This window comes from Trichomycterus rosablanca, chromosome 8, assembly GCF_030014385.1.
Source record: "Trichomycterus rosablanca isolate fTriRos1 chromosome 8, fTriRos1.hap1, whole genome shotgun sequence".
NCBI lineage: Eukaryota > Metazoa > Chordata > Actinopteri > Siluriformes > Trichomycteridae > Trichomycterus > Trichomycterus rosablanca.
In genome coordinates, this window is record NC_085995.1 from 25649000 (window position 1) to 25781745 (window position 132746).

The 132746-nt window shown below is 39.1% G+C and overlaps 7 protein-coding genes across 12 annotated transcripts in view; 1 reads left to right on the plus strand and 6 right to left on the minus strand.

Annotated features, from left to right (window-relative positions):
- tmed9 (transmembrane p24 trafficking protein 9) overlaps positions 1 to 1073 on the minus strand; it is a 7427-nt gene extending 6354 nt beyond the window's left edge. The window contains exon 1 of the mRNA XM_063000614.1: positions 923 to 1073. Within this exon, the coding sequence (XP_062856684.1) occupies positions 923 to 1070 (148 nt within the window). The 5' untranslated portion in view covers positions 1071 to 1073. The remainder of the gene's footprint in view (positions 1 to 922) is intronic.
- A 3879-nt stretch (positions 1074 to 4952) lies between these two features.
- Positions 4953 to 15145, minus strand: lman2 (lectin, mannose-binding 2). Of its 3 annotated transcripts, none has more exons than XM_062999971.1 (8): positions 14932 to 15145; positions 12872 to 12990; positions 10897 to 11014; positions 10388 to 10461; positions 8680 to 8841; positions 7892 to 8006; positions 7681 to 7800; positions 4953 to 6530 (listed from the first exon to the last, which is right to left on the minus strand). In XM_062999971.1, the coding sequence occupies exons 1-8, from the start codon at positions 15095 to 15097 to the stop codon at positions 6370 to 6372; spliced, it is 1035 nt and encodes a 344-aa protein (XP_062856041.1). In that variant the 5' UTR covers positions 15098 to 15145; the 3' UTR covers positions 4953 to 6369. The 3 variants fall into 3 exon arrangements, with proteins under 3 accessions (XP_062856041.1, XP_062856040.1, XP_062856038.1); XM_062999970.1 differs by having other exon boundaries at positions 10388 to 10464; XM_062999968.1 differs by lacking the exon at positions 10388 to 10461 and adding an exon at positions 10506 to 10588 and having other exon boundaries at positions 14932 to 15144.
- A 1088-nt stretch (positions 15146 to 16233) lies between these two features.
- Positions 16234 to 26898, minus strand: pld7 (phospholipase D family, member 7). 3 transcript variants are annotated; one of them, XM_063000615.1, is made up of 11 exons: positions 26724 to 26898; positions 23472 to 24290; positions 22924 to 23108; positions 22659 to 22842; positions 21140 to 21254; positions 20931 to 21058; positions 20031 to 20234; positions 19490 to 19629; positions 17820 to 17985; positions 17627 to 17726; positions 16234 to 17450 (listed from the first exon to the last, which is right to left on the minus strand). In XM_063000615.1, exons 1-11 carry the CDS (start codon positions 26808 to 26810, stop codon positions 17245 to 17247), a joined length of 2334 nt encoding a protein of 777 aa, XP_062856685.1. In that variant the 5' UTR covers positions 26811 to 26898; the 3' UTR covers positions 16234 to 17244. The 3 variants fall into 3 exon arrangements, with proteins under 3 accessions (XP_062856685.1, XP_062856687.1, XP_062856686.1); XM_063000617.1 differs by lacking the exon at positions 26724 to 26898 and adding an exon at positions 25513 to 25583; XM_063000616.1 differs by lacking the exon at positions 26724 to 26898 and adding an exon at positions 25365 to 25431.
- A 2951-nt stretch (positions 26899 to 29849) lies between these two features.
- gpr137 (G protein-coupled receptor 137) lies at positions 29850 to 37492 on the plus strand. 2 transcript variants are annotated; one of them, XM_063000621.1, is made up of 8 exons: positions 29850 to 29922; positions 31293 to 32061; positions 32144 to 32193; positions 32280 to 32520; positions 32723 to 32872; positions 32951 to 33079; positions 33174 to 33289; positions 37422 to 37492. In XM_063000621.1, exons 2-8 carry the CDS (start codon positions 31693 to 31695, stop codon positions 37423 to 37425), a joined length of 1059 nt encoding a protein of 352 aa, XP_062856691.1. In that variant the 5' UTR covers positions 29850 to 29922; positions 31293 to 31692; the 3' UTR covers positions 37426 to 37492. The 2 variants fall into 2 exon arrangements, with proteins under 2 accessions (XP_062856691.1, XP_062856689.1); XM_063000619.1 differs by lacking the exon at positions 37422 to 37492 and adding an exon at positions 34070 to 34747.
- On the minus strand, positions 34769 to 47998 carry syvn1 (synovial apoptosis inhibitor 1, synoviolin). The gene is made up of 16 exons (XM_063000618.1): positions 47800 to 47998; positions 43436 to 43574; positions 42581 to 42673; positions 42333 to 42485; positions 42208 to 42256; positions 40388 to 40491; positions 39855 to 39981; positions 39664 to 39763; positions 39083 to 39148; positions 38867 to 38983; positions 38163 to 38323; positions 37761 to 37913; positions 37439 to 37588; positions 35912 to 36095; positions 35739 to 35824; positions 34769 to 35471 (listed from the first exon to the last, which is right to left on the minus strand). Exons 2-16 carry the CDS (start codon positions 43565 to 43567, stop codon positions 35299 to 35301), a joined length of 1848 nt encoding a protein of 615 aa, XP_062856688.1. The 5' UTR covers positions 43568 to 43574; positions 47800 to 47998; the 3' UTR covers positions 34769 to 35298.
- Positions 47999 to 53568: 5570 nt separating this feature from the next.
- smad5 (SMAD family member 5) lies at positions 53569 to 69253 on the minus strand. The gene is made up of 7 exons (XM_063000622.1): positions 69161 to 69253; positions 59165 to 59951; positions 57649 to 57906; positions 56492 to 56602; positions 56013 to 56234; positions 54987 to 55243; positions 53569 to 54282 (listed from the first exon to the last, which is right to left on the minus strand). The coding sequence occupies exons 2-7, from the start codon at positions 59565 to 59567 to the stop codon at positions 54139 to 54141; spliced, it is 1395 nt and encodes a 464-aa protein (XP_062856692.1). The 5' UTR covers positions 59568 to 59951; positions 69161 to 69253; the 3' UTR covers positions 53569 to 54138.
- An 18262-nt stretch (positions 69254 to 87515) lies between these two features.
- Positions 87516 to 115225, minus strand: tgfbi (transforming growth factor, beta-induced). Its single transcript, XM_063000623.1, has 17 exons — positions 115093 to 115225; positions 114653 to 114751; positions 99314 to 99378; positions 99056 to 99213; positions 97932 to 98096; positions 97464 to 97610; positions 96712 to 96853; positions 95413 to 95625; positions 95180 to 95320; positions 94947 to 95089; positions 92798 to 92934; positions 92281 to 92411; positions 90760 to 90884; positions 90502 to 90604; positions 90353 to 90399; positions 89842 to 89866; positions 87516 to 88473 (listed from the first exon to the last, which is right to left on the minus strand). Exons 1-17 carry the CDS (start codon positions 115203 to 115205, stop codon positions 88412 to 88414), a joined length of 2016 nt encoding a protein of 671 aa, XP_062856693.1. The 5' UTR covers positions 115206 to 115225; the 3' UTR covers positions 87516 to 88411.
- Between the last annotated feature and the right edge of the window lie 17521 nt (positions 115226 to 132746).

Below are 132746 nucleotides of genomic sequence, written 5' to 3' on the forward strand. Positions count from 1 at the left end.
TCGAATATTGGTTAATCAACAAAATTCCTAAATGTTAATAAAATCTGTCAAACTCGTACTGCTGTAGAGGAAATAAATATTGACCTATTTAAACTGGGTTTTTGTAGAAGCCTGAAGACCCAAAGAGAAAACATAATGTTCTGTAGAAACACTATCCATATGGAGGCCAAGAGTCCAAATCGAAATGAAAGGCACTTAACATTTTTTATATTTATTAGGATTTTAATGTTTTACACACTTTGGATACATTCATGACAGAAACGGTAGTTACTCATTACACAAGATTCATTAGTTCACAACTGTAGTGCAAACACAGTCATGGACAATTTAGTGTCTCCAATTCACCTCACTTGCATGTTTTTGGACAGTGGGAAGAAACCGGAGCTCCCGGAGGAAATCCACACGGGGAGAACATGCAAACTCCACACAGAAAGGACCCAGACCGCCGCACCTGGGGATCGAACCCAGGACCTTTTATTATTAATTTGCAATCTGGTCAAAATTATGCAGATAATCAAATGCACTGTAGTTTATTGCAGATCTGAGCGTCAATATGACAGACATCTTATATAATTGTTTTATAGAGTGTTACATAGTAATCATTCTCAACCAGTCTGAAATTGAAACACAGTTCAGATAACCTAGCAGCCTGTCTACAATGTAGTGCATAACGTACGATTTGAGACGCAGCCTGAATGAGTTGGCTAACATACAGTTCAGCTGTCATCGTTTTAAATAGTCACAATACTCAAACCTTATCTAAGTTGCGCAAATGTAACGAACTAATAGTCGATTCGAATGAAATCCAGAGGCCATGGCATTAAGACAAAACCAACACTGAGCTAGCATCCGGCTAGCTTCTAATCTGCAGGCCATTTAACCGGAACTTCAACTTCCATTAATATTTTTCACTAAAACTTACCAATTATCATGGTTTCATCCGGGATTTCTTCTATAAAGCATTTCTTCTCGGTCTCGCCAAGGTGAAAATACAGTGCAGAGACGAGACTGTAACATAAATTTAATAATAAAAATGTGCCAAACATAAACTGCATCCTGAGCGCCACCATGTTTCCTCTGACCAAGAACACCGTACTGCGTCTGCGCAAAGACACCAATGCCACGTAACCTGTCGACCAATGTAGACCAATCAGATTCAATATCGACACTAAAGCAAACCAATAAAAATCACCGGTCTGACGCGTTCTGTTGGGCTCTGTGTCAAATCTCATATAGCGCGTTAAAGAAGGGCGTCAGTCATGTATTTGTTTTGATTTGATCATGGTCGCGGTGTGGTCATGATTTACCCCGAAATATTGGGCGCAAGCAATACACAGTGGACTAAATTACACCAGTGCAAATCACCACACATTTGAAACTACTTTTAATTTGGGGCAGATAGTCCACATACTGCTATGTTATTCGGAAGGCGACGGAAAAGTAGGGTACCTAAAGACAGCTCCCACAAGAAGACTGCTGTCAGTCACTTCATAGAATAATTAAATATAGATTACTGGAGCTGTGAAACACATACAGTACATACTGTTAATCTGCAAAAGTATTGGGACACAATGAGTTGGCTGAAAATAGTGGCATTGAAAATCCTTTTAACACGATGTTGACAAAGACTTTTGGATAGTACAAGTCATTGATCCTGGGTGTTTTGACTTCCATCACCATAAATGCGGCCTTCTTGGTCATCTGTGGTTGTTGTTGCATACAGTGCATTAGGACTCTGGTGACCAAGTTTAATAAAAACTGTATTGATTAAGGAGGGTGACAATATAACAAAAATTACCCTGTAGGCCACTAAAGTGACAATATTAACCAATGAGGGATTTGAAATGTACAAGGTTGATCCAGAGGATGTCTAAGACATCAGGTAAAGTAGTTGTTTTTTGTAATAGTTTATGCTTAACTTTGCAATAAATCATGAATTCTGAGGGTGGAGTATCTCACATTGGGGGCTGGGTGATTGGTGAATTGCCAGAGTATTACACCTTTCTGAGGTTTAAGAGAGAAAAGGACTGTCACCGAAAACCTTTGCCTCTTATGTCCTTGAGAGAAGCACCCAGCTCGTACATGCACACGGACATACTCATATAATCTTACCCAAGTAAACATACGCTAGAATGATAAGATTTTTTTTTTTATAAATGGTGTGAAAGGGGGGACTATTGGGGTTTTAAAAGGCTACCATCACCCTAAAAGGCCACAATCAACCGTGGCAATTCAACTTTTTCACAAGGGTGTGTGTGTGTTCATTAAAGTTATTATGACACGGAAGTTGTTATGATAAATCGTAAAGTTGTTATGATAAACCATTCTCAGCTGAGAGGCACTTGATGTGCTAGGTCAGGATGTACAGTATAGGATAAGCGGAGTCGGATAACATTGTGTAAGATAATGAATTGACAATATACCAGAGGAAGTCCATATATGGTGTAAACAAGGACACAACAATTCTGGAACTGGCAGCGGGCCCATGAAAGAGGTGACGAGAAGAAATGGACTGAAACAAAGAAATGGACAAATGGACTATGGGTGTGGTTAAGAATATTTAAGCCCCCACCTGGAGGCATTCGGGTGCTCTTCTCAACTTTCCTGATGCTTGTATGCTAATGGTGGTTGGAGATAGAGAGCCCCCAGCTGGGAACACACTTTTGATCTTCTCATCATATTGAATAAATAAGTAACTGTTAGTTGGTGATCTGAGTCTTTTCTTTCATAAAAGAACATGACAGACACCTGTTCTTAATTAATATGTTTGAGTCAATAACAAAGTATATTAAGGAGATTATATGCTTCCAACTTTACAGCAACAGTTTAAGGAAGGCCCTTTCCTGTTCCAGCATGACTGTGCCCATGTGCACAAAGCAAGGTCTATAAAGACGTGATGAAAAGCTTGGTTTCACTTAAATATCATGCTTTTGAAATGGGTTGTCCAACAAGCGTATGGTCAGGTGTCCAAATACATTTGTCCATATAATGTACAATATTTTAAAGTTTAGCTGCAAAATCAATGAAGCTGTAAAAAGTACTGTTTAATTTTCCAATTTCCCTGCTGTGCTGTAAAAAAAATCACATCTGAAAGACTTAAACATTTGTGTTTAAAAGGGGTATTTTACAAGTGATATACAGTGTATCACAAAAGTGAGTACACCCCTCACATTTCTGCAAATATTTTATTATATCTTTTCATGGGACAACACTATAGACATGAAACTTGGATATAACTTAGAGTAGTCAGTGTACAACTTGTATAGCAGTGTAGATTTACTGTCTTCTGAAAATAACTCAACACACAGCCATTAATGTCTAAATGGCTGGCAACATAAGTGAGTACACCCCACAGTGAACATGTCCAAATTGTGCCCAAAGTGTCAATATTTTGTGTGACCACCATTATTATCCAGCACTGCCTTAACCCTCCTGGGCATGGAATTCACCAGAGCTGCACAGGTTGCTACTGGAATCCTCTTCCACTCCTCCATGATGACATCACGGAGCTGGTGGATGTTAGACACCTTGAACTCCTCCACCTTCCACTTGAGGATGCGCCACAGGTGCTCAATTGGGTTTAGTCCATCACCTTTACCTTCAGCTTCCTCAGCAAGGCAGTTGTCATCTTGGAGGTTGTGTTTGGGGTCGTTATCCTGTTGGAAAACTGCCATGAGGCCCAGTTTTCGAAGGGAGGGGATCATGCTCTGTTTCAGAATGTCACAGTACATGTTGGAATTCATGTTTCCCTCAATGAACTGCAGCTCCCCAGTGCCAGCAACACTCATGCAGCCCAAGACCATGATGCTACCACCACCATGCTTGACTGTAGGCAAGATACAGTTGTCTTGGTACTTCTCACCAGGGCGCCGCCACACATGCTGGACACCATCTGAGCCAAACAAGTTTATCTTGGTCTCGTCAGACCACAGGGCATTCCAGTAATCCATGTTATTGGACTGCTTGTCTTCAGCAAACTGTTTGCGGGCTTTCTTGTGCGTCAGCTTCCTTCTGGGATGACGACCATGCAGACCGAGTTGATGCAGTGTGCGGCGTATGGTCTGAGCACTGACAGGCTGACCTCCCACGTCTTCAACCTCTGCAGCAATGCTGGCAGCACTCATGTGTCTATTTTTTAAAGCCAACCTCTGGATATGACGCCGAACACGTGGACTCAACTTCTTTGGTCGACCCTGGCGAAGCCTGTTCCGAGTGGAACCTGTCCTGGAAAACCGCTGTATGACCTTGGCCACCATGCTGTAGCTCAGTTTCAGGGTGTTAGCAATCTTCTTATAGCCCAGGCCATCTTTGTGGAGACCAACAATTCTATTTCTCACATCCTCAGAGAGTTCTTTGCCATGAGGTGCCATGTTGAATATCCAGTGGCCAGTATGAGAGAATTGTACCCAAAACACCAAATTTAACAGCCCTGCTCCCCATTTACACCTGGGACCTTGACACATGACACCAGGGAGGGACAACGACACATTTGGGCACAATTTGGACATGTTCACTGTGGGGTGTACTCACTTATGTTGCCAGCTATTTAGACATTAATGGCTGTGTTGAGTTATTTTCAGAAGACAGTAAATCTACACTGCTATACAAGTTGTACACTGACTACTCTAAGTTATATCCAAGTTTCATGTCTATAGTGTTGTCCCATGAAAAGATATAATGAAATATTTGCAGAAATGTGAGGGGTGTACTCACTTTTGTGATACACTGTATGTGTTGGATAATTTAGTTTCTTAAATACTTGTAATTATGTTTTACAAAAAATTTTTTGTTTGATGAGCTGAAATAATTTGTGACAAACATATAACAGAGGCAATGAGACAAAAGGCAATTTCTTAAACACACCACTGTTACTGGTTCCATGGGTGTAAAGTTAAGGAATAAATCTCATGGTGCTAATAAATAATAATAATAATTCACATTAAAAAACAACATTTCAGTGGAAGAACTGCTTTATTCACCAACCAGTCTTGTACAGGTACAACCCATCTGTTTAACCGAAAACAGACTTAGTGGTACAGAACATCAGTGCAATTTTAATCTGTACCCAACAAAAAAAAAAAAACCTCGTTACTGCAGTACATTCACAAAACTTCATATAGGGGTAGGCTTCTTGAAAACGGGTAATAAAACTTTAATTACATGGGACTAAGTTTGTTCTTTATGTTGTCTATGAAATGAAAACAATTGGTGTTCCAATGTGCTGCTTGTAGTTTTGCAATAAAGGTACAAGGCTAATATTACTAACATAAAAATAGAATGTCGCAAATATTAAATAATGTTAATTTATTGGTTTAGCTCTGTATGGCATATGGATAATTTAAGACTTAGCTGCTTAATGAAGGCAGAAACACGTTTCCTTCTCTGCACATTGGTATTGCTCAACAAAAATAAGATGATAAATTGGTAGCCAAAAGTATCCTTGATAGCAACAAATGCATAAAAAATGAAAAAGTAAAAAGGCAATCCTCATAATGGAAAGAAAATATAGACGTTTCATTTTTGGACGAACTAAAATTATTCACTTGGCATTTTTTCTGCTTTTCCAGACTGCACTGTAATCAAGCACTTTCATTACATCCAGCAATACTGTGTGCAGTCAACGGCATTTGCTTCTATCTAAAACAAAAATAAAACAAAAATAAAACAATGCTGGTTCTCAATAACATTTTCCTTTAACCATTAAAAAACATATTAAAAAATGAATATCTCAAAGAGGCTTTATATAGATAAAGTCTCATTTACCTAGTGATTATGCAAAAGCATAATTAGCACACCAATTATAAAATCATTAAGGGGAACATCTTGCTGTTAAGTTTTGTGTTCTGACATAAAAGCAGTAGTTCCCAGATCAGCATTTCTTGAACCAGAAACTGACTGACATCCCTGTTCACCCCATAGCACATTTTACTTCCCCTTCAAGACTCCACCATCAAAAATGTGTAAAGAGCTCATGAACACATAAAAAACAAGAACTGTTGCTTTAACAGTGGATATTTCTGGTTTTAAACCAAACGGCACTAAAAGCTGGATGTCTGTCTCGTACATAGAAAACAGTGCAAAACAAACAAGGACCAACAGAAACCAAGTACAATCAGTCCCATCTTCTAGCACACAGACCTACTTAAACAGATCAAACGCAGCTGGTACATTTACCTTTTATCTGTACTTTTGAAATGTCAATTTGATCATTAAAGCTAACAGCCCCCCCTTCAGAAGATAGTATGCATCTTTCTCTTTTAATTGTTCACTTCAACGATATGAGCATTTGTACAACCACAAACAAATTCACATTTGTCATCAATCAGTGTTCTTTAGCATTTGTAGAAACTGTCCTGCTCAGATTTGGTTTCAGTAAAACCTCTTGTTCCTCTCCTGTCGTTTCTGAAAGACAACGGCTCCCACAACAGCACAAACAACAATGCCAAGCAGAGAGCACAGAAGGAGCAGGAAGACCTTCCAGCCAGTAAGAGGAGTGCTCCGGAAGTTTCCCGTTGGATCATCAATATTGTCTGTACCATGAGAGAGAAAAAATATTAAAATTTTACATAAAAAAAACATGCAGAAGAAATTAGCTGTCAGTAAACTGACTGGCCAACTAAGAAAAAATTAATACAAACAAGTGAAACAATTAAACAACAGAAAAAAAAAAAAATCTAGCCCTCATGCTATTAATTGTTGACTTCATTTTATGTTTTACCATCGTTTAATCCTGGTCGGGGTTGCAGTGGGTTCAGCTAGCCCAGAATCACAGGGCACAAGGCAGTAACACACCCACACAGGACGCCAATCCTTTCTTGAACCCCCACCCAATGCACCATCTGGGATTCATGTGGGCTAGCATGACTAGATGTCTTAGAACATCTATTGTCTTAGAACATTTATTGTGTTTAAACTGGAAATGTCCCTATTTTATATCAAGTATTGTTCAGATGTGATCCACTGCCATATATATGCTCTAAATGTATGTGCTCTGATAGACCCTCTATACATCAAAACAACCGAACTATGGTCCATCATGCATTTAATGTTAACCTTATTGCAGAAAATCAGCTTGAAAAAAAAACTGGATTGGGACCCATTTAATTTAAACAATACGTGGTCACTGTGTTTGCAATATAATCCTGGGACCATTTATTTACTATTTATTTATTTATTAGGATTTTAATGTCATGTTTTACACACTTTGGTTACATTCATGACTGGACAGGTAATTACTGGTTACACAAGATTCATCAATTAATGTTTAATGTTAAACACAGTCATGGACAATTTTGTATCTCCAATTCACCTCATGTGCATGTTTTTGGACTGTGTGAGGAAATCGGAGCTCCCAGAGGAAACCCACGCAGACACGGCGAGAACATGCAAACTCCACACAGAAAGGACCCGAACTGCTCCACCTGGGAATTGAATCCTGGGACCATATAATGGTGCTTACTAATAATGTAAAATGAACAGTACTAGAATGCTCCTTTACACTTAGGTCTAATGAGTGGTGCAGGCCAATGTAAAGCAATGCAACTTAATGTAATGTGTGAATGCAATGTGTATTGCCTACACCCAGTCACTGGATTTAAACAATGAGAACATTTGGTGGCAAACACACAGGATAGACCAGGCTCTGTTTTAATTGTTAAGCAGTACCATGAAGTGCACTACCTTTGGGGGACTTAAGTAGACTGACACTCGGCTCAATCTTAGTCCAGTCTTGACTGTCCTCTTCCGGTGTGTGTTCTACCATCAGCTGGTACATTTTCATAGAGATGATATCATGGCTGTCTACACAATAAAACACAGCAAAGACAAGCCTTTGCAATTATAAGTACAAATAATCTTTTACAAAATGTATCTGCATGCTAGTCATGTTTACCAGAAAGATCTCCTGTGGCTGCAGATGCTCCGAAGTAGTAGCCTGTAGGAAGTCGGACACCCCCGATGTCAATACACTCTTTCCACTCGTTCTTGTCATCGACATCAACCATGATCTGTGAAGGGAAAAGATGAATAAAGCAAATCATATGAAAGCACTCAGACTAATTACTACTAGATATTCGCCAAAGGGCTGGAGAGAGGTACAATAATGCGAGGCAACAGTAAAGCATGGCGGAGGTTCCTTGTAAGTTTTGGCCTGCATTTCAAAAAGTGGAATTGGGGATTTTGTCAAAAAATGGAGTTGGAGATTTTCCCAAGCACACTTTCAAGTCAACCAAAGCTTGGTTAAGGAAATAGTCCTGGAATATATTGGAGTGGCCTTCTCAATCTCCAGATTTAATTCGCAGAGTGGTGGAATTATTAAAAAAAAAAGTTACAACATGAAAGCCATCAAACCTTTACAAGCTGGAAGCTCTTACATGAGAAGAATGGGTAAAGATTCCAAAAGAGAGGTTTCAGAATTTTTTTTTAGCATTTACCAAAATAGTTAATTAGAGGTTATCAAAGCAAAAGGATGATCCTCCAAGTAATGAGAATGGGGTTGAATCATAGTGCACATGGACATTTGTGAAGAGAACTAGATGTTTTTCATTTGAACCTATAACTATGTATGCTTGTATGTGTCAATAAGAATTCTCTCTCTGGTTACTATAACTTCTTATATATTTGCATTTAATTCAACACACAGCACCATAATTAGTAAAGATCATCTGGTAAGTTTCTTACGGTGAGTCTTCCTTTAGAGTATCGAATAGCAAGATAGGTGTCATGGTCTTTGTTTCTGACTTCGGCCGAGCAGCCTCCCAGTTCTGTAGAGCGGCCATCTTTTCCATGATCGTAAGCCAGAGAGCCATTACTCACCATTGCAGAAACATAGGGAAAGGAACGCTAAGAGATTACAGGACAAGTGAATATAACATCAACACAATGTGACTGCAAAACTGTATGAACCACTATGCTTATTTTGGGTATTGCATGCATTAGCAGTTTCTGTATTTCATATCTCACAAACACATATACAAAATAAAAATGACAAACAACAGTCAAATGTTGCATAGCTTAGGGTATACAAAAACATGAAACTAAAAAGCATGTATTAATTAAAAAATTTTTATTTCAAATGGCACACTTTTAATCGTAAGTCTTTGTGCTATTTATGCAACTTTTTTGTGCTAAACCTTTAACATCTGAATAAATAAACCATGCAATGACATGGGTACAAAATAATTCCATTAGTAAATACCTAAATTGTGATGCCTTCAAAATATACAAATTTAAAACACTTTAACTATGAGCAAAGCTTGACTCATTCTTGTTCCTAAACAAATAAGCCTTTCCTTAATCCTTTTATATTACCTGTTTCCTATTCTGCTAAAACCTTCCAAAACAGGTGTTTTAGACCATTCAACAAATCTCCCAGTCTAACCATGCCCCTGTGACAATCTTCTGCATGCTTCAAATTCTACATTAGCATTCTTACACGAGTGTTGACGCAGTGGGAAAACATGTTTGCCAACTATTCCAACCTGGGATCTAGGTGGTGCTATTGGCTAGATGAGCATCTACACAAAAACGATTGGCTATGTGTGAGGGTATGTCAGGTATGTGGAGCAGAATGATCAGCTGTGGCAACCCTTAAATACAGGCACAGCCAAAAGAGAAAAATGAATGAATATATAAAGTTGACAGGTTCAGAAAAAAATTATCTGGGTGCTCGGGCTGTGAATTGGACCAATGCGATAGCCCACCACCTCTGAGATCTCCGGCTCTCAAGTTCTACAGTAGCAGAGGGAGTTACTTAAATAAGATACAACAACACTGGAGGATAAAAGAGATGCAAAACAAAATGCAAACTTAGGGGGAATGTTGTCTTCTGTGTGTTGTTTTTAATTGTAAAACTTGTAAAAAAAGAACTGCTTTTTGTTTTTCTTTGCATTTTACATGTTACACCTTTTTTTGAAACTGGGTTTGTAGTCACAGATAATATCAGCTACTAATGTTTATTAGAATCCATTGAATTTACCGAATAGAGCCACCAACATTTATGAAAAGGTTAAACTAAAAGTAAAAAGTTACATAAAGTACAAAAAGTACATTTACAGTCTTTTAGAGATAATGTTCTTAGTAAAACTCGTTAATTATACTGAAAGATTGGTCATCATTTACAGAATTTTTGTTGCACAGTAAACCACACCATTTTTGTAATACAGCGCTAGACGATTATTAAAAATTAATTGTTGTAATACGAGTGCTATATTAGGGTTCCAAATTCCAAAGTCTTAAACTATCATTTATATACCTGTTTATTTTGTGGGCGAAATGAGGAAAAACAAACAAAGCTGAAATGGCATGAATACTTTTTAACAATGAGCATGCAAAACCTGAAAAACAACTAAATCCAAGCAGCACATAAACTGCAGTTCTTTTAACTCACATCAGAGGCATCATCATTTGGATATGTGTCTATAAACATGGCCAAGCCAGTGAAGTGGTCATTGTTGTCAGAGCCTGCTGGGGGGGAAAAAATCATCGGTAAGTCAAATGACACTTACATCTGAGCCGTGGACATCATTGCGAAAAGTATCCACAAAAATAGCCAGGCCAACAAAATGTTCTCGGTTTCCAAAGACTGGTCCTAAATAATAAGAAGTACAACAAAAAATAAAATTAAAAAATAATAATAATCAACTGAGATGAAAACTCAATCAAACAAAAGAGAACGTGCCGTCACAACAAAATGCAAACTAAACAAACCAAACAAAACTGCTGCACAAAACATAAAACATCCATCCAACACAAATTAAATATAAATAAAATAACTCCTTTAGAAGGAAATATTTTCACACAAAATATCAATACAGCGTTCTTAATAGAAGCTTTTTTCCCTCCACAGTACAATACAGGGTGTCTTGAGGTTTTTCTGTGCAAGTCTGGCAAACTTACCAGGTTGTAATCGCTCTTTTGTATACCAAATTGCAATGCCATCCCCATGCAGATTCTTCTTTCCCGAGCCGTGAATTTTGAATTGCACATGCATCTCCCAGTCTTTCAAATAACAGGGCTGCCAAGAAAATAGCATACAGTGACATGGAGTGCAACACAGGTTACTACAGAAACTAGCAGTTACTAAATGCAGTTTTCTTAAAAATAACCCCAGATTAATGTAGTTTGTCTCATTGTCTCTGACCTAATGTAACTCTACACATGGTCAGTAGGAGTTCACATCATGGCAAACAATGAAAAATGACAGAAAAATAAACAGTTACACAGTGGCTATTGAAAATCTTCATACCCCTTTGAAACAAAACTCGCAAAGAAATGTTTCTTTAGCACTATTTACAACATTCAAATAGTAAGAAACAAGTCCCTACCAGCTTTGCACACCTAGATTGGGTACTATTTGCCCATTCTTCCTTGCATAATGGTTCGAGTTCAGTCAAATCGTGTCATTTACTTCCCAAACTGGTTCACAAAATAAACTGGATAAAAGTCTTAAAACAGTACACACTACAGCAGGGGAAACCAAATTTACAATGGCACAGACGTACAAACATAAATATCACCCGATTCCACTGGTTTTATCAGTTGGTGTGGGTCTTTAATCTTTAATTTATTCTCATCTGTAATAATTTATTTATTTATTAGGATTATAATGGCATGTTTTACTCACTTTGGTTACATTCATGACAGAACAGGTAGTTACTGGTTACACAAGATTTACCAGTTTAGGTTTTTAATGTCAATCCCGAGGAAACCCCCATGCGGACATGGGCAGAACATGCACTAAAAAGGACACGGACCGCTTCACATAGGAATCAAACTCAGGACCTTTTTGCGACAGTGCAACCCACTGAGCCACCATGCCGCCCCGCCTGTCATCATAGTTGCAGAATTGTGCCTGGTAGTAAAAACCTGTGGCCACACTAACCCGTAGTGGATGAGGGTAGAAACCCCTGGATTCAATTTACATTTACAATGAACTGAAAAGTAAAAAAGCTATTTAATAAGTTAATTATGTGGGGCAACACAGTGGCTTGGTGGGTAGCACTGTTGCCTCAATGCGAAAAGGTCCAAGGTTCGATTTCCAGGAGGAGGGGTGCAGGTTCCTTCTGTTTGGAGTTTGCATGTTTTTGCTGTGTCTGTGCGAGTTTCCCTCGGAAGCTTCGGTTTCCTCCCACAGTCCAAAGACATGTAGGAGAATACTGGAGATACAAAATTGACCGTGGCAGTGTTTGTCACTGTACTTGTACTGATGAATCATGTGTAACTTGCAACTACCTGCCCTGTCATGAATGTATTCGGTGTGTAAAATATGACTTTAAAATCCTAATAAATACATAAGTTCATTCAGTGAATGGTGACTTAATAAATACAAGAGACTTCACAAACCTACATACAAAGGTTTGGGTAACAAAGCTAAGTGGCCCAGCAGTTGTGACTGTTGTGTAAAGATTCATTTGATTGGTGTCTTACTTTATTTGAAATCTGACTGCATGCAACAATTCTCTCTGTAGACTGAGTGGTTGAATGTTGCTGCACTTAATTTAACTATTAGCTCAGCAAAATCAACTTTAAAAAATGAACTAAGCAAGATGCATTCATTTTCACAAACCTGTGTTTTCCAGCACCAACCAAAAAGCATGACTACATCCTGGACAGGGTGCCAATCCATTGTGTGGCAATACATATAATTACTCACACTAAAGGACATTTTAGAAGTGAATTCAACTTCAGCTTGTTTTTGGGAGGTGGGGGGAAAAGAATACCCAGAGGAAGCCATCATGGGCAGAGAAAAAGGAATGAAACCTCTCTACATAGAGTAACGAAAGCAAGAATAGGTCCCACACTACCAGCTGTGCCATCATGTAGGCCCGGATGAGGAGTATCAAGTACAAAAATACATCTTGACATTACTTACCACTGTATTCCAAATAGAACCTTGCTTGCTATGTTCATCAGGAGTTAGGCGTACATATTGGCTTGTAACTAATGTGCTCCCCCAAAAATCCCATTGACTTGAAGACCCTGCTCCAACCCCTGTATGTTGGTGAAGCACAAAAACAAGGGTACATTGTTACAAAGGAAACAGCACAGTATTAATAAAACTCTTCTTCCAAAATTATCAACATAACATTTCTATTTACCTATATTTACTATAGTGACCACTCATGTCCTGCTGGGAGTGTCTTCCCTGACCTAGCTGCACTTTATACACTTTACACATAAGAACATTAAATGTGTGCAGGACTTTAATATAAACAAGCCAGTCTGCACTGGCATCTTACATATTGTAATAAAGGTGACTGATGCGACAGCACATTTCATGTCAGAAATAACATTTATATGATTTAGATTAAGCTCTTGTAATAGTATTATTGGTTCCCCTGCAAGTCTTTGGACTTTAATAGTTCATGGCATTAGGACCCATATGATGTGGCAAGGTAGTCCAGTTTAGAAAAATTGTTTAAGAGTGCCAAGCATTGTTCCCATGTTTCCAAAACCAATATTCTATCTAGTATTAAATGTTTTTCAGAAAACAAATGTGGCCATGTTGTTGATAGGTAGCTGCAAATGTATTAAATGATTCTGATTTTCCCCAATTAATTCCCATTCCAGCGTGGTTTAATGAAAAGAATAAGCCTTAAGGAAATTTAACCTTGTATGGGAAGGAGCTAAATTGAAATGTTCAGTGGTATTTGGGCAGTAGTAGCTCAGTGGTTAAGGCACTGGACTAGTAATCGGAAGGTTGCCAGATCAAGCCACACCACCGTAGTGGCCAAGTTGCTACTGTTGTGCCCCTGAGCAGAGTCCTTGCTCGAATTGTCTTCATACATAATTGTAAGTTACTTTTAATTATGAATGCAGAATCAGGCTTTTTTGGCCAATTATGCACACACATACAAGAAATTTTGGTCTTTGATTACAAGGAGGATAGCAGTGCACAACACTCTCTCACACACACACAGAAGGTCCTGGGTTCGATCCCCAGGTGGGGCAGTCCGGATCCTTTCTGTGTGGAGTTTGCATGTTCTCCCCGTGTCTGCGTGGGTTTACTCCGGGTGCTCCGGTTTCCTCCCACAGTCCAAAGACGTGCAAGTGAGGTGAATTGGAGACACTAAATTGTCCATGACTGTGTTTGATATAACTTTGTGAACTGATGAATCTTGTGTAATGAGTAACTACCGTCCCTGTCATGAATGTAACAAAAAGTGTAAAACATGAAGTTAAAATTCTAATAAACAAACAAATGGACACACATTCACACAAAGCATGCTGCCCATGGCCAGGAATTTCAAAATTGATGTCAATTTTACTTTAATTGTCATGCTGATCATATAAATTGTAAAAACACAATGTATTAAATAAGAAATAATGCACTGTAATAAACATGCACACTGCAATAAATGTGAAGATATAGGTAATAAAAATGTGTGTAGTGACACGCAGCAATAAATTGTCCTTTTCATTAAATTAATAGATTTTGGAAGAAAGGGGAGACGTTAGTTATTAGCATAGTTAGGACAAATTGTACTTTTACTATGTTCTTAAAAGTTAATTTCCTTCGGGATCAATAAAGTATCTATCTATCTATCTATCTATCTATCTATCTATCTATCTATCTATCTATCTATCTATCTATCTATCTATCTATCTATCTATCTTAACTTGACTGACAAATAGTAGAACACTACGTACATAATAATGCATATTAAGGTTTTAACACTGGTGTTCAAAACAAGCACACTAAACCTTTAAAAACACATTGGGCATGTTTATCACATTATTACAGAACTTGCTGGTCAGAAACTCTAAAATATTTAATATATTGACTGTCAAACTACATAAAAACAGCGTCGCAAGTGTCAAAACGGCTCTAACGAGGTCGCGCCCACCTAGTTGTGTTTCGCAGACTCATGCCTAAATGTTGTTAGCCACTAAGTTAGCAGTACAGAAGTTTGTGGACTAGCCTGTACTCACCTTGATATGGTTTTATGAGTGAATGCTCCCGCTTTAAGTGTTCAGCATTGCCGTTTGTTATATCTGCGTGTGCCGACAAACAATACAACAACCACAACAGTACAAATATATTACAAACACCAGTGCAAGAGTGTCTAAAAAACGACACTTTCCTATCAACTGCCATTTTTCTTAGCTAGTCCTTCTCGAAATCTCGGGTTCCGGTTCCTGAAGGCACGTTCGTATTTACATAGACCGCGTTTCAAACCTCAAAATGTTGCACTAAGTAGTGTGTTAAAATAGTGCACTACTCGTGGCGTCGTGATTTTTTGACTTACACTATTTAATACGCATTATACGGGTTGAAACACAGCCTGTAAACCAGCCTATTCTACACTAGACCCCACAATACAGCACTAAACAGTGCCTCGGCTGCTGGTGTACTGTAGAATTTGGCAACTTAATTATTATGTTACTAAGTGGTTTGAGATGCAGCCTTGTGGTTAACGTACGAACAGCAATCTGTACTGAATGACGTGTCTAAAACAGTACATTACCAGTTTGGTCACTATTATTACACAATATTTACTAGACTTAATGATAACCTGCCAGCATTTAACTACTGATGCGTACAAAGCTGCATATTATCACTAGAACTACTATACACACATCAACAGCCAGCACTGAAGGGACAATATGAACTAATGAAGCAGATTGCTTTTCCATTCAGAACTAAAATACTAACTGATGTCAAGAACACTACAATTTTTAACAAATGCTGTTAAAAATATGTCATCTACCCCTCCTACAGGCACCTTGACCAGGCAGCAGAGCACAGTGTCAGCCACTGTGTGGCACCTCCAGAGCCGAGAGGGTTAAGGGCCTTGCTTAGGGCCCAACAGGTGCTGCCTTAATGATAACCTGCCAGCATTTATCTACAGATGCGTATAAAGCTGCATATTATTATAGAACTACTATTCACACATCTTATTTTTGGGACACAGCCACAAAGCCAAACAGCCAGCACTCAAGGGACAGCATGAACTAATGCAGCAGATTGCTTTCCATTCAGAACTATAGTATTAATAGATTAGTTTTATTTGTGAGCAGCAAATATTATGATGAGATGAATGCGTCTTAGAGTCATGTGTATAGTAAAGTTAAAGAAGTTATGGACATTGGCTTTAATTTTTTAATTCTATTCCACAAAAGAAAGACATCGGTGTATTAAATGCACCTACACTACCTCAACATTTGAAACCAGTGGCCTAGCTGTTGTGTAATACACTGTAGTGGCAAAAATAAATGAATACGGACATAATATTTAGTATTGTTTTAATTTATTAACATTTTTGGCACTTACAGTTACTATTTTGCTTTGTTTCTTAAATATTTTAAATATCAACACACTGCACAATCATGAGTTTTATCTATGCAATTGTAGCATTATATTTCATGCCAATAAACATCCATAAATAAATGTGACTAATATAGTTTCACAAATAAAAAAAATCCAAAATTCATACCAAATAAAAAAAAATTGTAACTGATGTTACAAACACTCTACCACATGCTACTACAAATGCTGTTAAAAATGTCATCTACCCCTCCTACAGGCACCTTGACCAGGCAGCAGAGCAGTGTCAGCCATTGTATGGCACCTCCGGAGTCGAGAGGGCCTTGCTTAGGGCCCAACAGGTGCTGCACAGCAGAGCCAGAATTCAAACCTACAACCTTGTGTTCAGTAACCCAAAGCTCTGCCCGCTAGGCTACCACAATCCCACAGTAATAAGGAACTCTATCAACCTCCTTCCTTCATGGCTAGTTCCTTCATGACACCGCTGCACAACCCCAACACCCATTAGACATTTTTATGTTGGACTTCCACAACTGCCTGTGGGTTTGTGAAGTGAATTTTAGGAAAAAACATTTTTAGATGCCTTCAGATTTTCAGATCTATTGAGTATTTCTTCAGACCAACATGTTTAATACTATGATGTTCCAGGATTTTACTTCTGAATATTTCTAAATGTTGACCAATGTTTTACCTCTGAATACTTCTTTATATTGAGCAAGTTTTACAAAAGCTTTGAACGAGAGCAAAAAAACAAACAACACAACAATCCATATATGTAAACAAAGTAGAAAAGCAAACTGTACAGAAGAAATATATACATTATAGAGCAGTACTGTTAACACTGAATGTCAAACAGAGTAATTACATTTTACATTTTGATACATTCTATATTAGAGCAAACAACAGGGCCACAAGTATACTGATGCATGGCTGAGTCTTATTATTTCATAACATATTGACAGAGATGTACAAAAAAATTATGTCTTTTTCTTCCGGTTGCAAAACTCTCCGTGATCAGTGGTGAGAGTTTGAGCAAAGTCAGAATTCCAGTCCCTCTGAAAAATCTTGTGTAGTTCATTCTGCACAGTCTGCTGGCCTTTTTCCACCACAGAGCCTGTCTGGTTTACCACAAGCCCGACTCCAGCGGTCTGGCTAAAGTAATTTTCTGACCAATTGGAGGTTCCTGCAAACACAGTATAAATGTACAATATAAAAAAACATTGCATGAAGCAAATTGGAACTGGCAACGACTTTGGAAAAAAAAATAGTGTCCAATTTTACTCCACAAAATTGCCAGGAAAACCCAGAGTTCCACAAAAACCAAAACAACAACTGTTAGAGCACGGAAACTTAACTTACCAATGTAGACAACACGATCCGTCACCATATACTTGGCATGGTTGACACGAGCAAAAGGAATCTTAAGTTGTTCTGGTGTATGAGGTACCTCAAACACTTTCTGAAAAACACAATGTCGTTAAATGACTAAAACACTCTTTTAAAACCAAAAGAAGAAATTTTTGTTGGCACAAGTATACGATTTTGAACATACCACATGAATGTTGCAGCTAAGGGGTGACTTGCTGAGTACTGATAAAGACTGCAGAAAAATAAACATAGCTCCAGGAGAGTGGCTCCAACAACTGACCAGCAGATTCACTTTGACTCCACGGGCACATGCGGCATCCCGCAATGCTGAGTCAATAGCAGGCCAGAACCTGATAAAAAACAGTGAATAGACCAACTGGTTAAGATTATACTCGTTTGACAAACCAAACTGTCATACTACTTTAGCAGTCCTGTAAAATACTTTTGCTTTTACACAACATCTTCAGTCATTATTCATGTAATGGCATTTTACTGTAAGAAAAACAAGGCTTGCACCATAAAAACTTAATGGGCAATCCTATTTATAGAATTATAGCATAAATAAACCTATTAAAATATAAAACACACCACTGTTTATTAAATAAAAACCCTAACATGAATGTGCAAGGGGTAAAATTTCAGCTGTAATTTTTACACGGTGAACTAAAGTAGTAGATCAAGTTTTCTCTCCAAGCATAGTGTCAAAAATGCTAGCTATTTAGTGTGAAAGTTTTATGTATGAACAGTAAAGACGTTCACATGGTGAAGTTAAGAGCTCTCGAGAGCTTAAATGTGACTATCAGGAAGAATGTAAACAAGCCAGTCTGGCTCTGCATTTTTTTGTAGTCTTACATTGTTTCAACAGTTATGTTTCATTGTGTTCTGCAATGGGCAGTCAGGGTCCTTTCTGTGTGGTGTTTGCATGCACTTCCTGTGTCTGTGTGGGTTTCCTCCAGGTGCTCTGGTTCCCCCCACAAGTCCAAATACATGGAGTCAGGTCACAACTGCCCTAGGTGTAAGTGTGAGTATATGTGTGTGTGTCTGCCCAGTGATGGACTGGCAACCTGTTTGGGGTGTTTCCTGCTTTTCGTCCAATTAATCAGACCCACCGTAAAAACCAGTGCACATTTAACAAAACCAATGTGACAGTAATGTACAACTTAATTATCCTGACCAGAACTAGTTTGGCTTTTCGAATGCAAATTTCATCAAATTATGCTTTTAGGGTTTTTTTGTTAAGACCAATCAAGCTCATAAATATATAATTCTCAGTTGTGTACTAATTTAAGGCCTTAATATTCAGGTATGAAGGATTCCAATTATTATTTGCACAATACTAATATCTCTTTTACATGCAGCCGAGTTACCATCAGATCAGAGCGTTAATTTGTTCCAGGTAAAAGTTTTCTATTTATTATGGTTGCTTCCTCACAGACTTGCCAGCTCCTTTGTTGGGAGGTGCGGGGCTACAACTGGGGCCTCAGTGGCAATATGAGACTGTCTGTATTGGGACTTTATACAGGTAAACAAGTGAATAGGCTTAGGAATATTTCAGTAAACTAAATAAGCAAATAAAAACTCATAAAGAAGTCTATCACAACATACTGTATATCCATATATCACAACATCCAGAAAGCTGCCGATTTCTCAAGCTCAACTGATGTAAATTGTCACAAAAAGCAATGAACACATCATTAATGCTGAGGTGTACATACGCACTTTGGACTAACATGCTGCCATCTGAACAACATTTTTTATGGATATCCAAACTTGTATCAGCAAGGCAATGCCAAGCCACATTTTGCATGTGTTTACTGTTATGTGCTATGAATACTGTAAGTGAGGTGCAGTTACCTTATTGGCTGGGTGAACTGAGACATTGGAATGTAGTCCATGACAGACACGTAGACAAATTCTTTGGCATCAGCAATTATTGACAGGATGGCCGCTAGATCATCTGTTCGTCCATAAGTAGACAACTGGGGTGGGGCACTCTAACAGAAAATGTTAAAATAAGGTTATATTAACATTTAGCCATCACACATCTTTCCGCTAAAGTTAATGATGGCAGTTTCATGCCAGTGTTAACAATTACCAAAAAACAGTCATGTTTACAGTTCATGCATGACATTCACTTCAAACATAATTTTTGAAGTGGCTGGATACCGTTTTGAAAAAACAAAACAGAAACACATTTAGAAAGACAGTCAGTGAAGACCAGAAGTTGATTGAAAGTAAATTAATTAGTGAATGACAAAGGTTAATGTGGCAACAAGGTGGTAATGATATTCTACAATGAGAAAGTGACTCAGCACTACAGGTTTTAAGCTAGAGACAATGACATGTAACTGGCATCCAGTGGATACACTTGTGAGAACAAGGCCATGAAACTCACAGACAAATAGACACGTGCAGGAACACCGTTGAATTTAACAGTTAATGGGTACTTAATGCTGGAGAGGGCAGAGAATCGGCCTGGCCAGTAGGATGGGGGTGAACTGTTTTTCTGAGCTCCGACTTCCCAGTAGACTCCAAATATCCGTGATGCATCCTGTGCTAAACAGCTACAGTCTTCAATAGAAACGCCAACCTCTTTCACCTGAAAAATATTTTAGCAGAAAAAAAAGACTATTACTTATTGTTATGACTTTATTAGGAGTCCTAAAGGTTTTTAGCTATTGCTAACAGTTAAAAAAAAACTCAATAACCAAAGTTATATTTCATCCCTTTGATGTTCCATCCAAAGGCGAGCACTTGAGTGGCGCAGTGGTTTAACAAGCTAGCACACCATTCTAATTAAATCTCAGCAGAGCCACCGACCGGTTAGGTATCCACACACACACAAAACTGCCCATGTTTGAGATAAGGGAGGTCGGACAGCAACATTCAGGATTGGTCCAGGCACCGAGTGTGGGGGTCACATGGGCCTTAGCGTGGCTCTATGTACGCAATATGGTTCTATGTGGCAACCCAGCACTGGCAGATGATGAAAAGCGGCTGCAGACTGGACAAGTGTCATAGATCGGGAGTTGTACATGCAACAGCAGATACATAAACATAATAAACAAAAGTATGAAATACAGTACGCAGAGCTTTAACCACTAAGCTACCATTGGTCAAATCCCTGCGGTGGATTGGCAGCCTGTCCAGGGTATTCCTGCTTTGAGCCCAGTGTTTGCTGGTGGAACCGGACCCGCTTCAACCGTGACCAAGATAAAGCGGTAATAAAAACAATAGAATGAATGAAATAAAGAAATTGCCCAAAAATGCAAGATGCTTATATTATCACAAGTACCTGGGTTAAAGAGCGCCAGTCCATGTTGGCACTCCCTACATACATGTGTTTCTTGTCCACAGCCCAAAGCTTTGTGTGGACAATTCCTCCAGTGATGCTTTGTAGGTCAATCTCTCTGACCTCTGCACCTAAACACAGAGTAAAGTATAGATAATATTGCTGCTGGAAAAACACCTGGGAAAAACCACAGTGTGTAGAACCAAATATACCTGTTGCCGCTAGCTCATCTGTGTCTGCTATGTAAGTCTGAGGGGCATTAACAGCAATCTTCAAATTTACTCCTTTAGGTTCAAGCTGCTTTAATAGACGGAACAATTCTTTGCCCTGAAAAAACAAAACAAAAAAACAATTCAGGCTGTCACAATAAGGCCGGTCACAACTTTTAAACAATTAAATTTCCTTGACTTAAATCTTTTTTTATGCATTTCCCCCCAAGTTTCCTCCCAATTTAGTTGTATCAAATTACTCAATTGCATTTCGCTTCCTCCACTGCAGCTAACCACTTCTGACTGAGGAGGGCCAATCTTATTACACACCCTCTCCGAGACATGTGCTCAAGCAGGTTCATATGGAGATCCATATCCATTGTCCATATAGGCACCTGACTTAGCGGTAGCAAAACTAAGATTCAAACTTGTGCTAGCATGTTTTTTCACTGCTCCATGAGCGCCCTTGCATCAATCTTCTTAATGCAATAAATGCCTCTGTATGCTAGTGTGACCATCATCATGTTGACCTTTACATGCTGGGGCGATTTTGTTTGTTTATATGCCTTCTCGTATCTGACTGTATAGAATAAAAGTTACAGTTGTAAAGGCACAAAAGTAAAATCGTATCTGGCCTTCCCTTTCTCAGACATAACCAATCATGTCTGAATGTAGACATCCGACTGACCAACACCACCACTGTGGATTCAACCCTGGATCCCAGCAATAGTGGGCTAGCCTTTTTTACCACTGCGCCACTCAAGCGCACACAGGGTTTATCTATTACTATAGTTTTTATAGTACTATTATGATTAATATAATATAATATAAAATATCAATGCAGGGTTACTGAAATAACAAAACCAATAAAATAACTAAAATGTCAATTAAACAGAGTAGCATAAAGGCAAAAAAAGGCATTTTAATCACAACTATTTGACAACTATTATGCAGAAAGTAAAGACCAATTAGACAAATCAGTGTTTGTATAGATTATAAAATCTGTCAATGTCTTTTTATTAATTTTTAGTCACTACTACAGTACAAGCATAAAAACAATGTAATAATACACATACCGTTTTCTTAAGCATGTTTTACTGAAATTAATAGGTAGAAATAAATTATTAAATTATGTATAATGACCAGAAATAAGACTACTGGATTTAGGCTGCAAAACCCCTCTTTTGGACCTAATGTTAATTAAATAAAGCTGATTATTATTATATAAAAGTTCTTTGTATAACTGTCTAGAAAACAAACAGAAAACAAGTAGTTCTAAATAACTGTTTAAATACTTTTAAATTCTTAATAATAATCATCATCATAAGCTATCTGCCTATGGGTCATCTATACAAACATGTTTGCTTATGCCTGGGGCGTAATGGCCGAACAGCCCAGCCATTGCCATTGGGATGTGGCAAAAAAAAAACTGTGGCAAAATTAGGTATGCAGACCAGAATGATCTGCTGTGGCAAGTCCTAAAAAATACAGAAGCAGCCATAAAGAAAAAACAAGTTTTTACCTGCATAGAAGTGGGATCAGTTAAGCCGATGTCCGAGTCTCTGAGCGTTAGATAAAATGCAGCAATGTCGACTGAGCTGTTAGCTCTGTTCAACAGGTGGGTCCAGGTGTGTGAGATGCTCTGTAGATGAGGTGACCCTGAGGGATAGTGCATTCCTTCTGGGATACTCTCGACAAGTGTGAGCCTGGTGAGTTGAGGCCATGTTTGAGTGTCTTAAATTGATTTATTATTCTCTTTAGATATTGACAAAAACATTCTCCCTTACCCACAGTCAGTGCTGCATTCCTCTTGAGGTAGCCAGAATCCTTCAAGCCAGTGCATTTCCAGCTGCACCATCAGGTGAGAGACAGATCTAGGGACGCCATAGAGCCAGACATGCTGGCCAAATCCACCCAGAAGCAGCAGAATCGATGGTAGCAAACAGAAGAGAGCAAAGCTCCCGCCTCTTGTCTGCCAAAGTACACAAGTGGGCTTTTATTTTCAAGCTGCCTGTCAAAGAGTCCATTCTTTTTCAATTTCAGTACAAATAAAGCTGTATTTATCTTGTTGCTGGTGTGTATCCACATAATGTATATTTAATGCTGATAAATTGTAAGCAGACACCTGGAACAAGCTGATTGTACTGGGGCTACAAGTCGTCCTTTGTTACTGCCTTAGAGGCATCATATTAGCAGGTTCCTGGCCAATGAGCAATAGAAACAGCCTCATGCATTCTGTTTGTCCCAGGTGCCAAAGCTCTTCCACCTTTGATTGGTGGAATATTTGCAGAATGACAAAAATGTATCATTTATAATAAATACCTTTAGAACTTACCCTTTCAGATGTGCTGTTGACACATTCTACCTGTGAAGAATGTACTGTTGCACTTTTAGCAGGTACATATGGGAGTTTTTCCTTCAAGGATGTTTTAGATGCTGTCATTGGAAGCGTTTTAGTATTCTCTGACACAGGGTACTGCTTGCTAGCTTCATCCTCAACAGGGGATGTTTCTTTAACCTCTCTCCTCTCCAATTCATCTTTAATAGTGTGTATGAATTCTTCAAGTTTTTCTGAAAGCTCCTCCTGAAGACCGGGTTCTGATTCCTTTTCGTCTTCAGATAGGGACTCTGTGTTTGTACTCTGAAGTTCAGGTTCAGAATGTGACTCTGTTGCACACGACTCTGTATCTGCTCTAATGCTTGGCCGTTGAAGTAATTCTTCACACCCCTCTGAGTCTCCACTAGCACATGTTTCTGGTTCAGGCGAGTGGTCTTGTCTAAGTAAATGTAATGCGGTGTCTAAAGTTCCAACAGGGGTTGCATCTGAGGAACCAGAAAATAAGAGATCATCTGTGCTGGATGATTGCAAATGGCTTGACAGAATAGGCATTTCTTTGTCACCTAATACTGGCAATTTTGTCCTTAAAGGCTCTCCTCGATCTTTCATTTGGCCATCTTGAGGGGAACCCTCAGCTTTCGTTGGCAAAAGCGACTCTGCAATGTGGGGAGTGGTTCGCTTGCGGGCTAGCGAGCTTTGAAATGTGGGAATGCGAGAAGAAGGTCTGCCAGCTTTCCGGGATTCTTCCCCCTCCATCCTTTTTTCATCCTCCATGGTAATATTGTGTTCAGCTGTTCCAATATCATCTTCGGTTTCCTGTAAAGACATTTATGATGTATTTTGCACGTAATGTATTTGTAATCCATGTTTGTAAACAGCAAAAAAGGATGGTATACACCAATAAATAGTCTGTTGACTTTCTGCTGCTTTTTAAAACACAAACAAAACAAAGATAGTGCGATACTGCACTTACAGTATGCATGTAAGTAAAGTAAATGATGCTTTGATATATTTACACTCACTGAACACTTTATAAGGTACACCTATCTTGTGTGCACAGTATTTTATAAACTGCACCTACTATACAATGAACTTTGTATACAGTTACTGACTGTAGCTCATCGGTTGCTCTGTACACTGTGTAAACTCTATGTAGCCAATTTATCAGGTCCCCATTGAATGATCCACCACCCAAATAACACCTGGTCAATGGGGCTGAGCAACAAATTGGCACCAGTCAGTAACCGTATACCGACATAGTTAGATGTAGCTTAAATATTAAATAATTAATGAATGTACCAGATAGGTGTACCTAATAAGGTGCTGTTTGAAAGGTGTTTGTATAAAAAAAGCAATAGATATAAATATGATCAGGGTTTTAAAAAATATAACACTACACTAAATTGTGAAATATATAACATATATAACCGTGATATAAAATGTCATATACCATGATAGAGATTTTACCCACATCTAAGTAAACATTACCATCACAGTGTATCATACAGCTGACGATTACTATCGAGCTTTAATTCCGTTTAACTCAATACAACAAATTCACAGTGCCCCGTACATTACATAAAATAAAGACATAGCAGTGGTGAATGTTTTATTGCTCTGGTGTATGTAACTGACATGAAATGTGATATAATAAACTGTTAAACTCTGTTGCACAATCACAACTACGTTATGAACACAGCATAACCTTACGTTCAAACAGAACTGCAAAATTAGCATCTTCCTATTTGTTCTCCAAAAAGAATACACATTTTTAATTAATATTAAACTCAATTATGTAAATATGTATAATTATAATGAATAATTGTGCCTGCATGTGATGTACAGAACAATGTGACTTTATTGTACCTGCATGAAAGAACGTTAACTTACCATTGTCCTGGCTGTTCCGGGTTATTTTCTTCAAGCTAACTGTCTAACCAAGCCGAGTTTATTAAATATTTAAATGATTTCAATGTCAATTTTACAATAATTTAAATGATAAGCTACAGTTATACTGTTACGAAGTGAGAATTGTTACCTTAGTTAGCCAGAAAGCTATATTAAGAGAGTAGAAGTTCTTTTCTGAGTGCAGTTCTCTGCATTTCTGCTACGTGGCTGTGGTTCAGTACTGAGAGAAAGAGGAAAACCTCGCCTACTTCTCTAACCTCAACTGACTCACTCACATTCACTTGCACCAACTCACTCAATACCTCAAACAGCAGCACATACACCGACCAACCATAATATTAAAACCACCTCCTTGTTTCTACACTCACTGTCCATTTTATCAGCTCCACTTACCATATAGAAGCACTTTGTAGTTCTACAATTACTGACTGTAGTCCATCTATCTCTCTGCACGCTTTATTAGCCCGCTTTCATGCTGGTCTTCAATGGTCAGGACCCCCACAGAGCAGGTATTATTTAGGTGGTGGATCATTCTCAGCACTGCAGTGACAATGACGTGGTGGTGGTGTGTTAGTGTGTGTTGTGCTGGTATGAGTGGATCAGACACAGCAGCGCTTCTGGAGTTTTTAAATACCGTGTCCACTCACTGTCCACTCTATTAGACACTCATGCCTAGTTGGTCCACCTTGTAGATGTAAAGTCAGAGACGATCGCTCTGCTATTGCTGCTGTTTGAGTTGGTCATCTTCTAGACCTTCATCAGTGGTCACAGGACGCTGCCCACGGGGCACTGTTGGCTGGATAGTTTTGGTTGGTGGACTATTCTCAGTCCAACAGGGACAGTGAGGTGTTTAAAAACTCCATCAGCATTGCTGTGTCTTATCCACTGATACCAGCACAACACACACTAACACACCACCACCATGTCAGTGTCACTGCAGTGCTGAGAATGATCCACCACCTAAATAATACCTGCTCTGTAGTGGTCCTGGGAGAGTCCTGACCATTGAAGAAAAGCATGAAACAAAGCATGCAGAGAAACAGATGGACTACAGTCAGTAATTGTAGACCTACAAAGTGCTTCTATATGGTAAGTGAAGCTGATAAAATGGACAATGGACCTTGTGTAGAAACAAGGAGGTGGTTTTAATGTTATGGCTGATCGGTGTATACTAAAACACAATCACTCACCTCGCCTACTCACTCACTTATTTACTCACTCTCACACTCATTCATCCACTCATAATTACCCACTCATTCACTCACACATCCTCTCACTCTCAGAATTACCAACTCACTCATTCACTCTCACTCAGACTCACTCACTGATTCAGTGACTCACCTTCGCATTAAAACAGTCCATGTTCCTGAGCCGGGCTGAGCGCCTCACTGCTGACTCGAATCGAGCCGACTGCCTCCGTCCCATCATCTACCTCACAAAATCAACGATCAAACACGAAACAGTCTAACGACTGCCGAGAATAAGTGTTAACTAGTGTTTGTGTTGAGTCCAAGAGAACTAGTGTGTGTTGATTTTAGAATCTGTGATGATGCAGCAGCTGTTGGTGAAAACTGAATGTAAACAATAGTAAACAATTCAAATTGAAAAAAGCGCGGTTTCCTGTGCAGGTGGTGATTGGCACATTGGCACTGCAGCAGACCTCCTCTAGAGGGAGAACATGTGCTACTGTTTTTGTTTGTTTTTTTTATTAGGATTTTAACGTCATGTTCTACTGTTTTTGTAGCTACAATGGTCTGGAAAATACGGAGCCCCTTAGGGGTCACTAAGGAAAAAAATATATATGAAGAGTGACCCCTAAGGGGCTCCGTAGGAAAACGAACTGAACTACATAAAAATAATTTTAGTTTATTTTATTTTCATATTTTTGCCTCTCACCCAATTCAATCTATTTTTGCTGATTTGTCACACTCTAATGTTTCAAATAAAAACAAGAGAAACACAAAATGCAGCTTTTAAATAATCATTGTTTATTAAAAAATAAAAAAAGATTTATTCAAAACCTATATCACCCATGTGAAAAAGTAATTGCCCCCTAAAACTAATAACAGGTTGTGCCATACCTAGCAATAACACCTGTAATGAAAAATTTGCAATAACTTCACAATGTCTTCGTAAAAATAGCAGTGTATACTAGTAGGTAAGCCATATAGATCAGAATGCAGTATATACTAGTCCAGTACGCAGTATATAATAGAGCAGTATGCAGTGTATACTAGTCCAGTACGCAGTATATAATAGAGCAGTGTGCAGTGTATACTAGTCCAGTACGCAGTATATAATAGAGCAGTATGCAGTGTATACTAGTCCAGTACGCAGTATATAATAGAGCAGTATGCAGTGTATACTAGTCCAGTACGCAGTATATAATAGAGCAGTATGCAGTATATACTAGTCCAGTACGCAGTATATAATAGAGCAGTATGCAGTATATACTAGTCCAGTACGCAGTATATAATAGGGCAGTATGCAGTATATACTAGTCCAGTACGCAGTATATAATAGGGCAGTATGCAGTATATACTAGTCCAGTACGCAGTATATAATAGAGCAGTATGCAGTATATACTAGTCCAGTACGCAGTATATAATAGAGCAGTATGCAGTATATACTAGTCCAGTACGCAGTATATAATAGAGCAGTATGCAGTATATACTAGTCCAGTACGCAGTATATAATAGGGCAGAATGCAGTATATACTAGTCCAGTACGCAGTATATAATAGAGCAGTATGCAGTATATACTAGTCCAGTACGCAGTATATAATAGAGCAGTATGCAGTATATACTAGTCCAGTACGCAGTATATAATAGAGCAGTATGCAGTATATACTAGTCCAGTACGCAGTATATAATAGAGCAGTATGCAGTATATACTAGTCCAGTACGCAGTATATAATAGAGCAGTATGCAGTAAATACTAGTCCAGTACGCAGTATATAATAGAGCAGTATGCAGTATATACTAGTCCAGTACGCAGTATATAATAGAGCAGTATGCAGTGTATACTAGTCCAGTACGCAGTATATAATAGAGCAGTATGCAGTGTATACTAGTCCAGTACGCAGTATATACTAGTCCAGTACGCAGTATATACTAGTCCAGTACGCAGTATATAATAGAGCAGTATGCAGTGTATACTAGTCCAGTACGCAGTATATAATAGAGCAGTATGCAGTGTATACTAGTCCAGTACGCAGTATATAATAGAGCAGTATGCAGTGTATACTAGTCCAGTACGCAGTATATAATAGAGCAGTATGCAGTGTATACTAGTCCAGTACGCAGTATATAATAGAGCAGTATGCAGTATATACTAGTCCAGTACGCAGTATATAATAGAGCAGTATGCAGTATATACTAGTCCAGTACGCAGTATATAATAGAGCAGTATGCAGTATATACTAGTCCAGTACGCAGTATATAATAGAGCAGTATGCAGTATATACTAGTCCAGTACGCAGTATATAATAGAGCAGTATGCAGTATATACTAGTCCAGTACGCAGTATATAATAGAGCAGTATGCAGTGTATACTAGTCCAGTACGCAGTATATAATAGAGCAGTATGCAGTGTATACTAGTCCAGTACGCAGTATATAATAGAGCAGTATGCAGTGTATACTAGTCCAGTACGCAGTATATAATAGAGCAGTATGCAGTGTATACTAGTCCAGTACGCAGTATATAATAGAGCAGTATGCAGTGTATACTAGTCCAGTACGCAGTATATAATAGAGCAGTATGCAGTATATACTAGTCCAGTACGCAGTATATAATAGAGCAGTATGCAGTGTATACTAGTCCAGTACGCAGTATATAATAGAGCAGTATGCAGTAAATACTAGTCCAGTACGCAGTATATAATAGAGCAGTATGCAGTGTATACTAGTCCAGTACGCAGTATATAATAGAGCAGTATGCAGTATATACTAGTCCAGTACGCAGTATATAATAGAGCAGTATGCAGTGTATACTAGTCCAGTACGCAGTATATAATAGAGCAGTATGCAGTATATACTAGTCCAGTACGCAGTATATAATAGAGCAGAATGCAGTGTATACTAGTCCAGTACGCAGTATATAATAGAGCAGTATGCAGTGTATACTAGTCCAGTACGCAGTATATAATAGAGCAGTATGCAGTGTATACTAGTCCAGTACGCAGTATATAATAGAGCAGTATGCAGTATATACTAGTCCAGTACGCAGTATATAATAGAGCAGTATGCAGTGTATACTAGTCCAGTACGCAGTATATAATAGAGCAGTATGCAGTGTATACTAGTCCAGTACGCAGTATATAATAGAGCAGTATGCAGTATATACTAGTCCAGTACGCAGTATATAATAGAGCAGAATGCAGTATTCAGTATTTGCTCTTTGATTTTGCTGGTAGAAGCGGTATTACTCTGTAGATGGCGCTCCGCTGCTAACCCTGCAGTAATGTGTTTATACTTTCAGTATGACTCAGAGCAGAAAGGAAGTGCTGCAGTGACAGCTGACTAAACCTTCCACAGACGGTACCGTATTTATTGTTTTTCATATTTAACCTAAACCAACGTTTTATATTGTAGCTAAATGTATTTAAGGGTTTTGTGTAAATTTGTTAATGTAACTCCAGCTGTCGGGAAGCTTTGTGTAATCTTTTTAGCTAAGTTAGTTTAGGAGCTTTAGCTAGCTAGCTGTTTATGTTTACATCTCTAGCCGAGCTAACGTTAGCTACATTATTTTACTTTGTGTCAACATTGTCGATGAAAATACGAGATATTTGCTGTCCACACTGTTATTGCTGTTAATTTTGTCCTCCAAGTAGTCTCTAATTGGTCAATTACTGCTGTTTTTACTTCACATAGTTGGCAGTGTTTTAAAAAGTTGGATTTTACATTTGCCTGTTTATATTTGTGTAGAAATAATAAAAATAAAAAACAATGATGAATTTTACTAACCGGACGATATACGAAGAGGTGGGATCCAGACAGCCACATGAATATGTAGAAATGTTTATTTACAAACAAACATACAATCAAACGATGGTCTCACAACTCAGTCATCAAAGCTGATCAAAGTTTATATTATTTAGAGTGAAATCATGTATTGAACCAGGTACTGAAATGGTATTTTTACTGACCTGAGTATAATGAATACAAAACTTGAAGTGTAACTGTATGAAACTTTATTACACATGTGTAATGATATGGCTGATAGTTTGGTATGTAAATAATTACCTTAGATTTGGGTCATATAAAAAGTCATTTTAATTGATGACAGTTTCAAAATATCAGATTTACAGTAGCTAAGCTTGACTAAGTGACAAAACAACCGTAACAAAGTCCATTGAGGTCTCTTGAGCCAGCTATCATTCATATGAAATGTAATCATTTTTACTGTACACAACACCATCAACTGTCGCAGTGTGGTGGAGGAATAATGGGATTTTAGGTTAAAGATTCATAGGGTAGAATTTTGGCTTTAGTGGATACAATGACCTGTAGGAGCAAATGGTTTTCTACTGCAACCACAGCAGCAATTACAAGTTATTGTCATTGTCAATTGTATTATGATAATTTTTAATTATTATTCTATACATTTTGTTTCTGCACTGTTTCAATAGTTGCAAATACAATTGGTACTGCTATTTTTTAGGGGGGAAAATAATTTGTGAATAGCCACAAGTCAGTGAAATATAACTGTTAATTAATTTACACAGTAGGCCCTGCCCCAAACACAAAATAACAAAAGTGATTGTGTTGTGCAGTCTCTACTGCGATTTTCAGTCTTTTACGTCTGTGCAGTGTGCACCACCTTACTTTAAAGTTTGTTTTTGTCTTTAACTGTTATTGAATAGTAAGAGAATCATTAAACCTTAGACATGTTTTGTTTTTTGTTGCAGATTTGGACATCAAGGGAAACTTGGCATCATTTTGAAATTCTGTTTGACTCAATATTTAGTCTTAAAGATATTACGTTAACACATTACGCATGCCTGGAGCTGTTTATTCTAAACAATCACTATCAGAAACAGCGGGCAGCCCAGCAAGATTAGTTATTCATGTTTTTCAACCTAAAAAACCTTATCAGCTTAGTTCCTGACCTTAGCATTTCTTGGATCTAAGGGAAACGATTGATCTGTCTTAACTTAGGTTTACCCATTAGATTAACCATTCAAAGACAATTGATCTAATGCTGAACCCAAATACGCTTTGCTGAGTGGAGCTATGACTACGTTATCGTCACTATTCATGTAGACTATTATCATCTTCTGAATCATTCCAACAACATTCTGTGACACCATGGAGGCTACTCCGCCAAATCCCATCTCCTCCATGCCTCCACCTTTTCCAATAAAACCAGCCATGGCTCCATCTGTACAGCTTGGGGTCACTATAGTTTACACTTTTCTTTATGGAGCTCTGTTCTTGATTGTATATATTCAGCTTTGGCTGCTTTTATGTTACCGCCATAAGAGGTTAAGCTACCAGAGTGTTTTTTTGTTTCTTTGCCTGTTCTGGGCTGCCATCCGGACCACCCTGTTTTCTTTTTATTTTTTGGATGCTGTTGCAGCTAACCGCCTGCCCACTCTGATATACTGGCTGCTATATTGCTTTCCTGTGTGCTTGCAGTTTTTTACGCTGAGTCTCATCAATCTCTACTTTACTCAGGTAAGCAAACCTTATAAAGCAACATTTGCTTTTTTTTGTATTTGATCATTTGTCCATGTTTAACTATTTGTTTTGTCATCAGGTTTTGCTTAAAGTCAGAGGGCTTTTCGAAATAGAACCCAGCCGAGGATTGTGAGTGCCTATATGTTTTTATTTTTGTTGTTAAAGACTAAAGATTTGTTTAGCAAAGCTTTTAAAACAGTTGTCATTTTTCTCAGGTGTTTGGCTCGATGTGTGTATGCAACCATGAGTGCAATCTTCTTATGTATCAACGTAGTTTGTGCCAGCCTCGGGGACCGAGGTGGTACAGGAGGGTCAGGGGACAAAACATGGACACTGGTTCTAGTTCGAGTATTAGTGAACGACTCTCTCTTCATCATCGAGGCTGTGTGTCTGGCTTATTCCCTGCTTTATCTAACCCGTTTTTCGCCATCCACTAGCCCTTATTTACACAGTAAGGTAAATACAGTAAGATTTTGAATGTATGCAATTACTTCAAGCAAAACAGTCATATTGTGTGCATGACCCTGTGTTCTAAAAGAATCGTCATTTATCATACTTTTTGAGAACATTTGGGTCCCAGCTTTTCTTGTTTGTTTTGTACGATGACAAAACTCACTACAATCAACTTCTGACGTGTCTGTTTTTTCTGTATTGCAAGGGAACAACCTTGTGCAGGACGGCAGTGTTGGGTGTAGGAGTAATCTTGCTCTTCTTGAGCAGAGCGTGTTATAATCTGACTGTCCTCATCTTGTCACAAAACCACAAGGTGGAGTCTTTCAACTTCGACTGGTACAACATCTCAGATCAGGTATGGAAGCTTTACTGTTGCCAGTTCAGGATAGACATGTGCTCATGCATTCTAATTACTCGCCCTGTTTATGCCAAGGCTGATCTTCGGAGTGAGCTTGGAGACACTGGGTATATTGTTTTTGGAGCTATTCTGTTCATATGGGAGCTTCTTCCTACCAGCTTGCTCATTCTCATCTTCAGAGTGCCACGGCCTTCTACAGAACTGGTTAGCTCTAGTTTGGTGATCAGTTATTGAATTTCCGCTTTATGTGTGTTACATGACGTATGTAAATATGGTCATATTCTTCATGCTGTTATAGAACTGCAGTCCAGTCAATAACACCAGGGCCTCGCGTTCTTATTTCTTCGATGACCCGCGGGGGGTAGATGCTGACACAGGTGCTACATGGCCATACAGCATACGTCCTAATAGCAGGTATGTAATTAGTTGACTGACATTAATAAACTTAAAAAATACAATATCATAAAATTACATTGTGTATTTTTGGTTGGTATGAAGAATAGTAGTTAGTACTGGGAAATACTATAAATGCACTGGTGCCTAACGAAGTTTCTGGCAAATATGGATCAAATATTGACATTCTCTTATTAAGCAAATCTAGATTCTGAAAGATGCAAAACCTCAGATACATTAGTTGCATGCTATAGGAATTTGTTGTGAGCACTGGACTAGTAATCAGAAGATTGTTGGTTCAAGCCACATCAGCACCAACTTGCCACTGTTGGGCAACCCTCAATTGCTTGCATAGTATTTGGTCCCAACTGTAAGTCACTTGGAATAAACGTTTCTGCTCAATGTCATAACTGTAAGAATATCTGTTCTATATTCTGAAAGGCCTTTTCCCACTGCACCAGTGGAATTCCTGTAATCTAAACAATGTACTTTTACTATTTACTATTGTTCATGTTCCAAAGCTTTCAGCTGTAGTAGCTCAGAGACTGGTTCAGGTTTGGCTTTCAGACCAAACAGCACTTGGCATTAGGGTTACGAGCACCGTTTTCTGCTGATTGGTGTCACTTTGAGCCTGACTCATTCTTCAAACACTAATAATAAACTCCTTTGCTGTCGCCTAATCTGAAATCAGGGTCATCTGCTTTTCGAAGCACTTATTGACTCAGGTTTTCCTTTCATTCACGACCGTACTTGTGTAAATACAACCAGATTCATCACCACCGGTTCTTTATTCGTTTACAGCTGGTTTGGCTCCAGTGAGACGACTCCACTGCTCTTTAACAGAACAGATCAGATGAACCAGCATCATTCCCTCTACTCTACACCACAGAATTAAACCAGCATCAGTCCGTCTACACCATAGGCCTGATCGTTCCGGTTTGAGGGATTCACCAGCGACTATTCTCAGGCAATAACGCATCACTAGCTCAGCCTATGAAAACCAGTAGGCGTTATTTGCACTAAATTGTGATGTGCACATATTTGCACCTTCCATTTCATCTGTTTCATTCCAAAAACTGATGAGATGTAATAGAGAGCTTTGTATATATATATGTATATACACACCAGCATTTTAAAGGAGCGAAAAACTTCACTGTTTACGGTAAAGAAGGACAAGCAAAGGGACTTTTCCACTTATTACTTGTAGAATATTTTCCTCTGTGCTATAATTAAAGCTACAATGTGTGTAATGTGTACTCAGAATGTCTGCTAACAATTTAAAAAATGTGAACATGGATAAACTGTTATTTTTAATGACAATATTTTTAAAGGAATCGTAAGGGATTTCATTTTTTTTAAACATCACTATCTATATATATTTTAACTTTGCTAATTTAACAGCATTAAATAACAGATTTTATTTAAAGTAAATATTGTAAGTATATTATCATATATCATTGCAGGAAATGACGTTTGTGGAATAAACACTCTAAAAAACAATCAGACCTGAATGATTTATTCTGCAGTATTTACAGATCTTCCTATTAAAATACTTTATACAGTATGTACAGTATGTTAATTTATTCTGCCACATGTTTAAAGACATGAGCGCCCCTTTATCCCTTTAACCCAAAACTAAGACCCAGAAGTAAATGAAACAAGCAAGAAATGATTAAAAGCGTAAACAATACAAAAACATCCATCACTTAGGATGTATGACAAATTATATTATTTCAACGCTTATTTAATGTGGCAGAAAAAAAGAAAATATTTAGAAGACATCAGATAAACTATGCAGTCCAGATAAGACTCAACATCTGGGCTGTTTCTTAGACTCCAGGGTCATCCATCTGGCGTTCCTCCTTAAATGATCTGCAATCAGCCTTTGTTGACATGCTGCATGTGGAGAGCCCACTACTAGAAACTCTGACAGCTTGAGCACCTCAAGTGTCGAAGCAGAGCGTAGTGGACACAATTTTACCATATAAGGTCCTTAGTAGAGTACAGTGGCTGGTTTGCTGGATACATAATCAGTGGTCCAGAGGTGGTGTGGTGTCCAGCTTTCGCAGGCGACGTCGTCTCAGTTCAGCAGTGTTTGGCTCACCTTCGTCATCTCCTTCCACTTCATCCCTCTTGTCATCCCTCTCTGCTGCTGTGGTCGAGTCGGGTAGGGAAAAACCTGCTGCCCCATTGACAGGATCGGCTACAGAGAGCAAAGAATAAATTAGATCAAAGCATTTGGTAACCCCATTTCCAGAAAAGTTGGGACCCCACAGCAGAATATAGAATAAAGGTGAATAGAGGTGAATCCCCACTGTCATGGTCCAAATTCCAGTAAAAAAAAAAAACCCTTTCTAAAAGAGTGTATGTGTATGTTTCTAATTAACATGTATGTGACATTCAGTGTCCACATATTTCTGACCACACAAAGTATAGAAACAAAATGGATTGAATGCTGTTAAGCTCTTACTGCTTTGTGCTTGATTCTCTTGGCTGGAGGCCTCAGTTCTGGCTGATGAACTTCCTTCACCAGGGCTGCTCTCTGATTGAGGAGGACTGAGGACCAAAGTAAACAGGAGACAATGAGACATGTTTCTCTTTCCAGCAGCAGGTCATGTGACTGTGAAAGGAGTGAGGGTGTACCTGAGTGTAGCAACAGTGGTGAGGTAGTGGTGGATGTTGAGCATGGCAGCATCCAGCAGTGTGTGGATGTTCTGAAGGCACTGCAGTCGAGCCTCCAGGCCTCGTCGGCCTTCCTGCTCCAGCTCCCTCAACTCCTCCTCGGACATGGTGGACAGAGACGCCGGAGGAGGAGGCATGGACGACACTAGAAATAAATACGGACACGCTTAAGCGCAGAAGCTAATGTCTGTATGAACAGGGATGTACAACACAATAGCAACACCACATCGAGAAGAGTTTCACAACAAATGGCAGATCACAATTAGGTTGTAAGTTCTATTAGGTTGGTCATTTACTGTGTCAGATATCGAGCTCAGGTGGCACAGCCAACATTCCTAAGAGGTTTAAAGCTATTTTAGAGACAGGGAATGTCCATACTTTTTTTTAGCTTTTGTACCTTTCCTGTATACTGAATGTAAACATGGTAATCCTCTGCAGATTTTCAGTAATTTAGATCATGTGAAGATGAATTGTGGAACCCTGAAGACAGTTTTGTTGCCAGGATCTAAGCACTTATATCTTTGAGCACTTACTCCTTACGGTCAACAAAAATATATCTACTACCCTCTTACCATACATTTACTATTTACATCCCTCATGTAAACTTACAGAAGAGCCCCCCCTTTATTATTACATTATTAAACCATAGGGAACTCAATAACCACCCTTTATTGTCTTCAAGTGTGTTGCAACCATGGTAAAAACTAAGGAGCTGTCACAAAATCTGAGAGTGGAGACCAAAAGTGCAATTAAAATAAGATTTCCAAGACCTTGAACAGTCCTAGAGACACCATTGGGAGTACTGTACAAAAGTTTTAAACGTAGTCCATTTAATCATGAGGACTTCTTATCAGGACAATGAAGAACTCTTACAGATGATCTGATGAAGGCAACTATAAGAAGACCTTACAACCTTAGTGGCCAAAAAGCATAGGAAGGGTCGACTAGAATACACCAGAAGGAATTTGGATAGGCCTGCAAAATTTGTGCACACAGTTCATTAGAGTGATGAATCAAAACTGGAACTGTTTGGTTACATGCTTTAAAAAAGGAAGAATACTATCCCTACATCAATCATGAAGATGTGTCAGTAAAAATGTGGGGAGGTTTTTCTGTTGCAGTTTTTCTGTTTCTGTTGAAATTTCAGAGAAAATGTGATGCTTTTTGTGGTGAAATTTTGCACAGGTGGCATAAGGATTAAACAGCACCAACTGCATTTATTCTGAATGAGCTGTGTTAATTCTTGAAATTAGGTTACTATATATCGAATAAGGCTTTTTAGTGTTTTACTTTTGCTTTCAGTTTAAATACATTTTTCAGCAGATGTAATCCCCATTACTACAGAATTGTTTCTCTTTTGAAACATTAGGTGCTTACCATGTGACAGACTGTACAGACCGAGTCAGAATCCCCAGCCTTTTTGGGATAAAACCAGTTCTGTAAGTTTGAGTTAACTTTTTTTTTGCTTTAGCTGATTGGTACACTTACTGAATGGTGGAGGAGGAGGCATGGGCAGCCATGGTGCAGACGGGAACGGTGGTGGCATGGTGAGAGGAAATCCAGGCATTCCAGCCACATGAGCGTCTGTAGTGGCAGCAGCATCTGTAGCAGGCTGGCTTGAGGTACTGGCTGCTGAATCTGAATAAAACAATAGACATACTGATAACTAACAGACTCGAATGACCTGAACTTTTTCCCCCATGATTAGCTTAGTGAAATGTAAGGAAATCTGATAAATGGAATTTTGCTACATTCTGAGTGAATATGTAAAATGGAATGCATTCTAACTTGCAGTTAGTTTGACAATCACCTGCTGCTGCTGTTTGGGTTGCATCTGTAGTACTTTGTGGAGTGCTTGAGTTTGCTGGTGCACCAGGCGGAGGTGCAGGAGGCACAGCACCAGGGAAAGGAGCCCAAAAAGGAAAAAGGCCTGGAGGGAATTGGGGCATCATGCCTGGAGCAACTAAAACAATGCAAATAAAATTTTAATATATGATTATATTTTACATGAGTATCAATCATTGGTGGCATACACTACACACTTCTCTGTCTGGATGTATTAGTAACCAGTAATGTGTAATAACAGGCCTACAGTACGCAAGTGCAGACAGCACTTATAGGGGTCACAGTTTGAAAATAACTGTAAAACAAAATGTAAGTGTATGTCTACTCTGTCCTGACAGTAGTACTTTTGCCCATGGCTGGTGCTTACCATTAGCAACTGGGGGTGCAGGAGCATTGGCTGGTGCTGCAGGAGCAGCAGGGGCGGCTGGTGCGGCTGGAGCAGGAGTTGCATTGGGCTGTGATGCTCGCAGAACATCCATACGGCATGTTGGGCAGGTCTGCTGCCTCTGGAACCACGAGCGAAGGCAACTGCAATAGAAATACTGTTTTGTTTATTTACAAGGTTTACATTGAGGAAAGTAAACTTTTATAAAAGAACCAGAAAATCGATGCAGGTGGCACAGCGGTCCAATGCGCCAGCCTACCACTGCTCTCCTCAAAGGAGTAGTAGAGGAAAAACAACTAGAAAACTAGATATGACCGATTAGGGAGGTAAAAGGTAAAACACATAAATAGATTTAAAAAAAGAACAAGAATAAAAATCCAGGGTTGCAGATTGGCTGGTTCCCCTCATATAACATGCTCATATAATATTAACATGGCTACAAAAAACATGTAGACTAGCCATTTTTCAAACTACAGCTTATGCAACATCCTTGGACTGATCAACACGCTTAGAGGAGCTTGATCTATACACTTACATGGACTAAGGTCATTTTTCACTGATGACAAAATACATTTTACGCTCTGTGTCACTTGCATTGAAATAAGACGGCAACCAATCAGAAGCCTCTGTGAATTCCTTTTAGATATTTACACTATAGTTATACAACTACAAACAAAAACATTAACCTTGAGTGAAAGATGTGGTTGCAGGGCAGTTTCTTGGCTCCAGTTACCATCTCTTCTCGACAGATGATACAAACGTTGTCAGATGCCTGCAAGTCCTCAGGAGTGGCATCTGGGTAGCTGCAAAATATCAACAGTTGAAAATATGAACACAAAAAAACAAGAAAAATTTGTTTAATCTATATGCAGTATATTTGAACTGTTTGGAGAATCACTTACAGTGTGTTCATGTTGCGAATAGCCCGTCGAGACATTATTGCATCGGTTACAGCCTTCTTGAATTGCCTGATATGAAACATAATTTTGGATTAATCACAAGCATTTGACTATATTTGTCATATTCTACCAAACTTTTATGAATTGAAATAGTCTTTAACACTGTTCTATAAGAGATAGGACAGAATAACAGGGTTCTTCTGTGGGCCATTAGTAAGCAGTTAGTAAAAACAAAGTCAGGGAGGGGGGGGCATAGTACTTAAATTTTTAGATTAAAATTTCTATAAATAAATAAAATATTGAATTCAAATGGGTTAATGTCATGTTTTACACTTTGGTTACATCCATGACAGGACAAGTCTCAAAATGTCAAACACTGTCATGGACAACTTTGTATCTCCAATTCACCTCACTGGAAATCAAACCCAGGCCTTCTTGCTGTGAGGCGACAGTGCTACCCACTGAGACACCATGCCGCCCTAATTCAGTATTTTACATTCGATACATAATGTGGCTAAAAGTATACGGTCACATAACAACAATTCACTGAACATTGTTGCAGGCCTATGGGATAACTGCCTTACCTCATTGCAAGATACATGGGTCGAATAGCAAACAGAGGGAAGGTGTGCACTTTGATCATTATCGTCATGAATGCCATGTACAGCAGCACCTTAATGAAGCCTATAGAACAGAAATAAAGCAGATGTGTAAAGGTGGAAGAGAACCAAACATGATACAACAATAATTATAGAACTCTGGAACTATACTGTACCTGTAAATAGCTCTGTGTAGAGCATATAGACTGCTTTATTTTCCCATGGGTTCTCGCTCTGAAGATCGATGGTGTGCAAGGTGTATTTGATGAAGGTAGTAAGAACCACGGTCATCAGAATTGCATACTAAAAGACAGAAGAAAAAAAAAAATCACAGACATAATTGGCTATGTCTAAGAGAGGGCAGTCTGAAAGGATTCCTCATTGCTGCAGGAATTACAGCCTCTGCTGGCTGTTCGATGGTGTCTGCACAGAGACAAGGATCAGTGTGTGACTCTCCGTATGTGACATTGATCCCCGAGTGAACCTGCCTTGCTGGTGAAATGAAGTGGATGGCCACTGCATGTGTTGAGGGGGGTGGGTGGCTGATGACCAAAGCCATGCAAAGGACTGGTACCATGACCAGGTTATTTCTGTCTTGCACCCAGGGTTTCCCAATGTCACCTGACCCGCTACAACCCTGCCCAGGATCAAGCAGTTCAGTTTTTAACTATTTTTTTATAGCTTGTACAAACAACTAAAGAGTGATTACCTCAAATCCAAACACCAGCTGTACTGAAGCTCCTCTGGTGATGATGCTGTGGCAGGCATGATTGACAAACAGAAAGTCCAGAATTCCAAGCAACAACATTAAAGCTGCAAGAAAGAGAAAAGTAAGAACATCACCAGCAAGACAAGGGAAAACCTGGTGCAATATTAACACATACTTTCCAAACATGGTCACAAAGTTTTGCCAGTAACTAACAGCAGGTGCAACATTTAAACAAGCTAAAAGCAGAAATGTGAAGACACTGCTCTTCAAGGGAACCGTTTTGGTTGAGTGACTGGCACTACACACAGTTGCAAATGAGTGCAACGGATCATTAAACCCACCTGCAAGCACACCTCACCGAAAAGAAAAAGAAAAAAATGGGGTAGTGAATATCCTATGGGTCAAATTCCACATTGAGTTGATCTACAAAAATTGAATAAGATTTCATATAAAAAATTTAAAATAATAAACCCACAGAATATATTGACTCCTGTTATATTAAAATATTCACTCCTGCTTTCTCATTCTTGCTCAGTGAAAAACATTCTAGCTAGTAATGTAAAATGTAACTTAATGGAGCATTAATGATTAATCTGTCCAGTATTTATATCAGCATTTCTTAACATGTTTTTCAAGTCACGGCACCCTGTAAAAGTATGTAAACTCTTGAGTCACAGGAGTGTGAAATGTATTAAAATGTACACTGCATAACTCATACGAGGATGCCTAAAAGAAAGGAGGGGGGGGGGTTATGACCTACTATCAGTGTGAAACCTAAGCTTAGGACGATGCACACAACCACTGGGTAATGAAGTTGATGACAGATCCAGAATTAACTGATTCTAGAGCCTTTCTTTTCGAAAACTGTCCCATGCTCTTCTGTATGATTTATGTACTGCTCTCGTATTGCATCGCATGGTTTTGGGGAAAAAAAACCACTATGTTTGGCTAGTTACATCAGCCTTACATAGTCATACACCAACCTCAGTGCTTACATTGCAATATGGAGTGGAAAAAAAAAACAATAAGCACCGAGAAAGGGGCATGTAAGAAATTTTGACAATATATGAGCCGGCTAATACTTCGCATTTCTATGATAAATTGTGTAATTAACATGTTTTGGAATTTTAACTTATTTAACTGTGTCAACAGTCCTACGCCAAAAATCAAGAGCGTTAATAGATTGCATAATACCATTTTTAAGAACAAACAAAACCAAAAGTGTGTGACGGGCTGCTAAGCTGCGCAACAAGTTATTAATGTTACACTGCTTTCGGATGATGCTTCAGTAAGCAAGAATGCAAGACCTGACAAATACAGCTGAATTAAAACAATCACATATAAGGACATGAATGGCATATGTGAATTAGAAGCTGCTAGAATGCAGGTGCCAGTGTGCACAGTCACAAGAGCTTTACATTGCCACAGGCTTAGAGGCTGCAGTACAAGAAAGACACCCCCTGTGCCAAAATGCACACTTACAAGCTTTACTAAAGTATACTGCTGGCTGACTGCATAGACAATGATATAGAAGAACCACAGACTTTAGGCCCACAATGCTGTAAAACTTTCTTGACTGTGGAGAGTGTCACCTGTGTTTTGACAGCTTCTAATTTATGGTGGACCTTATTTTGGTCGGTTCTTGGATCTGACCAACCAGACTGGCATAATTACAAAGAAATTAAACTGTAATCATTGTGACTTAATGGGTGCAGTCTAGGAATGAGGAGGTAATATAAAACTTTCTAACGGACCAAATGAGTCATTTAAGTAGCTGTATGTAAATTTTACAGCAGCCCTGTTAGGAACGCTATACTCACAGAGAACTCTGAAGTGGAAGACCCATGAAATGTTTGGACTTCTTTCCATCTAAACAAAGAAATGAAAATGTAAAACCATGCTATGTAACTTCAAATGTTGGTAGTGCTAAAAGGTGTCTACTCACAAAGTCCACCCTGTCTTCAGCAAGCCAATGGAAGCACTTAAGGAAGAGCAGCAAAGTAAAAAGGGCCACAAAACGAGGGGAAAAGTCGTCCCTGAACACCGTAAAGGCTAAGCAGGTCTCTGTTACTGCGTACCAGGAACGCTCGATCAGGTGCTGGTTGATAGAACGACATGCAGTGTGAGGATCACATGACTCACGATACACTCGTTTAGAGTAAAAACATTTTAGACAGCTACAAACATACATACCTCCATCTCTGCAGCTCTCAGCTGGCCGAAAAAGACCTTGCGCATGAACTTTCCCAACAAAAACACCAACACAAAAGCCTGGATATATATGACCTGTCAAACAGACCAAATTTATTGTTTTAATACATACAAATAAACAAATAATATAGACACAGAATGTAATGATTATGAATATTTTCTCATCATTTATTTCCCTATCTAATCATTTCCAATTCCCAAATGTGAATCTGCTGCTGCTTGCACAACACCTGATCTGATCAACAGATACATGTCCAATGTGTGGCTGCTTCTCATCACATGCCAGTGTTGGGACCCACACAAAAATGTGTTGCTAACTGAGAGCCAAGCTTTTATTCAAATTATACTCCAGCCCACCAAAGGAGGATGGGAGTCCCTGCTGAAGTTTGGTTCCTCTCTAGGTTTCCTCCTGTAATTTTAAAGGAGTTTTCCTTGCCACTGTCGCCCTCGGCTTGTTTACCAGGGGTTTTTGCTCTGTCGGTCCTGGATTCTGAAAAGTTGCTTTAGGACAATGTCTACTGTAAAAAGCTCTATACAAATAAATTTGACTTGACTTGGCTAAGCTCTGTGTGACCCCCCCACCCCTGACAATTACACACTTTGGCAGGTGCTTGGCCTTCCCTCCCAAATATTTGGTGAACTGTGTTTGTGTGGGTGCCCAGCCAGGTCAGTGCCTCCGCTGAGAGTTCACCTTGCGAGTTCGAACACTACGTAGTGGTGTGCTAGTACGGTAGACAGCTGCGCCACCCAAGCACACCATACATATCTTACAATCATTATTGATACATTTTGATATAAAGGAATTTAATAAAATAAAGATAAGTAAATGGAACTTACTGCCATGCTTGGGCTGCTTTTGGTAAGGTATACCACAGTAGGGTAGAACTGGTGCTTGAGGAAATAGGCATGAGCTATCACGGCTCCAGTCAGTGCCAGACTGGTAGCGGTCACGAGAGCTGCTCGCACCATTTTTGCACTGCAGTAAAACAGATATGAAATGTAAGAGAAAACAGTTAGCAGTTTAGTCTCAATCACAACTACTTTATTAATACACAGTCATGTATTCATAAAAGGACTTTAAAATTTTTTAGAAAGAACCATTTTGTAAAATGCAATAAAAACAAGAATCTATGATTTGTTTCTTCTTTTAAGCATTTATGTAACTGACAAAAGTACAAAGAGAAGATGTATAATGTTTTCACACACTAACTTCATTGTATTTTGTAAATATAAACCAAGTTCAAACTAGAAGCCTGCAAAACACTCAAAAAATCTGGAACAGAAGCAAGCTCACCACTGTGTTACATCTCATTTTCTGTGAATTAGTTTTTTTTTTATCTTTTGGGGGAACTAAAATAATAATTGTTGCAAATTTAATACAACAATTTAGCTGCTCAACAGTCTGTGCTCTCTGCTCCCCGACACGTGGGCAGCATGCCATATGCATCTTGTCATCTACACTTTGACGAGTGCAGTGCAGATCAGCACTGTGTACGGAGAGACACACCCTGACAGCACTCTTTTCCCATCTCTGTGCAGGCGCCATCAATCAGCCAGCAGGGGTCGTAATTGCATTAGTTATATTCGGCTTTTTAAATATCCCACCCCTATAGAACAACAGGCCAATCGTTGTTCATGTGGCTGCTCAGCCCAGTCGGCAGGCAGAGCTGAGACTTGATATGATGTATTCGAGATCCCAGCTCTGGATCCAGGGTGTGTTTTTACCGCTGCGCCACCTGAGCGGCCTGGAATGTTGGTTTTTAACTGACAATTCTCACAAACTCAAAGACTGGATTCTCCTTTAATACCCAATCATGACCACAGTCACTAAAACCACAACCTGCATGCAAATTACACAAGTGTTCTTGTCACTACTGGTAGCATGAGGCAGTAGCAGCCCATTCAAGTTGCACAGGCAGACCAGCTTCTCCATGATGGAAATCAATATGTGCAGTCACAAAAAGGTATACTGTGTATCCCAGCAGTCTCAAGAGCATGGAGGAGATACCAGAACATGGGCCATTATACAAGAAGAGCTGGACAGGGCTGTAGAAGGGCATCAACCCAGCTTCAGTATCTGCTGCTTTGTGCAAGGAGGACCAGGAGAAGCACTACCAGATCCCTACAAAATGACCTCTAGCAGGCTACTAGTGTGCATGTTTTTGACTAAACTGTGGGACCTGTGCTCACAGTCCAGTCCTGCACCATGCAGCTCAATTTGCATACGCCAGAGAACTCCAGAATTAGCAGATCCACCACTGGCGTCTTGTTCTCGTCACAAATGAGAGCAGGTTCACACTGAGCACATGAGTCTGGAGATGTCATGGTGAATGTAATGGTACCTGCAACATAATTTTTTTTTTTTGAGAGTTGCACAAACCTCCATATGATAGCCAACGGTACCCAAATTGCTGTTAGACACCTGGATGAACTCCTTAGAGCCACTGTCACACCTTACACTGGTGCTGTGGGCCCTGGGTTCCTCCTGGTGCAGGACAATGCCATTCCGCATAAGGCCAGAGTGTGTAGGCAGTTCCTGGATGCTGAACGGATTGAGGCCATTGACTGGCCCTCATGTTCTCCAGACCTGAATCCAATTAAGAATATTTGGGAAGTTATATATGAGTAATTGCAATGCCGCCAAGTATAGCACCACAGACCATTCAGAATATCATTGATGCCCTGATCCAGGTCTGGAAGAAGATCCCCAGGACACCATTCACTGGAGCATGCCCACTGTCGGGAGTGCATACAGGCACATGGGGGTCATACACACTACTGAGTCCTCAGTGGGTTAATACATTTGGATTCTATCGACTGTTACGTCACTTAATTCTCAAGAAATTACACAATTTGTATCAATAAAGATTTAGAACTTGAATCTTTCATTCATCAAGATGTGTGATTTAGAAGTGTTTGAGCAATGTGTATATATATAGAAGGGCCAAAAATGTATACACACTTCAACAAAAGAAAAACCTGTATAAAGGTTAGCTGTAATACTAAAATTATGAGCACATCCAGGGATGAATATAACTTATGTTTTAACATTTACATTTTTTGCATTTAGCAGATGCCTTTATCCAAAGCGACTTACATTACAGTATACAGTCTGAGCAATTGAGGGTTAAGGGCCTTGCTCAAGAGCCCAGCAGCAGCAACCTGGCAGTGGCGGAGCTAGAACCAGCAACCTTCGGATTACTAGTCTAGTACCTTAACCACTAGGCTACAGCTTGCCTAGATATACCATATAATAACAGATATACCATATACCACAATTAATTAAGATTCAAAAACAGATACACAGATAACATGTATTAAAGTGTATTTACATGTGTATTATATGTATAGGTGTGTGTGTGTGTGTATTTTATATATTTATATACACTTCCTGGCCAAAAAAAAGGTCACACACTAATATTTCATTAAACCGCCTTTAGCTTTGATTATGGCACGCATTCGCTGTGGCATTGTTTCCACAAGCTTCTGCAATGTCACAACATTTATTTCTGTCCAGAGTTGCATTAATTTTTCCCCAAGATCTTGTATTGATGATGGGAGATTTGGACCACAGCACAAAGTCTTCTCCAGCACATCCCAAAGATTCTCAATGGGGTTCAGGTCTGGACTCTGTGGTGGCCAATCCATGTGTGAAAATAATGTCTCATGCTCCCTGAACCACTCTTTCACAGTTTGAGCCCGATGAATCCTGGCATTGTTATCTTGGAATATGCCCGTGCCATCAGGGAAGAAAAAATCCATTGATGGAATAACCTGGTCGTTCAGTATATTCAGGTAGTCAGCTGACCTCATTCTTTGGGCACATAACGTTGCTGAACCTAGACCTGACCAACTGCAGCAACCCCAGATCATAGCACTGCCCCCACAGGCTTGTACAGTAGGCACTAGGCATGATGGGTGCATCACTTCAGCCGCCTCTCTTCTTACCCTGATGCGCCCATCACTCTGGAACAGGGTAAATCTGGACTCATCAGACCACATGACCTTCTTCCATTGCTCCAGAGTCCAATCTTTATGCTTCCTAGCAAATCAAAGCCGTTTTGCCGGTTAGCCTCAGTGACAAGTGGTTTTCTTAAGGCTACACAGCTGTTTAATCCCAACCCCTTGAGTTCCCTTCGCATGTGCATGTGGAAATGCTCTTACTTTCACTATTAAACATATCCCTGAGTTCTACTGTAGTTTTTCTACCATCTGATTTCACCAAACGTTTAAGTGATCGCCGATCACGATCACTCAAGATTTTTTTCTGACCACATTCCTTCCTCGAAGATGATGTTTCCCCACTGTCCTTCCACTTTTTAATAATGCGTTGGACAGTTCTTAACCCGATTTTAGTAGTTTCAGCAATCTCCTTCTGAAACAGATTAACATCTTTTCCACGACCACAGGATGTGTCTTTCAACATGGTTGTTTAACAAATGAGAAGCTACTCACTGCATCAGTTAGAGTTAAATAACTTGTTGCCAGCTGAAACATAATCACTCATGCAGTAATTATCCAATGGGAGGCTCTTACTTATTTGCTTAGTTAAATCCAGGTGGTGACCTTTTTTTTGGCCGGACAGTGTATTTGGTGTTTGTGAGCTCTATAAACAAGGCTTGAAGAAAAACAGCTATGAAGTTAACAGCTGTTTTGCCTGTGGTAAAACTCCACACCCACTTCGTTAATAAATTGTATTATACTGACTGACACTCACTGATCAGATTTTCACAATTCTTTGCTATATAACGTTCTAAAAACAACACCATATAACATGTGCAAAAGCTCCCTCTCCTCCCACCGCCCAGAGACGTGCAAGTTAAATCGGAGATATACAAATGTCGGGGAGTGGTTTAACATTAAACTTGAACTGGTGAACCATGTGCAACCTGTAACTACCTGCCATGTCGTAAATGTAATCATAAGTGTAAAACATGTCGTTACAATCCTAATAAACAAACAAACATAACATTAGCAACCTGCTAGTACCTTGGCAGCGTAATGCTAAACTGATGCAAGAGGCTTCTGTCTGCTGGGTAAAAAGTTAAATAACTAACGCTAGACGGTGTGACCAGCCAAATAAACAAAACATGGGTTTAAACCTGGGTGTTAACTAGCCACACAGCGACTAAGCCAATGTGGCAGGCTAAAAGGTTCGGTTAGCTTAGCCTGTGCGCTGCGGATTGACAGAAGGATCTTACCCGACCGTTTGGGCTCCTCGCCCGGGAGCAGAGACTTCAGTGTAGCGCGCTGCAACCCAAACAAGCACTCGCTGTGCTGCAAACCAACTACAACTACTGTCTTTATTTCTCCATGCAGACGAACAGTCCCTGCTTCGCCCCACTCACATATAAGAGTAACACCTGCTACCTCAAGATTACGTGTTTATTTTTCGCTTGCTCCACAAAAGGCCACCTCATATCCGGTGTAACGATAATAGCTGTCGCTGACAAAATGTTTAAATGTTGAGCTCAACTCGCATGCGCGAACGTTTGCGCACGCGCCGTGTAGATTGGACGAGACGTTAGGTGGCAAGCTTCGGTTGGTTCAGTGTAATGGTTAGTCACATTTGTCATCTAAGCAAATGTGAACTTTTATCTTAAAATAATAATGCAAATTTTATTGCAAATATCCCAGTGAAAAACTCACTGTTTAAAAATAAAAAAACTCATTTAGGAATATTATTTCTCAGAATGGAAAAACAGGAGTGAATTAAACTGTTTTAATGTTACAAACGAAAAACAAAATGATATTTACATTTACATTTGGCATTTACTCACTCACTCACTCACTCACTCACTTTTTTAACCGCTTATCCAATTAGGGTCGCGGGGGGGGATGCTGGAGCCTATCCCAGCTTTTCAATGGGCGCAAGGCACACCCTGGACGGGGCGCCAGTCCATCACAGAGCACACACACATCCATTCACCTATAGGGCAATTCAGTGTCTCCAATTAACCTGACTGCATGTTTTTGGACTGTGGGAGGAAATCGGAGCTCCCGGAGGAAACCCATGCAGACACGGGGAGAACATGCAAACTCCGCACAGAAAGGACCCAGACCGCCCCGCCTGTGGATCAAACCCAGGACCTTCTTTTATATATATATATATATATACTGTATATATATCCCTTCTTTTTTCCCCAATTTTTATCCCCCAGTCTAGTCGTGTCCCTGAATGCATCCTCTATACTGATTCGATCCTTCACCGCTGACTAAGGACGCCTCTCAACTGACATGCACCCCCTCCGGTACGCACAGTCAGTACTGATAGTGCATTTTTCACCTGCACGAGTCGAGTTCATATACTTGACGGGCACTGTGTAAGGAGGGACACACCCCCATCAGCAAAACTCCACACAGAAAGGACCCAGACCGCCCCGCCTGGGGATCTAACCGAGCACCTTCTTGCTGTGAGGCGACAGTGATACCCACTAAGCCACTGTGCTGTTTTCAGCATTTAGCAGACGCCTTTATCCAAAGCGACTTACAGTAGTGACAGTATACAGTCTGAGCAATTAAGGGTTAAGGGCCTTGCTTAAGGGCCAGCAGCAGCAACCTGGCAGTGATGGGGCTTGACCCAGCGACCTTTTGATTACTAGTCCAGTACCTTAACCACCTTACCTTTACCACTAGGCTACAACTGCCCTGATATAATCCTTGGTTAGAGTTCCTAGATTCCTTGAGCAAATAAATTGTGTAGATTATTAACTGTCTTAAAACACTTTAGTTTTATATAAAGAGAAAACACATTTTAAAGGGCTTTTATGTTGTCCCCTTTTATGTCATGCTACTTGAAATAAGATTTCTTGAATTTACAATTTCTCTGGCTTTTGTATTTTTGTTGTTGTATATGTTTTGTTAATTACTGTTGTAATGTTAAATCATATTTTTGGTTGTATGTTAGTATATACTATATATACTGTTGTGTATACTTTATACTGTTCCTTTAAAGATAAATACGAGCATTAAAACATTTTTATTTTGTTATCTAGGCTAATAGTCTTTCAGGACATGTACCCAATATAAATTAACACATGTTAAGTTTTTGACTGTGTACTTAAAAGTATGAACACTACTGTACATCAAACTTCATTCACTACTTTTTCAATCGTTTTGTCAATCGGCTGCTCCCGCTAGGGGTCGCTACAGCACAACATTGACTTCATCTTGCACTTTTCTGAACATCCTCCACACCAACCACCTGCATGTCCTCCTTCACCTCTTCCATAAACCTCCTCTTTGGCCTGCCTCTCCTCATCCTGCCTGGCAGGGGGGTTGAAGGCTTGGCTTTTATTTCCAGCCATATGCTGCGTTTGAAGTGCAAAGTCTAATGCTAGAAATAAAGCAAACACTCCAAATTACTTTCACATCATTGCATGTCAAGGTGTCAGGAGAATTTATAATATATATATATATATATATATATATATATATATATATATATATATATATATATATATATATATATATACTGTATATATCCCAACAACTCTACTCATACCTTCATTCATTTTATATTGGACATTCATGCAATTTTATTCTTTTTTGGATGTTGATAAAGGCCTTTATCATGTGTTTTGGTGGAAACATATGGTATAACCTGTCAGTGTTCCATAAATTATTGTAACACTGTACCACCAGAACTTCACTTCAGCTAAATCTTTATTACACCCCTGACTTGCATGAAAAGGTAACGGTAACATCAATATGTTATTGTGCCGGAACTGTAATTGTGGAAATAACATTTAGCTAAAAAGTGTTAGTAAGTTTAGAAGACAGAAACAAAAATTTTTTTTTGGTAAAAACAGACTTGCACGTGCTAATCAACAATTCCCAATGTTAACTAACATAGCTAAGTTATCCAGAAATTAATTTTGCCCCACATTCATGCAGCAACCAACAGGAGTCACAGGTGTATTTAACTAACTTTATTATCTAAATGTCATATTTTTTTTAGAAAACCCATGCAAAGTCGAATTATGGTGCCAGTTATTGTAGCGATGCATGTATAAGTAGTAGACGGTACTAGCTTTCATTTACATTTACGGCATTTAGCAGACACCTTTATCCAAAGCAACTTACAGTATACAGTATGTGAAACTGAGAGTTAAGGGCCTTGCTCAAGGGCCCAACAGCAGTAAGCTGCCAGTGGTAAGGCTTGAACCAGTGACCTTCTGATTACTAGTCCAGTACCTTAACCGCTAGACTACAACTGCCCTTTATTGCATATTCACATAGTATTTCGTAAAGTTGTATCGCCTATGATAAATAGCAGTATTAGTGTTTGTTTGATTAAAGTAGTTTTATTTTTTACTAGTCAGCTTTTATTTACAGTGAGTTATTATGAGCAAGAGGAAGGGTACCAGTGACATTCACTAGTCAATGAATGTCTGGATCACTTATCTTACAATGCCCAGACAAAATGAACCTCTGACAGAATTGGAAAGTAGTTGTGAGCAAACATACTGCAACACCTATGCCAAACAGCCTTCACATGCAGTAACAGACATGTTAGGAACAGTGGTAGCCTAGTGGGTAAAGCAGAGATCCTTATCTTTAAAAAGTAAAAACATTAAATGTAATCTTAGCACTAAAAAACAACCCAGGGATTTTCCATTTGGTTGAGATGCGTTCTTACTGGTTTCATAAGTCTGATTCTCGGATAATGAGGTCATAAGGTGCCACATAAGGAGTCACACAACATTTGAAACCAGAGTGATTGACTCTACAGTTTAATTGTGTAAGCAAACCACATTAAATTAATCAGAGGGCAAATGCGTACTGTTCTCTGCTGTTCTTAGTTATAAACCTGAACCTAACCTCTTAACTAGTTTTTTTTTTTTTTGTCCAGTGGAGGGCACCAAATGACTACAATACCCTGTACGGAGTTTGTCTTCTCCAAGTTGGCTTTATTTTATGACTGCTTTGCATGAAGTATTTAACTGACTTTGTGTTATACTGCTATGATTAAGTGTTTCCTTAATTTTTTTGAGCAGTATATAAAATTACTTCAGGATATCAATCTGTCCAGTTAGGAAGCATAAGCGACTGTAAATCAAGTTCACCTGGTTTGGTGCAAATGAAAGTGACAACAGGCGCACCGGATAGGCAACAGCAAGACAACCCCCAAAAAGGGAATGGTTTTGCAGGTGGTGGCACTCTCCTTATCCCCCCTCACTGATTCTTCTCTAGTTTTGCGTTTTGCTAGTGTCCTTGTGACTACTGGTAGCATACGGAGGTACCCGCAGCCCTTTCAGTTTGCACAGATAGTCCAGCTCAGAGCCGTAGATAGAGAGAGTTGCGACACTCCTTGATCTCGCCGCTACGCGGTCACGTGGTTCAAGTAACCCTCAATAGTTCCAAACAAACCCGGCGCTGTCATGTTCTCATATGGGACAGGCAGCAGTAAATGAAATATTAAACGGCAAATAATAAACATTTGTACAATTTCTGGGTATTTTCAACTGCGTTTACATTTACTGCATCTGCTTTAATGTCAATTTGGTATATAAAGTGGAAGATTGATGTTTATAATGACTTGTTAATAGGTCGTTCTTGTTAACACACAGTACATTATATTAGCATACATTACATAATGCGATATCATTAAGTAGTAGAGACAATATACAGTATAGACATTAAAGTTTTTTATGTTTTGTTTTTTGCATAAACTAATCTCCCTTCACTTTCCTGAGGATTCATAATAATAATCATTTTGGCTAAACACTAAGTCATGTGCTGGATTCATAAGGTTTACCTGCACTGAATGAACAGATTGATAAACACACTACCGTACCTTTAACATTATAGTGCAGGTACATGAAAAAGCATTCATTCATCTCTTATTTCATGAGTGATTAATAATTGATTCCTACATGTAATACATTAATGAATTCATTATGAATATGCACTAGTTCATTTTGTCTAATGTAAGTGGTGGACAAGGTACACAAACCATGTAGTTGAGTTAAAGTAGAGATATCCAAGGTAACATATTACTCCAGTAAAAGTAGTAGTAAAAGTAAAAATACTCTTTACCTCCACTAAAGTACTAAACTAAATTTACCTTCAAATGTACTTAAGTATGAAAGTAAAAGTATAATGATTTATTGTGGTTCTAATGTTTTATGATCATTTCTGTAACAAGACTCTTGATTAATCAACTCATTTTAGGTGAAAAGACTCGTGTGTCATTAATTAAGCTTAACTGACTAAGCTAAATTGGGTTATACCTATTAATTAAGATAAACATGTAACATTTAGTGCTGAGCAAATGCTAAACAATAACAGTATTAAGTATATTAATGACATTAAATTCATAATTTTTTAAAAACAAAGCAACATACAGCTAAAAATGTTTGATAAGTAGTGGAAATGAATGGGGCTCTATGGGATGTTTGGAACTATACAGAGCTCCACAACCCGGAAGCTGCGCAGAAAAAATGTCCCGCCCCCTTTCCAACGGTTCCCAATGGGAGTGTCGCCACTCTGTTCTCTCTACCGCTCTGGTCCAGCTACTTCAGGATGGCACATCCAAACGTGCTGTCGCAAGAAGGTTTGCTCTGTCTCCCAGCACAGTCTCAATAGCATGGAGGAGATACACAAAGAGAGCAGGACAGGGCCAAAGAAGGGCATCAACTCAGCAGCAGGACCGGTATCTGCTCCTTTGTGCAAGGAGGAACACTGCTCTACAAAGTGACCTTCAGCAGGCTATTGGTGTGCATGTTTGTAAACAAACTGTCAGAAACAGACTCCGTTAGGGTGGCATGAGAGCCCTATGTTCTCTAGAGGGACCTGTATGCACAGTCCAGCACTGTGCAGCTCGACTGGCATGTGCCGGAAAACGACCAGAATTGACAGGTCCACCATTGGCACCTCATTCTCTTTACAGATGAGAGCAGGTTCACACCGAGCATGTGACAGACATGAAACAGAATTTTAAACACATTTGAAATAATACACCTGAATTTTATAGCATAGAGATTTTATTTAAAAGCAGTAACTTTTCGTTTTGCCTTGAGGCAATAAAAGCTATAAAAATGTGAGAACCACAATGAGCAGAATCTAATGGTAAACCTAACAGACTGTCAGTGTAGAGGAAATTGGACTAAACAATAAGTACAGATTCTCATAGAATCAAAAGTTTGCCATTTTGACTTTTGCAAAGTGAAGTAAATGTACACAGTATCGTTTCCACTTTCGTTCCACTACAAGATTACCTACAGATTGAGGAAAGTCACTCATACACGTAGAATTTCAAAACAGACATGAAGGCAAATACTAAAGTAGTAGGTTAGTCCGTTGGATGCCGCCGCTTAGAATCCTCCTCTGCTAATGTGCCACAGTTTTTCCTTGTCATTCTTACTGCTTAAGGTTTCTGTGACCCTTTTGCAGGAAGTGTAAACAGTTTGGCCTTATGTCCTTCCTTTCTTTTGAACTTTAAGAAAAGAAAGGAAGAAAAAGGCAAAAAAGAAAAAAAAAAAAAATCCACATAAAAACAAAAACAAATTCTCTCCCAACCCACCAATGGCCCATCATTAGGAAACTGAGGAGATGGGGTTTACTGGAGAGCCCATTTGTGTCAGTACTTTATCCAGCCACTGGAGGGGGCCATGCAGATGCACTTCTATCCAGCAGGGAGTGCTGGTCACATCCTGTCGGTGATATTCAGCACCCCAACCCTGTGGAGAAAAAAGCAAAAATAAATACCAAGTATTAAGGTTTGTTTAAATAAATAGCTTAATAATGTTTATAGCTGCATGCGTCTAAAAATGAGTCTGTCCACTATATTTTTAAATATATCTGACTGTAAGAGGGGCGCTCTGGTGGCTCAGTGGTAAATTATGCCAGCCCACTAACACTAATACCCAAGGTTCAAATCCCCAGAGGTGCTTTCAGCCTGGTGTCTGTATACAGACATGACTGTGGGAAAGGAGGCCCTGTGATTCATTGGCATCCAGGCAATGGTGTGGTACTGCATTGTGCCCAGTGATTCAAAAAAAGAAGAGAAGTTGGTGCTGAGACTAACAAGTATGCATGCCTTTCTAAAATGAATAGTTGATGTACTTCAAGTATTCATTTGCCGCCTATGCCAGCATCATGAAAGGATGGCAGGAATTGGTGTTGCAGTAGAAAACGTGTGATACGTAATTTTGCCTTCACTGATATGGTCAATTGCATAGAGCTCTGACCAGGCTGGTGTCACCATTAACAAATGGTCAGCTTTAACACTGACCACAAAAGAGTCTTCTGCCTGCCTTCTGATTTAACAGAACCCCCCCCACCCATTTATCAAATACAGATGATTTAATTAGGATATTATTCATATTATTATATTATTATTAATGAGACACTACATGCATTAGAAATTTTAAAGATTTGTTACCTTGACGAAGCTCATGCGGATGGTGCACATCTTGGTAAGTTCATACACAGCCTCAAAGCCATGGTTGACAGACTGTGCAAGTAACTGGGCAAACTCCTGGTTGTTGAAAATCTTCAGGCTGCAGCCACTGGGGATCTTGCACACGGTAGTTGGGTGAAAGCCGTGGTGGTAGTTGCAGTTCCTGCTCTGCACGAAAATACTGGTATCGCTCAAACACTCAGCATACACCTCTCCTCCAACATAATACAGATGAACACCTAAGATTAAACATGAGACAGTATTTTAATTAAATAAATTGATCTCATATTCTTCATGTATTTCTAGATAAAGTAAAAACACAAATTCTTCCATAAATGTACAACTTCATACATGACAAGTTTGTTAACGCATTACAACATTACCAGATGTTTTGTTATAAAACAAAATATAGTGGATATGCCACTATCACACCAGCACTGGGATTCTGAACTCTCCAACTTCAAATCTCAACTCTGCTACTGCTAGCAGACAACTGGCAGTGTCAAATTTGCACTAGTCTGATGGGTGGAAAAAAAGCCCGGACTAAAAGGGAGGTGGGATCTTCAGCGCTGTGTTGTACATAATTGGAAGAACACTGAAAACCGGCCTCATTCTCTGAAAAATGGTATAATAGGAAGGGGTCGGTGGATTGCACACGCATCGGAGGCAGCGTTTGTTTAGCAACTATTCTCGGACCCTTCTCGGACACAGTCAGGTCTCCAGCAGCGGAAGACTAATTGGCTATGCAAAAATTAAAGAAAAAGGAAAAAAAATTGGCATGTTTCATGTAAAAGAAGCAAACAATGCCGTAATGCGCCCATGCACCCGTAAAATAATAAAAAAAAAGAAGCACCAATTATAATTTTAATCCATTTTATATGTAAAACCTACATTTGTGTATTCTGAACGTTTGCTTTAAAATGTAAAACCATTTTGAATGTTATCAGTCAACAAAAATGCCAAACCTCACACCATGCCTAAATTAGCTACTGTGCACCCTGTGCTTACCTTTGCCAATATGGCGACGAGTGTTCTCAATCGTAGAGTTGCGGTTCACGTTGGACAGCAGGCCAAGGCAGAAGCGGTTTTTGTTGTTGGATGGATCGGTGAAGCCATCCACAAGCACACTGGTCGAGGAAGCATGGTAAGCCTCACCGACACGGTTATTCAGTTCATAGTACACAATTGAGCACCAGTGACTGGGCTCCTCATACTCTACTGGCTGTACATCTGAAAGAGAGGGGGAAAAAATAGGTAATATAGTGGGATACATATCCGATCTTGGTTCATGTCCTGAAGTACCACTGCCAATATTTTATTCATCCAATTTTTGGGTCTTCCATGACAAGGCATAATAAACTAGCTAAATAACGGATACCAAAACAATTTTTATTTGCAAAATCAGATTTAAAAAAAATATCATCCCTCTGTCATGCTGATTAAGAGAACTTGGGCTATGATAATCTGCTTTGGTGCAACACTCTTACCTCCTCTGGGCATGTTTGCAGGCACCATGCTGCTGCAAGTATCCATGGGCTTAGAGCCATCCTGACCCATCCCATCCTCTGGAGGCATGTAGGCTGGGGGAGGGGTGTCAGCTGGAAAGAAAAACACCCAAAAGAAAACAGTTAAAGTGGAGATGCTGCAGCAAAACAAATGGTTCATACACATCAATACTCGAGTCAATGTTTCAATGGATCTTTACCGGAAGCCCCCCCCCACTTCTCATGGATAGCTTTTAGTGTCTGATTTCACATGTCCCTGATAAATGCCCATTTCAAACCAACCCATCAGCCAGCAACATTCCCACAAGGGGTTTTAGCTCCATAGTGCTTATGTGAAGCAGTTGGCACTGTTAAAAAATTCATGAGGTTACTATTTATATAATGTATATATTTATTTGATTCAGCTATTACTTTTCATAATAGCATAGCAGCATCTAGTAACCAGGTGTGGTTGCTTAAAAAAAAAGGAAAAAAAGAAAAGAAAAATAATTACAAAAACAATAAACTGGCCTTGAACTGGTACACACACTCGCGCGCACACACACACACACACACACACACACACACACACACAAACCTTTTGTTCCAAATTTGGATTCTCCATGCATCAGCATTAGTGATTTGTACAGTCACATTTTCAGTATTAGTAATCTTTGCATGTGCACTTAGTTCCCTAAAGTATTTTTAGGAATAACAGGAATGGTAAAGTATATATAGTCTGACAAAACTTATTATAAAATATTAAAGCATTGTTATGCATTTTGTACCTACTGGTTTATCAGTTAATTTTCTTTGTAACTGATAATATAACTTTATTTCAAGGCCGACATGACCGAGAAAAATCCTTGTATATCGCAGTGACAGCAGGAAGAGACAATGTCCAACCTTTCATAGTTAAAATAAGGCCAATTGTATTTGTGGGGATGTTGAACAAGTTGGTGGCTCAGTTGAGATTCAAATTTGCGAGTTCAAACACCCCACAGCAGTGTGTTAACCCTAACCCAAACAATCCAATTTTGATGTGATGCTATAAGTCTGTTAAAAATAAGCAAAATTTGCATGCCTAATCTAACTAAAATAAAAAATTCCTTGTAGAGTTAGTTCGCCTTTCAGCAATGTGTTGCGAAATTAACAAATACCTGGGAGCTGGAAGGGGCTAGATGGTCCTGAGCTGGCGGGTGAGTTGGGATATGTGCCACTGCTGGCAGGAGAAGGTGGGTATGGTGAATTTGGTGAGATAGGAAAGGAGCTCCCACCACTGTGCTGCGGGAAGGACTCGGGATAAGTTGCGTTATGAGGCATGTGTGGATCATTGTGGCTCAGGTTGCGGAACTGCACCAGAAGGCTGTGCTGGGGGTTGAACTCGCTGTGTCTGGGCACCAACACCGGAGGAAGCACTGTAAGTGGAGAGAAAAAACAAAAAAATAAATAAACGTTATATAATGTTTCTACATTGCATAGCACCGAGGAAGCCCTTGTATGGGCTCTAAATGATCTCTTTTCTACTGATTCTAATGCTATCAATTTTATACTACTTTCAGATTTAAGTGCTTTATTTAACACCATTAATCATGATATACTTATCTCCCACCTCTTAGCTATTGGCATTTCTAACACTGCCCTTACTTGGTTCATATCCTACATCTCTATTAGATTTTACTTTGATGCTCTTGGTCGGTCCTTGGTCCGCTGCTCTTCATTATCTATATGTTATGGGCCGTCATGGGCTTTATTTTCACTGTTATGCTGATCATAATACAAAATTTTCTGTCAGCACCAAATCGCATTACTTGTCCTTGTATATTGTATTCAGGACCTCAGCCGACAGATGTGAAGTAGCTTTTTAAAAATAACCAAACACTGATAAACCTGAATTTTTACTAATCTGCACTTGCAAATACACCTGACTTCATACTTCGTCCTGGTCTTTCTCATACCGGGCTCAATTTGGTAATAAAAAAACCCAGCCCACCCTAATTCAGTGCCAATTACACTGGTTACATGCACCACTTTGTATCCAGTTTAAACCCCTCGTGCTAACATACAAATGTCTACGTGGTCAGGGACCAGCCTATTTAGCCGACTTCCCTTATTGTCCTTCCTAAATATGTGGGACACCTGATAGAGGGCATTAAACTATCCCAAAATTTAGACTGGTCACTGTTGGGGGCAGGTCTTTGTGTCATAGCTCCAAACTATCATAAGTGTCACTCACTATCGGTCTTTAAAGCTCAGCCAAAAATATTCCTCTTTTCAGAAATACTCTCTCAACATTCTCTCACTGAATGTTTGTTGTAAAGCAAACGTGGTTATGAGTGTGGTGCTTTTTAAATTAAACTTATTATTATTGCTTTTTATTGCTTTCATTATAAAATCAAGGACTCCTTAATAAAATCTCAAGTGCTTGACAGGCTAATAGTAAAGATAACAGTGAAAGCAAAACAGATCCGTTTTCAGCCCACAAAAGAGATGTTTTCTCACTCTACTCCAAGACATTCGATATCTGTCCATGGATTCAGTACAGCACTCCCTATCCACTTTCTTTTTTTTTTTTTATGCAAAGCAAAAATAGGTTACACAGATAACAACACATAATTTAAAGGTACAAATCAGCTCAGACATTGAATGAGGCTACAACAAAAAAAAAAACCTTACCAGGACTTTCTACCCTTTTGTAGTGATATGGGTTGATGCAAACTTCCTTCTGTTTTGAGCCGAATGGGTACTCACACACCTCTAGGGGCTTAAGTTCATGGTGCGACTGGAGGTCAGGCCAGCGCCACACACGGCAATAGATGACATGTGGGAGGCCCTTTCTGTGAGACACCTGCAAACGGCCATCCAGTGAACGTGGGATTGTTACACACTTGCTGGGCTGGCCTGGGCTGCTCAAGGCCTTTTCCAGATCTTCCATTGCTCCCTTCTTCTTCTTAAGCTTCTTTACAAGCGCATCCACAGCCTTCTCGGCCCACTTCTCCTCTTCATCTCCCTGCTTCCACCCCAGCAGGCGTTTTACAGCCGGGCTGGTGAAGGAGAACAGGCTGGACATGGAGGTCATCGTGCCACGCTGGAAGAGGGAGCTGGAGCGCTATTAGGGCTGCGCCAGGCCAGGAGGATGAGAGTGTTTGCGTGCGTTTGTGTGTTACAGAGGTGTTTGGGGAGTTGACTGCTTCAGCCTTGTACGGCCAAGGACAGGAAACAGAAGCAGGACGCAGCTGCTGGTGATCAGGAAGGTCTATGATGAAGGGAATGGGGTGGGGGGATGGGGGTGGAAAGAGGGTGTGAGCGAATCACAACCACTTGAGAAGTAGTATGATGGAAAAAAATATGGAAAGAATTGATCTTTGAATTTGCTATTAATACTGAACTGTAGGTCAGGATCAGCTGGTCTAGTCCATAATAAAGATGGGGTGCAGAAAATAATAAAGGGCAAGAACAGCATCTGCAAAACAATGAAAAGATGGATTAGCTGAGTATACACAAACCCAAGCTGTACAGTTTATAGAACCTGAGCTAGTTTGGAGTTTACAGCTGTATGTGTGTGTAAGGGTAAAGGGGTAGTTAGTGTGTGGTTTTGTGTACTACTATGAACATTTGAATGTTGTCAGTCACTGAGCACTGTAAGCTTTTGTAACCAAAAAGAAAATTTCCTGCATGTGTGAGCATATTTGGCCAATAAAGCCCAATTCTGATTCTGATAAACATATGGCAACCCACAGATTTACAACAGGCTTTAATAAAACACTTCAGGTCAAATAACTTAATAAATTGCATCTGAATCAGTTACATTAGAAAATTGCAGTATTTAAATACAAGATGTAAATATGCATACTGTGGTCAGTTTAAACTGTGTATTGCTTAAAACAGGATACATAAACTGTAACTTTCAAAATGACAATGAATGATATGAACAAATATACTCCCTACACCTTGCCCCTTGCTACTGAACATTTGCTACAGCTTAGGTTGAAAAACCTTAAGGTATGAAAACTAATATATATATAGACTCCCAGTACACGAAGGTAAAACCACAATATAACAATCGTTTATAAAATGAAATGTTGCCAAAAAGAAAAGATCAGTAAGGTCCAAGGACATGACATTTAGGGAAAACCACCAATATATAAAATATACATAGCAAAACACCTACTAGTAGAGTCAGAGGAATAAACTAATCAGAAAGCTGAAATGGTGTGGGAAGACTTCAGCTGTGGGTACTGGATGGATGCTTCATTGTGAAAAGTTAATTGGAAAAAATGACTGGTTTAGTAGGGCTGTCGCGGTGACAGAATTTCCCCTTGCGATATTCAGCCCGTCTCAATATCACGGTATGCGGTAATATCGCCATTTTTCTTTTTTTTTTTGAAAATTACTTAATTGATCTGGATTTTAGAGCTATATAAACAAGCTTTATTGTTAGGCTATGATTAGATATATTATTGCTTTATAATGACAAAGATGAGACAGCTTTAAGACCAATGAAATGCGTGTTTATTGTTAAATACAGAACAGAGCAGGGATGCGCGTCTTTTCTCTATTAAAAAAAGGTTTAAATTTAGCTTCTAGCCTAGGCTAGATATACACTGTGAAACGAAAAAGAAGTGTTTAGGCTAAAAACGCACATCTAATCAAAATATGGTAAAAAAATAAAAAAATAAATAAAAATCAAAAATTAATAAAGTCTGTAAGACCTTAAACCTGCATTATCATGCGCACTAGAAGAACCAACAAGTTCACCTGATGTGGTTTAGAGAGGATCTGAGTGGGGGAGTGATGTTCCCGGCATTACCGATGTTGCAGTAATACACAGAGCAGAGCAAATCTAGCCTGGTTGTTACGCCACTATTAACTATCTATTTAGTAGGTATAATTAACATAATATATACTACATTTTAAGTTATTATTCGTTTCAATACATTTTTATTTAACAAAAAAATACATTTAAATCATTCCAGCAAGCGAGCAAGAGAATAGTTGCAGGCTGCAATGCCATATTAACCGTCATTAAGTGTTTTAGTACGCCAAGGCTGTTTAAATATAGTCTAAATTACAAGTATTTATTGAGTGTGAACTCAATTTAATCATTAATAAACTTGCCTATAATTCCTGTTGCCATTGTTTACATTTTAAAACACAAAGCCTGACACTCAGCAGCAACGCGTGAGAACAGGTTGCGGGAAAATGACGCTCTTAGCTCATTTTCATTATGAATTTATTTAACATTTATTATGCCCGAATGTAAGCGTATAAAACAAAATGGACCCTGCAAAAAAAAAAAAAAAAAAAAAAAAGAAGGAAGAAAGAAAGAAAAAACGTGAATATCACAGTGATGCGGTTGCTTGGCATGCCCTGCGGTTGGCTGGTCTATACTGGTCTATTCAAAATTGCGGTTAGCGCGACAGCCCTATGGTTTAGTTTTATTTATTGTAATTGTTTTGTTGTTAAGGCAGCCCCGGTGCATATTCATAGCTTGCATATTCAAAGCTTAGTCCGATTATTGAATAAATCAAATTGCTAAATTGCTAAACTATTTTAGCAGCACTAATCACTTTAGGCACACTCATGCTTTAGCAGCTGAGAAACCAGTTTAAGGATGTCATTTCAGACCCCTCAAACAATAAGAACATTTAACCTTTGAATTACAGAGAAGAAAACCATTAAACAGTAAAATGACCCACGAGGAGTGATCTACTACGATCGTCACCCTTGGGACAAAAAGCTCTATTTAAAAACTTCTATTTAAAGTGCCGCCTAAGAAGTACCCACTTGTCATGTGTAGTGGTGCAATATAACAGATCACCATTGTACTGCATTTGTAAACAACATACTGTCTATGTCCCAGTCAGGGTGCTCTCTGGGCAAGTCGGCAGGAAAGCTAGAGCACAGCTGCTGACAACACTGCATGTAAACTGGGACAAGAAGGATATTAGACCACTGTAAGCCACTTCCTGTAGCCACATCCCTTCCCCTTGACCTCCTCTAAAGCTGTCAAACATCAGTCCCAACCCACTGAGACTAACTGTTACTATTCAAAAGATTCCCATGTCTGTGATGGTTCAGATTATACGCTAGCTCGAGTACCTAATCCATACAGAATTTAACCATACAAAGGTTTAAATGATGCAGGAGGTCAGATGAGCTGCCCCTTTTGCCCGGCTCAGAGGTGGCAGAGGCAGTCTGTAAAATTACAGTAAAGAGACATTGGTTATTGTCACATTTTTAATGATTCGCCATAATTTGCACTTTTTGCACTAATTCTCTTTTCCACTTTTAGGGATATCCTATTTAGCTAAATCTCATCTATTTTCAAGATATATAAAAACCTTTATAATGAGCTTAGTGATACTACTGAGCACCATCATTATTTACAAATAAGATGAACTGGTGCCGTCTATGCAAGCCTCCTAAACAAAACAGCCATGATCAATTCTGTGACTTGTAACTGACCAAAACTATGGTCATTAGTAAGTCATATTACTGAAAAAAAGAAATGGTTAGGAAGTCATACACACCAGGCTTAGACGCAGTGGGCTTAACCAGGCTTTGTTACAATGCTTATGGCAACCACACACCCCCTCCCCTTAGAGACTTACATCATCCACACAAACTAGAATTGCAAACAGTCTTTTTATTTTACAACTCAGCTTGCAGCAGTAGAACAGTTATTATAGCTAAGAGTAAATCAAGACGGTGAAAAATATTTTAGTGTGTATTATTTAAATCATGGAATAAAGTCAGTAATATCAATAGCATACTGGGTAAACCAAAAGTCTGATAAACAGAAAGTCTGCATTTTCCCAGTGCTACTGCAATTACCAACATGCCTACAGGAGAAAATAAGAGCTGATAGGCAGATAGTAATTGAGTATAGGTGGTAACTAAAAAGAAACCCATAATTTCTGCGATTGGAAAAACAATAATAAAATTGTCGATTTAAGAAATATAAAACCTGCCAAATTTATGGGTTTTATTGGGTCTGTTTCAAAGATGTGCCTAATAATTTATATACAAGAATTGTGCCTTAAGTAATGACTAGTCTTCACAAAAAATGCTGTAGTGTTTGTATGTCTAAAATCTTAAGCTCTAAACAAGCCATGATTAGTTTGCTTTCTAGATGAACACAATAAAAAGGATTGGTGAGGCACTGTGCAGAGTACTGTGCAGAACTATCTTACTGCTGCAGACTTAAAGTAGATTTTACAAGGTCACAGTGAAGTTTTATTAACGATATCCCATCAATAAAAGTCCACAGAAAACATCAAGAGGATTAGGTATTTGTTTTTAGTGCTTACAACTAATAAAGCACAAGATTTATCAATGAAGTCTAAAGACATGCAAATTAGCTCCTCAATCTATTTACACACTTCCTAGCAGATAAAAACCTCTGGTCTTTTCCAGCTTTTTCAGTTATCTGATTATCCTCCCTCAACCAAAACTTAACAAGTATATTAAAAGTCACAACAGCATTGGTAGTGCACTTATTTGATAAACGTTTTTAGTAGAGATGTACCGATCAGGGTTTTTGGCACCGATTTCGATCTCCGATCTCCTTTCAGGGCGATGGGCCGATAGCCGATTCCGATCGGGGGGGGTTGCAACATGCCCACACACACACACACACGCAGGTTTAATGTTATCCAGTTCAGTCTGAAAAAAAAAAAATTAAAAAGAGCCTCACAGTGAAGATAAACCGGAGACAAACGCAACAGCGCGCGTGTGTGTTTGTGCCTTTAAGAGATGATCTGTTTAGTGTCGCTAAGTGATTCATGAGTCGATTCGTTTTCATGCGATGCGTAAGTTCTTCTTCTCGGTTATCTCTCCGTGTTTACTGTTATTAATTAAATGTCGTGGTTTTAAATAAACACCAGATACTTCAGAACAGTTTGTGTGACTTTTACATTAAAAAGCTTAATTTAAAAGCTTAATTAAACTGCTATTACCACAGATCTGTAACCGAGTCAGACTCGTTCCGTCTAAAAGTTTTCTGATGATCCTAAAAGTTCAGCAGATGATCCTGAACTAACGAATTTGGTAATGAATAAACTTTTGCCTCTGATTGGCTCTGTAACGTTTTCTGTTTTCATCTAAATCACAAGCAAGAACCGCTTACGATTTACCAAAGTGAACCAGGAGTTTATATAACGTGCTGATAGAATCGACTCAGATGTGACCGGGTTGAATTATCTTTTTAAAGTAAATATTTCAGTCAGCAAAATTGCATCATATGTATGATGCACAACGTTAATGATGTTATTTTAGGTCATGAAGAGCTTTCACGATGGTTTCTGTACGATTGTTGACTAATTTTGATGTGATGGTTGGTGCTTTGTAGCTCAAAGTCTGGATCAATCCACTGAGCTGTTAACTTAACGCGATCTTTATATATCACACGATCGGATCGGCTACTTTTAGGAAATATCGGCCGATTGCCGATAGCAACAGGTTTTCTGCACAAGATTTCTGCAATCATAAATAACCCACAGCTGCACATGAATGTGCGTTCTTGTTATTGGGATGCTTTCTACCATAACTGTCTATTAATGAATACTAGAGATGGACCGATCGGGTTTTTTGGCATCGATTGCGATCTCCGATCTCCTTTCAGGGCAATCGGCCGATAGTCGATATCAAGTGATCGGATCGGCTACATTTGGGAAATATCGTCCGATCGTCGATAGCATATTTTGATTGAAAATCGGCCGATATCGATTTAAAGTCGATCGATCGTCCCATCTCTAATGAATACTTATTTTAAATAACAGGCAACAGCCATCAATATGCTCTAACCATATACCATAAGAGTCTACTTTACAAATATGTAGGAATGTTAAGCCTTAAACAAGAATTTTTATAAATTCCCAATTAAATGTTTAATCTGTGTATTAAAAAGTGATTTCCTCTGCATCTCACAGTACCAGTTACAAGTAATTAGTAGCCAGATGATGTACAAATATGGTCATTACATATCAAAATGCTCTGCAATTATAGTATTGCACAGAAAAAATAGTTTGATAAGGACTATCATTTGTAAAGATACTTACTAAAAAATTTTACATTTTGAATTATCAGTCTGACAAAACAAAACTTTTCATGACGTTTATTAGGGATGTCAATAATTAACCAATAGCGGTCAAAGAAAACATACCCAGATTAATGCTGTCTGCTAAAATGCAATTTTAATTTCATTTCCAATTGACAGCGCAGCTAGTCAGTACCATTCACCAGCTCTGTGTAGAGCTGCATTTGGAGTTTTTAAATACAGTTACTGATTAGTTCTAGTTCAGTGTCAAGCACGGTCAGAGGCAATTTTGTATATTTAATTCTTCTAACCTGCATCTCTTTGGATTGTGTGAGAAAACCCATGCAAAGACGGAGAGAACATGCAAACGGCATACACAAGGAACGTGGATCACTCCACCTGAGAATCAAACCTAGGATCATCTTGCTATCCGATGACCGTGCTACCCACTAAGCCACCCCACTATAACGTGCACCCAAAAAATGGCACATTTTCATTTGTTCCCTGTAAACTTAGCTGCACCTAAACTGAGATGCACACAACCATAAATGCAAATGTTTTTGTACTGATAACAATTCAATGACTTGATTTTACCAACAACTGACAAACTGAACTAATTCAAAATAAGGGTGTACAATAATGTAAAAATCATTGTTGATGTTGTAAGGGTATAAATGTTAATCATCACACAATTTGCTTATTGAGGATTAACTTACACAGCAATAACTATTTAGGTATATTATAACAATTTAAGTTTGTTTGTTTATTAGGATTTTAACGTCATGTTTTACACTTTGGTTACATTCATGACAAGAACGGTAGTTACTCATTACACAAGGTTCATCAGTTCAAAAGGTTATATAGAACAATCATGGACAATTTAGTGTCTCCAATTCACTTGCATGTCTTTGGACTGTGGGAGGAAACCGGAGCACCCGGAGGAAACCCACACGGACACGGGGAGAACATGCAAACTCCAACAATTTAAGTCCAGCCAAATTCAAATACCTGTATTATCTAAAAAAATAAGTATTTATTGGATAAAATAGAAATGTTTTTATATTTGAAGCGAGAACAAAGATCTGACAACTGACAATCACTAGAGCTGGCGAATATGATACATAATAGCAGACAGTAAAAAAAAATATCCAATGAAATTGGTTAAAATGTCTTTGTCTGTTTATTCCATACCAAAAAACAACAGTTCTCTGTTTTGATTCTGCAATCACTTTGTGTAATGTTTTTTGTTATGCAGATGTATTTAAAATAGAATGTAAACATTGCAGGTATTGTCACTGACTGAAAAGTAGCTGTAATTTATTTTATTTACAATATGACTAGTCAAAACTACAAATAAAAATTAGAGCTTAAAAGACAGGGCAGACCCTACTATGATGAGAGACCATTGGTATAATGATGTGCAATAGCAAAATCAATAGCAATTTTTAGAACACTGTGACCTTGCATTGGTCTTCTGTGCCTCCTACACTATTACAACACAGCAGAGACAAGAACATCATTAATGAAATACAGTAAACATATACACTTGTAATTGACCTATATGGGATAACAGTCTCGAGATTTTAATAACTTTTCCTACTTCCTACTCTGTGACAATCATTAAAACTTTTATACTCATACTTTTATGAATTTTTGGAAAATATGCTATGCTGGGTCTTAAATACCCATACACCAACCTAGATTAATAATTTAGTGGTGTAATATGTTCTGTCATCTTTTTGCCTCCTAATTCCTTGCTACTGATAACTGATTTCAACTGGTGACTTTTCTGTCTCCATATAAATAGGATGTGTGTGAATACACCTGTTAGACTGAGCCACAAGCATTACCGTTAAAATGCTTGTGAAGTTCTGAACCGAAGTCCAAAATGTCCCTAAACTAAGGGTCACGATAGCATCTGAACAAAACTGCCTTTAAGTACAAAGTACATGAAACTGTGGTGACTTTAACCAGGGTCACAAAGCCAACTCAAACTGACGAGGTCGGTCATAAATTAAAAGTTGCTAGAACAAAGGTGACATTGTCCACAGCTAAGCAAGCTTTAAATTGCCACTGGATTAAAGGATGTCATGCACAAACCAAACCAGCCCCTTGAAAATCTACTGAAATTTGTTGCTCATCACATAGAGATAGAAAAAGCCTATTGCTTTAGAGTTTTGTTGACTGTACTCGTTGTCAAGCATTGTGGTGCTGATTATTTTGAGCATCTCCTTGACGGTACATGTATATATATGTCTGTGTGTACATACATGTACCGTCAAGGAGATGCTCCAAATTTCATTGTGCACTGTGCAATGACAATAAAGGCATTCTATTCTATGATGCATTGCAGAAACTGCATGGCATAATGAAGCATCTCATAACAGGGTACTTTGGCAGGGCAATGACCCAAAACAACCAAAGATAGTTTTGAAATTGCACAAATTAAGCATTTGGGATGACCTTCCAAAAGACTTTACGTCAACACTTAACAAGAACATGTATGTGAACTGTACTGAAAAGTCAAGTCTAAGCCCAACTCAAGCAATCTGGACAAGTAAAAAGTGATCAGAGATCCAACCATGGTTGTGTCAAAACTGTTGATGAATACCAAAAGGGACTGATAAGGATGAAAAGCACCAAAGGAACCAAATATTGGGATTGCTGTGTGTATTTTTGGTCCCAGTAGAAGTCATATTATATTTAGAAAGCCCACAATAAACTTATAATTAAAAGACAAACTTCTCAGGACCTTCATATAACACAGCAGTATAAAAACTGGTGTTGGAATCAGTGAAATCCAAAGGCTGTTATGTAAATACATGTTCCTTACAAGTGTAACTTTTAAAACAACCAGTACTCAAAATTTAGTGACTGAAAATAACTGGTTCTTTAAAATAACATCTGAACTGGTCTTAAGCTCATGGATAACCAACACGGAGTTCATTTACAGCCTAAATTTGGCGTACATGTATGCCAGTTTTTTTTATGCACAAACAATTACAACATTAGAAATTATTGTTAACCAACAATAAGTAATAATGATCAAACCAGACACGCCACCACACGCAACTAGAGTTGATGTTCTCGTCTAAGAGTTAATCGCCGCCTAATACCAAAACCACTGGATTAAACTACGCAACAGAGATAATACTTGCTATTTTAAAGGTTAACTGCAAAAATTACTTTAACACCTTAAAAAACATGTTGACTAACACGCGCGGATGAAAACACATTAGAGGTAATGATGTGCGGCTAAGCTAACTAGCTAACCATGAACAAGCTAACGCTAACAGTTAGTCAGTAAAAAAGTTACTCATTGTAAACTAATTATGCAAAAAATATATATATTTTCAGTTAGTTGTCATTTAAAGTGTCCGGAAATATAACTCGCTTTTAAAGCGAGGGGAAACACTTGTAAAACATTTCTTTGACAAACAACATTTGTTACATCAAGTCCAAACTTTACATTAACGTAAGCTAACCAGAAAAATGAGCCAGTTAGCCAGGAAAAAGTTTTCACCATTCACCTCCTGTGGAAAACACTCCAAATAACTATTGCGATTAATTAAAGTGGTATTAACGCAGCCAAACATGTCGGTTTTGTAGTAAATAAACAAAATATAGCATACCTGTGTTAAATATCGCAGCGCACTTCGACCTTTCCTCTGTTTTACACAAGCAACATGAAGTAGGATTTTCCCTTTTTTCCTGTCGCTTCTCGACCTGGCGTCAGAGAGACTGGAGGCGAATCACTTCACTCAATATCCCTCCACCTATCTCACCCAGCTTCACAGCGTCTCTGCTGCTGGCCATTCTCATTCATTAGCAGTTAGCTACGCGGTATAATGTTGATTATTGACAGAAGTGATTTTTAACATTTATTTTAGGTCATAATTAACTCCTTAAAGTAGTACAGTTTTAAACATCGTAGATCTTATGCAAGTAGTATCGATTAATATTGAAGTAGTCATTGATTTCTCCATTTCCATTCATTTACTCATTAGTGTGCCTTCAAAAACAGTTTTTCATAATTAAGGTCATGCTGGGTCTGAAGCCTACCTAGAATAGAATAGAATGCCTTTATTTGTCATATATACATATACAGGTGTACAGTACAACGAAATTCTTTCTTCACATATCCCAGCTTGTTTTGGAAGCTGTACAGCGCCCCTGGAGCAGAGAGGGTTAAGGGCCTTGCTCAAGAGCTCAACAGTGGCAGCATGGCAGAGCCAGAATTCGAACTCTTAACCTTTCGATTAATAACCCAAAGTTTTACCCACTAGGCTACCACTGTCCCAATGCAAACATCCAATACATATCAGGAATACACCCTGGACCAATCCATAGCAGAGCAACACATACTCACCCTATTACTTACTTAAATCTAGTGACAGCTTAGTAGCCGTTTGCCCCGATGCCCTGGTTTTGAAAGGCGGAAGAAAACATTTGTATACATTATGAAAATGGTAACAGTGACCTAAAGTGAGGTTTAAACTCGGGTCCCAGACTACTTGCTGCAACATCCTAAACAGCTTTATAAACTTGGGGGAATGTGTGACCAGAGTGACTATCTGGCATTTATATTTTTGGCTGTTTTCTTCATGCACATCTTGCATTTTCCTTTGAATATTAAGGTATTTCATACTTAAAATGTTAACCTTTTGTTTTGTTGCACAATCAAATTTTCTAATGATCAGACATCTATTGTCTAATGATCAGAGATCAGAATTTTCCATTAAATTTTGCAGGTCACTCAAGCTTTAAAGCAACGGAGCATCCTCACACCATTACACCACCAAGATTTAAGATTTAAAAGGGTTTATTGTCAATTCAGCTGTATACAAGTACTTATTAAATCAAAACAATGTTTCTCCAGAACCTGGGAGCAAAACAGAAAACAAATGCAAACAATAAAATATACCAAGTTCAGATAAAAAACAATGATTACTGTAATAACCAGAACTGTGTTGGACTGGTGAGATTTACTCAAGATGTAATGGGACACGTCTTAGTTTTAAAAAAGTTTTAAAAAGTAACTGTTTTTTGGTGCGAGACAAGCCATCAGGTTTATTTTGGTTAGCAGACATTTTTGCCTTGCAAATTTCCAGTGAGTGCCATTTTGCAAAACATTTTGCAAACAGACCAATATATTTCCATATCTTTTTCTTCTTTCTTGAAGAATGACCTCTGATTGAGGTATAATGTTTTGTTAAGGTCCTTTTGCCTACTTCACATTGCTGAAAAAGTTTTATTTAAGTGATATTTAGATTCAACAGGACTACTGTAATCAAGCATCAGCATATCTAATCTACTTGAGCTCAATTTTTAATTTAATTCAGTTACTTGGTGACGGAGTAACAAAGGAGGCAATTTATTTTCACACAGGACCAGTTGGCATTTTTTCTTCAATATATAAAATCTTCAGCGGGTAGTGTTTTGTGTGGAGTCTGCATGTTCTCCCAGTAAAAATAGAAAAGTAGAGAAAAATAGAAGAAATTTAAATAAAGCAATTTACAACACAGCATATAATTGTTTATTAAATGATTGAATAAATAACATGTTTGTATTTCTTTTCTGTATTCCTAAATGGGAGACACACAGCATGTAGTGTGGGTGAAGAGAAGTGATAGCTCAGTGGTTAAGGTACTGACCTAGTTTTCAGAAGGTCATTGGTTTAAGCACCACCACCACCAGGTAGCCCACTTGCTTGACTTTAATAAGCTACAAGTTTAAGTCTCTTTGGATAAAGGTATCTGCTAAATGCCATCATTGTAAATGCTGGGGACCTGGCTTGAAAACAAGCTTTCAGACATTGTAAGGAGTTTGGCATGTTCTTTGTGTGACTGAGCTTTCTCTGTGCACTTTTACAATGACTAAGCTATATATTTCCCCAGGTGTGAGTGACTGGGTAAACAACTGATGCTCTGCAATGTACTGGCACCCTGCCCATGATATATTCTGGCTTTGCACTTAGAGTTTCAAGGTTAGGTTCAGGAAAACAGTGGAGGGAAATAATAAATGCACATTCTGTGGGGACTTTTTCCTGTAAAAGTCTGGGTCCACTTGTTTCTTCATGAGGAAAGAATACTGCACAAAGTTATTCTGGCTGACCAGCTGGCTAGTATGTTAATCATCATGGTGTGATTGGTCTTTTTCAGGTTGACATTATCTCTATTCATAGGGCACAAAGGGTTACTGGATGGTAGAATAAGCATAAAATAATATATTATATAAATATCTATTTACTTAAATATCCTAACCATTATATACCAATATGAATCATATTATATGCATTGCCTGGGGAAATATCAGTTGTTAGATTGTAGTTTCATCTATACATTGCACATCTGCAGATTTTATGTCATGGCACATTGAAGCAGGTCTGGCGGCTCTATCTGGCAAAGCAAGGCCGCAATTCAACATGTACTCAAGTTGGGTCCTTCTCATCACTCCTAGGGTCAGCTGAGTCCACCTCAATTGTAAACACTGAAAACTGAATACTGACACTTTAACTGAAACCTGTTTTTATCTTTTAACTGGACAATGACACACTTTTTGCAGACATCTTAATGTGCAACCGTCCCAGTTTCTAGCTTTTTTGCGTTTTAGTCACAAATTAGGAAGCATCTGAATAATCTATTAACTTGTGTCAAATTTTCTTTTACGTTTAAACAAACAAACAAAGAAAAACATGCATTAAGTGGCTTGACTATCTTAATTTGCCTCTGGATGCAATGTGTGCTGTCTTGCGCTGTACTATATTATTAGCCTTGTGTCCTGTGGCTGCCCTGTGATACTACATTTTAGGTAGAATGTAATAGGCAATAATAAAATCGCTGATAGATTTTTACATATTTGCATGTTATGCGTTAGTTTATGTTAATTTTAGCACAACAGTGTCGTTTAATAGGCTGTACTTCCATTAACTGTATGGTAAATAGTGCCGGTTTGGCGGAGGGACACAGTGAGTTCTCCACTCTTTTTACAGAACTGTGTTAGGTGTACTGCAGCTGTGTGACGTCACGAATTTCGGCTCCACTCTGTCTGGCTTTAAAAACTCCACACTACGACAGACCAATGATGAGCGCGCGCGCACGATGACACACACACACACACACACACACACAGAGCTAACTGTTCACTTTTATCGATCTGTTTAGATTTTTATTATCGCGTTTACCTTGTAGACCTCGTAAAGTAGGTGCTGGAGCAGGTTATGGGGACCGTCGTCGAACTCTGCCTCAAGGTTTATTTATTAGGATTTTAACGTCATGTTTTACACTTTGGTAACATTCATGACAGAAACGGTAGTTAGTCATTACACAAGATTCATGAGTTCACAAGTTCAATGTCAAACAGTCATTGACTGTGACCTGACTGCATGTTTTTGGACTGTAGGAGGAAACCGGAGCTCCCGGAGGAAACCCACACAGACACGGGGAGAACATGCAAACTCCACACAGAAAGGACCCGGGCCGCCCCACCTGGGGATCGAACCCAGGACCTTCTTGCTGTGAGGCGACAGTGCTACCCACTGAGCCACCATGTCGCCCACCTTACATTTACATTTTCAGTAGACGCTTTTATCCAAAGCTACTTACATTATACAGTCTAAGCAATTGAGGGTTAAGGGCCTTGCTCAAGGGCCCAACAGTGGCATCCTGGCAGTGGTGGGGTTTGAACCAGCAACCTTCTGCTAACTAGTCCAGCACCTTAACCGCTAGGCCACAACTGCCCAATAAACCTCAAGGTTTATTGTGTTTTTTCTGTTTACGTTTGACTCAGGTGCCCCGGTTTCCCTCTACCTCCTATAAACATGCAAAAGGTGGATTGACTGCAAAAACTCTGCACAGACAGTCCAGTTACTGGACACCGCATCTCTGTTCAAGCAAATATTTAATTATATTGTCTCATTATGCATCATGTGATTATAATCCTATCACTGACTGCCTATTTTCCCCAAATAGATTTTTGTAATAGCAGGAACAACAGTTACACAAAAACAATAAACTGCACCACAATCATCTCTGTTCCTAAACCCCACACAAAACTTCTCTGTTAAAATAAGTACAGAGGCACGTCTCAAATTTGCATCTAAGTAATAAAATTTAGGTTGTCATGCCTGGAGAAAGAAGTGCTATTTTATTTTGTAAATGCAATGAAAACAAGGATCTGGGATTTGTTCATTCTCTTGCACCTTTATTTAATTGAAAAAAAGTACAAACAAATTAATTTGGGCTTTTTGGTTGATTATTAAATTTTTAACTATTTGTTTTACACGTTGGTTCCATTCATGACAGGATAGGTAGTTCAGGTTATACATGCTTCATCAGTTCAAGTTCAAACACTGTCAAAAGCAATATCCCCAATTCACCTAACTTACATGTCTTTGGACTGTGGAAGAAAACCCACAAAGGAAATGGAAGAACATACAAACTCCACACAGAAAGGACCCGCACCACTCTACCTGGGAATCAAACTCAGGACTTCCTTGCTGTGAGGTGACAGTGCTACCCACTTGATTGTATTTTGCAAATATAAACAAATTTTAAATTTGATGTCTGCAACATGTTAAACAAAAGTTGGGACAAGAGCAAAATATGAGTAAAAACTTAATAAAATAAAAGTCACACTGAACTAAACTACTTATTTCTTACAGTAGAGACTCTAACTGCAGTAGCCATCAGTAGCTTTCAATTTCCAAAGACAGGCCAACTGGAGCTATTAAAATTGCTCTAGATGTGTGTGTGTGTGTGTGAGAGAGAGAGAGAGAGAGAGAGAGAGAGGGAAATTGTGTGATGGACTGGTTACCTGTTTGGTGATTCCTGCCTTTCACCCAGTTAATCAAACCCATCGTGACCAGGCCAGTCAAGCACACACACTCTGTGTCTACAAACCCACTTTTGTACACAATGATCCCTGGCATTGTTTTACTTAAATAGCCACGGACCTCCCGCAAAAAGATCGAGACGCTTTATCTCTCTAAAATCCCAATTTATACTTCCACATCAATAATGATAGGGCAGTTGTAGCCTAGTGGTTAAGGTACTTGACTAGTAATCGAAAGGTTGCTGGTTCAAGCCCCATCAGAATCAGAATCAGAATCAGAATCGGGCTTTATTGGCCAAGTATGCTCACACATACAAGGAATTTGTTTTTGGTTACACAGATGCTTGCAGTGCACGAAAAATACAATACAGACAATCTTATTCACACAGCTCACTCTCTCTCTAACACACACATTCATACCTGTAAACATAGAAAACATTGTAAACATTTAGCATGTGCAATTTACATTGTAATTTTAAAAAGGTGCAGTTTTGTGCAATATAAAAACTATAGAAAATATAAAAATATATAAATATGAAATGGAAGTAAAGGTGAAAATCCTGTGTATGCCATTACATAAATGAAATAGGTAGTTTTTGATGTGCAAGTGTCCCGAGTATTAACAGTACAGTAGTGTTCAATTGTTCATGAGCGTAATGGAGTTTGGATAAAAGCTTCTCTGTAGCCTGGTCGTTCGGGTCTTCATGTGGCTGAAGCGTCGGCCTGATGGAAGGCACCGAAACAGGTGATGACCAGGGTGAGACGGGTCAGTGATGATTTTCTCTGCACGCTTCCTGGTTCTGGAGGCATGCAGGTCCAGCAGTGTGGGCAGCTTTACACCGATGGTCCTCTCTGCAGACTTGATGATGCGCTGCAGTCTCTTGGTGTCATGTTTTGTGATAGCGCTGCCCCACACTGTGATGGATGTGGTGACGATGGACTCTATGATGGCTGTGTAGAACTGCACCATCAGCTCTTGGGGTAGGTTGAACTTCCTCAGCTGGTACAGAAAGTACATCCTCTGTTGAGCCCTCTTGATGATGGAGTTGATGTTGGCATCACTGCCAGGTTGCCACTGTTGGGCCCTTGAGCAAGGCTCTTAACCCTCAATTGCTCAGACAATATACTGTCACAGTACTGTAAATCGCTTTGGATAAAGGCGTCTGCTGAGTGCTGAAAATGTAAATGTAATGTAAATGATACCTTTACACATATGCAAGTCACTCAGGTCATGGGCACTGATGCACCCCCATGCATGACTGAATTTGACTTTTGAACCTTACACCGGTAACAATATGATGGTTCCTTTTGAACTTTGGGACAGAGCGTTTGTTTTCCCCCCAAATAAGCTGTAACATGGACTCTTCTGACTTCAGCAATCTTCTGACCAACTGTCTTTAGTCCATCCAGCTCAATGGTTTTCTGAAGAACTCCAGAGCTCATGTGGCTGTATTTATCACAGTAGCATGAGGGAGCCAAAGTCTCAGACATCCAACAGTGGTTTCCAGTCTTGCTCTTCACGGACTGAGATTTCTCTGTATTTCTTTGGTACACAGTGAAAGACCTAAATTATTTGCAGTTGAAAATTCTCTAAGTAGTGAGAAAGAACAATACACAGATTCTTGTTTTTGTCGCATTTTAAAGAATGACACAGGGTAAGAGGCAAAAAATACACAAACTAAAGTTCATTTTCATGTGCCAAACTCCCCACAAATAGTGACCAACAATGAGTACAGAACTGAGTGCTGCTGGTGAATAAGTGAAGGTTCAAGAAGTGGCCAGCAGGGGGCTGTCTTTGTCCATAAATGTGCATGTTGAGAGTTGCATTGCAAAGAGTTTCAGTCCAGGGCTAATACCGTGCATTGGGAATTCATGTTAAATGTTAATTATAGTAAAGGTTTATTAACAATATATATTTAATAAACTGATGGACTGGGAGGCATCTGGGATGGACCATCACATGAACACATGTATTATGGTCAGACGATCCTTAGATCCTTTAGATCCTTAAAGATGAAAAGGACCATCCAGACTGTTATCAGCAACAAGTCCAAAAGCCAGGGTCTGTCATGGTATGTGGCTGTGTTAGTGCCCTTGCCAAAGGTAATTTACACTTCTGTGATGGCAGCATTAATGCACAAACGTACAGTGAGATTTTTGAGCAACAAAAGCTGCCTTCAAGGATCTTTTCCAGGGACGTTCATGCATTTTTCAGTAAGACAATGCAAAACTACATGCTGCACACATTACAAATGCATGGCTGCGGGTACTGGACTGGCTGTCTCCAGTCCTGACCTGTCCTCTATACAGAATGTGTGGAGAATTTTGAAACAAAATGCAATGCCAACCTCATATTGTTACATACCTTAAAACTTGGTATCCTCTTGGTATCCTCGATGCAAAAATGTTTTGTGAGGAGGAATGGCAACATAAGTTACTGCAACATAAGTGGTAAATGCTTTACCGTTCCAGCATTTATTTTAAATGTGTTGTAGGCTTGAAATGCAGGAATGGATATATAATAACCAATGAAATGAAGTTGACCAGACAAAACATGAAATATCTTGGGTTCATATTGTCTGCAATAAAATAAAAATAATGTAAGAAACACTGCAATTTTATTAGCATTAACATTTGTGCCGTTTAGCAGACACTTTTATCCAAAGTGACTAACAATTACGACTGAATACTTTTGGAGCTATTGAGGGTTAGGACCTTGCTCAGGGGCCCAACAGTGACAATTTGGCAACAGCAGGGCTTGAACCAGCAAATCTCTAATTACTAGGCCAGTACCATAACCACTGAGCTATCACTGCTCTAGCACTGTATCATGGAGCTATCACTTTATTTGCATTTTTCATGCATTGCATTTGGGATTGTGATCTAAAACGTATGTCCATATCAATACAAAAATGGTTTACTAAACACAAAAACCAGTTTTTAGTCCCCTGATCTACACCCTATAGAAAACCTATGGGGTGAGTTAAAGTGGAGAGTACATAAGAGAAGACCCAGGACTCTGGACGATCCAGAGAGATTGTGTAAAAAGGAATGGTCTCAAATTTCCTGTTCTATATTCAACCTTTAACCTTATAAGATGTTATAGGAGCAGACTAGGTGCTGTTTTATTGAACAAAGTATTAAATGCAGGGGTGCCACAGATGTTTGGGTCTGGGTTTTGACTCGTCCCATAAGAAAATTCAGGGACTTGCCCCACTGTAGTGACTATAAAAGGTGAACTCTTGTAATCGGAGTTCTTGAGAATCTCTCTTTCTCTGCCACTATAAAGTACTCATATGGAGTGATATTGCCACCATCATGTTTCACTGTAGGTTTGGTATCAGCCAGATGATATGCAGTGCCTGTTTTTCATCAGCTCAAGCCCAAACAGTTCAGTTGTCATCATCTCTGACCATCTTTTTTTACTCATGTGTCCTGTACATGCCACATGCTTTTTGACTGAACTTTTGGAGCCTCATTTTTGCAACAGAGATGGTTGTCTGTCCACCTGGTTTTCCCATGTATGCTTAGGACTTCTTGAGACAAAGCTGGGTTCTTTCTTACATTCCAGACCAAGGCCCTATTTTTTCAGATGCCCAGTTTGGCCAGCTAGTCGATTTTGAGAAGTTTGTGCCAAGCTTGTTTAATTGGGAACACTCAAAGCCTTGGTTGTTGGTTTATATCCTTGCTCTGATTCATGCCTTGACACTATTTGACTGCAGAGATCCACATACAGTTCCTTGGACTTCATGGCTTGGTTTTTGTCCTGAAAATGTAGTGCAAATTGTGTGCCTATATAGACCCAAGTGTGTGTCCTTCCTGACCAATCAATTTAAACTGAAGCAGGTGGACTCCAAGTGATTTCTAGACACATCTTAAAGATTAAAGCAAACAGGCTGCACAATTTGGAGTTTTTTTTTAATTAAAACTTGTTTTTACTTCGTGCTTATAGGTGATGGATATTATACTGTGTGTGTGTGTGTGTGTATATATATATATATATATATATATATATATATATATATATATACACACACATATTTTCTCCCAATTTAGCGTAGACAATCCGCTGCTAGGGACCCCGATGGCGTCCAAGGAGGGTGTATATTCGCCTGACACACACTCCCTCCGATGTGTGCGCAGTCCACCAATCCCTTCTTATTCTCCTATACTTCAGGTGATTTGCGCGTGAGGTCAGCTTCGGGTACGGAGAGGCCACGTCCTGATCTCTGAGCTCCTCCACTTTCTGTACAGGCGTCCTGAGCAACAAGGTCCTTACACAGCATTGATAACCCCACCACTTAGTCTGGTCTTTCCCACCCAGCAGACTTAGTAGCTGATTTTGTCTGCTGCAGGCACTGCCAATTGTGCCTGCTAAGGGCACCCAGTCACCCAGTAGCAGAGCCGAGATTCGAACTTGGGAGCTCAGAATCTCGGCGCTGGTGTGCTAGCAGATGGTGATGGATAAATATGGTAATTATTCATTTTTATTTCATTTCATTCTTTGTCAGGGTTGTGGCAGGTCAAGTTCCGCTGAGTAACACTGTGCTAAGGGCAGGAATACACTGGACAGAATGCCAATCCATCACAGGGCTTCAGCCAACCCCCTTCCTTAGACATGGCACTAATGATTCAAACCTGGAATAGACAGCTGCACCACCCAAACATACAGCAATTATATCCATTTTAAATCAAATCCACAACACAAAAAGTCAGGGGGTTTTGAATAATGAATCCACGGCATATAAACAAATGTACATCTATGTAAGACAGATGTTAGTGTTTATACCATGTATTCAGTAAAATCAGACATGTATAAATATAATGTTATACTTTAAATAAATAGAATTTATCATGCCACTAAATAGCAGATTGTTTCATATACATTGTACTAACTGTTGCTAACTATTCATGGAACGGCTCACTTATTGTTACTATTTCATGATTTATCACTACAGTTGAATGAATGAAGTTAAATGTGCTGATACAAACTGTGTGTTAGGTTTGGAGGTACTGCTGATCTGCTTCTCCAGTCTGACCTGACTGGATGTCCTGTGTAGAATATAAAGGAACTATTGTGCATGAAGCCCACGCAGTAAAAGGGCAGAGGGCAACAGCTGTAGCGTAGGTCCCACATGCTGGAGAGGTTCTCAGCCCTTAACCAAAACATCTGTCTTAGTCTGTAATGGCTGGACTGTAAGCACTGAGGACAGCTTGCTCTTTGATGCTTGACAGTGTTCGTTTATCACCTTTTTGTCACAGTTTCCATGAAGGAAATTTAAACACAGCCGGTTGCTGTTAGTGTAAACTCTGAATCTCAAGACGTGGAGAAGAGGGAAAGCTGGCCTTACATTGGATTGAAATGATTGTTATTTAGGAATTGATCTGCTTTAATTAAATGAGTAAAATGTTGGTGTCAGTTCCAAACATAAATCAGAAAATCAGAGCTATGCCATGAGGCTTGATTTCTAGGTTTTGTTAGTTTGATTTATCAAATTATTAAGCTAATGCTTGCTGTGGCTTTATCATTTTTCCAGTCCCGGATATCACATATCGCAGTGATAGTGAGAAGACACCCAGTCCGACCTTACCTCCTTCAAACACGACTAATTGTGTGTGTGTGTGTGTGGCAAAGATGGGGACACACACAGCTACTTTAGACTCGACTCGGACTCGTTTCAAAGGACTCGGACTTGACTCGTGACTCAAAAAAATGACTTGTGGACAACAAGTCAGCAGCATGTGTTAACATTAGTTATGTGTGACAATTATATATATGATCCAACATCATTCTGATCGTGTCATTTTCTGCTCTCTAATAACGCTCCAGCCGTTTTAACCCGCAACGCACGCAATGGGTAAATGTTCCAGCCAGCTTCCAGTGTAGTGATGAAGCGTTGCTCCCTACTCCCTACTTTGGATTAGATTCTCACTTAAAGTGGTGGAATACCCTACGTAGTGCACCGTTTTCTGAACCAATCAGACCTTCTGATTTAAATTTTTTGTAAGAAATGCTGTTATTTTTATTTATTTTGTTTGCACCATCACACAGATGACACACAGTCACACAGTCTATGAAATGCTTAAGTTCGTGTTTTACTTCACAACCGGGAAAAGTACATTTTCAAACTAACAAATTGTATTTCTAATGGGACACACGGTTATAAATTTAATAGCATCTGGAAGAATATAAGCTAAGGTAAGCATTGGTTATGGATTTTTTTTGCTGTGTTTTGGATTTTGGCCACTGTGCCTGATTTATCGTGCTTTTGTTTTGCAATAAAAACAAATAGTATCAGTTTAAGCTTTTAACTGGTACCTAGGAAAGTAAAGTAGTACTAAGTAAAATGGCAAAATACAGTCGCTAATCTGTTGTTGTTTTTATCTGAACTTACATATTATTTGTTTCTATGCTACATTTCCAATATATGTTTTGTGTAAATTATATTGACTCATGACTTGACTCGGACTCTAGCCTAAAGACTTGTGACTTGACTCGGAGTCTAGCCTAAAGACTCGTGACTTGACTCGGACTCTAGCCTAAAGACTTGTGACTCGAATCGGACTCGTATTTTGTGACTTGTGAACATCTCTGGTACGTGGAGGACGTCCGACCAGTCGGTGGCTCTGCTAAGATTGAAACACTCTGTGCCAGCTGTGGCTTTATCTTGCTGAAATGTATTTAAAACATGGCAAATTCATACAGTAAGTGTTAATCTTTCTACATGTGGTTCACATTATAGTAAGCTTTACCCATTAAGCTCTCTTCCATAATTCATCATATTTCAACAAGGTTTAGAGCCACACATGCACACAGACACACTGTGAGCGAGCAGCTTTTCATTTCCATAGTCTTGATTACAATAGTTACAAATGTTTTCAGTTAGATGTTTAATGTAAGAGGCAGATTTTGGGGAAAAATACTCCTAACCCTGAATTAAATCTAATAGCTGTTTACAGTACCAGGGTTTTTCGGGGTGAGTCCATACAAAAAAGTTCATCTGAACAGAACAGCCTCCATAGCTTTTCAAATGAATAGGCAGAATTCTGGCTGTGGTGATAACAAGTGAACAACAGAAGCAGTTCATGTTTTTATTTTTATTAATAGCCATACACTTTATTAAAATATGGACGGTTTTCTATAAACAAGACACAAAAAGGCTAGACTGGACTTTGCCTAAATGAATGTTAATGAAGCACAGTCCTGGGAGAATGTGCTTTTAACAGATAAAACAAAATTAAAGCTTTTTGATAAGTCCTATCATAAAAAAAAGATTAAAAAAAAATCTAAGATTAAAGAGGCTCAATGATGTTCTGAGGTTGCTTTGCTGCCTCAGCAGCTGGGTCCTTAGAATCTGTGGAGGACAGAATGAACTCTGAGCCCAGTGTCAGGAAACTGTGCCTACGCTGCTGGTCATGGTTTTTTCCGGACTATTCCTAAGTGGTCAGCTATAAATTCCAATCTGAATCATATTGGACATTTGTGCAAGGAGCTGAAACTTACAGTTGGAAGGTGACACCCCTCAAACTTGAGAAAGCTGGAACAGTTTGCTAAAGAGTGGGCGAAACTACCAGGAGAGAAGAGCAGAAAACAATATAGTGTGTGCCAATGTTTTTTGTCCATGCCATATTTGTTGGTTTTATTATTTTGATGTGCAGTCATATATGAAAGGTTTCTATTCTATTTAATTTGAAATACAGAACAACTGATAGGATGCACTTTTGTCAGTTTTAACTTGAATGAGGAAAGTTTTTTAAAGGTGAAAGGGTCCCAATATTTTTGGCCACTTTAAGCAAGTTAGCCTGTCTTATTTATTAGTTAGCAGTAATGATTGTGTGGAGTGAAAGACTCTTCAGGTCATGTGACTATAAGGCATATAGGAGTACAACACAGTTCCGCATTATGAAGCCCTTGTGCACAAAGTGATGTCTATAAAAACAAGGTTTAAAGAGTCTGCATGGAGAGACTCAGGAATGTCTAACCTCACAGATGCTGTTTTACCTCAATGGACACAAAATTTCACAGACACACTCCAAAATCTCATGAAAAGCCTCCCTATAATTTTTTCTTAGCTGACAGAAGTGGAACCCAATCTGCCATGATTGTAAATATTGGTCATTGGTGTGACCATTGCCTTTCTGTCAGCTTGAACCTTCTGGACATTACGCTGAGATATTTCTGAGCAAGCACTGCCATTGTTTTGTTGTTGTTTGCACTAATGTGTGAAAACTTGAGAGATTGTTGAAGCAGGTGATGTATGGGGTTGCATAAATGCAGACTAGTCCCAGTGCCTGTGTTAATTTCATGTCTACCTTTAGCACCTACAATAGGCACACAGGAATTGGATCTAGACATCAAAGCAATGAAAGGTAAGCTGGTCAGATGAATTCTATTTAATATACACTGATCAGCCATAACATTAAAACCACCTCCTTGTTTCTACACTCTGTCCATTTTATCAGCTCCACGTACCAAATAGAAGCACTTTGTAGTTCTACAATTACTGACTGTAGTCTGTCTGTTTCTCTGCATGCTTTGTTAGCCCCCTTTCATGCTGTTCTTCAATGGTCAGAACCCCCACAGAGTAGGTACAATTTGAGTGGTGGATCTTTCTCAGCTTTGCAGTGACACTGACATGGTGGTGGTGTGTTAGTGTGTGTTGTGCTGGTATGAGTGGATAAGACACAGCAATGCTGCTGGAGTTTTTAAACACCTCACAACCAAAATAGCCAGCCAATAGCACCACATGGGCAGTGTCCTGTGACCACTGATAAAGATCTCAAAGATGACCAACTCAAACAGCAGCAATAGATGAGCGATCGTCTCTGACTTTACATCTACAAGGTGGACCAACTACGTAAAAGTGTCTAATAAAGTGGACAGTGAGTGGACACGGTATTTAAAAACTCCAGCAGTGCTGCTGTGTCTTATCCACTCATACCAGCACAACACACACTAACACACCACCACCATGTCAGTGTCACTGCAGTGCTGAGAATGATCCACCACCTAAATGATACCTGCTCTGTGGGGGTCCTGATCATTGAAGAACAGGGTGAAAGGGGGCTAACAAAGCACAGAATGTCAAAGTACTCCTATATGGTAAGTGGAGCTGATAAAATGGACAGTGAGTATAAAAACAAGGAGGTGGTTTTAATGTTATGGCTGATCTGTGTATACACACACAGTGGGGGTTAAAACTTCAAGACCTTTAGTGAAGAAGCATATTTTGCATTTTTCTTATCACACACACATAAAGTTTGAAAAATGTAATCTTTTAGAACTACAAGTTTTACAATTTCTTGGTATTTGGTTTCCTGGAATCACTGGTGCCAATTCAATAACACACTCACATTCCGTGGCAGCAATATGCCAATACATCACCAGTGCCCTCATTTTTTAAAGATGTTTATGTTGGTTATTTGATTTGTAATGAAAAACATTGTATTAATCAAGTGATTTCACTATGGTCTGGCAGATCCTAAATTCTAGTATGATATCTTTAGATGTAAACATACAGAGCACAGTAGCAAGTCTGTCCTTGCACTATACATCACACAGTGACCTTTCAGTAAGTGTGTCTGGCACCTCTCACTAGTCACTTCTCTCCTTTTGCTTAAACAGCAGGCCAGTGTCTGGCCCGGAGACGAAGAGCCTGCTGGAACGACTGCCAGCTGAGAGAAAGCTACTGTGCACATGTTTTCCTCCTTGACTCCATCAGACACATCATTCCTTGGACTACTTCTGAACCGAGACCCCTGAATTCCAGAATGACGGTAATAAAGATATAAAGCTTATTTAAAAAACATTCTGGAGGCTCAGAAAAGTTTGTTCTGAAATGCTACTAAGCAACATGTCATGGGGTTGTAAGCACACAGCACCTGAGAAAATAAGTGGATGAACACAAGTGCATGAAGGTTAACCAAGGCAAAACAACAATGTGGCTCAAACACCAGAAAAGGCAGTAAAATAATATTCCAATAAATGATTAAAGTAATAAAACTCAAGAAATGAATAAAATCCAAACCAGCCTGAAGCAGACTTGAGAAAACAGACTGGCAACCACATTAGTAAAACAGAAACACTGCACTCCACACAATCACAACAAAAGACAGGAAACACAGGAACAGATATAAGAAGTAAGAGTGCTTGGGTGCAACTACACCAACTGGTAAAATTCACTAGTAAATACAAACCAAACACTCACCACAAGAACTGACAGGGGAACTCAAAACCATCAGAAAGCTGCCGCACCACCCACGGACAAAATTCCAGACTAAAGGATTCCCATGGCAGCTACAAAATCAGAACACTTTTACTGTTTACCGACCGAGTTCCCGGAAACGAAAGCTTGAAATTGCTAGCAACCGTGTTAGCAAAAAAAAAAACAGTGTCAGCAAATACACTATATTGCCAAAAGTATTCGCTCATCTGCCTTCACACGCATATGAACTTGAGTAACTCCCATTTTTAATCCATAGGGTTTAATATGATGTCGGCCCACCCTTTGCAGCTATAACAGCTTCAACTTTCCACAAGGTTCACCATTCTTCCAGAAGCGCATTTGTGAGGTCAGACACTGATGTTGGACGAGAAGGCCTGGCTCGCAGTCTCCACTCTAATTCATCCCAAAGGTGTTTTATCGGGTTGAGGTCAGGACTCTGTGCAGGCCAGTCAAGTTCTTCCACACCAAACTTGCTGATCCATGTCTTTATGGACCTTGCTTTGTGCACTGGTGCGCAGTCATGTTGGAACAGGAAGGGGCCATCCCCAAACTGTTCCCACAAAGTTGGGAGCATGAAATTGTCCAGAATCTCTTGGTATGCTGAAGCATTTAGAGTTCCTTTTACTGGAACTAAGGGGCCGAGCCCAACTCCTGAAAAACAACCCCACACCATAATCCCCCCTCCACCAAACTTTACACTTGGCACAATGTAGTCAGACAAGTACCGTTCTCCTGGCAACCTCCAAACCCAGACTCGTTCATCGGATTGCCAGACGGAGTAGTGTGATTCGTCACTCCAGAGAACACGTCTCCACTGCTCTAGAGTCCAGTGGCAGCGTGCTTTACACCACTGCATCCAACGCTTTGCATTGCGCTTGGTGATGTAATGGAAACCCATTCCATGAATCTCTCTACGCACTGTTCTTGAGCTAATCTGAAGGCCACATGAAGTTTGAAGGTCTGTAGTGATTGACTGAGAAAGTTGGCGACCTCTGCGCACTATGCACCTCAGCATCCGCTGACCCCGCTCTGTCATTTTACGTGGCTTAACACTTCGTGGCTGAGTTGCTGTCATTCCCAATCACTTCCACTTTGTTATAATACCACTGACAGTTGACTGTGGAATAGTTAGTAGCGAGGAAATTTCACGACTGGACTGCACAGGTGGCATCCTATCACGGTACCACGCTGGAATTCACTAAGCTCCTGAGAGCGACCCACAAATGTTTGTAGAAGCAGGCTGCATGCCTAGGTGCTTGGTTTTATACACCTGTGGCCATGGATGTGATTGGAACACCTGAATTCAATGATTCGGATGGGTGAGTGAATACTTTTGGCAATATAGTGTAAGAAGTCCCAGGTACACTTACCCCTAGTGTAGCAAGTATCGTTTAAGGAGGCACAGGGAACGCTTTGAAGTGTAGTTCGAACAGAACTATGTTTTTCGTCCAACGATACTTGTATTTTCTAGATATTGTCTAGATAAGAACTAGATAATACTGTTCACACAGTGCACACTTCAAGTACATTACAGTTATTCAAATTAATCCAATGTTTATGTTTAACAACTGAATAGCTCTGCAGTGCTGTAGGAAAAACATTGCCTGCCGTGTTGTAACTGTAACAAACTTTTCTGTGGTTGTATTGTGACAGTGGTTTGATGGACGTTTCTACGCGAAGTGAGTGTGTTTTGACCCTTTGGGGCTTCCATAGTGCATGGAATAGCGTGCTTGGCTAACACGATGACTCTAGCTGTCCGCTATTCGGTACCGTAACAGAAGAAGGTAATAAAGTGTTATGCTCCCGACAATTTGTGAATATACCGTGTATTTATTTCTTTATTAAACAAGTGCATCACTACGACGCTCGGTTACATAACTAAGCCAATCAGAGTGCTTGATACTGAGATGTCGTTCAGTCTTGTAACTCGTGCTGTATGTTATGGTCCTGAAGTTTTCATACTCCGATTAAAAGTTATTGTTTTGTAAACCGGAGTGATCCTTGACTCACACACCATATAAACAGTAAAATTCTACAGTAATGAACGCAGCTCTGCTCCTACCGCCTCGTGAAATGCTCGCATTGCAGACATTACACTTCACTGTTGGACTTGTTTCACTTTCCAATTTAAAGTATTTTCACACAGAGGACATGCCGACGTAAAACGAAGTATCGGCTTACGATCGGCCTTAGTAAAGCCGATACCGATCAGTAAAAAAATGCCTTGATCGGCCCCGATTCCGATCGTTGAGATCTGATCGGGACATCCCTACTTTGAAGTGTAGTTCAAACAGAACTACGTTTTTCGTCCAACTGTAGCAATTATTGTTTAAGGAGGCACAGGGAATGCTATGAAGTGTAGTTTGGAAAGAACTACGTTTTTCGTCCATCTGTGGCAAGTAACATTTAAGGAAGCGCAGGGAATGCTTTGAAGTGTAGTTCGAACAGAACTTTATTGTTTATCCAACTGTGCCTCCTGTAACTGCCAGGCTGAACTGAGGATGGCCGACATGGCATGTTACATGACAAATGGGCACAGGGCTATAAGTAAATTTTTGTCCTGGATTTTCCATCCAATATCTAGCCATTTACAGTTCCTGATTACACAACCACACAAATTTCCTCGCGATCAAAGACCCCAGCTCAACACACACACTTGTGTAGGCATCCCATCCAGCTCTGGAGATCACATGTTGCAGCGGAAAAAGATCCAGTGGGACTTTTGCTTTCTCAAACGTGACCATTTGTGTTTGTGTGAACGCAGTGCCAGGCCTGGTTCTACTAAGATTCTAATTTGTTTGAATACTCCACAGTGGTGTGCTAGCACTTTAGACCGTTCTATTCCTTTAGAATTTTTTTAGCAGCACATTCCAGAAAAGTGTGTTATTTGAGTAACCAGGTAAATTAACAAGAAGCCATAACTCCATGGTTAAAAATGGTATGTTTTTATTATGAAATGTGTAAATATTGTGTTTTGGTTTCACATATTTTTCTCAGTACAATGCCAAGTATGGGTTCATGAAGTGGATGCTTCATGAAGTGGAAAGCCCTTTTTTCATCCATACATATAACAGATTTTCAAATATTCAGCAGACACAATGCACAATCTGTTCACCAGCATAGTCTGAAATGCTTAACATTACTGAATACAAAGCAACTGTGTCTAACGGAAAGCATTAAGTAGATTGTACTGTGCAAAAGTTTTCTTTTAAAGCTTTAATGTGGCTCAAATAAACTGTTTTTGGTCCGTTTGGAGTATGCTGAGTGGATGAGCAGGAATCTTCCCAGCAAAAATTTCCCAACTTGTAGGCATCAGTACAAGTCTTAAACGGACTGTGATTGTCTTGCATATGAGCAGCTCTAGCACCATTGAGAAAAGCAAATTCATAGGTGTAAACTTAGCCTGCACCAGTATGAGCCCAAATAGCGTTTCTGAACCAGCCTAAACCATGCAAACATGCTACATATATATCAAAAGCAACAAACATAAAAGCAAAGTAAAATAAGCAAAATAAAATTTCTCAATACAAATTACTAAACTGAGATAGGAAGGTCTTAACAAATACATACCTAATTATAAGCAACCAATTTTTAATTCTTTACATTTTTTACAGTGAAGGCGGTCTTTGGCATTCACGTACAACACTGATATGCTGAAATATTTAGTTTTAGTCCCTGCACCTTTATGAACCATTTTAATAGGGATGCACCTGTAAATCAGTTAATTACCTCGGTACTGATCATTAAAATACTCATTGTGCCTTTCAGCCTTACAAGAGCAGTGGAGGCTGATTTTGTGATTTTTTCCCCACAAACTGACTTGGTTTACTGGACTCGGGTCATCGTTCTGCTGGACCGACTGTTTAGGACCTTCTTGAAGAGTTCATCTGAAAAAATATAATATATAAAATATATTACAAAACTCATGCTGTCTGAACAAAAGCTTCAAAACACAAAATAAAGAATGTGCACAGGAATACACTACCTAAAAGGTCAAAGAAGCCTTATGAGTTATCTGGTTTTCTGAAATGCTTATTAATATCTCATAATTAAAATAATTGACAAACACATTCCACCATAACAAGTGCTTGAGTGGTGCAGCAGTATATAACATCAGCCAAACACAGCTGAGATCTGGGTTTGAATGTTATCAGTGCTATCAGCTGACCGGGCATCTACTCAGACATGATTGGCTTTGTCTGTAGGGGGATGGCCAAAGCCCAGCGATGGATTGGCACCCTGTCCAGGCTATTTCTGCCTTGCACCCAGTGTTTCTGGGTGAACCAGACCCACTGCTACACTTACTAGGATAAAGCGGTTAGTGAAAATGAAATAATTGCATGCAAAGCAAAGCACGTAAAGGTGCCAATACAAAATCTAAAACAAATATCAAAAACATGCAATACTTTGATCCTGTGTCCTATTACTTAAAGGAATAATGAAAGGGCACTGGTGAGAAAACCACTGTCTTCCTAAACACACTGCTTACAAAAGAACAAACTGTGTACTTTAGAACAGAAATGCTGCTTTAAGAGGAGCAAAAGCAATAACTACAAAACACCAAAACTTCATCCACACTGTGAAGTGGTGAAAGTGACAGTATATATTGTCTAAGCAGTTGAAGGTTAAGGGCCTAGTTCAGGAGCCCAACAGTGGTAACCTGGCAGTGAACCAGTGAACTTTCAATTACTAGTCCAGTACCTTAACTGCTAGATTACAACTGCCCTATGAAGCATCTATGCTGCATAGAAAAAAGCAAAGTAAATCAACAAGATCTACTAGGGTCAGAATTCAAATCTCCAGCTGTGCTATTGGCTGGTCTGGTGTATACATACAGTCATGTCTGGCTAGGTCTGAGGGGTCAGGAAATGGCCAAGTGATTTTGGGGAAGACGAACCCACCGCAATCCTAACCAGGATAAATAAGTGATAAAACATAACACTGAAACGAAACAAGCCAATTATCATGACCTATCATGACCTGGTTGTTTATACAAAAAAAAGTCTTAACACAGTCAAACATTCCTCCTGAGCATTGTGCAAGTCAGATCAGCATGTTGAGTAAATGTTTACCTTAAAAGTAGAAATGTTTTTTGTGCAAAATGTGCTTGTCAAATATTATGACTGGATTGGAGATCAGAACCTATTTTAAGCATTTAAACTGAAAATCCAGGTATTTCAATTGACTTTTTTAAAAATTGATCAACAATATCTAACTCTAGCCAACTATTAATATTATTCTTGAAAAATAATTACCATTTTTTGCACCCGAAGTGCCAGCCTGTGAAGAAAAACAAAACAGCAGTTATTATAATATAAAACAAAGTCTGATCACACATCCAGGGTGCTTTGATGGCTTAGCAATAAAACACGCTAGCCCACTACTGCTGAGATCCGGGGGTTCAAATCTCTGTTGCTGTCGGTAGGTTAAGCGTTTACATAGGCATGATTGGCTATGTCATTGAAAGGTTCATGTGTCAGGGTACTCTCAGTGCCGGTCCCAAGCCCAAATAAAATAATGAGGGTTGCGGTGGTGCAGTGGTTTGTTACACTAGCTCATCACCGCTGAGACCCAGGATCAAATCTCAATATCCAGCCAGGCGTCTTCATTGACATGATGGCTATCTGTGTCTGAAGTCCTCCAATGTCCAGGGTATTCCTGCCTTGCACAGAAGTTTCCGAATAGAACCAGGTCTGCCGCAACCCTGACTGAGTGATTGAAGAAAATGAAATGGGAGAAAACACATTTGTTTATGATAAAACTTACCCTCACTGTCAAGGTGCGCTGTGGCTGATCACTCTGAATTTTAGGAGCTAAAGTAATAAGAAAAAACATTGCATAACCTGTCAGAAAGGACTGCAATAGATCTAATATGTAATTAAAGCTTTAAAAAAAAGAGTAGAACATGATCTTACGCAGTGGCTTTATGACTGAACCAACAGCATGTACGACCCCATTAGTAGCCATCAGGTCGGCGTCAATTACTGGCACTCTGTTGATGTACATAGTGGAGTTCCGCTAGATGGAATAAGAAACAAACAACAGTCTATCACTGAAATTGTAAATTATGCATTTATTACACAAATCCAGTGTTTAAAAAAAAAAATAAAACACTGAGGTCTTTTTGTTTGAGGTAAGTCTCGTTTCATATGTGAGAAGTAGCATGTTCTTACCATGCCTAGTTCCAGCTTGTCTCCTGAAAGTGGCTTTACTCTGGTATGAGAGGTCACTCCACCGCTAATAAGAAACTCCTCACCTACGTGGTACTTCAAAAGTTTGCTGAGTTCTCTGGGATCTCCTACACAGACCATTGGAAATTACACACTTTAACGGATCAGAAACAAAACAGGGAAAATTCTTGCTGTCCAATGAAAGACATGTTTCCAAAACCTTGTTTCATGACATAAAAAGACCATGTGATATCTATAATTCAGACAACATGGACTTATTTATTAATCAGAGAAAGACACATACGATAGCATGATTTAAAAAATCGGAAACTTTTTCAGGACTTTACAGCAATCTATTTGTGACTCTGTGACTCTTTGAGGTCCGGAGCACTGTCCAATTACTTAGTCTTGAGTCACTTAGTCTTCACCAATTACTTGGCTATTTGTTTTGTCACCTTTCAATTTAACACTATTCTGTAATTGTTTAGGAACTAAGGACACCAGTTTTGGTATTTGTAATTTGAGTTTTTAAGTTTTTTTCATTTTTGCTTCAATAGTTGGGGGTTCTGACTTTATGATGTCTGATACCTTTTTTGAAGACAGTTAAGGTCTGCAGGCAGGCCAGACTAGTACCTGTGACATTTCCCTACTGAAGCAAGCAGCAGCATCCCTGATAGAGACATTGTCTAGTTGGCAGCAAATTCTACTTCAAAATGTGCAAGTACCGCTCTACATTAATAATGCCTATACAGATATGATCAGATATAAAATGACCCATGATATTGGCACTAACACACCCCTATACAATAACAAATGCTGGCGTTTGAACTTTTAGATTGTAACAAATGAGATGGCTCCTTTTCCTTTTAGTACTCTACAACACAATGTACATGATTTTACATTTACATTTTTGTCATTTAGCAGATGCTTTTATCCAAAGCGACTTACAGTACTGTGACAGTATATATTGTCTAAGCAATTGAGGGCCCAACAGTGGCAATCTGGCAGTGGTGGGGCTTGAACCAGCGACCATTTGATTACTAGTCCAGTACCTTACCTAGTCCAGTATCTTAAATGCTAGGCTACAACTGCCCAACAAAAACAATTAAAAATCTGAACTTCACAGCATACCTTTATCAGTCCATCACCAATGAGCTTAAGAGCAGAGAAGTAATGACATTTCTGTATGTAGTTAATATATACTGTAGCTTCCCCTTAGTGTACTACAGATGACTTGCATTTGTAGATGCAACAAACAGATGGGCTTGAGCACTGGGAATTGGTGACATTTCTGTATGTAGCTGATTTATAGCTTCCTCTAAGTGTATTAGGCACATAACATGGTATTGGAGTTCGCTGAAAATGGCACATACGTGTGTGCACACATTAATAAAACTGAAAGATGCATGTTTTTCATTGGCCAGCAACAAAATGATCTCATCTTCAATAAAATAAACTGTAGTGAAAATGTGCTTTTAATACACTCATACAAATAAGCAGTTTTCATAAAAGATGGAACAGTACTTGTAACTTTGTTGAGTTCAGCTGGGGGCATGGCACGGAAAGCGTCATTTGTAGGGGCAAAGACTGTGTAGGTTCCTTTTTTGTTTAGCAGCTCAGTCATGCCGGCCCTCTGAACGTTATCAACCAAGGTGCTGCAACAGAGAAAACACATGTTAATACACGTCAAAAACTACACATTTCGAAGAAACAGACTTCGTTTTCTGTGTAGGTTGATTACTGATCATTATAAAAATAAAGTGATGAGCGTCCTGACACTGATGTCCTTGCATATGCTAGAGTGGAAGCAGCTGCATATACTCTTTCAGTCCTTTGACTCTGGTAAAACCATTACACCTCATTTCAGGAATTTGTTCCTGTCTATGAATTTATGCAGGACTTGGAATGGATTGCTGAAAACACAAAGTAGTCTCACAAATTCTGGCAGCACCTGCTTGCTGGCAAATTTTGTGTCTGTGAAGATTATTCGGTCAGATATCCGTATGAGCAAATCAGTAGTAAAACACTATCAACTCCTTACCTGAAACGATTGTCTGCCTTCAAGACGTCCATAACAGTGCCCATGGGAGGTGCCAGAACCTTATCGACTATAAACATGGTACCATGGCGGCCAACTTTGTCATGGGCAGCGATACAGGCATTTTCAATACAGAGGTTCTGCAAAGCACAGAGGAGCAATTATTTCAGGGTGGTTTGCTTTACCCATCAGGGGTGTTGATTCTGTGGTTTCACAGATGACTGATGGTGTGTGTACAAGTGGGCTGTGGAAAAAGATGGGGTGATTCAGAGGAGAGCTTTCCGGTGATCTGCAAACTCCATTACGCAGTAGAAATGTGAGTGTTTAAAAGCATGAGATGCACCACCATTACCAAAAACATGACTGGAAATTTATCATGAAACCAATATAATAATTACTGGGTGATGTGGAATTTGCTGATTTATCTTCTTCTCAGACTGTCAACAACAGCGATGAAACAGCAATGACAAAACTGACATTTAATGCTTATGGGAAAGGGATCCGCTGCATTTATTTTTCCAGCCTAACTTTACAGTGGCTTTGGACTCACAGTAGAAGATTTATTGCTCAAACACAGTTTGCTTTAGTAATCTAATACAATTTGTACTTTGGTTGAGCCTTAGTATGACACACATCTAGTTGGGGGTGTAACATTTGAAATGCATCAGCTCTTTTTTTAAACCCACTTTAGACAGCATAACCAAGACCCATATTAGCCTATGTTTAGACCTACATCATCATCTCATGTGGGCGTTTGGTTGCTGTAGTTTAAAAAAAAGATTCCTTTCCACCCAGTTTTTACCATGAATCAGATGTGTTCCCACTAAAAATAAAACTCATGGAGGAAAATTGTTCATCTATAAATTAAAAAACTTAAAACAGAGCATACCGTTTCATGGTGGAGAGATAATGCATGTACCACTCTGCTCAGCACTCAATTCCCATTAGTAATCGCTTGATAGCTTTGCTTCTAATTTGCGTAAAGTTAACTTTGCTGAACTTTTTTGCACTGATAATGTTAGCTCTGCCTCCTGTCACCAGAAATGTTTGTTTGTTTATTAGGATTTTAACACTTTGGTTACATTCATGACAGGAACGGTAGTTACTCATTACACAAGATTCATCAGTTCACACAAGGTTACATCAAACACAGTCATGGACAATTTAGTATCTCCAATTTACCTCACTTGCATGTCTTTGGACTGTGGGAGGTAACCGGAGCTCCCGGAGTAAACCCACGCAGACCCGGGGAGAACATGCACACAGAAACTCCACACAGAAAGGATCCAGACCGCCCCACCTGGGGATCGAACCCAGGACCTTCTTGCTGTGAGGCGACAGTGCTACCCACTAAGCCACCGTGCCGCCCCCTGTCACCAGAAATTGTCAGCTATTATTAAAAATGAATGACTGCAGGTCGCTTTGACACGTTACTGCTGGAATGTATGGTTAGAGCTAAAAGATGAATCCTAAATAGCATCAAGAACTACATTTCCTCACTTTAAGCAAAGTTTGTCTCACATTCATAAACCTGGTTTTGTGCATGTGCTGCAAATTAATAATGTGCTTTATTATCTTTAAAAAAAAAAAAAAAAGAAAAAAAAAGAAAAAGAAAAAAAAACTTAGTTGTGGCTAAAAAACATAAATTAGACCACATAGTGTTGAGAAGTACCTATGAAACAGAGTAACCCTAGCCAGAACTAGTCCACCTGTATTGTAGTTTAGTTGGCAATTTAACCATACCTAAACACTTCTGTTATACCTTACTTGCAATTTGGAAACACATTTTCAATTTGCATGCTTTAGAAATACAATTTAACCTGCTGAAAAATAAAAAAGCAATGTCACTTCTTGGGTAAAAATAACATGTCCAAAAAGTACACAAAACCTCATATTTTTGCAGTGTCTGCTGATCGTTGCAAAATTGCTTAATGCCATAATCCTAACAAATGAAAATGAATATAATTCTGCTCATGACATTAATCATCCCAAAACCAGAGGTGACTGGATGTGTGCCTATTTAGCCTTTTGATGCCCCTTATTATAGCACAGCTACCAACCCGAGAAGGTTAGCACGTTTCCTCTGAGACACATGAAAAGAACCACAACCACTACATATTAGCTGTGTTTTAATTTTACAGTACGGACTTACGTTCCTGTACACGAACACTCGAAGTTTAGTTCCTCCCAGAGTTTCCAGCTCCTGTCCATGGTACAAACCATTAGAAGAGAGTTGTGCCTTCAGAATGTGGTTCCTCATCAACTTTCTTGTCTCGGGTTTGACAGCTGAGCTGCCTGTGTAAAGATTTTATTAAGAGAAAAAAGAAAATTATTTTATAAATTTGGTTAGCCGTGTAAAGCAAAGCAAGCGTTCTGTAATCCAACCTTTGAAAGCATCATTGTTAGGTGTAATGATCGTCAATGGTTCTGTGCCACTAAGCTGAGCATTTAGACCAGCATCTGCAAAAAGCTTGGAAGCCGTCGAAACTTGTGGAACACCCTCAGCGAGCTCCTTAAGGGTCTTCACTAAAATTGAAAAATAGACAAAATGTTTGCTCAAACATAAAACTGCCATAAATATTACAACTGAGAACATTAGAATGAAAATGAGGTGCTACCTGAATCAGGGATGAGAAGCTCATTAATGAAATGAACAACCCCGTTGGTGCCAAGCTTGTCTTTTTCGTTGACGATGGCTTTGCCATTGAGGGTCATCTCATCACCATCACAGCCCACCTCCAGCACTGTGCCCTGAAGTGTCTCCAGAGGTGTTCCTGCTACAATGGACTCTGAGCAATGCAGGTTCTTCAGGATGTGGTAATTCAGCAGATCTAGGGATCAGAAAACAAAACTATGAAAGGAGTACAGTGCATAAGAACCAAAGTAACTTTGTAAATAACTTTGTTTAATTGTGAATTAAGTAGTAGGGCTGCACCAATCCAACAGTAAGTATTAGTAATATGGGTTGCAGACCGTTACCCTGACCGAAGAAGGCCGTACCTAACACACTTCCCCTCTAACATGTGTGCAGTTGCAAACCACTTCTCTTTACCTGCCTGAGGTGGCTTTAAACAGAAATCAGTATCGCGTACACAGAGTCACAGACCCCATTCCCCATTTCTGTGCAGGCACTTTCGACCAGCCTGCAGAAGTCACAGTTGCAGCAGTCTTGAAGAAACCCTTTGGTGCACCCACTCTTAGGTATAGCCTATTATGTCTGAGTAGGGATCAGAGCTCGAGATCTCAGCAGAGGTAGGCTAATGTGTAACGGATGTCCTATTTGTAACTCTAATACGTAAAGCAATATCATAGGTTTAATAAGTGTTTAGAAGCTAAATACTTCTTAGGGCGTATTCACATGAGAAATGGCAAAACCGCTTTTGTACCAGCTGTGCTTTCCTTTCCTATGGAAGTTGGCAGTGCCGCTTAGCCTGCCGCTAATGGATATTCGTGTCGTGGTAAACTTTGATGAGGTTTTACTGCACCACCAAGCACTGAGGCTCACAGTAAGCAAAGCTCAAAAGCTTCAAATGTTAATGTGCCCTTACTGTTCTGAAGAACAACATTTCAAACATAATATCCAACATCTTCAACATTTTCACCATTTGATTAGGGCTGTTCTTAAAGAGCATATTGCAGCCTTGCAAGCTCTGATATCAGGACTGAATCAAAATGGAAAGATAGAAACTATGAATTTATTATTTAAAATATGGCATCATTAATGTGTGAACTAAGTGGCAGAGTCAAGTGAATTCACATTGTTAGGAAGTCCTCAGGTCAGAGGTATGGAGTACCTATGCTGTGCAGTGTTAACATGTTGGCCTCTAAAATAAATGTTTCCTCATTTCATTATTATAAATATATTTTTTGGGACCTAAAAAAATATACATATGGTTGATACATATGTTGAAAGTTACCTTTAAGAGCAACAGGATCAGCCAAGATTCTGTCCAGCATGTCTGGAGGAATCTTTTTGAAGGCCTCATTGGTAGGAGCAAAGAATGTGTAGGTACCAGCACCCTCCAACATCGATGTAAGACCAGCTTTATCAACAGCTTTCTAAAATACACATAATCTGAAATTATTTTAGGGAAAGTCACTTCTGGTAAACACCACAATTATTCTTTGTATGTTGATTACCGATATTCCTTACAGCAATCTTATTATAGACATCAAGGATTAATTTATCTATTTGAATTGATGTAAACATAGCCTCTAAATGCTTATAAAACACATTCAGACAACAGATCGTAAACATATTTTTTTAAAAGCTATGTACTGATAAAAAAAAGTCATTCCCCCTATTGGATCCAAGCAGCCTAACATCGGCAACCTGGAGTGGTGGTGCCACTGTCTGATTACTTGTCCAGTACCTTAACAAATTAGCCACCACCACCTGTCTAAAAAGACATTATTGGCCATGTCTGGAGGGGGTGACTGAAGCCCTGAATTGGCACCCTACCCTTGGGTACACCCTTCCCTGTGCGCAGTAATCCCAGGTGAAATCGGGATTACTACAGGTGAACAAGAAACACAAAACTCTGGTGTGTTCTGATATGAACACAGCTTCAAAGAATAAAAAAAACCAGCTTGATTAATCAGTGATGCTTTGATGTTTAGGCGAATTCTGAGATCAGCTGTTTGGACAATGACGTGCATAGAACCATACTTGAAGCTCTTCCAGTGTATCTTCAGTTTCAAGAAAACTGTTGATGTTGCTGGTAATGGCTGTGATGACTCTGTCGACAACGTGAACGATTCCGTTTGTGGCATGCTGGTCCGTCTTCACCAGCCGGGCACAGTTTACTGTCACAATCTAAACAAAGCATTTGATAGTTAGCTTGGCAGATAAAAAAAAAAAAAAAAACACCAAACACAATCTTCTCCTGGCTAATGTGTTCCTTTTCCTGAATTTAACACTGGTGCTATTAAATAAACACCAGTGTATTCACTGCAAATTTACTGGGTGCTTAATAATGGCAGTGGAAAAATAGCTGAAGACTGAGTAGCTTGGCACAGACAGTGCAATGTTAAGTAGCTTAAACTGAACGAGATATAATACACAGCATAAGAGAATGTGCTGATATAAACATTGTGTCAATGGTTTTTCTGTTTGCTTAGAGCACTTTTTACTTACTCCACTGGAATAATGCTGGATATGAACATCAAAGTCCTGGTACATGGAGGGGAACGAGGAGCCGTGCCTTAGATCATCTGAAGTCAAGCGTTTGTTGACCATGTGGTAGTGCAAAGCATTGAGGAGCTCAATGTTGACGTTGCTCACCAAGGCATCCAAAATTTCCTAAAATAATAATGGTATACATTTTACCATGTTCTTTATAATAACATGTTGCATTATACTAAAAAAGTATGTAATGTGCAATAAGGAATGTATATCATGTATTTAGAAGACAGTGTTTGCTAAAAGAGCTAAAAGCGAGTGACTAAAGGGCTGGTACTAATCTATCATACTGATGTGTTTTGCACAAAAGCTCCAACAACTGTTCACATCTTAAACTACATGCTATATAATGCAGTAATCCTACTGTCATTGACTGAAATCATAGCTACATCAACTACATAACATTTACTTGCTAACTCATTCAGTCATTTGTTCTTTGTTTAACCACCGCTATATCCTGGTCAGGGGCACTATGGGTCTGATTCATTGGGCGAAAGGCAGGAAAAGCCCTAGACAGGTCGCCAATCCATCACAGGGCAGACACACACACACACACATTTAATCCTTGGGCAATTTTAGTAGCTCCAACTGGCCTGACTGCATGTCTTTGGACTTGTGAGGGGACTAATGTACTGCAGACTACATTATTGACAATGACATTATAGACATACATATAAGACAATTATTCCATTATGTAGTATTGCATGTGTGGGGCTCGTAAAGGCCCAGCTAAAAAAAGATTGAGAAACACTGGACCTACGCCTCCCTTCCTGACTCAATTTTATCTGTTATAATAACATCTGCGTAGATACCCGACCTGCTGATAGTGCTGCTGGGATTTGCTAGTAGTGGGCTAAAGTATTTTACTGCTGTGTTGCACTATTACCTCTGTGGTGAGATCTGCAACAACTTAATCCAATGTAATATTGAATAAAATTGTAAAACGCAAAGAAAATAAGACTTAAAGACTTAAAGTCCATCAGACACTTTATAGTTAAAAGAGTATTATAACCTGTGTTATACATCTCAGTACCTCTTACTGTAACTTATTACAGTATGTCCTTGGTGTAAGTACTTACAGGTGAAAGAGCAGCCCAGGCTTCATTACTTGGGGCAAAGAATGTGAAACTCCCAGGTCCCTCAATCTCCTCTTTCAGCTTCGCTCTCTCAGAATACATCTGAGTCTTCATGGCTCCAACCACACCCAGGGTGTTATAGATGTTCACCAGAGGAAGAGCTAAGCAGGACCAACATCATCATTTATTAGGATATGACAACGTCATGAAATGTTTGAACAATATTTCAACCAAATATCAAATATAAAATACAGTTCCTACCTGCAGGACATCCCTTCTCTCCAAGCACCTTTTCATATCCGGGACAACATTCATAAGTGATCTCACTGCAAAGAAAAGCAAAGCAACAGCTCTCTTTAAGATCCATTGAATATTAAAAATGTCAAATGCAAAAAAAGCACATAAAACTCATAATAACTAGATTGCAACAATTAAATAAGCACAAGTTTTTAACTAGCTACCCAAACAGTCAGAGTGCAGCACAGATCCAGACACCCAGGTTTAAGCTCTAATGATTACTATCTGTGTTGTGTTTGTCAAGTTAGCATGGTTTTTAAAGGCACCCCAGTTTCATCCCATCTTCTAAAACTATACAAGCAGGATGAAAGTGTGGGTGTAAATACATGTGTACATATGTGACACACTGTGATGAACTGTCCAGAGTGTACGCCTGCCTTGTAGCCAGTATTTTCAGCATATGCCCCTGACCCATTGTGCTAAAAGTACAAGTACATAAAAATACATCTTATCTTCCCTAACACACCCACGGAAAAAATAAAATATACCACTTCTACACACCTTTGTGTTTTCTTATTTTGACATTAAATGTCAAAGTAATTCTGACATTTATAGCTCTAGTCATTTGAAAACAGGTACTTTGTTTTGACCACTACCTAATTCTGAAATACCATTTTTTGTATTTTTGATGGTTCATTCTTGATAAAATGCATTATTTTCTCATTTGGATAGTTTTGATAGAATAGAATAGAATAGAATGCCTTTATTGTCATTGCACAGTGCACAACGAAATTTTCACTGATGCTTTCAATGATGCTTTTCTCACAACCTGGAGTGCTACTATCTAATAGAATATTCCTCAAAATAAATATACTGAAATAATTTATCAATTTGATACTTTTCACAGATTCTTTTAAGTAAACAAGTACTTTAAAATTCTCCTCCAACGTCCTATCTAAGAAACCCGGCTATATTTTTATTCTGATAAAGAAAAGATTTAGTTCACAGGATCAGCTTTTTGTAATACAATCCACACACAAGGCAAAATATTATACTTCATTTTTTTTCTTTCTGGATTTATTTCCAGTAAGTGCACTCTGGGGCTTCACTAGTCTTGGAAGGCCATTAAAACCCAGAGACCCATCAGCAGTCTCAGGAAACTTTAGAAAAGGGCCGTAGGGACCCATACTAAAACAGCATTTCCTGCCAGTACAAACAGCTGAGACTTTCTTAACAACTGCCAAGCTAAGGTGCAAACACAGAAGTATGATTATGGATGAATATTTGGCAAGGTTTTCTGTATTTTTTAGGAAAACATTATGATCCTGTAATGTACTTACATATGTACATAAATCTAATTGCTTGTTAAATCTGGCATATTTTAGCAGAGAAAATTAATATTATAAAATTAGACCTATTATAAAGATGCACAGTGTAAAGCTGAACAAAATATTTTTGAAATTAAGAAATCTGAGAGCACTTTATAATTGTTATATTTGTATTGGTGATTTATTTATATTTCATTAAAATTTTTCATGAACCAAATATAAAAACTATATTTTATTAGTTTGTTCTTACACTATTTATTTTTAAAGAAATCATTGTAATTAGACAACTTACTGTATTTAAACATTATGTGTTTAATAAAAACATCTAAACTGCTATTAACTTAAGACAGTGGTTACATTTGTTGTAGAGTAATAACTTGCAAGAACCAAGAAAACATGGAATTTCGTTTAGTGCAGAGGGAATCTAGCAAGTCGCACATTGTTGCATCCATACAAGCATTTTTTCCATAAAAACATTTTGTCCTAAACAGTTTAATGTGTTAAACAGTAAATGGACAGTAAATTGTAAGTGTGACTGTGTGATAAAGAGTGATAATTGCCCTGATTTACCTTTTATGGACATTTTTACTCTAGGTATGCACAAGTCTGCTCTCCGTGCCAGGCTTGTGTGTGGAGGGCATCATTATAAGAGGTTTACTTTTACTGATAAATTCCGTCCAAACCCTGAACTGATTGTACAACTCTATTTTTATGATGCCAAAGGTAAATTTATTTATTAATAATATCATACACAGATCATCCATAACATTAAAACAACCTTCTTGTTTCTACACTCACTGTCCATTTCATCAGCTCCACTTACCATATAGAAGCACTTTGTAGTTCTACAATTACTGACTGTAGTCCATCTGTTTCTCTGCATGCTTTGTTATCCCCCTTTCACGCTGTTCTTCAATGGTCAGGACCCCCACAGGACCACTACAGAGTAGTTATTATTTGAGTGGTGGATCATTCTCAGCACTGCAGTGACACTGACATGGTGGTGGTGTGTTAGTGTGTGTTGTGCTGGTATGAGTGGACCAGACACAGCAGCGCTGATGGAGTTTTTAAACACCTCACTGTCACTGCTGGACTGAGAACAATCCACGAACCACAAATATCCAGCCAACAGCGCCCTGTGGGCAGCATCCTGTGATGAAGGTCTAGAAGATGACCAACTCAAACAGCAGCAATAGATGAGCGATCGTCTCTGACTTTACATCTACAAGGTGGACCAACTAGGTAGGAGTGTCTAATAGAGTGGACAGTGAGTGGACACGGTATTTAAAAACTCCAGCAGTGCTGCTGTGTCTGATCCACTCATACCAGCACAACACACACTAACACACCACCACCATGTCAGTGTCACTGCAGGGCTGAGAATGATCCACCACCTAAATAATACCTGCTCTGTGGTGGTCCTGACCATTAAAGAACAGGGTGAAAGCAGACTAAAAAAGTATGCAGAGAAACAGATGGACTACAGTCAGTAATTGTAGAACTACAAACAAACAAAGTGCTTCTATATGGTAAGTGGAGCTAATAAAATGGACAGTGAGTGTAGAAACAAGGAGGTGGTTTTAATGTTATGGCTGATAAGTGTATCAATCTAATACATTTACTGCAAATAAAATTCCCTTCTTTACATTTGTTTGCTTCTTTCCTACAGTTAGTTGGACGACTTAAAACAGTACTGTGTCATGTTTTCCAGCCTTGGAAGCAAATTGCTTTCCCACGCATACATTGTTTTTAGGCAAATCAAAAAAAGGGGAAATTTAATACATGCTTTACTTGTACTGTTATTACATACACAAAATAATATCCCATTGTCTTAGGGGTCATCTAGATGTTTTTGGCAAATAAAAGACGAGCCTTTATGTTCTTTTTGGTCAGCAGTGGTTTGCACCCTGCAACTTTCCCATGGATGCTTTTTTGCCCAGTGTCTTTCTTATTGTGGAATCGTGTACATTGTTCTTAACTGAGCATGTAACGCCTGCAGTTTTTTGGATGTTAGTCTGGATTTTTTTTTACCTCTGGGATGAGTCGTTTATGCTTTCTCTGTGATATTTTGACTAGCCAGCCACTCCTGGGTAGGTTCACCACTGTTCCAAGTTTTCTCCATTTGTGGATAATAGTTCTCAGTGTGGTTTGCTGGAGTCCCCGTGCCTTAGCAATGGCTTTGTAACCTTTTCCAGACTGGTAGATTCACATCTGTATTTGAACCTGTTTAGAACGTGGCATCATGTGCTGCTTTTTGAGACCCTCTAACCTGCTTCACACTGCCAGACAGGTTCAATTTAATTGATGTTTAGAATCAATACGTCTGGTAGTAATCATACCTGTGTGTGTCTAGTGAAACTGAACCCAATTGTTCTATTAAATTTGGTTAACTTGTTGATTTAGTAGAAGGGGGTAATTGCGTTCTCACAAAGAGTCAGGTAGGGCTGAACAGCACATTTCCTCCAACAAATGAAACCATGGTGTTTACGTGGGTTATTTCATCTAATGTTAAAAGTAGTTTAATGATCTGAAACAAATATGCAAAAATAGAAGAAAAAAAAACCTGGAAGCGTAACAACAGCTAACCCAATAATCTACTGACAATTCTGAAATTTAGTAAAGGTAAAACTTGTAAAACACAAAGAACTAGAAACCAGACTGAAGCAATTATCAAAACAGATGGTAACTCTACTGTTTTGTGTTCTCTGCCAGCATAAACAACAATGGTAGCCATGGACTTCAAACAAATAAACAGCTGAGCTGGAGAATACAAGCTCTGTGTATATGACTTTCCAACGGCTTGGTAAGTTGTCTAGCAGAAGCAATGGGGAACTTAAAAAACACTTACAGGAAAGACACAGGAAATGTTGAAAATCTTTAATATATTTAATATAATTCTGACAAGAGCAGCTGAGTTACCACGTAGTGTCTTGTTCTTGCTAGTATCAGTTCCTTTAATTACAAGGACGTCAAACAAAGTGTTTCCCTGGCAACATTTTGCTACTAAGATATTAATAGTAAGGATATTAACTACTTTAATTGGCTTTGATTAATATTTTGAAGTTTTCTAGTTTGTTTGTTTGTTTATTAGGATTTTAACGTCATGTTTTACTCTTTGGTTACATTCATGACAGGAACGGTAGTTACTCATTACAGAAGATTCATCAGTTCACAAGTTTATATCAAACACAGTCATGGACAATTTAGTATCTCCAATTCACCTCACTTGCATGTCTTTGAACTGTGGGAAGAAACCCACGTGGACACGGGGAGAACATGCAAACTCCACACAGAAAGGACTAGGTTTTCTAGTAAAGACAAAACCCAGTCAATTTAAAAACTGATACAAAAACAGAGAGTAACCTACATAGTTACATTAATTACCTTTCTATTTTACAAACCCTATTTCCATAAAACAATTTGGACAGTTTGTAAAATGCAATAAAAACTAAAATATGTGATTCTCTTGAACCCTTCTTTAAATAACAAAAGTACGGAATAAATTTCAATGTTTTTACTCACAAACATGTTTTATAAATTGTTTTATTCTCTTATCTTCAACTGCAGGCAAACCAGTCAAGCACACACACTGTCTTTAGAGCCACACTGCTGTACTGCATGCAGATTAAGGCCAATAACTGTCATTCTGAAATAACCAAGGACTTCTGGCAAATACCGTAATGGCAGCGTTTATTGCTCTAAAATCCCAATGTACCTTCACACGCATCACCCATGCTGTGGGCACTGTGTCATAACCCTTTTTTTTTTTTTTTTTAAACTCTATGTCTCTCTGGTTGTATACTATACTGCCAAAAGTATTTGGACACCAGACCATGTTGGACATCCCATTTTAAAACCAAATGGTATTAAAATAGAGTGACTATTCAGCTGTAACAACAGCCACTCTTCTAAGAAGGTTTCTAACAAGAGTTTGGAGTGTGTCTGTAGGAATTTGTGCACATTTGTCACACTGCTAGCCTTGGTGTGCTCGTATGTGCCACGCCCCTCTCCTCCGTGAGCACACTCACTCCTGCCATGCCTCACTCCTGATTGGTCCCCCTGAGCAATCAGCCCCAGCTGTTCCTAATCAGGGACCAGTTTAAAAAGGAGAGCTGAGGAACAGGCTGTCAGGGGTTATTTTGGTTTATGGTGGTTATTTTCCAGTGTTCCTAGCCTGCGTTTAGCCAGTGTTCCTAGCCTGCGTTTAGCCAGTGTTCCTAGCCTGCGTTTAGCCAGTGTTCCTAGCCTGTGTTTAGCCAGTGTTCCTAGCCTGTGTTTAGCCAATGTCCCTAGCTTATGTTTAGCCAGTGTTCCTAGCCTGTGTTTAGCCAGTGTTCCTAGCCTGTGTTTAGCCAATGTCCCTAGCTTATGTTTAGTTTGTGTTCCTAGCCTGTGTTTAGCCAGTGTTCCTAGCCTGCGTTTAGCCAGTGTTCCTAGCTTATGTTTAGTTTGTGTTCCTAGCCTGTGTTTAGCCAGTGTTCCTAGCCTGTGTTTAGCCAGTGTTCCTAGCCTGTGTTTAGCCAGTGTTCCTAGCCTGTGTTTAGCCAATGTCCCTAGCTTATGTTTAGTTTGTGTTCCTAGCCTGTGTTTAGCCAGTGTTCCTAGCCTGTGTTTAGCCAGTGTTCCTAGCTTATGTTTAGTTTGTGTTCCTAGCCTGTGTTTAACCAGTGTTCCTAGCCTGTGTTTAGCCAGAGTTCCTAGCCTGTGTTTAGCCAATGTTCCTAACCTATGTTTAGTCTGTATCCCTAGTTTATATTCCCAGTCCGTGTTCCCAGTCTGTGTTCCCAGTCCGTGTACCTAGTTCATGTTCCATACTCTTGTCATTCCCTTGTTTAGTTCATTAATAAATATCTTGCCCTACATCTCTGCGTGTGTGTCCGCCCCCTTTGTCTTGTCTTTGTTTAGTCCTTAGCCCCACCGTGACATAATAACCCCTCTCTAGGACACAGCGAGATGTTTAGTCTTAGTAATTTTCCGGAGTTTGACTCCATGAGGTTTCCTCTAATCTTCTTACTTTACAAGCCAGCTCCCTATGATGGAAGCGACCTTTTGGTTGAGGGCTTTCTGCTTCAGAGCCAGCTCTACCTGCAAAACCTTCTCGACCCGCAGCCTTCTGAAACACAAAAGGTGATGTTCATGATGTCTAGGCTGAAGGGTGCTGCGCGAGAATGGGCGAGGCAGCTCTGGACTGAGAAGGGAGCAGTGCTGAACTCTGTGCAAGAGTTTGAGGGCCTCATGCGAGCTCAATTTTCTCGTCGTCACCCCAAGGGCTCCAGGGGTCTTTTTGTTTGTTCACCGGCCCCAGTGCCGTGTTCTCAAGTTCGGGTCAGTCCTAGGCCGAGTTCGTCTGTCCAAGTCTGTCCAATGTCTCCAGTGTTTTCGCAGCTGAGTCCAGTTTCTCCAGGGTCCAAACAGCTGACTTCTGACGCATATCCAGGGTCCAAGCAGCTGATTTCGGACGCCTCTCCAGTGTTTTCGCAGCTGAGTCCAGTTTCTCAAGGATTTTTGCAGCTGACTTCGGACGCCTCTCCAGGGTCCACGCAGCTGAATGACGTTTCTCTATTGTTTTCGCAAGTGACTTCGGACACCTCTCCAGGGTCCTCACAGTTGAGTACTGTTTCTCCAGTGTTTTCGCAAGTGACTTCAGACGCCTCTCCAGGGTCCTCACAGCTGAGTGACGTTTCTCCAGTGTTTTCGCAAGTGACTTCAGACGCCTCTCCAGGGTCCTCACCGTTGTTTCAAGGAGTTTCTCAAGGATTTTTGCAGCTGACTTCGGACGCCTCTCCAGGGTACTCGCAGCTAAGTGACGTTTCCCCAGTGTTTTCTCAAGTGACTTCGGACGCCTCTCCAGGGTCCTCACCGTTGTTTCAAGGAGTTTCTCAAGGATTTTTGCAGCTGACTTCGGACGCCTCTCCAGGGTCCACGCAGCTGAATGACGTTTCTCTAGTGTTTTCGCAAGTGACTTCAGACGCCTCTCCAGGGTCCTCACTGTTGTTTCAAGGAGTTTCTCAAGGATTTTTGCAGCTGACTTCGGACGCCTCTCCAGGGTACTCGCAGCTAAGTGACGTTTCCCCAGTGTTTTTGCAAGTGACTTCGGACACCTCTCCAGGGTCCTCACAGCTGAGTGATGTTTCTCTAGTGTTTTCGCAAGTGACTTCGGACGCCTCTCCAGGGTCCTCACCGCTTAATTTAGGAGTTTCTCAAGGATGTGTGCAGTTGATTAATGACGTTTCTCCAGTGTTTTCGCAGTTAACTTCGGATGCCTTTCCAGAGTCCTCACAGCTGTTTCAAGGAGTTTCTCAAGGATTTTCGCAGCTGACTTCGGACGCCTCTCCAGGGTCCTCACAGCTGAGTGATGTTTCTCTAGTGTTTTCGCAGCTGACTTTGGACGCCTCTCCAGGGTCCTCGCAGCTGACTGACGTTTCTCCAGTGTTTTCGCAAGTGACTTTGGACACCACTCCAGAGTCCTCACAGCTGAATCAAGGAGATTCTCAAGGATTTGTGCAGCTGATTAATGACGTTTCTCCAGTGTTTTTGCAGCTCCGGACGCCTCTTCTCAAGGGTCCACGCAGCTGACTCCGGACGCCTCTTCTCAGGGGTCAACGCAGCTGACTCCCGAAGCCTCTTCGCCAGGCTCACCGCAGCTGACTCCCGAAGCCTCTTCGCCAGGCTCCTCGCAGCTGACTCCCGAAGCCTCTTCGCCAGGCTCACCGCAGCTGACTCCCGAAGCCTCTTCGCCAGGCTCACCGCAGCTGACTCCCGAAGCCTCTTCGCCAGGCTCACCGCAGCTGACTCCCGAAGCCTCTTCGCCAGGCTCACCGCAGCTGACTCCCGAAGCCTCTTCGCCAGGCTCACCGCAGCTGACTCCCGAAGCCTCTTCGCCAGGCTCACCGCAGCTGACTCCCGAAGCCTCTTCGCCAGGCTCACCGCAGCTGACTCCCGAAGCCTCTTCGCCAGGCTCACCGCAGCTGACTCCCGAAGCCTCTTCGCCAGGCTCACCGCAGCTGACTCCCAAAGCCTCTTCGCCAGGCTCACCGCAGTTGATTTCTGTTCCTGAGTTGGTGCCCCCTGACGGCACTCCTGTTCCTGAGTTGGTGCCCTCCGACGGCACTTCTGTTCCTGAGTTGGTGTCCTCCGACGGCACTTCTGTTCCTGAGTTGGTGTCCTCCGACGGCACTTCTGTTCCTGAGTTGGTGTCCTCCGACGGCACTCCTGTTCCTGAGTTGGCGCCCCCTGATGGCGCTCCGGTTCCAGAGTTGGAGTCCTTTGATGGTGCTTCTGTTCCCGAGTTGGCGCCCTCCGATGGCGCTCTTGTTCCCGAGTCGGTGCCCCCTGATGGCACTCCTGTCTCCAAAGGCGCTCCTGTCAAGTCAGCACCCCCAGAGGGTGCTCCTGGTTCTTTATCAGCACCCACCGACGGCGCATCTGAACTTTTGTCATGCCTGCCTGAGGACATTTTTAATGACTTTAAATTTACCCCGCAGGGCCCAGGACCTCCTTGTTTTTGTTTTTTTTAGGCACTCCAGGTGTAGTGCCTTTGGGAGGGGCATCTGTCACACTGCTAGCCTTGGTGTGCTCGTATGTGCCACGCCCCTCTCCTCCGTGAGCACACTCACTCCTGCCATGCCTCACTCCTGATTGGTCCCCCTGAGCAATCAGCCCCAGCTGTTCCTAATCAGGGACCAGTTTAAAAAGGAGAGCTGAGGAACAGGCTGTCAGGGGTTATTTTGGTTTATGGTGGTTATTTTCCAGTGTTCCTAGCCTGCGTTTAGCCAGTGTTACTAGCCTGCGTTTAGCCAGTGTTCCTAGCCTGTGTTTAGCCAATGTCCCTAGCTTATGTTTAGTTTGTGTTCTTAGCCTGTGTTTAGCCAGTGTTCCTAGCCTGTGTTTAGCCAGTGTTCCTAGCCTGTGTTTAGCCAATGTCCCTAGCTTATGTTTAGTTTGTGTTCCTAGCCTGTGTTTAGCCAGTGTTCCTAGCCTGCGTTTAGCCAGTGTTCCTAGCTTATGTTTAGTTTGTGTTCCTAGCCTGTGTTTAGCCAGTGTTCCTAGCCTGTGTTTAGCCAGTGTTCCTAGCCTGTGTTTAGCCAGTGTTCCTAGCCTGTGTTTAGCCAATGTCCCTAGCTTATGTTTAGTTTGTGGGGGGCGGGATTTGAGACCGGACGGGATACTCTCTCAGGACTGGGGCTGGTTGCGCCCTCTGCTGGCTGGTCGGTGGCGCCTGCATGGAGACGGGAGGGGGTGCGGTGGAGTGTGTGATCCTCCGTGCACAGTGCTCTGCCGAGCTGCACTCGTCAAGTGTGGGTGATAAGACGGTCGATTGGCTGTGCACGTGTCGGAGGAGGCGTGGAACGGCCTCGTCAGCCCTGACCAGGAGCAGGGACCGGCATTAGTGAGAGGATGATTGATGGGATGAAATTGGACGCGCTAAATTAAAAAATAAATAAATAAATAAAAAAAACAACAAAAAACATCATGCAATAACTGACAAATGAATATCTGCTTCAAACTTACAGCTTTTCTAGAAGTGCTAGAAATTTTTTTTTGCCTCTCTATCTACCCATCAGGGTCCGTACACAGTGTTTGAAAACCCCACTCACATAGTCCGTCATCCCGCCGTAGCAGAAACAGTAGCCAATCAGTGTCTGCTGCAGTCACTGCCAATTATGCCCACTAAACGGCGCCCAGCCGACAGGTGGCAACACCGAGTTTCGACCCGAGGAGTTCAGAATCTCGGCGCTGGTGTTCTAGCGGAATATCCTGTTCCTGTTCCAACAATTAATCTGAGCAAGTTATTGCATTTTTCAAAACATGAATCCCATAAGACTTAAAAAATATTTACTGGCAACACCAAACGAATCTGAAACATTATTTAAACATTTTAATGTAAATTGAACATACTGACTTATATTATTTTTTTGCGTATAATAACGTTTCACTTTATGCTTTATGCGATCTAAATGTCAGTTTTCACCTGCCTAGTATTAAATGCATTTAAATACTAAATATCTCATGCAGCTATAATTTGCATGCAGGTTTTAAATGTATTTGACAGCCCCAGCATCTACATGTTTAAGTTAAGCTTTGATTGCAAAACTGTAAGTGTTCAAACTCTAATAACAGAGGGTTTCTGGGTAAAAAACAAACAAACCAACAAACGGTCTCCAAATGGTCTCTCCTCAAGTGACCTGCAAACATCCAACCACAGACAGACAGATTGTTTCACCAAAATGTCAACAACCCCAGGCTTTCAAGCTCCCACAGAGGGTTCTGTAAATCAAGTCGTATTCAAGCTAATGGCCTTAATTCTTGTTTTGACAAGCTGAGTTGTGTCTTTTTTACAGCCAGCCTCCCTGAACTTCATGCACACACACACCCACACATGCTCAGGACCACTGGTGCAAAAGGTCTTAGTTAGTAGTGAAAGATTTGTGTGTTTTGGAGGGATGTTAGATCCCCTGACAGGACCAGTCATTTCCTACAGACATCTGAGTGCCCACAGCAAATCTTACTTTCCCCTCTTGCTTTCATGAAAACATGCTATGAAAGAAACGCTGTTCAGAAATAAAAGCAGTTTTCCTTATCGCTGTTGTTTTGCTCTTAGCTTGCGAACTGTCGACAAGGCTTCAAAAATGATGCATAGCAGCAATAAAAGTGTTCTTTTATATGTCTGTACATGTAACACTTTGCACATGTGGTTTCTCTTCTGTCCTCATATATATGCCCATGGAATGTTAGGGCCAGTAACCAATAACATCTTTCCCCCCCCTGTGGGAACGATAATTTGAATGTCAATCATAAAAGAGCTTCTGTGGAGGCTGGAGCATAGAGCTGTGATTTTAGCCTGCCTCTGACCCTTGGCAGAGTAAAGAGCATTGTACACTGAATAGCGTTTATTATTGAGAACACTTTTAAATCACAAAGACTGATGAGAGAAAAGTTATTTCCAGACACATGGTAGCTATTATAAGCACTCAGTCAAACTGAATTTATCTAATCATCAGAAATTCACAATTCACTCGATAAAGGCAAGTAATAAGCAACAGATGGAAATAAACACGTCCAGTTGTCACAGTTCCACATATTCAAATGTGTTCATTCATTTAAGTTATAGTTTTTTGGTGCTTCTGAATGTTACTGCTGCACGTACCACAATGACTGCTATTTGGAAATTTTGTAAAGAGTGAAAGTCAAGAATGCAGTCTGTAATGTCTTCAATAGAGTCAGTAAAGAATTAAACATTAAAAAATATACTTAACATACTGTATGATAAAGCTAATGGACGGGTACTAGAAATATGTCACAGTAGTGCCATAGGTAGTGTTCCACATAGCTCCAGGGTCCTGGAAGGTCCAAGAGTTTGGCATGTTATTTTCTATATATGCCCATATGTTTGGTACTCTTATAGTGGTGGCCTAGTGGGTGCTTCAGGCTATTATATGTAAGAATGTGGGCCTCTACACAAACTAGGAAAGGCATAAAAATAATTTTATTGTACTGCACATGGTGTTCCACCTGCCCTAGATTATTATTATTAATAAAACTTGGGTGCTTTGATAGAGGATTTTACTAAAATAAAGAAAGCTATGCAAGAGACAAAAGTATCATTCATTTAAATAATTTACAATAATTTTAAATAATGTGGAGAGCCACACCCTGATCAGTATTATTCCCCAACTCTATGCAGGCGCCATCAATCAGCCAGCAGAGGTTGTAATTGCACCAGTTATGAGGAACCCTCGTCCGGCTTACCCACCCTGTGAACAACAGCCAATCGTTGTTCATGTGGCCGCCCAGCCCAGACGGATGGCAGAGCTGAGATTCGATAAGATGTATTCAAAATCCCAGCTCTGGTGTGCTAGCATGTTTACCGCTGCGTCACCTGAACGGCCTAGATTAAATTATTAAAAAAAAAAAAAAACATATATATTTTTTTAAATAAAATCATTTATAAAATAAAATATTTATTTATAATATTTAAAATATTTGGGGCAGGGGGTATGGAGAGAATGGAGTAAGTTTTAGCTGTTCAACTGAAGCAGTTTCACCTGAGAATTTGTGGTCCCAAACAAGCACATGAACCTTGGACTTAAGCTGGCACAGAGACCTTCTTCTCTTGAGGCTATGGTGTCTGCTAACGTTTATCTGTATTGTTCTTTCGACAGTAACCCACCGATGGGGAATTCAATGGTTTCAAACTGTTGTCGGGAATTGCCAAATGGGCCACACATTTTCATGAACAGACACATTTAAAAAAAAATCGATCACTGTTCCAATCCCTCATCCTGGCAGAAAAGACCAGTTTTAAAGATCTGCAAGAACTGCATTCACTTGCATTTGTAATGCAGGACAGTTTCCTACTAGTCGTGTATGTCTTTAATTAAGCCTTGATTAACCAAAATTCCCATGGAAAATACCTAAGCCATCTTGTGTACAGTGTCCCTGCATGATACAGGAATGCATGATGGGATAATGATCAGTGATTCATGACCTTTCCTTCTTTGTAGTAGACTATTTTGCAGAGTATGTAAATACAAACCAAAGATCTTCTAATGCAAAACAGACTCAATGGAAAGAAACCCTAATTAACCTTCTAAATTCCACAGACCTGCTGGCAACATTAATCATATTTTCTACTAACAACAAATTTGGAAAATTATAAGTCACACAGACACAAGCCAATGTTTTAATCAGCCAGTTCAGAGTTAAAATAAAACCGTTTGTACATATTGTACATAAAATTAACATTTAAAGTTTTATTTAGCCATATTTTTGTCTTTTGTGAACATGTCTGTTTTAAAATATATTCAAAAAAGAAGCATTGCAGACCAATAAAGCATTAAAATCACAAACGGAAGCTGTTTCGTGTCAGTATAGCGTCTGACTGCATCTTAAACTCTGCAAATGTGGATCTCTGTGTAATGTTTTTACAACAATGATGTGGATTCTTTGCACTATGATTTAGTATAAAGACAGAATTCTGCTTCTTATCTTATAATAACAATGCTAATGTTCTCAAGGGGAGATTTAAGTTACCAAGTGCATATGCAACTACATTTTCAATTTATTAACATGCTTAGTTAGCCTTTGTAATGTTGTAATGGAATGTTTAATAGAGACAATCTGAATGCTGAACTAGTTCTGCTAACTGTGTTTACCTTCCTGTTGTATATTACTGCCATGGTCGCTATGTTACACTATTTTTCATTCAAACAAAACAGGAAGACGTGTTGATATAAAACTTTGTTTTCTGTTTTAATGGGACGCTCTGAGCTTGTCAGTTAATGGAGAAATCCCTAGTAAATATTAATTAGCCATTACAACAATACCCCCTGCTTATATTGTAGGTCTCACTCATGCCTCCTAAACAGCTCTGACCTGCCAAGGTATTTACTTCACATGTCTTGTGGTATCTAGCACCAAGATGTTAGCAGCAGTTATTTAAAGTACTCTACGTTGAGAGATGGGGCCTCCATGAATCAGCGCATCCCACAGATGCTCGATCAGATTAAGATTTGGAGAATTTGGGAGCCAAGTCAACACCACAAACCACTCTTGAACAATTGTTGCAGTATCACAGGGCACACCTAGAGGCCACTAGAAATGTGTGCTATAGTATATCTTTCATACGGGTGGACAATAATAAAAGATAATGCCTGTTAATGAATAAAATGCTGTTGCTAGCGCTAACTACCACTGATTTTCCAGAATAGTAAAATAAGAGTCAAGGAAAACAGAAGATGGCAAACACTTACACTGCACACACTAGAGACTCTTTTCTGTCTGCAGACTTGTAAAGTAAAATGAAACTGACCAATCTAATCCTGTGAGTCCTGTGTTTGGCAACATCTGCCACATGATAAGGATGCCAATGGGCAGCTCCAAACTTTGATTCTGTTTTTAACGTTATGTTAAATTATGACTGACAAATTATTCTTTTTACAACAGCGATATGTAGGATTCATGTAGGAGTGTAAGTGGAATTTATAATTTAATTTCAAACTATTTCTTTTAAACATCATGGTATTGATATTTTTTCACGACAACAATATTTAATAATTAATCCTCAGTTTGTTCGAATACATGAAATGCCACATACAAATACAAAATGTATTTGTAGACGTTAAGTAGACCTTTTTCCATTTTTTAAAGTTAAAGCCAGAGAACTGATTAGCTAAGAGTTCAGATTTTTTTTACCACTGTTCATAAAGTTGGAACTCAAATCAAATCCCAAAAAATTCCACATTTAATGTACAAACTCTTTACAAACTTTTGGAAATTTCCTAATAGCAGTCATTGTGGTGCGTGCAGCAGTAACATTCAGAAGCAGCAAAAAACTATAACTTAAATGAATGAACACATTTGAATATGTGGAACTGTGACAACTGGACGTGTTTATTTCCATCTGTTGCTTATTACTTGCCTTTATTGAGTGAATTGTGAATTTCTGATGATTAGATAAATCATTTATTGGGTTAAATGCAGATAACTTGCTCCTGCTATTAAGGGAAAATGTTAACATGAGCATAAAAGAAAAAAAAACTGAGAAGGAAATGGATCATAAGATGTAGTAATACAATGCAAATATAGGCCTTACATAGTTCTGTTTTTGTACAGCAAACGTTTTAAGTTTGGGCAGTGGGGTCAATGATGAGTATCAAGTCTCAACTCCGATGAGGTGAATTAGACTTGTGCTAATAACATTCAGATAGGACATTCACCTATTTTATACTTACTTAAATCTGGATTTTTAAATAAAATATTTGTGCTTCCATTTTTGAGGTTTCATTATACATAACACATTGTAAAGAATTTGAGAGATTCATCTTTTTTAATTACACCCCACAATGAAATTAATGACTTTATCTCTAATTAGAACACTTTTCTGGGTATACAACTTAAAGCAGTAACCCAAATGACAAACCTACAGGTGGAATTAAAGTAACAGTGCAATTTACAACTCATATACTTGAAAAAAAGAAAAATTAATAGGGAATGTTTTAAGACTTCACACAAAGGAACATTTGTGAGGACTCACGTTGGTTTACCACAGATTTTGCGGCGGTACCACTGCTTACAGCTGGCGAAATACTTCTTATCAGTTCCCTTAATCTTCTGCATTGCACACATGTTGGGCCTGCAAAACACAAACCATTAAAGAAGTCTGGAGATTGTAAGGGTCCAAAGTTTTACTGAACACATTCAAAAGTTTCCATAAACAAAGGGAAACTTGTATAAATGTTCAAGTACTGCGTCTTATATCAGTGTTAAAGTTTATATAACCAAAAACAGAATTAAACAAAAGCAGTGAAAAAAAGACACATAAATACAACTGACCCACCTACAAAGGCTAATTGTAGCAACGGCGAACTAATTCACATCCCTTCTACATTCGATAAATGAGTGAATAGGACATACATATACAACCTTAAAAGTTCAATAAAGTAGTCTAGAATTTTTTTTAAAATAAATTCTTACCCCTGTTGTCTTCCTCTTATTCTGCTGTGTTGGAGAACAGACTGATAAGGTGATTTAGCAAACACAGCCGCTATTAAAGTCACAGTAAGAGCGAATATAGTGGACGGCTTCATGCTGATGCTTAGCGCTGCGCCTCGCGCCACACTGCTGTGCTTGTGAAGCGCACGCTCGCCTATATATACACAGCGGGAGTACTGGAGGCGGGGCTTAGCGACAACAGTTACATGAGACGATAGAGAAGATAGTCGAGGCAAGGCTGTGTAAAGCCATTTATTAAAATAAATAAAATTATAAATATGGTAATACAATTTTAAACACAACTCAGTTCCTTTGATCATTATTCGATATCCACTAAAATGAATTATTTTACATCAACATATTTAACATTTACAGATAAATATAAGCTTAATTAGCTATACAACTAAATGAGAGATTTAACCCCATAACCTGCAGGCCTATTTTGTGCACAGTTTTTATTCAGGAAGTTTAAGGAAATCTATAGTTTAGAAAACCCAATAAAGTATCAGAAAAATAAGCTAAAAGCCATAATGAATTATCACCATGCTCAAGTGATGATGTGCGGTGTTTTTACATCTACATTTTTGGGATTTAGCAGATGCTTTTATCCAAAGCGACTTACATTACTGTGACAATATATTGTCTAAGCAATTGAGGGTTAAGGGCCTTGCTCAAGGGCCCAACAGTGGCAACCTGGTAGTGGTGAGGTTTGAACCAGTGACCTTTCAATTACCAGTCCAGTACCTTAACCACTAGGCTACACCTGCTTCTAATGTAGCAATGTCAGCTTGTAAAGCGGTACCATGTTTTATTAAATTTTATTTTATTTTATATATTAATTGAGTAGTAGGAACAATACATTTTTACATTTTTCCAGTAAGAAAATAATTTAATGCTCACATCATGGGCAGGGTACCAACCCACCACAGGGCACAACACATTTAGACAATGACTCACTCACACAATTTAAGAGGCCAATTTACTTACAGGTATGTTTTGGAAAGTAGGCGAAAACCAGAATGGCCTGAAAGGAGGTTAGAGTCATGCAGAAATCCTGCTAAAGTAAAATACATTAAAAAACACTAAAATAAATAATGATTCAGACTGTTGTACTGACTGTACTTTGTGAGGGGAAGAGCTATAAATCAGTTTTCCTTCAATAATGGACTTTTAGTTTATTGTTAGTTTAGTTAGTTTAGTTTAGTGTTTTGTAATTATTTTGTACAATGCAGTGTTGAGTACATATATTGTTTGAATATAATCCTTTTCATTTTACTAAATCTGTATTATTTTAGCCTCTCACAAGCTAATTTGCTAGCCTGTCAGATTAGTAAGATTCCAAAACCCATTTCTTTCGCCTTTCTTATACACCCTCTTTTGTGAAGGTTAAACACTTTGTCAGCAATAAAAAGTTACATTTTCAGATGCTATTTTTAAGGTGACCGAAAAATAAAGAAAAATGAATAAAAAGGAGAAAAAAGATAGAGAAAAGTAAATTTCAAATGAACATCAAATGAAACTAAAACACAAATGTTCATTCAAGCATGTAGCAAAATGTGTTAAGTAGTGGCTGCCATCAGAATTTAACAATGTGAAGCGCCACAATTCAAATGAATACAAGTGCCAAATGGTCCAACCAGTAACCAACTGCTTGGCAGCAATGTTAACAAGAAAACTATAAACTCTATCCTAGCTGTTGTTACAGGTGCTGAATATTTGAACCCAAATACTGATATTATCATCTCAACATGCATTGTGTTATTCCATTGTGTTAAATCTTCCAAAAAGGGATGTTATATCCAATTTGTTTAGAATGCCTTTAGTGCACTTGCATTCCAGTTAGGTGTGACATGTTCTAAATCACACTGCTTTTAAGTCACAGTCTGGACCTCTGTAAACAGTGAAGCAAAGTGTGGATTGTGGATACAACACACAGTCAGAATTCTGGCAACCTCTCTGTTATTTTAAGAGTGAATGCCCTTGATTGGCCTTTCTACTCTGGAATGTAAAATGTAAAAGTGTTAAATAAATAAGAGATGTAGGGAGTAGAATATGAATACTGTGCATGATCAGGGAACAAACTGTCTACAATAAATCTAAATCAAATCCTTAAAGAATTAGGAAAATTGTACAGAATACGTACTATAACTTAACATGAAATGTTTTGGTCTGTTATACAAAACTCTGCTTAGAACACTGCTTAGATTTGCTTGACTATGGGTAATGCTTGGATTTATAATTATCTAAGGATTTCGGTGTATATTTTAATTGTTGCTTGGGGAAAAGTTGTAGCATTAAAGCAATATACTGTATATACATATAGATTTTTAATCAGTGTAGTCATACAATGTCTGTTACTTGCACCAAATGCATCTGCACCAAAAGCATTTAATATCTGACACAGATCTAAAATCCCAGTAAAAATAGCAAAGCTTAAAAAACTACCCAAACAACTAACCTCAAGAAATTCCGTAAAAGAAAATATCTGATTATTGATTTAAAAGTCACTGTTCTGAAAAATCACATTAACTTATCAAAAAAGCATTGACATGAGCAAACTGTCATCATGTTATGATAAAACTAACCAAGGATATTGCTTGTGGCTTTGGCAGAAAGTCTGTTTTTATGCAATTTATGTTAATCTAGTTGTACTATCATTGGTTGTATGCCATTTCAAACTTGAATTTCAACTGTCCAACATGTCAGTCCAAAAGAACAGAAAAAAAGTTATTTTAAAACTAAGTTGTCATAAACGTATTTTAAAACTGGACCCTCCATCAGTGTTACTCGTGAAGACTATGTGAGGATGAAGACCTGTTGTGGAATGCTTTTAAAATGGACCTGGCATTAAAGATGACAAGAATGTGATCTTTTGCTGAAGGTCCCGATGACTTTAATGAGAAAATAATGGTGAGTAGGTTTGAATGACATAGTTGACAGGGCCAGATGTTTACTCTGGATGGAATAATTCGTAAAGGATTTATGATTAAATAACAAATTTTCTAAATGTATCCAAAATGCATGGAATACATTTTAAAAAGACCTGTATTCCTGTAAAGATTTCTTAATTACATGGATTGTAGATACATTTGTTGCTACAATCGCTGGACACACAAAAAGAGACTTTTAGAGTACCAGCATTTGAAAAATTTCTGGAGCTCTTTTGTTGTCACAACAGCAGTATGTCTACTTAAGGGAAGAGTATACAGTAATTAGAAAGAGTCCAGAGAGCCGTTCAGGTGGTGCATCGGTAAAACACACTAGTACAGCACTGATATTTCGATCTCGTCGGTTCGAAACTCAGCTTTGCCATCCGGCTGAGCTGGGCGGCTACATGAACAACGATTGGCTGTTGTTCATACAGGGTGGGAAGCCGGAGCCAGGACCTCATAACTGATGCAATTACGAACTCTGCTGGCTGATTTATGGCACCTGCACAGAATCTTGGAATAATGTGTTGTTCAGGGAGTGGCTCTTCGTACACAAAGCTGATCTGCATATAAACTTGCCTCGTGCAGGTGAAAAGATGCAGTCGGCTACTGCACACATGTCAGAGTGTCGTCTTGCTCTCCTCAATCAGTCCAGAGTAGTTTGCAAACGTTTTCAACCAACTGCACGTTTAATGAATCAATTTAATTCATTTTCAATGTCATAATTACCACAGATCTGGGTTAGAAATAATTGTATAACTGTCTTTTGTTCAATTTTGTTTAGAACTACTAATATTCTTTGATTAACCTATAAGCAAAAGTGTCCTTCATGAAATATAAAAATTCCCTCAAGACTGCTTTCTGTAAAAATATCTAAGATACTGACACCCATTTTCTGATGTAATCAAATATTTATCTAGTGTCAGGTTTTATGCAGATATGTGTAAACCTTTATGGATAGCCATATAAGAAAAATCTGTCACACTTGAAAAGCAGTCTTTCTTTCTTTTTAAAAATCACCAACTGTGATCTTAGATTGCTTGAGCAGATCCATAACCTCTGTAACCTCATTCTCTGTCTTTTAGTGGCCACATAAAGAGTTCTTTGTGGGCTGAAAAGGAAAATTCAGGTTTAGAATTTCAATCAAATTACTTAAAGCTAGTGAATGTAAAAGGCATTTTGTGATAAGGCTATTAAATATCTATTAGCTGAAATTTTAAACCATGCAAAATTTTTTTTTGTTTTTAACTGGAGTGAGGGCTGTTTAAACTTAATAGTTATTAGGTTGTCAATGTAAAATGGTCTGAATACAGGGGCTCAGGACCATATTTAATTTGTATTGAACCATTATTTATCAAGGAGTGGATACTTTTTTTAAATTTTTATTTTATTTATGCATTTTCACCCCCTTTTTCTCCCATTTAGTGTGTCCAATTGCCCAATTGCGTCATGCTTTCTCTCCACCAATGCCGATCCCTGCTCTGATTGAGGAGAACGAAGCTAACCCACGCCCCCTCCGACACGTGGGCAGCATGCCGTATGCATCTTATCACCTACACTTTGACGAGTGCAGTGCAGCTCAGCGTTGTGTACGGAGAGACACACCCTGACAGCACTCTTTTCTCATCTCTGTGTAGGCGCCATCAATCAGCCAGCAGAGGTCATAATTGCACCAGTCATAAGAGAGAGACCCCATCCGGCTTAGTCCCGCCCATATCTGAACAACAGGTCAATCATTTTCGCCTAGCCGGCAGAAAGAGCTGACATTCGATACGATGTATTCGAGATCCCAGCTAATTCCAAAGTGTGTTTTTACTGCTGCGCCACCTGAGCGGCCAAGGAGTGGATACTTATGTGATACAAATTTGGGAAGATGACTTTTTTTCTTTCAATGTATTTATGCATTTTCTCCCCTTTTTCTCCCGATTTAGCGTAGTCAATTTGTCTTCTACTGCTTGGGATGCCTGATTACATTCGAGGAGGGTATATTGCTGCTCACGTGCCCTCCGACGCGTGTTCAGTCCTTAGCGGACCCCTTCTTTTTGCCTGTGGCGCACAGGCGCCTCTATGTTTGAAGACCCCACTCACATAGTCCGGGCATCCCACCCAGCAGACACTGAGGCCAATTATTGTCTGCTGCAGGCACTGCCAGTTGTGCCCACTAGATGGCAACCAGCCGACCAATGGCAGAGCCGAGATTCGAATCGAGGTGTTCAGAATATCGGCGCTGGTGTGCTAGCGGAATATACCACTGCGCCACCTGGGGGCCTAAGTGACTTTTTAAGTGCAGTTTACCCCAAAACAACATTTATTCAATTATTTTCTCACATTGTGCAAATAGTTGTATAATAATATTTTGCATTTTAATTAGACACTTCGTTGTGTTAAAGATGAAAAACAGACACTTTCTAGTTTACAACGACTGGTAGGGCTAATGTCAGGTCAGGCTGACATTCACTATTATGAGCACCAGAGGTTGCCACTGACTATATTGTTGGGCCTGGAGTGTGACCCAGTCACCAGTTTAGACTGAGATCATTTATCTGAGAAACATTGTAATGTTCCTATTGAGGCACCACAGCTTTTTATCAGTGATCAGTGGTAAGGCTTTGCTTTTTCACAACTCGTGTGTTGAGGAACTGTGATTCAATATCCCATGACCAACTAAATAGAAAAACAGCTTTTGCTGAATAGGGATTTACGGAGAAAACAAAGCTGTGTCTGCAACAGAACTTAAAACAACAGCAAAGCAGACCAGCACACCCAAATGAAGTCGAATTATTGCAGATCACTATTGCAGGAAGGCAAAGTAGCAGCCAAAAGAACCCATTGGGAGTAGTCCATTAGAAACAGTGATATGCAAATCAATCAAGGTAATCTAGCTTTAAATCCAGTAAATAACTTCTAGCATTAGATTCATCAATACCACAAATAACTATATTTATTTATTAGGATTTTAACTTCATGTTTTACACACTTTGGTTACATTCATGACATAAACGATAGTTACTTGTTACACAAGATTCATCAGTTCACAAGTTTAATGTCAAACACAGTCATGGACAATTTTGTATCTCCAATTCACCTCACATGTCTATGGACTGTGTTTCGTCAACCATGTCCTTTCAAATGTTGGATCAGCTGTTTAGTTTACATTTCCCCCACCTTTCACATATTGAACTTCTTGGCATCTAATGTATAATGAATAAATAAATATAAAACCATGAGCTTGTTCTTGTTTTCTATTTTATTTATGTATTTTTTCCCATTTTCTCCCAATTTAGCGTAGTCAATTTGTCTTCCGCTTCTGGGGGATCCCTGACTGCAGTTGAGGTGAGTATATTGCTGCTCACGCCTCCTTCGACCCGCATTCTGCACAGGCGCCTCTCCATCTGCCAATCAGGGTCATTACACAGCGCTTAAAGACCCCACCCATATAGTCCAGTCATCCCGCCCTAGCAGAAACGTGTCTCGACCAGTTGTGCCCGCTAGATGACGCCCAGCCGAGTTTCAAACCGATGAGTTCAGAATCTTGGCGCTGGTGTGCTAGTGGAAAATCCTGCTGCGCCACCTGGGCGCCCGCTTGATTTTATTTTAAAAGACTGTTTGTGAGTTTTGAATATGGCTGAGACCTTGAGTGTAATGCTTTAAATAATGGTAACTCTTCAGAAAAAATGAGTTTTTAACTATTGGTGGAGTTAACTTTATTTATTTAACCCTTTTCTTATTTTTTTTTTTTTGTAATTGATAACCTTATTTGTTAAAAGTCATAAACAAAGGCACTCAGGTGGCGCAGCGGTAAAAACACATGCTGGAACCAGATCTGGGATCTCGAATACATCGTATCGAATCTCAGCTCTGCCTGCCGGCTAAGGCTGAGTGGCCACATGAACAACGATTGGCTTGTTGTTCAGATATGGGCGGGACTAAGCCGTATGGGGTCTCTCTCTCATAACTGGTGCATGACTCTGGTGCTGATTGATGGCGCCTGCACAGAGATGAGACAAGAGTGCTCTCAGGGTGTGTCTCTCCGTACACAATGCTGAGCTGCACTGCACTCGTCAAAGTGTAGGTGATAAGATGCATTGAGTGTCGGCTCAATCAGAGCAGGGATTAGCATTGGTGGAGAGGAAGCATGACGCAATCGGGCAATTGGATGATATATATATATGGGGGATGATATATATCATATGTATATATATATATAAAGTCATAAACAAATCATGCTGTAATAGCCCCAGCACTAAATAAAATGCAATGCAAATTGCAATCACTTAAAATACTAAAATATCTTCATATAAAATATTTTCAGTCAGCATTTTCCTGCACTCCAGTTTCAGAAGTTGGATACTTATAAAGGAAATTCAGCATTTTTTCAGCCATGCTAGCGTAAAATGCCAAACAGTGTATGACTACAGTCTTTAAAATACACAAGCAGAGCTGTGCATGCCTAATACAACCCACTAAGCCTTCGCTGTAAAGTAATACATACACTCTTGGGTCTTGCTAAAAACTAGAGGTAATAATTAAATCAGCTTTGATTCAGTCAACCACAAACTTTTGGAGGTTGATTGTAAAAGAGGCACTACCAAAGCCTTCAGAAAAATCTGTGACATAAACCATGTCTTTAGATACATTTCCACATGGCCAGCACAGCAGTTAGGTTTAGGGGTTTGACTATAAATCTACAGCAGAAGTGACAAAAGGTCTCTTGTGTTTCCCCTCTATACCTTCATAATGGTCCATTTGGCATATGGTATTTTCTTCTGTGGTTCTTCCTCCTAAATAGTATGGTCCAGCAGGTATCCATAAAAGCTTGCCTTAATTTTAAGCGGCCTTTCCATCCCTCCGATAGCGATCACAAGAACACAAATGTTATAAGATTCAATTCACCTCCTTATTGTATGGATAAAAAAGGTAAAATCCCAAGAGGCTGCATGCTGATTGATGGACATGTCTGCCATGTATTTGACGAATATTCTTTCCTCTTCACTTGATAGAAATAAGGAATTTCATACAGCAAGAAGAAGTACTTTGTGTGCTCCAACATGCTAATTACATATTGTAACCAAAGTATCCACAAAAAAGTGTATGATACATGTTTTTTTAAAACATGTATCAGGTAATTTGGCTACTTTGCCCCTAAGTGTAAGATATTGTGTAAATGTGTGTGTGTGTGTGTGTGTGTGTGTGTGTGTTGCCTTGCAATGCAATTGGTCCCTGTCCAGGGTTTATTCCTGCCTTGCTCCCATGTTGACCCATCATGACCTCGACTAGACTTAAGCCATAAGTAAAATCAAATGATTTAATTTATGATTGTTAGTGATTGTTAGTGCCAGGCCTGGCCAATCTTCTGATACAAGTCTGATTGGAGAGGATTTTGAAAATGTGGATCTACCAGCAAAACCTTGATGACCTTGTGGAACAGCAGATATGTTCTCAAAGGAGAATGGACAAACAACCGTAGATATCTAAAAGCTAAATTGCATTGCTGTTGTGGTGTATACATAATTTTCCCACAATTTTTTATCCAAACAGATCGTTGTGTATGCGATACATACAAAATAAAAACATGTGTTTAAGATAATGTGTTATATATATATATATATATTAGGGCTGTCGAAGTTAACGCGATAATAACGCATTAACGCGATCTCAATTTAACGCGATTAAAAAAAATAGTGCCATTAACGCAAATTCTATTTGGCCCATCCGTAGTTCATGTTGAGGCTTGCCACCGTTTTTCACTTGCGGTTTGTTAACATAATGTAACCGAGCGTCGTAGCGATGCACTTGCTTAATAAATAAATAAATACACGGTATATTCACAAATTGTCGGGAGCAAAACACTTTATTAACTTCTTCTGTTACGGTACCGAATAGCGGACAGCTAGAGTCATCGCGTTAGCCAAGCATGCTATTCCATGAACTATGGAAGCCCCAAAAGGTCAGAACACACTCACTTCGTGTAGAAACGTCCATCAAACTATTGTCACAATACAACCACAGAAAAGTCTGTTACAATAACTACACCTTATCCCACCTAAAGCACCGCTGATCTACAATGTTTGCTGATGGAGAAATTTTAACCTACAATCTGACATATATACGAAGTCAAGGGTCTCTGCTGGATAGTATTACTGCCTAGTATGTGAGTGAATAAAACTCCCTTACAGTTTTCTCTTGTCCCAGCAGTTTTTAACATAAGTACATTTAGCATATAATGTGTTCACCATTTTAATTGTAACATTTCACTTAAAAATCCTTGTTTTCTTCTTTAAAAAAAAAATGCGATTAATCGCGATTAACTATATGAAAATCTGAGATTAATCGCGATTAAAATGTTTAATAGTTTGACAGCCCTAATATACGTATATATATATATATATATATATATATATATATATATATATATATATATATATATATATATATACTGTATATACTGTATATATAATATATACTGTATAATAAATTATGTATGTATGTATAGTATAAAAATATAGTACAGACTGGCAGTATGCAAGCTTGTGTTTGGGTGCAGCCTGTAACATTTTTTCTGCATGCTACAAATACAAAAGAAATATTAATATGATTATACTGTGCATGCCAGAACAACTCAAGTACTAAGATACAATACAGGCAAATAAAATTTTATAAACACCCTTATTAGATAATCGGATTAGTGATCTGATAATGGCTGGATAAATCATTACTTCATGTAAAAGTACAAATAAATGTGTTAATTCAATTTGCTTTTAACTATATACACCAAACACACTTTGGTATTTTAAGATTGAAATAAATCTTTGTCAAATCTTTACTGTTTACTATTCACAAATGACACCAAAGGCACATTGACAGTATGTACTACTTAGAGGTTATATATTTCTTATTTGTTTTTCCAGTTCCAAGATGAAATATGACATGACATTTTTGAGGTCTGTTTCTACTATTAGTTTTTATGACCATGTCCAACAGACGTTACCATGGGGCCCTATGTTGAATGTTTAACTTAACTCCAGCAAGGGAAGCAGACATTCCTTTTCACAAACTCCTCTGAAAAGAGCAATGATAGGACTGTTTTCCATTTGAATTCTGATACCTTACTACTATTATAAGTAAAAATGAAATTTGTGAATTACACTTTGAAATGTGTGTAGCATGCCGGTTTCGGTATCTCAGCAACAGGGATCTAGCAATTACTAAACTTCAAGTGAAAAATTCCATATTTTTCAGTCCTCTTAGTAAAGGAAGATGTTTCGTTAATGTGTAGCATTGCTTCCTGCATTAATGTTTAATAAAGGTAAAGCATCACAAAATACATCACATACTGTAAAATTCATGACTGTAGCTTAAGCAAGTGTGCTGATAGGTTAAACTTTATTTAATAACTTGACTTGGTGACTTGGTTATCATGGGACTTTTTGATGGAATGTGTGTAAAAGGATTTAAAATTGAATTTCTCACATAAACAACGTGAGCATTGTTGCTGTCTATGAAAACAGGAAACTGAACATGCCCGTACAGTATTGGTATCCCTGCACTTTAGAAAATGCACCACTTTTAGATTTTATTTCAATGACAAGTGCTTTGGTATTCACAGTTTTCTGTATTTATTTGCATTAGAACAAAACAAAAAAGCTGAAAAAGTCAAATCTGATATCACTCCACATGGAACTCCAGGACTGGACTGGACAAAATAATTGACAGCTTAATATTTGGTTGAATATTACGCCCTTTGGAAACAATTTGAACTGTGAATCCCAAAACGCTGGAAGCTAAGACATGTCTTCAATAAACAGGGACAAAAATCAGTGTAACTAGTCTTGTCTGTCTTGTCTAGTGTCAAGTTAAAGGTGGCATAAAATTTGATGAGTTTTGTACAACAGTTTTGTAGGCTATGACATGAAGACATGTCATAGCCTCCAGCTTTTGGGGATTCACACAGAAGTCATTATCAACTCATTGATGTAAAAGCTTTCCATGCTCCATTCATTCCAGTTTTTAGAGTAATATTATGACTGACCAGTTTATACCAATAACATTTTAATAATAACAAATGTGTAAGAATTTATTTTGGGGAAAAAATTATGCAAAATAATTACACGGTAAATTATATAAGTGTACTTAATTCTGCTCACCTCCATGTTCAGAATCAGGCTTTATTGGCCAAGTATGCTCACACATACAAGGAATTTGTTTTTGGTTACACAGATGCTTGCAGTGCACGAAAAATACAATAAGACAATCTTATTCACACAGCTCACTCTCTCCTTAACACACACATTCATACATGTAAACATAGAAAACATGTTGCCTCTTATGTCAGTTACTATGTCATGATGTACGTTTGTTGGACAGTGTTTGTTGCATTATACGTAGTAGAACACTAAACTGAAAAATAATTTAAGGAGATTCAAAGAAACCCAAAGGCATATGCATTTGAGCCAGTGAGAAGAACTCAAGTTTGTGCAGAGGCGTGCACCTACCAGATTCTCTGCTGTGAGAGGGATATCTTGGAAATGTCCAAGCTGTCCCAGTGGGAAGTATGTGCTGAGATATTTGAACATCCCATCAGCAGCAGATTTTGTAATTATAGTCAGTGATTGCTATTTAGCATGTAAAAGGGCTCAGCGTAATGTTTCAAATGTCTTTGTGAATTCAATTATCAGCTGTCTGGCTGATAAAAGCAGTTCATTATTTTGGATGCTGCTAGGCCTGCTACTTAGTCAGACAGCTTGTGTTATTAGAAGATATCCTTTATTTGTCATATATACATATACAAATATACAGTACAATTAAATTCTTTCTTCGCATATCCCAGCTTGTTTGGAAGCTGGGGTCAGAGCGCAGGGTCAGCCATCGTACGGCGCCCCCGGAGCAGACAGGGTTAAGGGCCTTGCTCAAGGACCCAACAGTGGCTGCATAGCAGAGCCTGGATTTGAACTGCCAATCTTTCGGATGATAGCCCAAAGCTCTACCCAGGAGGCTACTTTATAAACATCATCCTGCATCCACATTTACCCACACTTGCATCAGTTTTTCGTTTGGCTTTGCTTATTTTAAACGGAGTTAGCTAATAAAAGCTATTAGTTAACATTAGCTAATGTAAACTAATGTAAGTTTTTCAAGACAACCAATATGCTGACGTCACATGCTACATTAGGACATGACAGTGCTGCACTTGCATGAAAAACGTAATCTAAAAAGCGTATTATTTTATTTTATTTTTTCCCCCTTTTTCTCCCCCTTTATACATACAGTGGGGTCAAAAAGTATTTAGTCAGCCACTGATTGTGCAAGTTCTCCTACTTAGAAAGATGAGAGAGGTCTGTAATTTTCATCATAGGTACACTTCAACTATGAGAGACAAAATGAGAAAAAAAAATCCAGGAAATCACATTGTAGGATTTTTAAAGAATTTATTCGTAAATTATGGTGGAAAATAAGTATTTGGTCAATAACAAACAAGCAAGATTTCTGGCTCTCACAGACCTGTAACTTCTTCTTTAAGAAGCTCTTCTGTCCTCCACTCGTTACCTGTATTAATGGCACCTGTTTGACCTCGTTATCTGTATAAAAGACACCTGTCCACAGCCTCAAACAGTCAGACTCCAAACTCAACCATGGCCAAGACCAAAGAGCTGTCGAAAGACACCAGGAAGAAAATTGTAGACCTGCACCAGGCTGGGAAGAGTAAATCTACAATAGGCAAGCAGGTTGGTGTGAATAAATCAACTGTGGGAACAATTGTAAGAAAATTGAAGACATACAAGACCATTGATAATCTCCCTTGGGGTCAAGATCTCATCCCGTGGGGTCAAAATGATCATGAGAACGGTGAGCAAAAATCCCAGAACTACACGGAGGGACCTGATGAATGACCTGCAGAGAGCTGGGACCAAAGTAACAAAGGCTACCATCAGTAAACACACTACGCTGAGAGGGACTCAAATCCTGCAGTGCCAGGCGTGTCCCCCTGCTTAAGCCAGTACATGTTCAGGCCCGTCTGAAGTTTGCCAGAGAGCATATGGATGATCCAGAAGAGGATTGGGAGAATATCATGTGGTCAGATGAAACCAAAATGGAACTTTTTGGTAAAAACTCAACTCGTCGTGTTTGGAGGAAGAAGAAAAACCCAAGAACACCATACCTACTGTGAAGCATGTAGGCATGCAGGAGTGGCCTAGCCAGTCTCCAGACCTCAACCCCATAGAAAATTTGCGGAGTCCGTGTTGCCCAGCAACAGCCCCAAAACATCACTGCTCTAGAGGAGATCTGCATGGAGGAATGGGCCAAAATACCAGCTACAGTGTGTGCAAACCTGGTGAAGACTTACAGGAAACGTTTGACCTCTGTCATTGCCAACAAAGGTTATGTTACAAAGTATTGAGTTGAACTTTTGTTATTGACCAAATACTTATTTTCCACCATAATTTACAAATAAATTCTTTAAAAATCCTACAATGTGATTTCCTGGATTTTTTTTTCTCATTTTGTCTCTCATAGTTGAAGTGTACCTATGATGAAAATTACAGACCTCTCTCATCTTTCTAAGTAGGAGAACCTGCACAATCAGTGGCTGACTAAATACTTTTTGGCCCCACTGTATATATATATCTATATATATATATATATATATATATATAAAGGGGGAGAAAAAGGGGGAAAGAATATATATAATATATATAAAATATATATATACCCTGATTAGGGAGAGCGAGACTCTCACACGCCCCCTTCGACACGTGCAGTAGCCGACTACATCTTTTCAACTGCATGAGGCGAGTTCATATGCAGATCAGCTTTGTGCACGGAGAGCCACACCCTGATCAGCATTATTCCTCGACTCAATCAGTCGCCATCAATCAGCCAGCAGAGGTCGTAATTCGCTCAGTTATGAGGAGTCCCTATTCGGCTTGTCCTACCTTATGAACAACAGCCAATCGTTGTTCATGCAGTCTCCCAGCCCAGCCGGATGGCAAAGATTCGATACGATGCATTTGAAATCCCAGCTCTGATGTGCTAGCGTGTTTTACCGCTGCGCCACCTGAGCGGCCCATTATTTATTTATTAGGATTTTAACATTATGTTTTACACACTGATAACATTCATGATAGGGCAGGTAGTTACAGGTTACACATAATTTATCAGTTTAAGTTTAATGTCAAACACCATGTAGCTCCAATTTACCTAACTTTCATGTTTTCGGGCTGTGGGATGAAACTGAAGCTCCCAAAGACAACCCACACAGACACGGGGAAAACATGCAAAGTTTACACAGAAAGGACCCACACCGATCCACCTACGCACACCTGCCAACTTCGGATTCACATAATCTCATTTTATATTAGTTTTTCTTTTTATATATTTAGCTTTAATCTAACTGATCCAAAAACTGTCCAGATTACCCAAGCAGAATGAGTCTCTTTAACAAGTCTTTTGTTCTGTGCCACTGTCAGCTTAGGTTGTTCATTGAAGGGTTTTAGATAGATCCTTGTAAAGCTTTTTCAAGACAATGTTCTGTTGTATAGTTTGACTTGACTGAAGTAATCTTATAGACAAAGAACACTACACAAGTTTAGTCTTGTCTACATAACTATAATGTTTAAAATAATAATAACTGTTCAAAATTCATTCATTCATTTTCATCAACCACTTTAATTCTGTCAGAATCTCAGTAGTTCTGGCTAGACGTACCATCCTGCTTAAATGGAAACATAGTCTCTCACCAACTCATGATTGTTGGGTTAAAGAGGTTTAGGCGTGTGTGAAGTTGGATTTTCACTAAAGGGATTTCTAGACTTTTTTCACAAAATATGGAGTCCTATTCTTGACTATATTAAGAATAAAATAGACACACTAGACCCAGAGGATTAAAAATATACTATAAATACTTAACAACTTGCTATACCGGAGTATGGCCTTTTTTTCCTCCCCCTTCCCTCTTTTACATCAGGGGGGACCTTGCCTGATAATGGTTTGGGTTTTAGAGAAGCGGTTGTAGATTAGGATGGTGGGATAAGGGGATCAGGTGAACACACTCTCATGTTTTATGAATATGTCTTTGTTCTTGAATGTATTGTTTTATCACATTGTTACAAAACTCAATAAAAAGAAAGAAAGTAGAATCTCAGGAGTTCTGCTAAAACTGGAAAATGAACACTGAGTGGAAGGCCGGAACCCTCTGAACAGGGCACCATTACTACACTGTAATGTTGTTGCGTGATGTTTGTGATAATTGTAAATTGCTGCTGAAACACCGCAATTTCCCTTTGGGATTAATAAAGTAATCAATCAATCAATCAATCAATAAATCAAGCAATTGCAGAGCTTTGCCTATTTCCTTTCCCCTTAGACTTGGTTTACTTAGACATGTCTGTGAAGATACTTGGTTGAACGATAGCTAGCGTAATAGACTGGTGTGTCACCCAAGCACCACAGTTGTTCAACAATAAAATAAATCAATTTTAAAGAAAGAGAAAATAGCAGAAAAACTCTATTTAGTAGATTTTACATATTTCCTCTAGAGTATTTTGTCCAACTCTAATCTGCAATGTCTGATGAAATCAACATTTATCATTTAAACTCTTATTGATGTAAATAATAAACACACAGACAAAATTAAACTTCTAACAATGTTATCAACGTTACCAGATTAAACAATCTTTATATGCACAGACTGAAAGGTAAGCCTTCTTCTTTATTCCTCAAAGACTTGTGAGATTTTACAAGTAAGGAAGGGGGAATTCTACCCTTCTTTCTCATGCATGAGCTTTGCTTAGATTTAACTATGATTGGCATTTACCATGGTATACGATATGTATGATAAATGAAATATTTTAATAAGGAACATGAAGCACAGCGTGAAGCTAGAGGAATGAGGCCTGAAACAGCAATTTGAAACATACTTCCATTGACCTGACTATTTGAAGACATTCCATATTTTATGAAAGTGATCCAGATGGACCAAATTCAAACAAACAAACTGATACACTGATTGTAGTATTTTTACATTGGTCTATTATTTTTACATTTGAAATTTTGCCTTTAAGTGAAACACTTTTATCTCTTACACAGCATTTCTAAGTATTCCCAGCTGGCCCTGATCAGCGTGATGTTTTTAAAGCAGGAACATAGATAGAACATAGGGAATTTCTGGGTGGTAGTACATTATTATGACCTATGATTCAAATTTACGAAAAAGACAAGTGTGTGTGGGATGCACTTAGCATCTAAGACATTTATGGCAGTTTTTAGGGAAAATCTCAGTGTGTACAGGCCAAGGGCAAAATCGCTTCTGAATGTGCCTGACCATCAAGTCCTCAGGTGGTACTGACATAGTATTTGGAGTACTTTGGAAAATATTTGTCACTTAACACGGTCCGCCACTGCAATTAAGAAATGCAACCTAAAACTGTATTATGCAAAGAGGAAGACATATATCTATTCTTTATAAGTATAATGACAATAAAGGTTCTTCTTCTTCTTTGCAAAAACGCTGGTGAGTTCTCTAGGCCCGAAGTGTCAGTTTGGTTTGTTTGGAAAAACGGAAGTTAGATTATATGTACCAAAAATGAAAAAGACCATCCAGACTGTTACTAACAAAAAACTAAACAAAAAAAAAACAAAAAACTAAACAAAACAAACAAAAAAAACATCGGGGTGCATCAATGTCCACGAAATAAGTGATCTGCATATACTGTATGTGGTACTATGGATGCAGAGGATTTTATTGGTATTTTAGAGAGATATGCTGCTGTTCCAGAAACTCCATGTTAAGTTTCAGTTAAGGACTGTCGAGCAGTGCAATTAGTATCTTTCAATTCCCAAATGATTATAAATAAAATAAAAGGAAAGGTAGCATGATCCAGTGGTAAGCATGCCTCTATCCCAGCTTTTTGAGAGTGGCAGGCATCAATTTCTAAATTTGTTTATATTTAGCAGTCGTCTTTTCTTTGTCCTTTCTGTTAAATACAGGTTCAAGTGAAATAACAAATTACACAATTCAGTTTTTATTGCATTTCTAGAAAGAATTTTAACTTTTCCGGAAATGGGGTTTGTAGAACAGAGGGGTAAAACTTGCACCCAGTATTTCCTGATGGAACCTGACCTAACAAGACCCTGACCAGAATGCAGTGGCTGATGAAAATATAATTAAAATGTTTAATAGGGCAGTTGTAGCCTAACGGTTAAGATAGTGGACTTGTAAGTAGAAGGTTGCTGGTTCAAACCTCACCACTGCCAGGTTGCCACTGTTGGGCCCTTAACCCTCAAATGCTTAAACTGCATAATTTGGATAAAAGCGTCAGCTGAATGCTAAAAATGTAAATAATCTCAGTCAGATGTCTGTATCCTTTTGTCCATGTAGTGTGGTCTTTAAACTACCAGTGTGACCCTGATGAACACAAAACATTGTCCACAAAGTCCACGGATTTGGAATGGGCTAACTAACAAACTATTATCCACTCGGCTCTTCCACTGTGTGGTGCTGTTTAGCACATTTTTGATTATTTCAATGGGTCCCTTAACAGAAACTAACATAAAACACTGTATATATTTATATACAGTATTATATTCATATAATACAGTTTATTCATTTATACTGTAATATGTTTTCCTAAAAAAAGAATACAGACTTACAGGTCATTCTTTGTTTTTAGAATAAGTAAGATTCCATGAGGCAATTTGATTTATTTACTG

What these genes read in the sequence shown, in the direction of transcription:
- tgfbi (XM_063000623.1), bottom strand. Translation starts at nt 115,205, where the DNA reads ATGAAGCCGTCCACTATATTCGCTCTTACTGTGACTTTAATAGCGGCT. An exon ending in AAAATCTGTGGTAAACCAAC is followed by an intron (nt 99,379 to 114,652) that starts GTGAGTCCTCAC and finishes TTTTCTTTGCAG; the next exon opens with TGAGATCACTTATGAATGTT. An exon ending in GCTTCTCATCCCTGATTCAG is followed by an intron (nt 95,321 to 95,412) that starts GTAGCACCTCAT and finishes TTTCAATTTTAG; the next exon opens with TGAAGACCCTTAAGGAGCTC.
- syvn1 (XM_063000618.1), bottom strand. Translation starts at nt 43,567, where the DNA reads ATGGTGCGAGCAGCTCTCGTGACCGCTACCAGTCTGGCACTGACTGGA. An exon ending in CTACACAGAGCTATTTACAG is followed by an intron (nt 39,764 to 39,854) that starts GTACAGTATAGT and finishes TCTGTTCTATAG; the next exon opens with GCTTCATTAAGGTGCTGCTG. An exon ending in AACCCAAACAGCAGCAGCAG is followed by an intron (nt 37,589 to 37,760) that starts GTGATTGTCAAA and finishes TGTTTTATTCAG; the next exon opens with ATTCAGCAGCCAGTACCTCA.
- smad5 (XM_063000622.1), bottom strand. Translation starts at nt 59,567, where the DNA reads ATGACCTCCATGTCCAGCCTGTTCTCCTTCACCAGCCCGGCTGTAAAA. An exon ending in CAAAAGGGTAGAAAGTCCTG is followed by an intron (nt 57,907 to 59,164) that starts GTAAGGTTTTTT and finishes CTCCACTTACAG; the next exon opens with TGCTTCCTCCGGTGTTGGTG. An exon ending in TCCGCATGAGCTTCGTCAAG is followed by an intron (nt 54,283 to 54,986) that starts GTAACAAATCTT and finishes TTTTCTCCACAG; the next exon opens with GGTTGGGGTGCTGAATATCA.
- lman2 (XM_062999968.1), bottom strand. Translation starts at nt 15,097, where the DNA reads ATGGCAGTTGATAGGAAAGTGTCGTTTTTTAGACACTCTTGCACTGGT. An exon ending in ACTCTAAAGGAAGACTCACC is followed by an intron (nt 8,007 to 8,679) that starts GTAAGAAACTTA and finishes TTCCCTTCACAG; the next exon opens with ATCATGGTTGATGTCGATGA. An exon ending in TCTACTTAAGTCCCCCAAAG is followed by an intron (nt 6,531 to 7,680) that starts GTAGTGCACTTC and finishes CTCATGGTACAG; the next exon opens with ACAATATTGATGATCCAACG.
- pld7 (XM_063000615.1), bottom strand. Translation starts at nt 26,810, where the DNA reads ATGATGGGACGGAGGCAGTCGGCTCGATTCGAGTCAGCAGTGAGGCGC. An exon ending in CTGATCCCACTTCTATGCAG is followed by an intron (nt 21,255 to 22,658) that starts GTAAAAACTTGT and finishes TTGTTTTTTCAG; the next exon opens with GGCAAAGAATTGTTCCGTCT. An exon ending in AGATGAGCTAGCGGCAACAG is followed by an intron (nt 21,059 to 21,139) that starts GTATATTTGGTT and finishes CTCTGTGTTTAG; the next exon opens with GTGCAGAGGTCAGAGAGATT.
- gpr137 (XM_063000619.1), top strand. Translation starts at nt 31,693, where the DNA reads ATGGAGGCTACTCCGCCAAATCCCATCTCCTCCATGCCTCCACCTTTT. An exon ending in ATAGAACCCAGCCGAGGATT is followed by an intron (nt 32,194 to 32,279) that starts GTGAGTGCCTAT and finishes CATTTTTCTCAG; the next exon opens with GTGTTTGGCTCGATGTGTGT. An exon ending in CACGGCCTTCTACAGAACTG is followed by an intron (nt 33,080 to 33,173) that starts GTTAGCTCTAGT and finishes ATGCTGTTATAG; the next exon opens with AACTGCAGTCCAGTCAATAA.